This window comes from Pan paniscus, chromosome 1, assembly GCF_029289425.2.
Source record: "Pan paniscus chromosome 1, NHGRI_mPanPan1-v2.0_pri, whole genome shotgun sequence".
NCBI lineage: Eukaryota > Metazoa > Chordata > Mammalia > Primates > Hominidae > Pan > Pan paniscus.
The window spans coordinates 216630470-216773047 of NC_073249.2; the positions used below are offsets into that span (position 1 = coordinate 216630470).

Below are 142578 nucleotides of genomic sequence, written 5' to 3' on the forward strand. Positions count from 1 at the left end.
TTAAAATTAGCCGGATGCAGTGGCGCACATCTGTAGTCCTAGCTACTTGGGAGGCTGAGGTGGGAGGATCACTTGAGCCTGGGAGGTTGGGGCTGCAGTGAGCTGTGATTGAGCCACTGTACTCCAGCCTGGGTGGCAATATCAATATTTAATTTATCAATAAATCAATAAATAACATAATAGAAGGATCCCTCTGGCTGCTGGTGGGCGGTAGAGCTGGAAGCATTTAGGGAGTTGACTTGGAGAAGGAATGGTGGGCCAAGGTGTGTTAGGAAACAGTGAGAACTGGGACGTATTTTGGAAATGGAGCCAATGGAATTTGCCAGTTGGACACAGAGGGTGGGACAAAGAGGATGATGCCTGAGCAGCTGAGACGGGGAACGGGAAGGGAGGGGTGGGTGCAGAAGGAAATTGAAATTCCTGTTTTGAATTCCCGTTTTAGTGAGCATTTCAAGCAGGCATCTGCATATCTGAGCCTGGAGCTGAAGAGAGATGGCAAGGCTGGAGGTGTGAGTATCACTGGATACACAGAGCCTCACCGCCTGGTGTCATCCTCATGCTCCCTTGCTCACTCCTGTGCTTCCCATTGGACTGTGAGCTCCCTGAGGGCAGGACGGGGGCTTATTATTATTATACCCCCTGGGCTCTGGGGCAGAAGCCACTCAATAAATAGTTGAGGAATGAATAAAGGCATAAATATTGATTTCACTTGTCCATTTAAAAGTGTTTGCTGAGCACTTATTCTGTGCCTTGTTTTGTTCTAGCGGCTGGAAATACGGCCGTGAGTGAGGCGATGTTCCTGCAACTTAGATTTCAGTGGGTGAGGCAGGACAGAACCAAGCCAACAAATATGTAACCTAATGAAGAACAATGACAAGAACTAGGAACAAAAATTAAGCAAGATAAGGAGATAAAGAGCCTAGGGATGCTCCTTAGAGGGAGGTTAGAGGAGCCTCCTTAAGAAGAGGACATTTGAATGGAGACTTGCGTGAGGGTCAGTGCTGTGGTTATCTTGGCAGCAGGAACAGCATGTGCAAAGGCCCTGGGGCCGGGACAAAGATGTCTATCCGTGTGGTGCTCAGGGCAGACACACTTGGAGGCTGATGGGAGTAGGTGAGGGGCTTCCTATTTTTCACTCTAAGGCGAAGTGCATTCCCTTGACTAAGCGGCTAGAGATGGAGGTTTGAAAATTCACTAGCAGGAGCATTTTTTCTTTTTCCATAATTTCTAGGTTCAAGAAGAGCCACTGAGTAAAGAGGTCAAGAGCCTCTTGTAGGGAAAGAGAACAGGAGAGGCAGGCAGGACTCTCAGCCTCCCCAGGGCCCATCCTCTCATTGGGGGTGGGGCGTGAGTTAAGCTCAGAGACACAAAGTTGCTTGATGATGGCGCTGAGTAATAGCGTGCCGTCTTGATGGGGCTGTTATCCACAATCACGGGAGGCGTCTCCGGCTACACTGCCTGAGTGCTGAAACGCCTCTACTCTGGAAAGCTTTTGCCCTGATTATGTTATTTTAGCTTCACGACATTCCTGCCTAGAGGGGGCAGGGCACAGGAGCAGCATCCTGAGTTTTGTAATGTCGACTTCAGAGGGTGGAGGCAGATCTAAAGTCAGAGGCTTCACACTCCCCACTCTTGGCTCCTCTCCCTTCCCCAGCAACCACTGAGGGGAATTTTGGGGAAACTGAGGCTGCCGTCGGCTCCGTGTCTCAGTGGAGAAGCCTGCAGGGCAGTGGGAGGGCCGAGGCAGAGGCCTGGTTCCCTTCTCCCAGCCTGTTTTCCAAAGCTGGATTTGGCTGGAGGGATTTGGATCAGATGTTGGGCCAGAAGGGACACAGGGAGGGATGCTTGTGGAAGGGGTGGGGGACAAGGGCCTCCCAGCTTCCCAGAAGAAACAGTTATTTTGTTTCCTGGTAACTGTGACCCTTTGAAAATGTTGTGCAAACTCATGTCTCCATTTCCTCCTGGCCACACCTGTCCAGGGGCCTCCGTCCTCTGGCTCTCCCTCTGCAGTTGGCCTCCCCTCCATCCTGCCCAGGCCAGAAATCCTGGGGGAAGCTGGACACAAGTCACTGCAGTTGCTGGCTTGGGAGAGACAGCCGTTCTGAGTGACGAGAGTCACAACCAGAGACAGAGCCGCCTTCCCTTTAGAAGAATTATGCTAACAGCAGCAACGACGGCAGTAATAATAAAGCTGACACTTCTATCATCTCGTGATGAACTGTTACTAACTCCATTTTACGGAGGTGGAAACTGAGGCTTGTAGAGGTTGGTGGCGTTCCCAAGGTCACACATTTAGGAAGAGTCAGAGGTGGGATTTGAACCCTCACCTGGCTGACCACCCTGCTTGTTCTGCCTGTGACTGAGCTCAGAGCCCTGTCACTCACCGGGGGGCCTTGACCACTGCCTCTCCTTGGGCTGCCTCTGGAGGTGGCTGTTGCTTTCAGGGCCCCCTGGCACTGGAAAACCTCTCACTCTCCTGCAAAACCCCTGCTCTGGAAGCCCAGAGCTGGCAAGGCTCGTTCTGCTTGCAGAAGTGTGGGGCAAGAAAAGGTTTTGGAATTTCAGATGCCTATGGGAGTCCAGGGAGCCCCCCATGGACTCTGCCTTCTGCCCGCCCCTTTCCTGTTCCTGTCACCACCTGCCCCTCCGTCTCGCCTCCTCAGACTCTTAAGTTGCTTAGCCTTCACCCAGGAGGCTAGGAGGCCAGGAGCAGAGCCTCCTGCTGCTGTGACTCTCCCCAGTTTGTAGTTCTCAGCACTTTCTCACACCCTGGGAGGGAGGCCGGTGGTGACACTCACGACCCACCTGGGAACGGTCTGAGGCTCAGACAGGTGAGGCACCCAGGATGGCACAGCCTGGAAGGGGAGAGCCAGGACTGGCAGCCTGGTCTTTGAATGATAGAAAGGAAGTGCTGGTAACAGATTCCACCTGTGGCTTCCACCATGACCAAGCTGATCCTGCCTGTGCTGAGACCACGTTCCCCTGGGAACAAATGGAAACTATCTAACATCTGTTGAATAATTGCTAACAGGCCAATTCCAAGAGCCTTGCGGGTACTACGAATTCATTTCATTCCACCACAACCTGTGCGATAGGCACTGATCATCTCCATTGTACAGATGGGGAAACTGAGGCACAGGGAGGTTCACATCACACAGCTAGTGAGTAGCACGGCCAGGATTCAAATGCAGCCTATCTCCAGAGAACTGCTAGGCTGGATGCTACAGTATTTGATACTGATTCATGGAAAATATTTTAAGTGTAAAGTTAAATAAGTTTAAAATTTAAAATTGCCTGTATTAAAAAGAATGCAATGGTATGAAATTAGGAACGTCTCGGAGAATCCGCTCTGTTGTTGTTGTTGTTGTTGTTTTAACCTGTATTTGGTGTTAGGTGGGGCAGCTGCCAAGGAGCAGGCTCTGGAGTCAAGTCAGGAGGTCCTGGATTTAGGTCCTGCATCCCCCATCATCAACAGTGGGCAGATTACAGAACTTACAGTCTGTTTCCTCCTCTGTAAGGTGAGGATGATAATAGCTTCTACCTCATGGGGTTGTTGGGAGGATTAAGTCAGAAAATACACATACAACACATGGCACAGTGTTTGACATATAGTAACAATTCAATAAATGATAACTTTTATTATTTTAAGAACTCTGCAACTTTTTGTGAGTATTTAGGTGGTGTGGTGGGGAGATCTCCAGGGCCTGTGTCCCCATTATATTGCTTGCATGACAGATCACCCCAAATCTCAGTGGCTTAAAACAACATCATTTATTTTATTCAATTTGGGTGCTCTGTGTGGCATTAGCAGGGCAGCCTGCATTGGGACTGGGGCACCCACTTTCAAAATGGGCTACTCACCTGCCTGGTATGTTGGTGCTGGCTCAGCTGAGAGCTTGGCTGAGGCCATGGGCCAAGGGCCTTGTCTTCTTTCCATGTCAGTTTCTCCATGGGCTGCTTAGGCTTCCTCACAGCATGGTGGCTGGATTCTAAGAGTGAGCATTCCAAGAGAAGTGAATAGAGGCCGTGTTCTTTGGAAGGGCCATATACGAAAAAAAAAAAAAAAAAAAAAAAATAGCCCCCAAATGCAGAAGGAGCCAAGAAACCTAAGAATAAGGCAGACAAATCTAGTTTGCCAGTAAAGGGTGATTTATTGGGCAACTTATAGACAGAAGCATGATCTTGGGCAGCCACAAGACAGGTAGACCTCTGTGCTGTCACTCCTCAGATCTGAGGCTTATATACCACAGGGAAAGGGGGTATGTGCTCTAGCAAGACAATTAAAGGCAATCCGCCAGAACAGGTGAGAGTGCTATATGTATCACAGCTCACCATGTAAGTGATAGCATCATGGTTGATTTTTTCTTACACTAGGGACAGTAAACAAAGTAGGATCAGGAGGCATTCATGGGACTTGGGCTAATCAGAAGTCAGCACGGCAGATTAGTATCCAAGGTAGAGTCACTTTTGTCTCCACAGGCTGTCTCACCCTTTATGACCTAGATTTAGAAGCCACATAACATCATTTCTATTGAAGCAGTCACACAGTTTCTTCAGATTCAAGGGAGGAGACATAGAACCCTTACTCAATGAGAGTATCAGAACATGTAGCATGGGACGTATTTTTTTTGTGTGTGGCTTTTTTTTTCTTGAGATGGAGTCTCACTCTGTGGCCCAGGCTGGAGTGCAGTAGTGTGATCTTGGCTCACTGCAACCTCTGCCTACCGGGTTCCAGCGATTTTCCTGCCTCAGCCTCCTGAGTAGCTGGGATTATAGGCACGCGCCACCATGCCCAGCTAATTTTTGTATTTTTAGTAGAGATGGGGTTTCACCATGTTGGCCAGGCTGGTCTCAAACTCCTGACCTCAAGAGATCTGCCCACCGTGGCCTCCCAAAGTGCTGGGATTACAGGTGTGAGTTACACACCTGGCCAGTATTGTTGACCATCTTTGGAAAATACACTTTCCCACACTCAGTCACCAGCCTATTTCATTAGTCAGCAGTGGCTTAACATGAGGGAGCTATGTTTCTTACTCTAGCTGCAGTCTCATGTAGATTGGTCAATGCCAGTTGGCTGCCCTCTTCCAGGCAGGAAGTACAGGATCCAGGCTTATCCTGCTGTGTGATGCTGCCCATCTGAAATTTGTGCCCTTGAAGTCAGTGTAAGAGAGGAAGAGAAAGTATAGATGAAATTATAGGGGTTTTATGGTCAGACCCAGAAGTGGTGCCCACTTCCACCTGCACCTCATTGGCTAGAATCCAGGTAGATGGCCCCACCCTGGCTGCAAGGGGAGCTGGGAAATGTAGTTTTCTGGCATGCCCAGGAGAAGGAGAGGGGAGGGGTGAGCCACACTCACCTTCTAAGGCCTTGCCTCTGGGAGATCAGGGCGTGAGGCTGTTTTGTTCACTGCTGTATTCCTAGTATCCATCACATTGCCTGGCACATATTAGGTGCTGTGTAAATATGCCTTCAATGAGTGAACCAACAGGGAGGTGGCCTCCTCATTGGCCCTGGTTTCTGAGCTTTGGGGGTCATATTCATGAGGTTGAGTAAATCTTGCTGTTGATAAGTTTGGGGTGGTCTACATGGAAGATCTAGAGTTCAAGTTTTACCCTACCTTCATCAATCCACCAAAGCGTCCTTGCGGAAGCTGTGCCCGGGGTGAGGCTGGAGTGGCCACCATGTCAGGGGGTGCCCTTGCTTCCTGGGACATGGGGAGTGAATTGGAGGTATTTGCAGCCAGCAGCTTTGGTGTGTGGAGGTGAGTGCTGAGGGACATGGTACAGGACCAAGAGCATCTGTCACTGGAGGAAGTCACAGAAGGTTGACTATGGAGGATCAGGAGGGCCTCAGAAAGGTCATACTCATCTTCCAAGTGTAAGTTTCAAGGTGAAGACAGATTGGGTGTAAACACCCACTCACCTGAACCCCAGCGTAGACGTCCTGGAGATGCCCCAGCCGCCAACGGCACAGCGACCAATGCCCAATACATCCATCTGGCCGCCGCCTGTGGCAAAATGAGAAATGAAGTCTTGATTGACTTCCTAGTGAGAAATTAGCCTCCTGGATCTATCAGGAAGCTGACCCACCTCCAGCCTGGGGGATGTGGGTGCTGCCAGGGACCCTGAAGGGCTGTAGATACGAGATGTCCACCAGTCCTCCTTAGCTTGGAAGTTGACCCTTCCCATACCCCATTAACTCCCAGCCACATCCCTTCTCTCAGCTCCTTGTGTCCCCTAAGCCATGGGTGCTGGAGCCACTAGTGGAGCTAAGAAGACTGGAAGAAGCATCATTGGAAGAAAATTGAGAGGAGGAAAATTTAAGACATTACATTTCAAGGGCTTTGACAGCATCGTTTGCACCAGCTCACAAAACAGGCAGCGAGAAGATTCGCAATAAAGATTCCATTAATTTGGAAAGAAATAGAAGAAGGTTTTAAAGCAGCTCCTCTTTCATTAATAATAATGCTAATAAAAGAAAAACAACAGCCTCCATTTATTTACTCATTTACGTATTTAGAGTTAGAGTCTTGTTCTGTCTTTCAGGCTGGAGTGCAGTGGCATGATCACAGCTCACTGCAGCCTTGAACTCCCTGGCTCAAGCAATCCTCCTGCCTCAGCCTCTTGAGTAGCTGGGACTACAGGTGCACACCACCATGCCAGTTAAGTTTTAAATTTTTTTTTAAACAGGGTTTTGCTATGTTGCCCAGGCTGGTCTAGAACTCCTGGCCTCAAGTGATTCTCCCACCTCAGCTTCCTGAGTCACTGGGATTACAAGCATGAGCCACTGTAAATAAACAAATGTCTAGCCACCATTTATTGGGCAGGATGCACCCCCACTTATGATGAGTAACTTCTGAGCAGTTTTCTGATTTAATACTCTTGCCCCAAAGGGGCCTTAGATAAGGCACTCCAGGTGACTTCTTGCACATCACCTCCTTCCTGATAAGCAGGGCTGGGTGGATGTGTGTCTGTGGGGGGGGGTGGGGGGCAGTGGAGGGGGGCTGCACCACTTTTCCCTTCTCTGTAACTTGACCCTCAGGGTCACTTGATTGGTGTCTGTTTCTCCTGTGGAACTGTCAGTCCCAGGAGAGCAAAATCAATTTCTGTTTCTCTCACAGCTTTGTCTTAACTGCTCACATGGCAGAACTTAATTCACATTTGCTGAATAAATAAACAAACCAGGCCGGGTGCAGTGGCTCATGCCTATAATCCCAGCACTTTGGGAGGCCGAGGCAGGCGCATCATCTGAGGTCAGGAGTTTGAGACCAGCCTGACCAACGTGGAGAAACCCCGTCTCTACTAAAAAATACAAAAAAATTAGCTGGGTGTGGTGGTGTGTGCCTATAATCCCAGCTACTCAGGAGGCTGAGGCAGGAGAATCACTTGAATCTGGGAGGCAGAGGTTGCAGTGAGCTGAGATCGCACCATTGCACTCCAGCCTGGGCAACAAGGGTGAAACTCAATCTCAGAAAAATATATATAATAATAATAAAATAAACAAACCAAAGGGTTAGGTTCACCAGGACCTCTGACAGCCTCCCTTGGACCTTGGAGTGATGGTTCTCATGGAAGATCTAGAGTTCAAGTTTAACGAACATTTAACCTGGAAGGAGGGACCTGAGGACCCTGGTCTCCAGCTGCTGTAGCTTTCCTTCTTTAGAAAGTCAGTTATATTCTGATGACCAATTGCTGTGTAACAAACCAGCCCAAAACTTAGTAGTTTACAGCAACAATGTGTTATTGACTCTTACATTTCTGTGGGATGACTAGACTCAACTGGGTGGCTCTCTCTTGGGGTCTGTATTAGTCTGTTCTTGGATTACTATAAAGAAATACCTGAGACTGGTAATTTATAAAGAAAAGCGGTTTAATTGACACACGGTTCTGCTGGCTGTACAGAAAGCATGATGCTGGCATCTGCTCAGCTTCTGGGGAGGCCTCAGGAAACCTACAATCATGGTAGAAGGCGGAGGGGGGAGCAGGTATGTCTTACATGGCCGGAGCAGGAGGAAGAGAGAGAGAGAGGGAAGGTGCTACACATTTTTTAAACAAGCATATCTTACAAGAACTCACTATCATGAGAGTAGGACCCAGGGAAATGACGTTAAGCCATTCATGAGAACTCCACCTCTGTGATCCAATTACCCACCAGGCCCCAGCTCCAACATTGGGGATTACAATTCAACATGAGATTTGGTAGGGACATAGATCCAAACCATATCAGGATCTCTCATGTGCTTATAGCCAGATGGTGGCTGGGGCTTAACCATCCGAAAACTCAGCAGGGTGGAGGTCCAAGACAGCTTCGTTATGTGCATGTCTGGCTCCTCTTTTGAGATAACTAGAACAGCTGGGGGCCTCCCAGGAATCTCTGCTATTTTGGGCTTCCTCACAGCATGGGGGATAGCTGGACATCTTACATGGAGACTGGCTTTCCCTAGAGCTAGTGTTCCAAGATTCCTAGGTGGAAATGATAAGGTTCCCTGTGCCCTAGCCTTGAAAGTCACACAGCATCACTTCCATCACATCCTGTTGGCCAAAAGCAAGTCGCAGTCTCCCCTGTCCTGATAAGGGGAGGGGACCACAAAAGGTGTGAATATCAGAGGTGTGGTTCATTGGGGGGTCATCTCTGGAGACCAGCTTCTCCAGGGCTAAAGAGAAGATGTCATTTAGCAGCCAGGTCTCTGTGTTGGGAGTCAGAAGACCTGGGTCTCAGTCTTGGCTCTGATGGTCACCCTCGGGCAACTCTGTTGACCTTTCTGGCACTGAATTTCCCAATGTACAAAATAAGGAAAATCGACTAGATGATCTCGAGGGTTCTCCAGCACTGATAGACCTGGACTTGACTCTCCGAAGCACAAGGCTGTTCCTGCTCTCCAGCCTGAGCCTCTGGTGGGGTGGATGGGGCGATTGCCCACCTCCGACCCCTGGAGTTCATGACCCCCATCGAGGCTCCTAAACTTGAGAACTGAGAACAGCTGGGGCTCGAAGTCCCGTGCTTTGGGGAACAAACTATTCCTCCCTGGCCATCCCAGGGCACATTATTCATGGGTTCATTACTGTTTAATTTAATCACCAAATGTCATCCAAATACCATTTATTCTGCCTTCTCACTGGAGATTTATCTATTTATTTTACATTTCAAATGAATTCCTCATTATTCTGTCATTTGGGGCTTTATTTTGTAATTCATCTGGTGAGTTCCAACAAGTTAAAAATGATGCTGTATTAAGCACAGTAACTTCTGAGCCCCTCTCAGGAGTCTTTTCCTTAAAAGGACCTCCCCTGAGCCTCTCCCTTTAAGAGGCCACCCCAGGCTCTCCCCATCTTTCTCATGGGGGATGGAAAGAGGCACACAGACTAAATTCTGCTCTTCCCTCCAGTCCAAACCCTGCATCCATGTGACTCTCAAATGTGTACACCGATGGCCAAGGCAGGTAAACAAGAAGGCTTAGGGCAGGCTGTGCAGTGAACACACTTAGGTTCAAGCTCAACTTTGTTGCTTAGCTATCAGCCTGGGGCCTTAATTTCCTTGGGCAATTAACTCTCTGAGTCTCAGTTTCCTCAACTGTAAGATGGAATGGTAATAGATGTCGTCTACAGGGACGGCAGGAAGATTAAATGGGATGGGGCATGTCCACTGTCTCCCCAGCACTAGTCGCATCTTCAGTGCTCCCTAAATTCTCTGTAGACTCATTTCATCCTGAACTCAACATAGGACATAGCAATCCAAATAAGTCCCTGCCAAGAAGCAGGGGATTAAAGGCCAGAGGTCATGAGGACTTGAAAGCAACAGGCAGTTCTGAGGCACCTGCAGTCTCTGGCAAGGTGGTCATGCACCCCGTTCTCTCAGCCTCAGCCCTGGTTGAGGGGCTCTCGGTTTCTCGGGATTGGATTTAATCCCAGCAACCCTCCCAGGCATTTCAGCTGCTGCCCAAGAACTGGCTGCTGAGCCAGCAACCCGGGAGGGGCCATTGAGCTAAGAGAATGATGGACCCAAGGCCCATGTCTGTATTACAAAGCCTTATTGTACTCCAGGCAGGTTGATGAAGCTCTGAGCCAGCTTCCTGAATGGGTTTCCTTCAAAGCCAATGGGGAGCCCCTACTCCAAGATTCAGATTCCATAAGCCTAGGGTGGGGTCTGGGGTAACCCCCAGGAATGCAGAACAATTGCTTTCTGTGTGCCCTTCTCTGATGCAGAAGCTTCCCGGGCCTCTTGGAGTCTTAAAAATTTTTATTTGTTTTCCTAATTACATGATCAATACCTGTGCAGTGAAGGAGAGTTGGAAGACAGACACAGAAAAACCCACACGAGGGAATATAGTAATCCTACCGCGCACAGACTGCTAATGCTTTTGGCAATTTACTCCCAGCCTTTTTCTAAGGGTATATTACAACACGTAACATATTGTCTTGCATTGTACTGTTTTAGACTGCCGTTTCAGTTAAGAGAATAATGCCCATAAATGTTCTTCCTCGGTAGGAATTTTAATGTCTGCCCCCATCTTCCATCCCCTATTTTGGGACTGGCTCAGTATATTCTTCCTCTCAAATATATTTGCTCTCCCCTCTCTTGCGCTCAAATTTTCAGCCCATATTCTTAGATTTCCTCATCTTGGATCCTCTCTCCTCTTCTAGGTATTTGTCCATGTTCTTTTATGAATTTACTGTCAATTTTCTGAAAAAAAAAAAACTGCCTTCTCCATGCTCCCCCTCCACCCCATCTTTGTCTGCTTTTAAGATATTCATTCCCTGATCTTAAGCTGGGGCTCTTGTTCCTCCCCGGTCCCTGGGATGCTCTTGGGTAGCACAGATGGTAGAAATAGGATGTGAGCCACATATGGAATTTAACATTTTCTACTAGCCACATTCAAAACTGGAAAAGGAACAGGTGAAATGAATTTTAATAACATATTTCATTTAACCCAATATAGCCAAACTATCATCAATTCAACATGTAACATGTAATCAACATAAACATTATTAATGAGATATTTCACTTTCTTTTTTTTGTACAGTCTTTAAAATCTGATGTGTATTTTGCATTTATAGCACATGTCTATACGAATTAGCCACATTTTAAGTGCTCAGTAGCCACATGTGGCCAAGTGACCATGGTATGGGACAGCACATACCTGGAGGACTCACCAAGGACCCAACAGCCAAACCCAACCACCTCTTTTTCAGGGAGTGGATGCCTAGAATTTATTCTGTAGCTGGCACAGCTGTCCCTTGTCTCACCTTCACATGTTAAATCTTTACTTCAGAAACTTCTTTTGTGTATCAGCAATACATGACCATTTCTAAATATCAGAAAAACTCAGATATGGTGATCTGGGGGTCTCCCTATCTCACTATGTTGCCCAGGCTGGTCTCAAATTTCTCCTGCCCCAGCCTCCTAAGTAGCTTGGACTACAAGCTCAAGCCACCAGGCTGGTGTTCTAGATTTTTGAAATAGGATCTTTGTGACTTTGTCTGCACTCCCTCGCCAGACCCATCCCTCCTTGTAGCCAACCCATCCTGGTCAGGTAGAGGGCTCGCTTTGCAAGAGGGTTAATTATGGCTGGAGCCCAGAGACAGGAATAGTCACTGTTGGGATTTTTGAGGATGAAGAGGGAAGTCCCAAAGGAAGCTGGGTTTGAATTTTGTGCAATAAAAACAGAGCAGAGAAGAAGGGTGATCCCACCTCCACATCCCCTGTGCCAGGGAAACAAGACAAGGACACTAGGGTCAGTTTTAGAGCAGAGAAGGGCTATTTTGCAGAGTCTTCAGTGATCTACAGAATCACTGGGGGCTAAAGGCCCAAACTTCCACTTGAGCTTTGAGGATTGAGCCCTTCAGTCACATGGCAGAACTGGCCACCAAAAGGGAGGTCATCTCCTCTGTGGTCAGGAAGCCACTTGTGAAATCAGGAGGCTGCTCTTACAGCTACAGACTCCCAATCACACTGCCCTGAACGCGCTGCCAAATTAGGATGCAGCTGCCACCATTTACACCAGCAAAATTGGGGCCCTGAACCCTGCCACTCAACTCCAGGTCACTGGAACCCCCTGTAAGTGGGGCTGTGAGCAACCAGACAGAAATAGCCAAAGTAGCCTAGCCCTGTGTAAAAGGAGGAGGTCATAGCATTTATAAAAGAAGTTTACCTTTAAGCAGTGGAAGATAATCAGACATCAGAAGACTGGCTTGCCACATAAAACACAGACATGGTATTTATATTAGTTTACTTGGGCTACCATAGAGAGGGTGGTTTAAACAACAGACATTTATCTCTCACAATTCTGGAGGCTGGGAAGTCCAAGATCAAGGTGACTGCTGATTTCGTTCCTGGTGAGGGCTCCCTTCATGGTTTGCAGACAGCCACCTTCTCCCTTTGTCTCTGGTATCTCTTATTATAAGGGCACTAATCCCATCATGAGGGTCCCCCACTCATGGCCTTATCTAAACCTCCCAAAGGCCTCATTTCCAATAGCATCACACTGGGGGTTAGGGTTTTAATATGTGAATTTTGGGGGAATAAAATTTAGTCCGTAGCAGTATTTTTAAACTTGCAAGATTACTGAGGCTACTGAGCTGCAAGGGAGCCTGGGAAATATAGTGTTTTTGCTCTGGGTTTCCCAATCTCTGCAATAGGGAAGGTGTGTTAGGAGAGAGTTGGGAGACGTTGACACAATTGGGGTGGGCATGATGTGAAGGCAGCACTAGGAACCCCTTGGAAGCTGATGCCCCACCCCACAGACACCCTCACCATCTATCACCAAGAAGATCCTCTTTGATACTGTGTTTTAGTTCTCATAGACTTTAATAAATATATATTAATGACTGGAAAGAAATTTGAGATCCTACTCAACCTATGATTATATGAGTTGCTTTTCTACTTGATATATCGTTGAATCTTTTCTCATGTCTACAAACATTCTCACCATCAATTTTAACACCTTCCTGATATTTCACAGTCTGGATTTTAAAAACCCCTAATTTATTTAACCAAATGCTTATTGTTGGTATTTTTTAGAATCTATTAATATTTACATTATTCCCAATTTTCCCTGTTAGACACAAAATGACAAAAAAGAAGTGAAATCTAATGATAAAAGACTGAGAGTAAAATTGCTCAGAAAGGGTGTATGTATTTTAAAGGCTTTGGATACACATTACTAAATTGCCTTCCAAAAAATTATGTCAAATTATACTCCCACCAGTCGTGTTAGAAAGTGCTTATTTCAGCCGGGCACAGTGGCTCGTACCTGTAGTCCCAGCACTTTGGGAAGCTGAGGCGGGTGGATCACAAGGTCAGGAGTTTGAGACCAGCCTGGCCAATATGGTGAAACCCCGTCTCTACTAAAAATACAAAATTTAGCCAGGCATGGTGGCATGTGCCTGTAGTCCCAGCTACTCAAGAAGCTGAGGCAGAAGAATCGCTTGAACCTGGGAGGCAGAGGTTGCTGTGAGTCAAGATCACACCACTGCACTCCAGCCTGGGTGACAGAGCGAGACTCTGTCTCCAAAAAAAAAAAAGGGCTTATTTCCTTACCTTATGTCTTCAACAACACTGTGGATTGTTATTAGAACTTTTTCCAATTTGATAGTGAAAAATTTCCCCAACCCATCTCCACCACTTTGATGTCCTCCTCCTTTGACTTCACTGGTAATTCTTCCACCCTGTTGGCTGGCACAGGTTTCCTCTTCCTCACTTGGCCTCCAAATGTCTGTGCCCCCAGCTGTCTGTCCAGCCTCCTTCTTTTCCTCCCCAACATTCCCTAGTACATTTGAGTGAAACTAACGTCTAAAATCTCCTTCTGCCAGACACCCATTTTAAAAGCCTTCATAATAATGCAGGCAAAGCCCCAAAGTGGGGCTTAGCCCATGAAGGTTCTTGGCTTTGTTCAGGAAAGAATTCAAGGGCAAGCCAGTGGTAGAAGAAAACAGCTTTATTGAAGCGGCAGTGTTACAGCTCTATGACTGCTCCCACAGAGCAGGGCTGCCCTGTAGGCAGAGAGTAGCAAGTCGGGGCAGTTTTGCAGTCATACTTATACCCACATCTAATTATATGCAGATTAAGGGGTGGTTTATGCAGAAAATTCTAGGGAAGGGCTAGTAATTTTTGGGTCATTGGGTCATTGCCATGGAAAAAGGTGGTAACGCCCAGGTGTTGCCATGGCAATGGTAAACTGACAGGGCACACGGGTGGGCGTGTCTTATGGAAAGCTGCTTCTACCTTCACCCTGTTTCAGCTAGTCCTCAATTTGGTCCAATGTTGGAGCTCTGCCTCCTACCTCAATAACTGTGTCTCTCCCGTCCTTGGCCCCAGATAAATATGTGATAAATAAACAAATGAGAAATAACACTTCTAGTTACGATTTGCAACTAGATGTGGAGGGGCCATCCTCAGAACTTGGCCTTAAGGGAAAATTGTTCACATTCAGTACAGTCAAGATTTCACAATTGAGAACCAAAGAGAAAGCCCTGTCTTAAAGAATCAGCGTGAATTGTCTTCCTGCAGTTTCCTGGGAGCACAAGACAGACCTGGAACAGGGCAAGGCGGTACTTCTTAGGAAGCACATCCACCTGCAGATTGAGGAAAAGTTTACTACACATCTCGTTAGAAAGATCTGCTGCAATACAATACCTTCAGGGGGTACTTTGGTTCACTCTAAAACAGGTTTTGTTTCCACCTCCAACAGGGTCTGGCCAACTCATTTCTGCTTCTAGAAATCTTTGGAAAACAAGAACCAAACAACAAAAAAAGTCTTTTCTTGTCTCTGTAGGTAATCCTTAGTTGCCACCTTCACCTCTGGAGCGTTATTTTTATTTTTTAGAGATGGGGTCTCACTGTGTTGCCCAGGCTGGCCTCAGAGTCCTGGGCTCAAGTGATCCTCCCACCTCAGCCTCCTGAGTAGCTGGGACCATGGGGGTGCACCACCATGCCTGGCTTCTCTTGAGCTTCGGACTGGACATAAACTAGATGCTCTGCTGGGAGCTCAGACTCAAGAGGCTACTGCATCATAAGTATTCCTATTTTTATTAATCGCTGACATTGAGCACTGTCTTAGGTTGTTTTCCTCAGGAGCAGGCCTGGAAATGTGACATGAGTGCAAATAGTTTACTTGGAAGGTGATCCCAGGAACACTGGTTGGAAGAAATGAAGTTGGAGAGGGTGAGGGAAGGAAGCCAATACAGGGGATATAGATGGGCAGAATGACTGTTGTGGGCAACTGGGGCTCACTCTCCTGGGAACTCCTGGGAGAATTGATAGAACAGACTTCATGTTGCCCAGGTGAGGAGCAAAGAGGCTGGGTATATATCCACCAACCCTTCTTCATTCCTACGAGAGTGCTGAAAGGCCTGTTGCACTGAGGTCTCTGGCCAAGGACCCACAGAGGCTTGCAGCGGGAAGCCACTGGCTGTGCAGGGAGGGTGAGTGATATGGTTAGGCTTTGTGTCCCAACCCAAATCTCATCTTGAATTGTAATCACCATAATACCCATAATCTGCGCGTGTCAAGGGAGAGACCAGGTGGAGGTAACTGAATCACGGGGCTTGTTTCCCCCATGCTGTTCTCGTGATAGTGAGTGAGTTCTCACGAGATCTAATGGTTTCATAAGGGGCTCTTCCTGCTTCACTCGGCACTTCTCCTTCGCGCTGCCCTGTGAAGAGGGTGCCTCGCTTCCCCTTCTCCTTCCGCCGTGATTGTAAGTTTCCTGAGGCCTCCTCAGCCATGCAGAACTGTGAGTCAATTAAACCTCTTTTCCTGATAAATTACCCATTCTCGGCTATGTCTTTACAGCAGTGTGAAGACAGACTAGTAACAGTGAGTGTCAGTGGGCTCAGAGGGTGCATGTGGCATTCCCTGTGAGAGTGTCTTGCTGTGTGATTTGCACACGCCATCTCCTTCATCACCACCAGCAGCTCAGGAAGCAGAGACTCTGATGACCCCCATTTGCGGATGGGGAAACTGAGGCTTGAAGAGGTCAAAATATTGGCTCAGGGTCGCCTCCAGGAGGGGAGGAGGCTGGGCTTTGGACCCAGGGAACCTGACCCAGAGCCTGTGCTTCTGCACTGTGCACCTCTTGCTTCCTGACACACGACTGTGCTCCTTCGAGGAGCCACCTGGGGAAGAAGTGGGAGGCAGAGAGAATCCAGGAGCTTACTTAGCTTCCGTGCTGTGCATTTCTTTAAATCACAGGATTCTTGCAGTTTTCTGAGCTGTCGGTTCCCCACTTGGCGGGATTTTGGGCTCTGAGGTGGGAATTCTGCCTGGGAAGCCCTGCAGAGGGGAAATGAACCGGGAGCAGCCCTGGGGGCTTGGTAATCACATTAGTTGGATTTTGATTAAAGCAAATATGTGTATGTGAGATTTCTTAGAATACTTTTCTGGGGGTTTTGGTTGGAAAACAACCATTTCTTGTGCTTTGAATGATATATTCTAAAGGCATTCCCTCCTCTGTCTATTGGGTTCAAAAATCTCAGTCAAGCACAGGAGAAGAAAAGTATTTTCATTCTTGATTTTCTTTACCTCTTCATTTGTTATTTCCTTCTATGGAATAATAGTAGCAGTAGTAATAGCGGTTATTGACAGACGGCTTACTGTATATGCAAAATGATATATATGTAATATATAAATATATATTTATGTATATCTAAATATGTAAGTATAAATATATAAGTATTATATTACTTAATCTCCACAAAAACACTGTGAGATGAGTACCTGACCATTTTGCAGAGGCTGAAACTGAGGCTCAAGAGATGAAGTTATTTGCCTAGGTTCACATAGCCAGGAAAGGGTGGGCATGAGGTCCACTCCCAGCTGCCTGGTGTCAAAGCCTTCGCTTCTAACCACTCCCCACTTTGCCTCCCTCTAACCCCACTCCCCAGTAGCCCTGCATACTCCGTTCCATTTTCCAGATGGAACCTAAGTTGTTGTTTTTGTTGTTTTTTGAGACAGGGTCTCACTCTGTCTCCCAGGCTGGAATCCAATGGCGCGACCACGGCTCACTGCAACCTCCGCCTCCCAGATTCCAGCGATCCTCCCACCTCAGCCTCTGGAGTATCTGGGAGGCCTGCACCACCATGCCTGGCTAATTTTTGTAATTTTAGTAGAGACAGGATTTTACCATATTGGCCAGGCTGGTCTCGAACTCCTGACCTCAAGTGATCTGCCTACATCGGCCTCCCAAAGTGCTGAGATTACAGGTGTGAGCCACCGTACCAGGCAGGGACCTAAGCCAAAGTGGGCTCAGCTTCTATTCTGGCTCATCCGGTGGAGTCGGCAGTGAACCTGGGAACCCTGGGAGGGGCTCTGGAACCCCGTCCCTGTTCTGTGTCCCAGCAGCCTCTGACTGTGCCCTCTGCCGAAGGCCTCTAATCACAGGTAAAAGTGTCACAGCATGATTTGTTGAGAATCAGGACTGTGGGTGATTTTTTTTTAACCTTCCATTTCGATTACTCTGGCTGTGGTGTAGGTGCAATGAAAATGAGTTCCAAAGGCTTTATCTTCTTTTTCTGCTCTCTCTCCTGGCCGTCCTCTTTCATCCTGACTCTCTTTGGGCACGTGTTGGATGTGAACGGCCATTCGCTAGTTCCAGCAGTGACACACAGCCATTCTCCACCCCTGAACATGGCTCTGTGTGGGGACTGGGCTCTCTCTCCACCGGAGGGAATCAACACAGGAAAATCAACACAGTCACTTAGCGACAGATGGAAAGGGCCCAGAAATGATGTTCTAAACAGCTACCAAATAAAAGACAGGGAGATCCAGATCCCACAGCCACTAACTGAGCTCCCACCGCGGGCAGCTGTGTGCATTACTGACATTGTCCAGGGGGAGAGGAGGGGAGGGACTGAGTGCTGAACTCAGCTTCTCACTGTCTAAGCTCCACCAGGTCATTCTCTCATTCAATAAACATTCACTGAGCACCTGCTATGCTCCACGCCCAGTTTTAAGGCACTGGGAATATAGCAGGCAAGTATTCTTGCCTCCTGGGACTTAGATTCTAGTGGAAAAAAATCAAGTAGAACAAGATAAATAGGTAAATGGTTACTAATAACTATGGCTTGTGGGATGGTGATGAGGTAAAGTGGGGAGTGGGGCTGGTTGGGGGGATTTGCAATTTTAAACAGTGTGGTCCGTGAAGGCTCTCTGAGGAGGTGGCCTGTGAACAAGAAGACCAGCAGCAGGGGTGGGTGTGAGCCCTGTGGGTCTGTGGAGGGAGAGCATCTGAGGTAGACGCGATGGAGCAGGGCAGTGAGTTTGAGGAACTCACTGGAGCAGGTGAACGAGTGACCAGTGCCAGAGGATGCAGGACCTTGGGGTCAATGCCTTAAGTCAGAAGAGAGCCATTGGAAGGGTCCAAGCACAGCAGGGGTGCAATCTTGTGTGTGGTGTGTGTGTGTGTGTGTGTGTGTGTGGAGAGAGAGAGACAGAGACAAGGTCTTGCTCTGTAACCCAGGCTGGAGTGCAGTGGCACAATCACGGCTCACAGCAGCCTCAGCCTCCCAGACTCAAGTGATCCTCCAGCTTCAGCCTCCTGAGTAGCTAGGACTATAAGCGCACACCACCATACCTGGCAAATTTTTCTATTTTTTGTAGAGATGGAGTCTCACTGTGTTTTGTTTTGTTTTGTTTGAGATGAAGTTTCGCTCTTGTTGTCCAGGCCGGAGTGCAATGGCACGATCTCAGCTCACTGCAACCTCTGGCTCCCGGATTCAAGCGATTCTCCTGCCTCAGCCTCCCAAGTAGCTGAGATTACAGGCGCCCCCACCATACCCGGATAATTTTTTGTAATTTTAGTAGAGACAGGGTTTCACCATGTTGGCCAGGCTGGTCTCGAACTCCTGACCTTCAGGTGATCCACCCGCCTCGGCCTCCCAGAGCACTGGGATTACAGGCGTGAGCCACTGCTCCCGGCTGGAGTCTCACTATGTTACCCAGGTTGGTCTTGAACTCTCAGGCTCAAGTGATCCTCCCACCTTGGCCTTTCAAAGTGGCATGAGCCACTGCGCCCGGCCTGGGAGCACAATCTGATTTAGGATTTAACAGAATCCTCCAGCTGCTGCTTCTGGAGAAGAGGCTGCAGGGGCCGGAAGGGCAGAGGCTGGATCCTGGCAGGGAGACCCGGTGGCACTCCAGGCTTGGGCCAGCAGGTGCTGGGAGGAGACAAGGAACCACAGGTTCTGGATGTAGAAGGCAGCGCTGAGGGGACTTGCTATTGGGCTGGTTGAGGGATGTGAAAGAGCAGTCAGGCTGACATAGGGGTTTGGACTGAGACGGGGCAGGTTGTGGAAGCTGTGGGTTGGGGACAGGTCGGGGCTGCTCCGGTGAAGCAGGGAATGTGCAGGTGGCTGGTAAGACAGCCCGGGCCCCAATCACTCGGCCACTTTCCTAAATGCATGTTTAACTCTCTGGGCCTAGCTCCGCATCAGGAAAACAGACAACCAGCCTCTTCCCCACGTGTTGTCATGGGGATAATAATAACAGCCGACGTCTGTCACAGGCCACCTGTACCAGATATGCTGCTTAAGTGCTTTATGCACCTTAACTCATTTAATCTTCACGGCAGCCCTCTGGGCAGTATGATGGTTAACACTGAGTGTCAACTTGATTGGATTGAAGGATACAAAGTATGGATCCTGGGTGTGTCTGTGAAGGTGTTGCCAAAGGAGATTCACATTTGAGTCAGTGGGCTGGGAAAGGCAGACCCACCCTTAATCTGGGTGGGCACCATCTAATCAGCTGCCAGCGAGGCTAAAATATAAGCAGGCAGAAAAACGTGAAAGGAGAGACTGGCCTAGCCTCCCAGCCTACATCTTCTCCCGTGCTGGATGCTTTCTGCCCTTGAATATCGGACTCTAAGTTCTTCAGTTTTGGAACTTGGACTGGTTCTCCTTGCTCCTCAGCCTGTAGACAGCCTATTGTAGGACTGTGTGATCGTGTGAGTTAATACTTAATAAACCCTCCTTTATATATATATCTATTCCATGAGTTCTGTCCCTCTAGAGAACCCTGACTAATACAGGCAGGTATGATGATTAGCCCCACTTTAAAGATGAGAAAACTGAGGCACAGAGAGGTTAAGTAGCTTGCCCAAGGTCACAGAGCACGTGAATACTCAGGCAGGACTCACACCCAGGCCATCCAGCTCCAGAAACCGCCCACTTTCCTGCTCTCCCTCACTACCCTTGGCCTCTGGTGAGATGATGGGTGAAGGGCCCCTGCCACATGGTGCAGGCCCCTTTTCTCTGCTTTCCTGAAACCCCCAATCCCCTTTCCACAGGTTCTGGGGTCTGAGATGGAAAAAGAACTTTTTCTTTTTAAACCCACTTTTGGGAGGTGGAAGAAGAGGACTTTCTTTCCAAGGCAAGGGCTGTGGGAAGGGGGAAGGAGGGAGAAGAAGTGGCCTGTGCCCGGGCTGCCCACGATCGGAGGCTGAATCAGGAAGGCTGCTGTTTGGGTCCGTGGTCCTTGCATTGAATTAGTGTCGCGGGGCTGCCACAACAAAGCACCCCAGACTATGCGGCTTCAACAGCAAAGATTCCCATCTCACAGTTCTGGAGGCCAGAAGTCCAAAGTCAAGGTGTCAGGGCCAGGCGCAGTGGCTCATGCTTGTAATCCCAGCACTTTGGGAGGCCGAGGTGGGCGGATCACTTGAGGCCAGGAGTTCACCAGCCTGGCCAACATGGCGAAACCCCGTCTCTACTAAAAATACAAAAATTAGCCAGCTGTGATGGTGCATGCCTAGAGTCCCAGCTACTCGGGAGGCTGAGGCGGGAGAATTGCTGAACCCGGGAGGTGGAGGTTGCAGTGAGCAGAGGTTACAGTGAGCCAAGATTATGCCACTGCACTCCAGCCTGGATGACAGAGCGAGATTTTATCTCAAAAAAAAAAAAAAAGAAGAAAGTAAAAGCAATCAAGGCATCAGAGGGAGGGTTCCTTCTGAGGGCTACGAGGGAGGGGTCTGTTTCAGGCCTCTCTCCTGCGCTTGCAGATGGCCATTTTCTTCCTGTGCCTCTTCCTATTGTCTTCCCTCTCTGTGTGTCTGTGTCTAAACCCCCCCATCTTTTTTTGAGACAGGGACTTACTCTGTCATCCAGGCTAGAGTGCAATGGTGTGGTCATGGCTCACTGCAACCTTGACCTCCCAGGCTCAATCCATCCTCCTACCTCAGGTTCCTGAGTAGCTGAGACTACAGGTGTGCACCACCATGCCCAGCTAATTTTTAAATTTTTTGTAGAGATGGGATCCAGCTGTGTTGCCCAGGCTGGTCTCGAACTCCTGGGCTCAAGTGATCCTCCTACCTTGGCCTCTCAAAGTGCTAGGATTACAGATGTGAGCCAATGTGCCTGGCTAAATTTCCCTTATTTATAAGGACACTCGTCATATTTGGTTAGTGTCTACCTTAATTTAAGACCTCATTTTAACTTAGTTGCCTCTATAAAGACCTCATCTCCAAATAAGGACACACTCTGTAGGTACTGGGGGTTAGAACTTCAACATATAAATTTGAGGGACAGGGACATGATTCAACCTTGACAGTCAGAGAGGCCTGGAGGCTTGGGCCGTGGCCTTCGGGCAGAAGTAGCCCCGCCTGTTCCTCAACCATGCGAAGAAAGAAACCAAAATGATGATCTTGGATGGGGCTTGGATGGTTCTGGGATCTACTAGGAGCCGTCTGAACTTGAAGTTGGCTTTTTATGGTTTCTGAGCTGAAAAGACATAGATAAACTTAGCTTTTGTCAATCAGCTTGCCCCCCCACTGCTGTGGGGTCAGTTGGGTGTCATTTGTTTCAGGATCTTTGCACTGGGCAGGTGTGTCCTGGCTTTGCTCCTGCCAAACGCCAGAATGGTGGTGGGCACCTTCTGGAATCCAGCTCCGGAGACATTGGTCGTCTGTCCTGCATACAGAAGGGCTCAGGATGGGAGAAGGACCAGTCCTGCCCAGGATGGAGCCGGCTTCTTTGTCTGTTTCTTCCTCTGTCCCCTTTGATGCACTGTCATCCTAAGGAGGTGAGGGGGGGTCCCCAGGACGCACCAGATCAGCTGACCAGTGCTTTGGGAAAGAGTCAATGGCAGAGCTGGCCACAGCTCCCTGACTTCCCGGCAAAGCATCTTTCCTTTAGAATTCACGTGCCTGCCTGGATCTTGTGGTGGTTCATGTCCTGCGTCACCTTGGCTAGGCCACAGCGCCCAGCTGTTTGGTCAAACACTCCTCTAGATGGACGCTGCGGTGGGGGTATTTTTGAGATGTGGTTCACATTTACAACCAGTTGACCTTGAGGAAAGCAGATGACCCTCCACAATGAGGGTGGGCCTCGTCTAATCAATGGAAGGCCTCAAGAACAGAGACTGAAGTTTCCTGCAGAAGAAGCAATTCTGCCTCAGCTGCAACACAGAAACCCTGCCTGAGTTTCTGGCCTGCTGGCCTGCCCCGCAGATTTCAAACTCCAGATGGCAACATCAACTCTTACCTGAATCTCCAGGCTGTGCTGGGAATTTCCGACTTGCCAGCCCCACAATTATGTGAGCCAATCCTTAAAATAAATCTCTCTCTCTCTCTCTCTATGTATATACACATATATGGTACACATATGTACAGATATATATATACACACACACATACACAGAGATAGCTAGCTAGCTATAACTATGGGTTTATCTTACTGACTCTGTTTCTCTGGAGATCCCTAATTAATACAGATACCTACCAAGTGTTCTGGAGCCCTCTTTGATGAGGGAGGGTCTCAGATATCACAGCTCAGACCTGTGCATCAGCCATTAGACGTGTCGGATGGGACGGCCCAGCATGTGTCTAAAGCAGTGATTCATCCCTTGAAAAGCCCAAAGAGCAGTCGTCACATTTTTGCAAGGCAGTGTGGAGTAGTGATCGGGGGCACGGACTCTGTAGCCAGACTCACTTCTTGGCTGTGTGACCCTGGGCAAATTGTTCAACCCCTCTGAGCCTCGGCTCTACCTGGACTGGGCCCACAGAGATTGGTTGTGAGGATTTCAAGGATTAATATTTGCAAAGTGCCTGGTGTGTGGTGAGGACTGTGTAAGTGTTAGCTCTGATTATTTTTAAAGTAATGCAAAGAAACTTTAAACAAATGTTGGAAGTAGAGAAAAATGGAACCCCCTACCCTACACGGATAGCGCAATTGATTTGCTCTTTGCTTTTTACTTGGGAGACATGCCCAGCTGAACATCTAGAGCATCTCAGGTCTGAGTGGGTCCAGAGACCCCTGGTCCCTTGGTATATAAGAAAGCGCTAAATTGGAGGTGACCAGGGCAAGCAAGGTCATACTTCCTGCCTTGGCCAGAGCTGCCGAATGTTCCCAGGGGAGGAGCTTTGCTGCGGTGCTTGCAGAAGAAAGCTGTTTCCTCCCAACTCTTGCCTACCTGCAGCCTCCTAATCTTTTCAAGCTTGTCATTTCCCTTCGCCTCCGCAGGAACCAAAGCCACCACATTAACCCGCATTGCAGGGGGCGCTGTTTTTAAAGATCTTTTTGATTCTACATGGCCCTGGCTTAGCTCCTGGGCAAATATGGTGTCTGCTGTGGCCACCTGCATCCAGCTGAATGGAGCTTTCAGGAGCTGACCCTACAAGTGCCACTCGTGGTTCTGAAAGCATGGGTAGTAAATGCCAAGTCTATTCCGAGACATGGCCACGGCCTCCAGGCAATTCTTCACTGTTTCTGAAGAGGCGGCTTTGGGCTTTTCAAGGGATGAATCACTGCTTTAGACACATGCTGGGCCGTCCCATCTGACACGTCTAATGGCTGATGCACAGGTCTGAGCTGTGATATCTGAGACCACCCCCCCTTTGTCAAAGAGGGCTCCAGAAAACTTGGTAGGTATCTGTATTAATTAGGAATCTCCAGAGAAACAGAATCAGTAAGATATATCTATAGTTATAGCTATCCATCTATCTATGTGTGTGTGTGTGTTTGTGTGTGTATATATCTGTACATATGTGTACCATATATGTGTATATACATAGAGAAAGAGAAATTTATTTTAAGGATTGGCTCACATGATTGTGGGGCTGGCAAGGAAGAGATTGAGTATGTGTGTATGTGTGCAAGTGTGCATGTGTGTGTGCAGGTGTGCATGCATTTGTATGGGAGAAAAGCAGGAGCTGATAGCCTAGAAATGCAACTAGCACTATACACATGAATTTAACCCTTATGAATTCACACTTACTGGAGACACACTATGTGTTTCTCTCCAAAAACCCCACCAGATAGGCACTTTTCATCACCTCTGTGCTACAAATGGGGAAACTAAGGCAGAAGGAGATACAGTAAATTGTCCAGGCTTCCATAGCTGATAAGTGGCGGAGCTGGGATTTGAACCCACAGAGTCTGCTTCTGGAGCATGTGAGCTAAACCATTGCACTCTGCTGCCTAGAGAGTCAGCACTGGCCACTTCTCCAACTCTTGGGTCATTTTTGGTGGTGCCCATGGGCTGATTGCTTCTGCCTGGTGCCTCTGGGTCAGGGTAGCCAGTAGGGGACATGTATGTGGCAGACCCAGAAAATTGTGTGTGGCAGTCCTCCCCCAACCCCAGAATCCTCGCCAACATAGTGCTCCAGGCGGCTGCTACCAATCCTGGTGAGAAAACCCCACTCAGTGTGGCTTACGCGGAAAAGGAAGCACATTGGTTCCTGCAGCGGAACTAGGGGTGCACCTCGCTTCCAGTGCCCAGTTCTCTCTGCACTGGCTGGCAGCTTCTGTGTTGGCTTCAAACAGGCTCTCCCCCTGGGGCGGCGCTGTGCAGCTCAGCCTCCCGTCCTTCCAGGTCCTCCGGGTCCGGTAGCTGCCACTGAAACCCACGGTCCACTGCAGTCAAGGGGCTGCAACGGCACAATGGGCCCGCTCGAGTCGGCTGTGACCTCCGGCTCAGGGTGGAGCCTTTTCCCAGCACGAGGGCGGAGCATGCAGGAGTGAGTGGTTTCGGGGTACCTCATCCCCTTTCTCTCTGCAGAGCTTCTGCTCCTTCCTGCTCCTCCCATTCTCTTGGCTCCAAAGGCCCTGGCTCCCATTTTCTCAGATAGCATCTCTCCAGGGGGTTGAAGATTTCCCCAAAGTGTGAGGGCTTCTGTCTTCTCCCCCTGCAAACCACTCCCCACCCCAGGCAAGGGAAAATTAAACCCAGCTACCTGGTGTGTGTGTGTGTGTTGTGTGCATGTGTAAAGACCGCACATACACAGGTCAGTATCCCAATAAATTATCCTGACACCTTGGTGATGGAGTGGTGAGTGAATCGTCTCCACCCCATCAGGAGTGGAAGCCCTGAAATCTCTCAGCCCTACCTGTGGCCCCTCAGGTTCCCTGCACAGGACAGCTGAGCTCTGTGCCTTACGTCCATGATTTACTGGAACTTCATTTCCGCTCACCCTGACCACCCACAAATTTGCTGCTGCTTCTGCCTCTGTCTGGACAGCACACTGACAGCAGAGGAAGGTGGCTGAGCAGATTGTCACGAGCCCTCCCAGGAGCCAGGCTCTGTGCTGTGCCCTGAATACAGATTTTCTTACTGGATTTTCACGGGATGCCTGCATGTGAGTTTCCTGAGGGCAGGGTCCTGCTGCCTGCTTCCAGAAGAAACTCCACTAATAAGTATTGAATGAATGAACGATCCTATGAGCTAGCTTCTCTTATTATGCCATTTGCTAGGAAACAGAGGCTCAGAGAGGTTTAGTAACTTGCCCAGGGTCACACAGCTCAGAGATGGCAGAGATGGGATTCAAACACAGGCAACCTCTGCTCATAAGTACTACTCTGGCCTTGCCTGCTTCTCTGCTGGGAAGAGCCCAAAGTGACAGAAACCAAGGACAAGGCCAGGACAAGATGGGGCTGAGTCCTGGGGCCCTGCCCTGGTTCCTGCCAGGGGCAGCAGCTCAGCAAGCTCCTGGGCCCTCTCTGGTTCCGCTGATGCTCGCTGTGTGGCTGAGCCACCTGCTAAGCCACACTGGCTCCTGTGCTTTCTCCCGGGTACGGTGTGTTCCGGGTCACCGGGTGCCTAAACACAAAGTGTACTTATCCATCGGCCGTGTTCCGGCACGCAGGCCGTTACCACTGAACGAGCCAGAATGTTCTGCCTTCTTCCTTTATTAGGTGTGACACAAAACCCCTGCTCCTGGGGAAGTCCAGGAGAAAGTACAGCCCGCTCCTCTGAGGAGGCGGACAACTAAGAAGTGAGTCAGCCAGGACCGTTCTTTAGAGAGAAGGCATCCATTCCCTCACTGCTGCCTGGCCTAGAACATCCCCCAATTCTGCCCTCTCTCCCTCCAGCCCCACCACCCAGCTGACTCCCACTCATGCCACGCCCAGAGTCCCCAGAACACCCCCAGCTCCCTGTCCTCTCATCATCCCTCTTGTTATTGCCGCTCCTTCATCTTATTTTCTTACTAGACTATGAACTCCATGAGGACAGTGACTCCAGGTTTTGTGTTTGCAGCTCTTTCCTCAGAACCCAGTTCACGGTCCTCTGTGCAAATCCAAAAACGGAGCCTCTTCCTCAAAATATTCTATTGTCATCTGATAGTCATAGATAGTCATCCTAATTCATATACAAATCTATGAACACAAAGTGTGATCAGTGTCTTCTAGATTTGTGCAATGCACAGCCTACGTAGCTATATATGACAACCTCCATGCACCATATATTTATTAACTGACAATAGTTATAAACAAAATGTAATTCAAATGTTCAAATATGTAAATGAAGTAATTTAAATAAACTGAGCATCTGCTGGGGCTGAAGGGAGTCCAACCTTTGGTACACAGGGAAGAAAACTGGGTCGGTGATACATAGACAACCATCAAGAGGCTATTTACAATGGCAAGACCCAAAAATGGGTCAGGGCTTGATCCTATACAAATTAAGGACTGTTTATTTAGTGACTTTTCTCGAGTGTATGTGGCTGCATGTGGAGACTTAACTCATTCTGTGGTTGAGTTGCAATAACAAAATTCCTTTTTAAAAATATCTTTCTATTCTTAAAATGACGCCTTTTCCGGCCAGGCGCAGTGGCTCATGCCTGTAATCCTAGCCCTTCGGGAGGCTGCGGCAGGCGGATCACTTGAGGTCAGGAGTCCGAGGCCAGCCTGGCCAACATGGTAAAACCCCATCTCTACTAAAAATACAAAAATTAGCTGGGCGTGGTGGTGTGTGCCTGTAATCCCAGCTACTAGGGAGGCTGAGGCAGGAGAATCTCTTGAACCCCGGAGGTGGAGGTTGCAGTGAGCCAAGATCACACCACTGCACTCCAGCGTTGGGGACAAGAGGGAAACTCCATCTCAAGGAAAAAAAAAAAAAAAGTGAGGACTTTAGTGCTGAGGCCAGGACTCAACATAACTGGCCTGCTGGCGCAGGCAGAAGCAGGGACAGTAGAATCTCTTCTTTTGATTTCCTAACAGCTTGGAGTCCCTAAATCCAGATCAGCCTCTCCTGCTATGTGCCTTTGGTGCCCAGTGAATATGTTGTGATGGGGGCAGTGGCAGTCAAGGATGCATGTGTATGGGAGCGGGAGATGAAGACAAGTGGGAAAAGAAAAGGTGTAACATCGGCCAGGCGCGGTGGCTCACGCCTGTAATCCCAGCACTTTGGGAGGCTGAGGCAGGTGGATCACGAGGTCAGGAGATCAAGACCATCCTGGCTAATATGGTGAAACCCCGTCTCTACTAAAAATACAAAAAAATTATCCAGGCTTGGTGGCAGGTGCCTGTAGTCCCAGCTACTCAGGCAGCTGAGGCAGGAGAATCACTTGAACCCAGGAGGTGGAGGTTGCAGTGAGCCAAGATCGCACCACTGCATTCCAGCCTGGGTGACAGAGCGAGACTCCATCTCAAAAGAAAAAGAAAAGGAAAAAAAAGGCATAATGCTTATTGAGGCTGGCTATGTTTGGGCGCTCACTGCACCTGTGTGCAAGTGATCTCATTTCATCTGCCCGACAGCCTCAAGAGCAAGCCTCGCCACTGCTGTCATTGAGCAGATGAGAAAACAAGGTTCAGGATCAAGGGTTAGCAGACTTTTTCTGTAAAGAGCATAAAGTTAAACAGCTTAGGCTTGGCAGGCTGTATAGTCTCTGTTGCAACTACTCAACTCTGTCCTTGTCACATGAAAAGGTGCCATAGACAATGTGTAAACAAATGGACATGACCATGTTCCAATAAAACTTTATTTATAAAAACAGGCGGTGGGCCGGATTTGGTGCACAGATGCTCAGGATGATTAACTTGCCGTGTAGAGGTCTAATAGATGAAACGTCATGGTGGATAAGGACATGGGGGTTGGAGCTTGGATAAGGACATGGGGGATAAGGACATGGGGGTTGGATCCCATCTCCCCAGCTTACCAGCTGACCCTGCACAGATTTCATAACTGCTTTGTGCCTCAGTCTTCTCATCTGCAGAATGGGGATGAGCTCAGTACCTCCTGCATAGGTTTATGTGAGGACGGCCAGGTGAGCTAAGTGCCTGGTGCCATTAGTCAGTGCTCTACAAGCCTAGGGCAGTTTGAGCTCAAAGCCAGAGCTCTTTGTCTTGCAGAAGGGTAGGGTAGGGGTAATGTCCTTCCCTCAGCCCTCCCTGCCACCTCCCATCCACCTTGTCAAATATGCATGTGCTACAGTTGAACCCTCCAGCCCAGTGCTAGTCTCGCCAGGTGAGGATGGGGAATGGGGGATGTGGGGCTTGTTCTGAAGAGAATCTGAGGTCTCACCTTCCGGGTCGGAGTTCTTTTTCTTTCATGCTCCCCACTGTCCAGGTGCCCCCTGACCCCAGGAGGACAAGGCCTTAAGCTTTTTGAAAAGTGGGGTGACACCCAGTTGTTACCATGTCACTGTGCCACAGGCAGGTGGCTGTGCCCAGGGCAACTGCAAGACAAGGATTTATGGGGTGAAGCGAGAGGCAACCTCGTTGGTGGATTAGCTTCACGCGGCACCATTTAGCACGAGGAGGAGAAAAAAACATAACGAATGAGATGCCGTCCCGGAGAGTCAGCTAGCACAGCCCATATATTTCTGCCTAAAAGAGATTTTATACAACTAGGCACTCGCTCAGCAGGGCCGCTGTGTGTTTACAGACAGGGTTTTTAAAGGAGCGTCTACTACTAGTCCATAAAGTCACAATTAGCCAAACCCTAATTTACGAGTCTAATTTGTGGTTGCTGTTAGAGCTGGCGCTGCCGTGGCCTGCTGGAAGCTGCAAGTGTCTGCACTGTGCTGGCGGAGGGAGGCTGGGCTCCTGTCTGCCATTACAGGGTGGCTTGAGAGCAGATGGGGTACAGAGGGTGTCCCTAATCTGGGGAGGCTCCCTGGTGCGCAGCTTGACACGAGATCTCAAATCCTCAAGACAACCCCACTGGTAGTTTCTGATGTTCTCTCTGATTTGTAAGTGAAGGAACTGAGGCTTGGGGATGTTAAGTAACTTGTGTGGGGGTCACGTGGTCCATAAGTGATGGAGCTAGAGCCTGAGTCCAGAGCTGGGGACCATGAGTGTAAAACTGTTAGCGTGATCTCTGGCACCACTACTCGCTCTTAAGGATGGCAGACCTGGGTCCCAGGTGCAGCCTCATGATCACTGCTGTGTAGCCTTGGGAAAGTTACTTACCCTCTCTGGACCTCATTTTCGCTGTCTGTAAGATGGGGATGATGAAAGAGCCTATCTCATTAGACAAAGTGGTGCACAGGGCTTAGCTGTGGATTCCTTTCCCAGGGCTGCCGTAACAAATCACCACCAACCAGATGGCTGAGAACAGTGGAAATTTATTCTCTTACAGTTCTGGAGACCGGAAGTTGGAAATCAAGGTACCACCGTGTTGGCTCCTTATGGAGGCTGAGGGAGAATCTGATCCGTGCCTCTCCCGCAGCTTCTGGTGGCTGCCAGAACCGCTTGGTATTCCTTGACTTGTGAACACTTCACTCCCGTCTGTGCCTCCATCTTCATATCACTTTCACCTCTGTGTCTCTCTTCTGTTACTTACAAGGACAGGTATCATTGGATGTAGGAACCACCCAAGTAATCCAGGATCTCATCTTGAGATCCTTAATTTAATTATGTTTGCAAAGACCATTTTCCCAAATAAATTTACAGCCACAGGCTCTGGGTGGCCACATCTTTTGGGGAGCCACCGTTCCACCCACTACAGCCCACAAAATGGGCCCAGTGATGTGGTTCTTGCTGTCATCATCAAGGACTTGCTGAAAACCTCTGTAGCAGCCTCCCTAGACACCCCAGTCCCCCCAACCCAACTTCTGTTTTTGAAAACTCAGATCTGAGTTCTGTCTCTTGCTTTTTCATCTCTGGGTCTCAGGGCTGAAGGACAGATGCTCCGCCACCCTGCGTGATCCTCCGGCAGGCTCCGCTGCATTTGTGAACATGGGGTACTGGAGGCTCGTTCTTGGATGTGAGGGGGTGGGCTGCGAGGGGCTGCCCAGCTCTCAGGAAGCTCCCCTTTCCTCCAAATTGTGGCTGGAGGGGTGAGTGTGGAAACTCCCTCGGATACCCCTGAAAGATCCGGGTGACTAATGGCTCAGACCCCCAGCTCAGGGCAGAAAATGTGGGCTTGGGCCTCAAGGAGGCCAGGTGGGGAAAGCTGGAACTGGTGAGCCCATGTTCTCACCCCAGGCCTGCCCTTGCCCTGTGGGTGCAGGAGGCAACGAGCTCAGATGATAAATAGACTTAAAGTCTATTTATTTTTAAAATAGACTTTGTTGCTGCTATTATAATAGCAGACGTGTTCAGTATGCAAAATTTGGGAACTGTAGAAAAGAAGAAAGTAGAGAAAGAGATCACTCTTGTTTCTACCACCCAGGGGCAACCATCAACATTTTGGGTTATCTTTCCTTCCAGGTGGTGTTTTTTTTTTCTCTATGAGTTATTTTCATTTCACTGGGTTCAAACTGGTGGGTTTTTTTTTTTTTTGATATGGGGTCTCACTGTGGTCACCCATGCTGGAGTGCAGTGGCACTGATGCAGGGCAGGCGAGCCCCAAAGTGGGGCTGAGTCCATGAGGGTTCTTGGCTTTTCCCAGGAAAGAAATCAAGGACAAGCCGGTGGTAGAGTAGAAGGAAACAGCTTTATTGAAATGGCAGTCCTACAGCTCTGTGACTGCTCCTGCAGAGCAGGGCTTCCCTGCAGGCAGAGAGTAGCAGCTCAGGGCAGTTTTGCAGTTATATTTATATTCATTTCTAATTACATGCAGATTAAGGGGAAGTTTATGCAAAAATTTCTAGGTAAGGGATAGTAACTTTTGGGTCACTAGGTCATTGCCATGGAAAGGGGCGGTAACTCCAGGTGTTTCCATAGCAACAGTAAACTGACATCGCACACTGGTGGCATGTCTTATGAAAAGTTGCTTTCACCTGTCATCGTCCTGTTTTAGCCAATCCTCAATTTGGTCCAATGTCTGAGCCCCACCTCCGGAGTTGAGCCCTGCCTCCTACCGCAGTGCACCTCACAGCTCAGGGCAGCCTTGACTTTCTGGGCTCAAGCAATCCTCCTACCTCAGCCTCCTAAGTAGCTGGGACCACAGGCATGCACCGCCATGTCCAGCTAATTTTTTGATTTTTTTGTAGAGACAGGGTCTCACTATGTTGCCCAGGCTGGTCTTGAACTCCTAGGCTCAAGCAATCCTCCCTCCTTGGGCTCCCAAAGTGCTAGGATTACAGACGTGAGCCACCGCACCTAGCCTGATACTGTTGATATAATTTTGTGTCTTGCTTTTTTCCACTTTCTCCTATGGCATATAAGTATTTCCTCATGTAATGCCCAAGTCTTTATAAATAGCATCTTGAATGGCTGGAAAATATCCCACAGAGGGAGTGCCAGGTCGTTTCCCTAGCCAGTCCCCTGTTGCTGGACCTCATGGTTGTTTCTGGGACAAGAGTAGTCATCAGAGCTGGCAGCCAGCAGCAGGGAAACTGGTGGAGGCCCGGCGTGGGATCTCAGGCCAACTGGGCAGGCCTGGGGCAACGAGTCTGGAAGGCTGGCTGAGCTGCATTCACCGGCCACCTGCAAGGCCTGGCGCCCAGCTGTCGCCACTGTCAGACCTCCTCATCTGCAAGCAGCTTTATCTTCATTTCTGACGGATCTGCGGGGCCCCAGCCCTGACACTTCCTCTTTATGTCTCTCCATCTCAGAGCCTCTCTGTCAAGTAGCTAATGAACTGTAAACAGACACTCCAGTGCTCCAGGGGGGCCCTCCAAGGAGCTCGCAGAGCTGCCTCTCTACAGCAAAGAAACCTCAGGGAGGCAGATAACGGCCGGCCAGCATCAGCCCCGCTGGCTGGCAGGGACAGAGACTGTGAGTCCCTGTATGTGCTCTCCCTGCTGGGGACACAAAGGCCCAAGGGGCAGAGGGATGGCAGGGGCTCTCCTTAGACAGCCTGTGCCCTCAGATGCCATTGCTTATTGCTTTGGAAGCCTCAGTGGGTCCCTGCCCCACCTTCCTTGTCCCTGTCCCCCAGCCTCCCAGCCGTGTGTAAGCCTGGTTCATGGCTAGACTCAACAGAGGACCTTTTGGAAAATGCAGATTCCCAGGCTCCTGAGGCTAAAGATTGGGACTCAGTGGGTTGGGTGGGACTCCCATCTGATTAGATTGTCAAAATGCTTTGGGGACCACTGGTCTAGGCCGGGGACACACCCAAAGCTTCTTCAGAAGCCCTCTTTTCTGGGCAGCACCCCAGGATTGCCCCCTCCTCACTTGGAGCTTGGGGTTGCTGTGCTTTTAAGGAGCCCCGATGTCACTCCATTCGGGGTGGGATGGGCCCTTTACACTGCGTCTCTCTGTTAGGCTTGGAGCCCTTTGAGGCCTGGCGCACAGTAGGTACTCGACCACATTTAAGGCGCACTTTACCTTGGGCCAAGCGTTATCTTACATTCCCCCCTTTCATCCTCACAGCACTTTGTGACGTGGGGCCTTTTATTTCCACTCCCATTTTACAGATGAGAACACTGAGGCCCAGCAAGTTTGCATAACTTCCCCAGGTCACATGGCCTGTAGGAGGAGGATAGGATTCAAATCCTCTCCCCTCATTGCTACGCCATGGATACAAGTCTCTTATCAGATACATGATTCACAAATGTTTTCTCCCATGTTGCACATTGTCTTTTTACTTCCTTGACAGTGTTCTTAGAAGTTCAGAAGGTTTTTTTGTTTTTGTTTTTGTTTTTTGAGATGGAATCTCGCTCTGTTGCCCAGGCTGGAGTGCAATGGTGCCATCTCAGCTTACTGCAACCTCCGCCTCCCGGGTTCAAACGATTCTCTTGCCCCAACCTCCTGAGCAGCTGGGACTACAGGCGAGCACCACCACGCCCAGCTAATTTTTGTAGAGATAAGGTTTCAGCATGTTGGCCAGGCTGGTGTCGAACTCTTGACCTCAGGTGATCCACCTGCCTCGCCTCCCAAAGTGCTGGGATTTCAGGCGTGAGCCACCACCCCCAGGCAGAAGTTCAGAAGTTTTAAATTTTGTTAAAGTCCAATTTATCTGTTTTTTTTATTTTGTTACTTTTGCTTTTGGTGTTGTATCTGAGAAGGCTTTGCCTAACCCAAGGTCATGAAGATTTACTGCTATGTTTTCTTCTAATACTTTTATAATTTTAGTTCTTACAGTTAGGCCTATGAGTCATTTGGAGTTAATGTTTGTGTACAGTGTGAAGAAGGATCTCATGCCTTTATTTTTAAATTTTTTTTAGAGACAGAGTCTCAATCTGTCACCTAGGCTGGAGTACAGTGTGGTATGATCATAGATCACTGCAAACTCTAACTCCTGGGCTCAAATGATCCTCCTGCCTCAGCTAGGACTGAAGGTGCACACCATCATGCTGGCTTTCTTTTCTTTTCTCCTTTCTTTCTTTCTCTCTCTTTCTCTCTTTCTCTCTTTCTTTCTTTCTCTGTAGAGACAGGGTCTTGCCATGTTGCCTGGGCTGGTCTTGAACTCATGGGCCCAAGCAATCCTCCTACCATGGCCTCCCCAAGTGGTGGGATTACAGGCATAAGCCACCATGCCTGGCCTCTACTCTTTTCTTTTGCTCACAAGTATCCAACTGTCCCTGCATTGCTTGAAGAGGCCCTTCTTTCCCCATTTAGGGCTCACTTTTGAGGACAGGAGGGAGGCAGGTTTAGCAGTGTGTCTCCCCTGGCAAGTCCCATTACTCAAATCTCAGAGGTCCCAGAGAGGCCATGACAAGCCTCCAACTAGAGCCACCCCCAGCCCTGGATTTTCCGTCTCAGGGTGACTCTCTCCAGGAATGCAGAGACACAGAGGGGAATCGGAGGGACACAGAGGTTGGCACAGCCTGTGAGGGAGGGCAGTCACCCCAAGGAAGATGACCCAGGCCATATACAACTTTCTAGGGAGGTGCTGGAGCTGACCTCTGCCTGCAGAGGGAATTTCGCAGGTCTGGGGACTCTAGAAGGAACACTGGGGAGGGGTTCTGCCAAGTGTTTGGGTGGGGGCAACAGGACAGTCTGAGTCAGCAAGATTCTCCCAAAGCCAACTCCTTCAGCTCTCCCCATGCCCATCTGATGGCGACTCCTCAATCCCCAAGAGGGCTTCCCTGTGCCAGCTGGGGCCCTCCCGTGGCCTTCTCCCAGGACTCCTGTGTTCCTGCCTCTGGGTCTTTGCACCTCCTGCAGTCTGGGATGCTCTACTGAGTCTCTCCAGTGCTGCCTGCTGCTTGCTTCAAGGGCCGCCCAGAAGCCCACCCTGTTTCTCCCCACCTGCTCTGGAGCGGGACGTTGCCTGCTCTCACCTGGAAAATCCGGGGACAGCAGAGCCCTGAGACCGTCAAGGCCAGAGGTTTGCACACTGTTCCTCAGGGGTCTCTGCAGGGCCAATGGGCAGAACTTTGGATCCTCCCAGCCACCACCTTCCAGACCCATTTCACATATGGAACTTCCACTGAAGACTGTTTATACAGAGGGTCCCATGATTTCAGAAGTTTGAAAACTGACTGATCTAATCCAATTCCATCATATTACAGCTGCATGAATGAAAGCCAAGGAGAAGGGCCTTGTCTAAGTCTCCAGAGTAGAGCTGAAATAGAACATGGCTCCCCGATCCCCCTGTTCCCCCAGATCCTGTCCCTGTGTCCGAGAGCTTCATGGTCCCCTCCCATCCCCTGCTGCTGAAGCCCCAGTTGGGCTGTGTGCTCAGATAGAAGTAGGGTGAGCCCCCCACCCTCTGCCCCACCTGTCTCCCCACAGTTGAGTTCGCTGCCCTGGTTCCCCTGCCTATCTACAGCCAAGCTAATAAAATCCTGCAGTTTCCATAGATTGTAGGGTCCCGCCAAGCCCTCCGGCTGCTTTAGTTTCCAGTTGGTTTTGCAAGGAGGGGGAAAGGCAAATGCCTATCACTCCACCTTTGGAAGGAGACGATGAATAGTAACTCCTTTATCTCTGAAGGAGATCTTTTCATGCTTGAAATTCCCTGATCTTGTCCCAGATCTGCCTGCAGGGATTCAAGATGGCCTCCCCCACCCCATGCGGATTTGCTGACATCCTCAGATTTGTGTCAGGCACAAGGACCAGGTCCCTGGGGGAGGTGAGGATGCCCAAGCGGGAGGCATGAAAGAGTGGGGTCCCCGCCCTGGTGAGGGGGGTGAGTAGCTCTTCTGGTGCCACAGAGGGAGGGGAGGGTGGGGTCTTGGGCTCAGAGAGGGGTCTGAACTCATCATAGAATGTGGTATATGTGTGTGTGTGTGTGTGTGTGTGTGTGCACTTTTGGGTGAAGGGACTGGCAGCTCAGAGCCTGCGTGTCCCCTCTGGTTTGGGGTCTTGTTTGAGGCAGAGAGGTGTCAAATGGGTCCACAGAAGGGAGCGGTGGCAGCTGAGGGAGCCCAGTGTCTGAAATGAAATATGGATGAGGCTTTAGCATCCTGGCAAATTGGTAGCTGGGGCTGTGGGCGGTGCTCCAGCTGGGGCTGGAGGCCCTGGCACTTGTCTAAACTGATAATGGCTGTTCTCAGTGACTCCCGCCTCCTCACCTCTGGTCTTCCCTCCTTGTGTGAGCTTATCGCTGCACCTCTGGGGTGGGGGTTGGGGGATGACTGAAGAGATAAGATGGGGTGGGGTACAGTGGGGGGCCTGGAGAGAGCTAGTTCTCTAGGGAAGAAGCCCAGGGGGCTGGATGAGTTCCGTTCTGGGGAGGGGGGGCAAGGGATGTCCTGATTGTCAAACTGAGGCAGCTTCTTTCAACCATACAGGGATAGGGACAGTTCATGCCCTATTCTCCTGCACCCCAGTGCCTGGTACAAGTCCTAACATGAAGGTTTAACTAGTATTACTAACTGGATGAATGAGTAATCTCTGCATCCTGTTCCTTCAAAAGCTTACTCTCTGCCAGGTGTCAGCTAGCAACATGGTCTGAACTAATCTACGTGCTTGCATCATGGACACTAATCTATTCATTGACCAATATTTATTGAGCACCTACTATGTGCTAGACAAGGTCCCTGTGGTCAAGAAGCTCACAGTCAGTGCTAAAGGCTTGCAGCTCTCAGGGAACATTTCAGAGGCAATTTCTTAAACCAAAGGAGAAAGCTGAATGGTGGGCATGTTGGGAGCATGTAGGTAGCAGGGAAGGAGATCTCTCATTCAGGAAAGGAGAAGAGAGACTTCCGAATTATTACCTTGTTGGAGCCTCCCATGGATCTGAGCCAGACAGGGCAGGCAGGTGAGGAAGTGCAGGCTCCAAGGACTCATTCCAGTTTGCCCTGGGAGTTGGTAGTAGGGCTGGCAGCAAGACTGTGGATTGAGAGGGGAAGCATCTTTGGGCTGTTTTCCTGGTGCTGTTGATAGCCCAGGCTGGGAGGAGCAAAAAGCTTCTTTCTTCTGCACCAACTCCCCCAACTCTGTGACTGGCTGCAGCCCTGAGTGGGCTGGGGTTGGGCAATGTAAATGTCAAAGTGGAGATGCTGACGCTGCCAGGAAGAAAGGGGATGAAGGCCACCGAGTGTCCTTGTCACACTGATGAGGGTCTGACAGGACAAAAAGGATTCATCTGGGAGTGTCCCCAGCCTGTCCCTTCCCCTGCTTGCTAAAGAGAGCTCTGGCATGGCCTATTCAGTTCTTCCAGACCCCCCAGTCCCCCACCCACCTCCAGGGAGTACCCTCATGTTGAGATGAGTCTGGCTCTTTGGCTCTCTGCGATGTAGAATAGGGGGAGTAATAGGAAAATCTAGGGCTGAGATGAAGGCGGGGCTAGGGGGGTTTTGGAGGAAGGAGGTACTAGAGGACTCTGCAAAGTGAGAGGGAGGCGGGTGGGAGAGGACGAGGCAATGGGGAAGTTCCTCCGACTGTGCGCCTGCCTCCAAAGGTTTGAGAGATGCAGTGGAAGACTTTGAAATAATTTTCATTAACTTTTTGGTGGCTGGACCATGCGTCTTCATGTGACACTGTGTGGACCCGGGTTTTAGTCGGGTTATGTGCCATAAGAACAAAGACAAAAACAACACCTAACAGGTACCGAATGTTATTATTCACTAGGTAGAAACAGAAATGATGAAACACCCCACATTTCACTCAGCAACTCTTCTGCCTTTTCCTCCTTTACATGCTAGGTTTTGGCCTCCTCAGGCTGCTTTTTCCCCCCTCAGTGGTGACTAATAGAATTTCAATATTTGGTCTTAAAACCATGGATCCTTAAAAACTGCTGGAGAAAGAAATCTCAGCAAGATAAGAAAGTTAAAAAACATCTCCACTCTCCTTGCAGCTACAGGAAACCACATTCTGGTCTGCATCAAAAAATCCATCCTTGCAAATATTATTTTGAACAAGAGTTTTGGAGACTTCAGAACAGTTGCAATGATCAATGGTAAATACCTTTTACTCCTTAAAAAACTCCATAATTCTGTTTGATTGTCTTACTTAATAATTGATTACTCTGGTAATAGTATTTAAATGGACATTCCTGTTTTCTGAAAGGTATACATACTTGTGAGTAGTCTTTGTAAAACCAGAGGGGATGGGCACTGCCTTCTCTCTGCAGGAATGAGGTGGAAAAAAAAAAAAACCCCAGGTCTCTATTAGAATTCTTATTTAAACAAGGAGTTTGAGAACCTTTGTCTCATTTGACTTAACACGAGTGAAGTGCTGAGTTCTTTACATGGGTTATCTCGTTTAATCCTAACAACCTCACAAGGCAGCCTGTATGGTTATCTCTCTTTTACAGACAGGACAATGAGACAATAGGAGATTGGCAAAAGTGCTGAAGGACACGCAGCTGGCAGGTGGCAAAGCTGGGAGTTTGAGCCAGGCGGTCTGACGTGGACTGTCTTACCCGCAGTGCTGTGCCACCTGCCTAGGAGGATCTTCATTTCTTCCTGTGGATTGATGATCTGGGAAAAGGAGGATGGAGAAACTGGATCCTTCTTGAGAACCTAAGCATTCGGAAAGGAGGAAAGACTTCAGAGGAAGGGCAGCTTTGGAGAGCCTGGAAGGAAGGAACAGCCTAGAAAAGAGGAGCAGAGTTCAGAGTATTTCTGGGTCAGGGTCCAGGAGGCTACAGGGGAGCAGGGAGTGGAGAAGAGCCCAGGGAGGGGCTGCCAGAATGGCTGGGGTGGGTCTGGCAGGCGAAAGGCATGGGGACCTTAGGCCAATGCCATGGACATGGCACAGCTCAGCTCAAGGGGCACCACTTACCAGGAAGCCTAGGTGACGAGTGGCCCCTGGACTTGGGTAGAATGGAGACCTAACTTGGAGGAGCAGCCAACTCACTGGATAAAAGAAGAAGAGGGCATATGCAGAAGAACCTGATAAATGCTCTAATGCTCTGGCAAGCCAACTGGGCAAGTGAGGCTCCGTACCTGGAACATACCTACTTCTGCATTGCCTGGATGGCACAATCACTCCTCCTAGTAATGAAAGTTGGTACATTTCAAAATAGCGGGCACCATAGGTTCTTCAGGTGTAAGACCCAGTGCCTGTTTGCCTAGTGTGCTTCCCCATCCTCCTTTTGATTCTATGGGAAACTATCCTTCAGACACACACACACACATACACACACACACACTCTTCCAGTTATCTTCTGCTACATAACACGTTACCCAAAACTGAGTGGCTTAAAACAACCAATCCGTTATGCTCACAATTTCTGTGGCTCAGAAACTGGGAAAGGGCACAGCAGGGACAGCTTGTCTCTGCTTACATGATGACTGAGTCCTTATTCAGGAGGTTTTGGGGCAACTTTTGAGTGTCTCAAAAGGTAAAAAGTGAAAGCTGCAAGTTTCTGAGGCTGGGCCCAGAAATGAGGGGAATGTTACTTTTGCCATATTCTATTGGTTGAGGAAGACAAAAAGATCCACCCAATTTCAAGGAAAAAGGGTATAAATTTAACTATGAGATGGGAGGAGCATGTAAAGCAGGTTCCTTTTGCACTGGTTACCAACTTGTCGGAGTCTGGAGAGACAGAACTCCCCCACACACCACAAGGTATATGAAGCAGATTTATTACTCACAGACAGAAGACTGGGATCCATTGTGAGCTGGTTTCCCAAGGCTCAAGAAAGCTGCCCGAGGCAGATGTGCCTCAAGTGCACATGCCCTACCTATACCACAGCTGAGTGACTCCAAATGGCAGCCCACCCTGGGTTATTATATATATCAGGACAGTGAGACTCACTGGGCTAAAGCTTGGAAGGGCATCTTGCTTCCTGGGGAGAAAGGAACCAAGCATGGGCTGTTCCAGGCATTTCCTCCCTAACTCAAGATGTTACATTTCCTAGGAAGGACTGGAACAAGACCCAAGCTGTTTCAGGCAGTTCTATAGAGTAGCCTTATCTCAGGATATTGCATTCCCAATGGATTCTTCAGTTATTCTACAAGGAAGGAGGGCTGGGTCAGTCCACAGCCACCCAGAGAACTGTTCTGCAATGCCAATGAAACAAGGAAGAAAAGCATTTGGGATGGGAAATATTGTGGGGTCCATCTTTGAAAAATACATATACCTTTGGTGGTCTTGGCATGGTTGCCTATTATAGTGTTCCCTGTCCCCCTCCAGGAATGGTCACCTGGTCTACACTGGTTCATCAGATTACCCCATCCATCTGTCACAGTGAAATGTTCAGGGTTAGATATGTGACCCAAGCAGAACCATTTGAATTTTTCCTGGTGTTGGTCTATGGATTTGGGGGAGGAATTTTCTGGGAGGATACATGTCTGGGCCTGCTGGGGATCCTCTCGGCTGCCAGCTAGGGCGAGCCTGCCTATAGAATGATTCCAAGCAGACACATGCAGAGCTGGGAGTTAGAGAGAGACAGGCAGGGGTTGACCACATTGCTTGAGCCTCTGGGTAGCATCATGTCCCTAACGTGGTCCTGCCCAGGATTTTTATGTTTCTGGCATAAAAGAGAATTCTTACCAACAGACTAGGGGACAGGGGGATGATTAGACCAATTAGACCACAAAGGTAGTGAAAGAACCAAGATTTGGAGCCCCAAGACTCATTCTATGGAGGAGAAATTTCCTCCAGAGGGAAGGCAGAATATCTTCAGGGAAGAAATAGTGAGAGATGCTTTGGGGAGTTCCCACCCCCATGAAGCACGTGACCCCTATCTCTTCCTCTCCTCCCATGATGATCTTATTTGCCAAAGATTGCAAGAATCATGGAGATGATGTAGAAGTTGGGTAATTAAGGGTGTCTGCTTCCCATTCCTGTGATACTGAGCAAGCCACTTAAATCTCAGTGTTCTCATATAAAATATGGAGATTGGTGTTATTTGAGGATTGAACGAGGTGATGGATGTGAATCCCTGACAGCAGTGCTGAGGACACAGTGAACTCATGAGGACTGGAAGCTGTTCCACGAGCTTTTTGGGTGGCTAAGACTCCTTTGATGGTAGCACAAAGAGGTGTCGGCGTCTCCAAAATAGCCTCAACTCTGCCCAGGCTTCTCAGTGTTGCCTGTGGAACAATCGGAAATGATAAGAGGCTGTGTTGTAGATTTATATGTATGGGCAAATGGTAATTTCCTTAACAAACAGGCACACACAGCAGGACACAGTTTCCTCCAAGGCCCAGGAGCTGCAAAGGGAACACCTACTAAATGAGGACGGGTGGATAAAGCCCAGAGTGTCCTCCCCCCCTTCCTCATGTTAATGAACTGACAGATTCCAATTACAAGCCCAGTGGAAGGACCTCAATGGTGAAGTTTGACAGTGGTCTTAAAACTAAAATAGCGATACATACGGAGAGTGTGTGTGGTGCACAGGCATCTCCATAGCCCCGCACACCTCTTGACAATAGCCAGAGTTCACAGGAAAGGAACAGAAGGGGGCTGGGAGGAATGGAAGGGGATATCTGGGGAGTGAAATGAGGAAGGCCCTGCAGAATGAGCTGTTGGTAGTCCCCTCTGGGAAAGGAAGGGTTTACCTGGTGGAGTTGTAATGGTATCTTTATTCTCGCCAGCTCAGGCAGTTTGTAAGTTTGTGAATAGTCCCATGTGACCTTGAGGTCTCATCCTGAAAAATGGGCACAACAATACAGGCTTTTCATACTTACTGGCAGTTTTAGGAGCACCAGTGGGGATACTCAGGTGTGGAAGCAAAAGCAATGTGGAAAGTACAGGTGCTAGGGCCACTGACAGACTTCCAGACTGTTGGAGCTGAAGGATCATGGAATTCAAACCAACCCCCTGGTTTTACAATTGAGAAGAATAAGGCCCAGGGACAGGAAGGCAGTTGCCTGGTATCCTCGAATGAATTAGTGAGGGAGAAGGAGCCCTGACGCTAAGCCATGTGATCCTTGTTTTCCCTTCATTGTTCAGTTTGCTTCCTTCCTGGCAGTCATATCTGGTGCAGATCCCCAAGGCACCTGTGGCTGGTGATGAAGTAGAAGGCAGGACTCAACTCCAGAGGCCAGGCTTGGATTGAGGACTAGCTAAAACAGGGACAGGAGGGAGCACCTCCCCATAAGACACGCCCACCAGTGTGCTGTGTCAGTGTGCTGTTGCTATCGTGACACCCAGAAGTTACCACCCCTTTCCATGGCAATGACTTGATGACCCAGAAGTTACCACACCTTTTCTAGAAATGTCTGCACAATCTGCCCCTTAATTTGCATATAATAAAAAGTATGTGTAAATATGGCTGCAGAAGTACCTCTGAGCTTCTACTGTGGGCACACTGCCTCTGGGGTAGCCCTGCTCTGCAAGGAGCAGTGCCTCTGCTGCTGCTGGGCACTGCCACTTCAATAGAAGTTGCTGTCCAACAACACCAGCCTGACCTTTAATTCTTTCCTGGGCAAAGCCAAGAACCCTCCTGGGCTAAGCCCCAATTTGGGAGCTCACCTGCCGCCCTCCATCACTGAGTCTCATAGGCTTGCCTGCCATGCACTGATGGTCTCTTTGGGTCCTCTGGGTGGTCTGGGAAGTGATACCCTTGTTTTATTAATACTTTAATTATCATGTATATTGATGCTTTTGTTCACTGCATAACTGATTGTGTATGGTCTCCCTGTTGGCCTCCCATCAGCATGAGCCCAGACTTCCTTGGCTGTGGTGAGGTTTGCTTCTTAGATGATAAGAGTGGATTAAGCACTCTGCCAGCCCTCCCTCCCCAACTGGTAGCCCATGAGTTAAAAGGGTTTGAGAAGAACCAGCATAGAAGTGGCAATATATTCTATTTCTAGATGAGCCAGGTGGTTCCAAAGCTACCACTCATTAATTCTTTCAACAATAAATAACTAAACCATCGTATGTGACCCTACTCAACTTCTCTCACCATATCTCACATCGCATTACATCTGGTGTCATGAGAGACACCAGAGGAAAGGAGCATGGTTGACTTGAGAAAGTGCATCCTTAATTTTGGAGAAAAAATTGCTCCTGATGGGAGACAAGGAGAGGTTATCATCACCATAATCTCAGTGGAGCATTGTAACAGCCTAAACTGGTCTCCCAGCGTCCCCTCCTGCCTCCCTAGTCTCTTCTCCACAGAGCAGTTCTATTAGTCAGGGTTCTCCAGAGAAACGGAACCAATAGGACATATATACACATATCTTTGATTTATGGATATATATATATATAAATTTATTATAAGGAGTTTATCTGTGTGATTATGGAGGCTGACTGGTCCTAAGATTTACAGTTAGCAAGCTGGAGATCCAGGAGAGCTGATGGTGTAGTTCCAGTTCAAGTCCAAAGATCTGAGAACCAGGACAGCCAATGGTATAGTTCCAACCTGAGGGCTGGTAGGCTCGACACCTAGGAGGAGCCATTTCAGTTCAAGTCCAAAAGCAAGAAAGAACTTATGTTCCAGCTGAAAGGCAATCAGGCGGGAGGAACTTCCTCCTATTTGTGGGGAGGGCAGCCTTTTGTTCTATTCAGAACTTCGATTGGATGGTATCCATCCACATTAAGGAGGGCCATCTGCTGTACCCAGTCTACTGATTCAAATGTTAATCTCATTCAGAAGCATCCAGACTAAGGTTTGACCAGATGCTTCAGCACCCCATGGCCCAGTCAAAGCTTTTTAAACTGCTGTGATGGTTATTTTTGTTTTAAACATAAATCAAATCATATCACCCCCATGCTTAAGACCCAAACACCTTATATAACCTACAAGGACCCCTCCCACTTCTCCAACTTTATTTCCCTTCCATCTTCCCTTCATTCACTACATTCCATCCATACTGGCCTCCTTCCCATCTTTTTTTTTTTTTTTTGAGACAGGGTCTTTCTCTCTTGCCCAGGCTGGAGTACAGTGGCACAATCACAGCTCACTACAGCCTCAACCTCCCAGGCTCAAGCAACCCTCCCATGTTAGCCTTCTGAGTAGCTGGAACTGCAGGTGTGCACCACCACACCCAGCTAATTTTATTTTTTTGTGTGTGGAGATGGAGTCTCCCTATATTTTCCAGGGTGATCTCAATCTCCTGGGCTCAAGCAATTCTCCCACCTCGACCTCCCAAAGTGCTGGGATTACAGGTTTGAGCCACCATGCCTGGCCCTTCCCATCTTCTGATGCCACATTTCTTTCCATCTCAGTGCCACTGCGGTTGCTGCCCCTTTTGCAGGATGCATTTCTGCTAGATCTTCACAAATCTGGCTCCTTCTCATTGGTCAAGTCAACTCAAACATCGCCTCCTCAGAGAGGCCTTCCCTTACCATCCTAGCTAAAGTAATTCTCACTCAATCACCATAGAGCCCATCACTCTGCTAATTTTCTTCACAGCACCTAGAACAAACTGAAATTATCCTAGTTAAGGATGTTTATTGTTCATGGTCTTCCCCTCCCACTAGAATGTAAACTCCGTGAGAGCAGAGGATTTATTTGGCTCATTCTTATAATTCCAGCTCCTTCTGCAGAGTAGGTTTTAAGCAAATAGTAGTTGAATGAATTAGTTAATTGATGGTGGCACAGATTTTAAAGGAGAGATTTTAAAATAGCTTCTCTTCACCCTCTTAGAGAGGAAAGACTTTTTGTGTCTATGTTTCAGAAAATAAGGTGGGTCCCAGGGGTTCTGTTCTTCTACCCATGTGCTGGGCTGACAACTCTAACTATGAGAAACCCCATTTACCTGGGCATTCCTTGAAGTGTGGGTCCTTTGGGAAGCACCTGGATTGGAAGAAGGAGGTGGCAGTAGAAGGGAGGTAAATGTTGGGTGTTTTCCAAACCAATCTTCTCATCACACATACATTTTTAATGCTGTCAAAATTGAATTTGTTATACAAAGCTGGAAGCAGTAGCGTTGTGTGTAAATAGCAAATCGTGGGAAGACTGCTCTCCTCAAGTACTTTTTTTTTTTTTTCAACCCAGTCTATTTCCATAGCCATTTAATGTGTGAGTCCCTGTCCCTGGTGCTGAAACAATTGAATCGGCCGGACGCCTGGGCTTCGGGAGGGGGACACCTCTGTCCGAGGTGCTGGAACTCCCTCCCCTTCACCTTCTCCTCGCTCTCATGGAGCTGCCCAGAAGTGCGTGGTCACTGCGTCCTGCCATTGCTGGGTCACGCTGCAATGATAGCTGCTGGAAATCACAAGGCTGGACTATAATTCCATCCTCATTTGGAATCTCTTGAAACTCATCCAGGTGCTACTGCTACAGCCGTTCTGTTCTGCTCTAGGGAGAGGGGCTATGGGATTCTAAGCCCTTTTGGCAGCTCCATGGGGTGTGTCCAGCCTCAGGTGTTGTGAACCCATCAGTAATGCCATGAGGAAGGGCAGAAAGTCTACAGATCTCCGTTCACCATCTCCTCTTAGTATGACACCTGCCAGTTCAGCCTTAGATTGCCTAGTCTGCAGTGGTACCTCTGCAGGAGTCCATGTGTCCAATGGGCAGCTATGTTTCCATTTACCTCAAGATGGAAGGAAGGAATAAGCTCTGTAAATCTTGTGGCCCACAAGAAGTAAGTGACAGATAATGACTTAGATTTTGTAGGGACAGGGTGACCATTTAAAAATATTTGTTGGCTGGGCGCCGTGGCTCACGCCTGTAATCCCAGCACTTTGGGAGGCTGAGGCAGGTGAATCACCTGAGGCCAGGAGTTCAAGACCAGCCTGGCCAACATGGTGAAACCCTGTCTCTAGTAAAATTACAAAAATAGCCGGGCCTGGTGGTGCGCACCTGCAGTCCCAGCTACTCGGAAGGCTGAGGCAGGAGAATCCCTTGAACCCAGGAGGTGGAGGCTGCAGTGAGCTGAGATTGCCACTGCACTCCAGCCTGGGTGACAGAGTGAGACTCCCTCTCATAAAATTTTTTTAAAAATTTGAGATATAACATATAAAGTACACAAATCTTAAGTGCACAGCTTAAAGAATTTGTGGGCCGGGCACGGTGGCTCACGCCTGTAATCCCAGCACTTTGGGAGGCCGAGGCGGGCGGATCACAAGGTCAGGAGATCGAGACCATCCTGGCTAACACGGTGAAACCCCATCTCTACTAAAAATACAAAAAATTAGCCGGGCGTGGTGGCAGGTGCCTGTAGTCCCAGCTACTCGGGAGGCTGAGGCAGGAGAATGGTGTGAACCTGGGAGGCGGAGCTTTCAGTGAGCCGAGATCACGCCACTGCACTCCGGCCTTGGTGACAGAGTGAGACTCTGTCTCAAAAAAAAAGAAAAGAATTTGTGTGTATGCGTGTGTGCGTGTAACCACTATCCAGATATAAACACATAACATTTCCAGCATGCCTCCTGCCTTGTGCTACCTAACAGGAAGCATTTTCCACCAAAGATAACTACTTTTCTTATATCTGTCACCATAGATTAGTTTTTCCTGTTCTCAAACTTCATGTAAATGGGATTATTCCATATGCAGTCTTCTAAGTTTGACTTCTTTCATTCAACATTATGTCTTCAGATTCATCCATGCTGCTGTGTATCAGCAGTTCATTCTTTTTCTCTGCTGTTTAATATTCTTTTGTGTGAATAAATCACATTTTATCTATCCATTCTACTGTTGATGAATATTTGGGTTATTCCCAGTTTGAGTCTATGATGAATGAAGCTTTGAACACTTTTGTGCGTGTCTCTTGATGAACAGAGCACTTGTTTTTGTTGAATACATACCCAGGAGTGAAATTGCTGGGTCGTGGCATATACCTATGTTTTCAAAGTGGTTGTATCAGTCTACAGCCATTGCTTGAAAAAAATTAATTTCTCCTTTCTGATTTTAACCTTTCTGTCTTCTCTTGATCAGTGGAGATGTTCTAGGGGGAGGCTCTGTTTCAATAGTTGTGGCCTTAGAGTTTTCTAGGTCACTCTATTGATCAATATTGATTAGATGACTATTCCCTACTAATCCCTCCCTGGAAACTATTCTCCTCTCACATCTTTCTTCTCTTTGGCTATTACCATGACTGACTCCTGTAATGGAATCTGAATGAGATGGTGTAGAGTTTAGAATAAATCACCTGCTTTTCTTCTTCCACACCTCAGGCTAGAATGTGCCTGAGAGAAGACTCCAGCCAAGGAGAGCCAGGAGTGTGGTCTTCATCCCCAGAACCCTAGATGAGTCCTAGAGCTCCGGATAGGCAAAGGACAATTAAAAATCTGCAAGGAGGCTGAGCGCAATGACTCACGCCTGTAATCCCAGCACTTTGGGAGGCTGGAGGATTGCTTGAGCCCAGGAGTTCAAGACCAGCCTGGACAATATAGGGAGACCCCACCTCTACAATAAATTTTAAAAATTAGTTGGATATGGTGGCACATGCCTGTTGTCCCAGCTACTCAGGAGGCTGAGGTGGGAGGATCACTTGAGCTGAGGAGGTCAAGACTGCAGTGAGCCAAGATCATGCCACTGCACTCCAGTCTGGGCAACAGAGTGAGACCCTGTCTCAAAAAAAAAAAAAAAAAATCAGCCAGGCGCGGTGGCTCATGCCTATAATCTCAGCACTTTGGGAGGCCAAGGTGGGCAGATCACAAGGTCAGGAGATCGAGACCATCCTGGCTAACACAGTGAAACTCTGTCTCTACTAAAAATAAAAAATAAAAAAAAATTAGCTGGGCATGGTGGCGGGCACCTGTAGTCCCAGCTACTCGGGAGGCTGAGGCAGGAGAATGGCGTGAACCCGGGAGGCAGAGCTTGCAGTGAGCCGAGATCGTGCCACTGCACTCCAGCCTGGGTGACAGAGCCAGACTCCATCTCAAAAACAAACAAACAAACAAAACAAATCAATCTGCAAGGAGCTCTTTGCTCCAAGAAGAGGAGTGGGCAATTAGCAGGGAAAAGAGCAAACTCCTCCTTTGTTCTCCCTCCTCACATTTTCCTTAGATTCTATGAGATTTGGGGCAACATATCTACTCCCAGTTTGTGTATAGTGTTTAGATAACTTTAGGCTCAAACTGTCAAACTGGGACTGTTTTATAGACAGCTCAACAATCTCAGGGGCACACATGGAGTACTTTATAGACTGTCCTAGACATTGATCCGTTCATTACAGCACCCAGTGCTGAGTTTGCCTCATCCTGCTGCTATCCTCTCTGATGCTGGGGTCACAAGATTTCTAATCACACACGGACTCCTCTGTAAAATCAATCTGTGTGTGTGTCTGCCTCTCTCTGTCTGTATCTCTGCCTGTCTGTTTCTAGCTCTCTGTCTCTCTGTCTTTGTCTCTCTCTCTCTCTGCCTCTGTCTTTATTTCTGTCTCTATTTCTCTGTATCTGTCTCTCTGCATGTCTCTGTCCCTTTGTCTCTGTCTCTCACTGTCCTTTTTCTTTTTTTAGATGGGATCTCGCTCTGTCACCCATCACCCAGGCCAGAGTATAGGGATGCAATCATAGCTAACTGTAGCCTTGAATTCCTGGGCTCAAATGATCCTCCTGCTTCAGGCTCCCAAAGTGCTTGGATTACAGGTATGAGCCACCCTGCCCAACCACTCTCTGTCCTTTTGAACACCAGGTCTGTCATCCTCCTTGCTTCTTATCCCTGGACCTCTCTTTATCCCTGTCATCTTCTCCTCCCACTTCCTCTTCTCTGCTATACTCTTTGGAGAAAAGAGCGCTCAATTCAGAACAGCCAAAGTAGCTGGTGTAGAATAAAATGAGGCTCCTGTGTCCTCCTCAGATGGAGCTAAAGTTTCTCGTAGCCCTTGTAGAGGCAGCAGTAAAGATGGGTAATGTTTTATGCTTTGAGAGATGGGAGCAATCAGGGCTATGCCAACAGGACCGTAGACCTTTCACCCTGCCTTTCTGAGTTGGGGTCAAGAGAGCTTTTGGCTGAGGGTTAAAGGACTCCAAACTTAGGATGAGGAGGGAGAGTACACATTTGTGGTGTACTTTGGCTTGGATTTCCTTGTCCTGGAGACTTAGAGGCCAGGCAGGCATGGTAAGCAAAGAGAAGGTACAGAGAGTTCATTCTGGGGCCCTAGGAATATTAGAGGATCACATAGATCTTTGACATGCTTTTAGGGCAGTTCTGAGTACAATCTGCAGGACTGGGAATCAGAGTTCTGCGTGTCTCAAGGTTATTTAGCTCCCTCGTTAGCCATCACAGCCACCTTCAGGTCATACAGGAAATGAGCTCAAAATGCAACACAACTGCAGGAGCCTCCCATGGCCCACCAGCCCCTCTGGCCTGATGATGGTCACTGTCAGCACTTTTCCTCTCTATGCAGATCAATAGGGCCCTTGGCTATGACCTCAGGTTCAATTACGGCTTCAATTATGGAATAAACAGGCTGCTACTGCACACCTACCTCTTATTAAAAACACTGCACTGGGGGCTGGCGGAGACTGGACTTGGGGGGAATCATTAGCCCGCTAATTTGAAATCAATTTAAAGTGCATTTGCTTAATGGTATGAGCATTGTGAATTATCTACAAATTGTTAATTTAATTGAACGTGACACCAGATTTTCATTTTATAAATTGCATTTTTGGGTTGGCAAATGTGAGCGTGTGTGTCCTTCCTCTCCCCTCAACTCATGCCTTCTCCCTTTTTGTAAAAAAAAGGTTTGATCACCTGTCTTGTGGTCTGAGCTTGTGATCTTTAGCTACTCAAAAGTCTTTGGTGTTTGAAGTAATTAGGGCAGGAAGGATGCTGCAAAGAGCTTGCACACCTGTGACCCACCTATGCATCAGTGACAGCTCAGGGAGGAGGGTGGAGCAGAGGAGGGAGCCTGGAGGAGGCGACCTGTCTCCGAGGCTCTGCTTGGCTCAGAGTGGGAGGTGGCTGTGCCCTTTTCTCTGTGGGTCACTTCCTCTGTCTGGACCAGGAGACAGGAACATGTGCCCCAGAGGCAGCTTCCCAGGATGAGTGAGCTCGGAGTGGCTAACAGGCCTGTATGTTCTTTGCAGCCACTGCCATGGGAACAAGGTTGTTGGCTTCAGCAGCAGCTTTGATGTGGTGGACTGGGCAGCTTCAGATATGAGGCGGCACTGGGTCGGCCCTTGCGGCATGCAGGGACTCTCGATACCAAACCGGCTCGAATTTGTAAGATTCTTCCTGAGCCTCTGTTCCATGCCAGGCATTGTAATAAAACTGGAGGTCAAACATGAGCAAGGACCCTGCCCTCAAAAATAGCTATGTTGCTAAATCATCAATTACTTTTATGGAGCCTTTGCTCTGTGCCAAGTGCCTCCCAACCTTGCCATATTGAATCCTTACCGGAACACTGAGTTAGGTGCATCTTTGGTCCTTTCTGATGGATGAAGTAATGGTGAGTGGTTGATTGTTTGCACAAATTCCCCTTCCTGTGTCCCCACGCCTTTGTAATATCATTTCAAATTTCCTCCCGTTAAGAGGTAGAGCCTATTCCTCCACCATTTGAACTTGGGCTGACCCGGGACTCACCTTGACAGCCAAAGGCGGCAGAAGTGATGTTGTGCCAGCTCTGATGCCAGGCCTGGGGAGGGTGCTAGTTCCTGAAGGCTGCCATAACTCCGTAGCATAACCAGGTGGCTTAAACAACAGAAATGTCTCATCTTACAGTCCCGGATGCTAGACTCTGAAACCAAGGTGCTGATAGGTTCCATGTCCCTCTGAAACCTGGTGGGGCAGGATTCCCTCCTTGCTTCTCCGTAGCCTCTGACGCTCTGCTGGCTGTCCCTGGCTTGTGGGTGCATCAACCTATTCTCCATCCTTACGTGGCATTTTGTCCCAGTGTCTTCACCTCATCTTCCTTCAGCTGTGTCTGTGCCCAAATTCCCTCTTTTTATCAGGATACCAGCTGTGTTAGTTTGCTGGGGCTGGCATAACATGTGCCACAGACTAGGGGCTTAAACAACCCAGAAAGGTTTTCTCCCACAGTTCTGGAGGCTGGAAGTCCAAGATCAAGGTGTGGGCAGCGTTGGTTTCTCCTGGGCCTCTCTCCTGGGCTTGCACACAGCCACCCTCTTGCCGCCTGTGCACGTGGCTGTCAGTCCACGCTTACAGGCCACTAGTGTCTCTCTGGGTGTCCTAATCTTCTCTTCTCATAAGGACAGCAGTCAGATTGGATTGCAGCCCATCTGAATGGCCTTGTTTTAACTTCATCACCCCTTTAAGAACCTTATTCTAAATACAGTCATATTCTGATGTTCTGGGGATTAGGGCATCAAGATACAAATTTTGCAGTGGAGTGACACAATTCAGTGGATAATCCCAGTCATGCTGGGATGAAGGCCCATGCTAATGAGCTCATCTTAACTTGGTTCAATCTGTAAAGACCCTGTTTCCAAATAAGATCACATCCTGAGATACTGGGGGTTAGAACTTCAACATGCTTTTTTTTTTTTTCTTTTTTTTTTTTTTTAGATGTAGTCTATCTCTGTCACCCAGGCTGGAGTACAATGGTGTGATCTTGGCTCACTGCAACCTCTGCCTCCCAGGTTCAAGTGATTCTCCTGCCTCAGCTTCCCGAGTAGCTGGGATTACAGGTGCCTGCCACCACGCCATTTTTATTTTTATTTTTATTTTTATTTTTAGTAGAGACAGGGTTTCACCATGTTGGTCAGACTGGTCTTGAACTCCTGACCTCAAGCAATCCACCCGCCTCGGCCTCCCAAAATGCTGGGATTACAGGTGTGAGCCATCACGCCCGGCCCAACACGCTTTTTTGGGGAAATAAAATTCAGCCCATAACAGAAGGCCATGGGCCTTTCCACTCATTCTCCAGGAACCCTGGCATTGCCCTGTGAACAAGCCCAAGCTAATTTGCTGGGTGGTGAGTGGCATATGATGACCCTGTGACCCCTGCCTCCAGCCTGACAGCCAGCTAAGTCCCCAAAGCAGAACCACCAGTGAACCTACAGCTGACTGCAGAACAGCTGACTGCAGAACAGCTGACTGCGGACACACCAGGGAGCCCTGCCAGGGCCAGAACCTCCCAGATGAGCCCAGCTACTTTTGTGACAGAATCACGAGCTAAATACATGGCTGTCTTAAGCCACTAGATGTTGAAGTGGTTTGTTAGGCAGCAAGAGATCATTGATACTCAGAGGCTCAGAGAGATCAGGAGGCTTGTACAGGTCACACAGCTATGGGTAGAATGTAGGGAGGCTGATGGTCTCATCACCACACCAGAGGGACAGGATATGTCCCAAGGTATCAGGTTCTGCCAAAGTGTCCCTGGGACAAGGGATCCCCTGGGTAGGACCTCTGGAAGTCAGTGATCCAGGGGACGAGATGGGAAGAGTCTTGCCTCAGCTTCATCATTTGCTGTGAGCCCCTGGGAGAAGTCACTCCACCTTGCTAAGCCTCGGTTTTCTCATCTGTAGAATGGGGTGGTAACATGCCTGCCTCGCAAAGTTGTGAGGAGCTGGTGAGGTTCTGAACGAGCCAGCCTCTTGTGAGGTACATAGTCTCTCTTCTTATTGTAATAGTGTCACAGATGCCCTCTCTCTCCTCTGATGCTGCCTGCCTCACTGAGGCCCTCCGAGCCATTGCTCCCTGTGAGGCATTCATATGTAGTGCAAACTGTCCTTGAAGTCAGCTGGCCTGGGTTCCAATCCCACCACTCGATGAAGGTGGCTGGGTCACTTTCCTCTCTGAGAAATGGGGGTGCACCTTTTTCGCGGGGTGGGTATTGGGGAGGAAGTGAGCTTAGGTGGAGAGGAGGCCTGTGGAAGGGACTCGGTTACAGCTCAGCTTCCCTCCCTCCCACCCTCTTTCCCTGGCGCCCTGGCTTCTGCCTGTCCTCACCAACGAGGCAAGGCAGATCAACCCTGAAGGTGTTCGGGCAGGCAGAGTGGAGTGACTGGGGACAGCCCCGGAGGAAGCTCTTCTCTCCTCCCCATGCAAACCAGGTAAGTACAAGCAGCGTCCCGTCAGGTAGACCTGGGCATTCATCTTCTGCTGACAATCCGCATCTTCACCTGGAGTTCCTTGGAGAAGAGGCAGGAGGAGGATGGGAAGCAGGGATGGGTGGGCAGAGGCGGCTGGAGAGTGAAAGGTGTGGTGCTGGCTCCTCCCGCTGCAGCAAGGACAGGCCAGGACACTGCTCTGCCCCAGTTTTGATGAGATTGTTCCCATTTTACAGAAAGGCAGATTGAGGCTTGAAGGGATAGAAAATGTGTCCAGTTAATGGATATTTATGATGAATAGACTATACGCCAGGAACTGGGGATACCCAGTCTTTGTCTTCATGGAGACTTCATGACTTCTCCCCCCAGTGCGGGGACAGAGCCAAGTACCAGGTCATGAACAACACAGGGCAGAGGAAGTACAGCGCTGTGTGTTCATATACCAGGACGACGAACCCAGACTTGGGCACCAATGAAGGCTTCCTGGAGGAAGCTGCATCCTGAAGGAGAAGGGGAGGCTATGGAGGTGTAGCAGGTGCAGGAGGAGTGTTTAGGCAGCGATGGAGCCACAGCTCGGCACAACTGAGGAACTGAAAAGTTGGTTCGGCTGAGGCCTGAGGTGCAACGTGGAGGCAGTGACATGAGATAAAAACACAGAAGTCATTGAGACCCTAATGGACCTGGAAGGCTGGGTGAAGTAACTTCAATTTGATTCTGGAGGCAACAGGCAATGCTTCAGGCAATTATTGCTGCAGTAAAGCTGAGAAACAAACCCCTCACACTCCATGGCTTTGCATGACGGTTACTTGTTGGTGTCAGCTGGGAGTCAGTTGACCTATGCAAGGACCAGCGCAACCTGGCTCCAGGCCACACGTTGGCTGAAGTGAGTTCCATGTGTCTCTCAACCTGCTGGCACCAGTGGGCTAGCTGGTGCTTGCTCTTCCCAGGGAGGCACAGAAGCACAGGGAGGTCCCCTTGGACAGGAACTACAAGCCTGCACTGGCCTCGCTCTTGACAAGATCCCCAGGGACAACAAAAATCACATGGCTGGGCCCCACATCAATAGGAGAAGAAAACATATACCACCAGCAGTTGGAGAGGGACCAGCCAGGGACAGAATAGTTCCTATTTATCGAAGTGCTTTGCAATTCCAAGTGCATAAATGCTGTCCTGAGTTGGGAGAAATCTGTTTCATAACAACGATGGTGTCGGGATGATGGTTTTAGAGGTATCACTGTGCCAAGCCCTTGGCAAACATCATCTTATTAAAACACGATCACGCACGATGGGTATTAATTACTCTATTGAATGGATGGGCAAACAGGTTAAGATGGGGAATGTGACTTGCCTACATTCACACAGTTGACAGAGGCAGGGTGAGGAAGGGTTCCGTGACTGCACCGCAGGATGGCTGTATCCGAACTCCGGCCTCTTTCTGTTACCCTGTGTGGTCCCCTCCCAAGCATCCCCTCTGCTCAACTACAAGAGTGGGCAAGGGAGCAGCATCAGGCAATGTCATGCTGCTCAATGCTCCAAAGCCTCTGACTGGGATTCTGGCTCTGGAGCAGGCCAGGGCAGTCCTGCCACGTCCTTACTCAGGGAAGGCAGGGAGGGTGGCTGGCGCTGGTGCCAGCATCTCCTGGCGATGCCTCCAGGGCAGAGCAAGTCAGTTGACATTTGCCGATGCCTTCTGAACAGGGTGAGCTCCTTCTCTCCTTCCTCCCTGCTCTCTCTGCCTCCCCTCCACCCTCAGCCCTGCAGCCAGACAGAGCTTTCTAAGGAGCAAATGACAGCCACGTCTCTCCCCTGCTTACAAAATATCATCTAGATAATACATTTCTGTAGTAATATCTCTTGGCAATTTTTTTTTCATGTTGTTACATAGAATGCTTCCTTGTTCTTAATATGGCTACAGAATGTTCCATCGCCCCTGTGCCAATGGATGTGGGGGGCTCACAGCCCTTTGCTGCACCGGACAAGCCTCTAGTGAATAACTTCTACACTTGGCCAGCGTAGGAAGTTTAGCTGCAGGATAGATTCTCAGAAGCAAGATTGCTCAATCAAAAGAACTGTGAGATTGTAATTTTGATAGTGACTGCCAAATTACCCTCCACTTCAGTGGAATCTGTTACATGCCCACCAGCAATGCGTGGCAGCCCGTGTCCCCTTAGCCCGGCCAGCAGCGTGCTATCAACCTTGTAGATCCTTACCAAATGGATAAACATAAAATGGTCTTCTGTTGTTAAAAACCTTTCATTGTAATTTCCATTCCCTCCAGGGTAAAGTCCAGCTTCCTTGGGTGGACATGGGAGTCGGCACAGCCTTGCCCTTCCTCAAGGCCCCTTGTCAGCTGGTGGGGTGGACCTGGGCACAGCTCATGTCTCTGGGCTTCAGTTGCTTAGCAGTGAAATAGGGTAAAAGCATTCCCTCTGACCAGTGCTCTAAAGATTCCCGAGAATGCACAGATTCTTGTCCAGGCAAGGCAGGCGCTCCATACACACAAGCACACATTGATACCTCCTGGTCTCCAAGGGGAAGGAGAGAGAAGCGGGGGCTCAGGGAACCTTGGCAGGGGGTAGGGGTCCCTCTCCTCTCACTCTCCTCATGCCCTTAGCCCCTCCTCTGTGCCATGCGCTGCCACCTTGGCACGCTAAATGTCTGCACATCCTCATAGACCTCGGGCTACCTGCTGTGCCTGAGCTAACAAAGAGCATCTCATTAACGCTCAGCAAAGCTCATTAAGACCATGAGCTGTGCATCAGTGGCAAAGGAAGGTCAAGGTTCTTTTCGTGGGAGTTAGTGCCTCTGGGACCCTGTGGCGCCAGTATTCACAAACAAGATGAAGGGGGATCTATTTGGAGGTAAGTAGGCAACTGGTTGTGTGGCCAGAGTTCTCGGAAACTCCCAAACACTCACAGCCTTTCCCCAGCCTGGCCGTGGCCCCGCTCCTGGAGGAACTACCACCCACTGAGAGCTGGACAGGTCAGGCACCAAACAGGGCCAGACGAGGGCCAGACAGGTCAGCTTTGATGAGACGCAGACCTGAAGTTGAGAATGCCATCCCCAGGGGTGACCCTGGCCAGAGGCCGGCGGGGAGGGAAGCTGCCTGGCAGCATGCTGGGTGTGTGCTCTTTCCCCTCTCTGGGCCTCTGAGTGCTCATATGTGAAATGGGAACTCCACTCACAGGAGCATGAGGGTTACATCAGAGGTGTACATGTGCCACGGAGCCCTCGCCACCCTGGGGGAGATGACAGTGACATAGGGCCTGGCTCCTCCACCGTGGACCTGCCTGCCCAAAACCCCCACAACATGCTGAAAAGACAGAGGCCAGGGGAAGGAAGAAGAGCTGTACCACAAAAGGAGATGGGCGAGGTGAGGGTTTCTTTACAAACGGGCATTATTATTATTATTATTATTAATTAATTAATTAATTTATTTATTTGAGACAGTCTCGCTCTGTCTCCCAGGCCTAGTCTCGGCTCGCTGCAATCTCCACCTTCCAGGTTCAAGTGATTCTTGTGCCTCAGTCTCCCAACTAGCTGGGATTACAAATGTGTACCACCATGCCCGGCTAATTTTTGTTATTTTTAGTAGAGACGGGGATTTGCCACGTTGACCAGGTTGGTTTTGGACTCTTCACTTCGTGTGATCCACCTGCCTCGGCCTCCCAGAGTGCTGGGATTATAGGCTCAAGCCACTGCGCCTGGCCAAATGGGCATTATTTGAACTGCATGCAAATGATATGCAAATGATTCTATCTCCATATTAAAACTAAGCTTTTGGGAAGGTCTCAGGACAAGCACTTGGAGATGTAGATCCTTTTTCTAAGCACCTTCTGGGGCATCCTGTCAATTTGCCAGCCCCTCCCCTCCCCTCTGCTCCTACCGGGCCTCCTCCCACCAGCCTGCCCCATTTCCCCTGCATGGGTGGTCACTCGGACGAGGACTGACCCTGCAGATGTGGCCTCCTGCACATCTGGGGACCGCCGCCAGTGGGTCCCAGGTCAGAGCCCAGCCTGTGCCCTGATCAGGCCCTTCAGGGCTGTGTGCTTCGGGCCATGGTCCTTCCCCTCAGCCACCGCGCTCTTGGCTGGGCCTCCAAGGGTCCAGGTTTTCCAGATGTTGGATGGGAAGATGCTCAGGTATGAAGCATTGTACAAACACAAGGGTTATCATTCCAGATTTTCTAAGAACAGGCCTCTTGATCTGACCACCAACCTCAGACAACCCTGTAACCACCATCAGCCTTTGTTAGACTGTATTGAGAGGCTGTGAATCTTAATGGCTGAGGAAACACCCTGGGGGCAGGCTGGTGGGGCTCGGCACCTGGCTCCACCATTCAGTAGCTGCGTGATCCAAGCAAGTCAATCTCAGTTCCTTGGCTGCCCCGTGTGCAAAATGGGTGTGACAACACCTATTCCTTATGGTTAACAAGTGAGCTCACACATGGGAACCCTGCTGTGTCCCTGGAAAGATGTTGAAGTCCTAACTCCTGGATACCTGTGAATACGAGATTTGGAAATAGGCTCTTTGTAGATGACCAAGTTAAAATGAAGTAATTAAGGTGGGGCCTAATCCAGTATGCCTGGTGCCCCTCTTAGAAAGAAAGAAGGTGACCTAAACAGAGAAACAGACTAAGGAAGTCACGTGAGGACAGAGGCAGAAGCTGGAGTGACGCCTCTTGGAGACAAGGAACAGGAAGGCTGGTTTGCTACCAACCAGCAGAAGCCAGAAAAGCAGGAGACGGACTCCCTGAAAGCCTGCAGGAGGAAGCAACGCTGCCAACACCTTGCTTTTGGACATCCAGCCTCCGGAACTGTGAGACTAAACTTCTGTTGTGGAAGTCACACAGTGCGTGGAGCTTTTTCATGGCAGCCCCGGGACACGGACACAAACTCTGAGGAGAGCCTCTGGCACAGTCAGTGCCGCCTGCTAGGCTCACTCATTGCTTGTTTGATGTCTTTCTTCACTATGCATGGTGGGCCAAGGTCTGACAGTCCCTCAACAAACACTTGCTAAGTGGAGGACACAATGGTGTATGTCTGTCTTGCATCCCCAGGCCCCCAGTTAATATTTACAGAAGGCCAGGAGGGCTGGCCTGGAAACCCCCTTTGATGTCTTTCCCACCCTCAGGAATTCATTCCAGCTCAATCTGAGTCCACACTCATAAAGCCTGGTGGCAATGTCTGTCCCCAGGGAAAGAGCTCAGTGCCCAGCACAATACTTGGCACACCAAAGGCATCCTCAAAATGCCCCCTCTGTGGAGCCAGTTGGACCCCTTAAAGAGAGAAGCATCTCTTGAACCCCACCTCCCCCAGAGTGCCCTGTGACCTGTTCCAGGAGGGTCGGTCACCCTCCAGCCCACCCACCTCTCCCTCTGGCGCCAGCCCCAGCCTTTGCGCCAGGTTCAGGCTGGGCAGCGCGCAAGGTCACTTCAACTTGAGAAAAGCGGTAGAGACAGTGGTGCTTAAAATGCTCGTATTAACAGCAGCAGTCTGCAATCCTATGTCATTTTAATAGCAACCTTCTGCCGTGAGCAGGCGGCAGGCACGGCAGCTCCTCCCCACAGGGGCCATCTCCCAAAACATCCACTCAGAGTCAGGTGGGAAAGACGGGGGCTTAGATCCATGAGGAAAGCTGTGCTGAGCCCCAGAGCCCCCAGAGAGGGCCTTTGAGGGGCCCCTTGAGGCTGGGGTCAGGGGTAGGACATGCAGAAGCCCAAGCCGGGGCCTTCTGTCTTCTCTGGCCAAGACCAAAAGGCCCAGGGAGGGCCACAGGGCCATTCAGCACTGGCCGCCGTAAAGCTGAAGGGGAGGGTTGCGGGGGGGCGGGGGTAGGGGGTGAGAGGCCCCCACCCTGGATCCACTGTGCTCTTCCTGTATGATTCCCGAGGGCGGCATGGAGCTCGGAGGCAGCTCTGGCTCTGCTACTGATCCAGCGACAGGGCAGCCACTGTGTCCTGGCGCCTCGGTTTTCACATCGGTAGAATGGGGGCCACCCTGTAACATCCACACTGGAAGGTTGTGAGCACTGAGGCAGTGTGAGAGGGAGACCCCCTACAAAAATAACCTGACCCCCATGGTGACCGGGCATGGGAGGAGGGCTGGTCTCTTCTGCCACTGGGCAAAAAGCCGAGTGTGGCTGCCAGTAGCCCGGCCTGTGGGGTGGCGGCTGTCTCCAACTCCCAGCTCCGCAAGGCAGCATGGTCCACACCATCTGTGTGGGTGTCAGCCTCCACGCTGGCCCGCAGGGCACCCTGGGCCCAGGCCTGGGGACACAGCTAGCTGAAGCCGAGCTGGGAAGCAGCTCCTGTCCCCCACCCACGGGACCAAAGGTGCAAGTGTCCAGAGCCCGTCCCGGGCTATAGGGAGGCCCCTGCGGGCAGGGGAATCTTATAGCCGCTCTGCAGGAGCACGAGGCAGGCACCCAGCCCCAGGGCCCCTGCCAGCAGCACGGCACCCAGGGCCTTGAGGAAGGAAGTCCGGGTCCGAGTGAAAGAGCTGGGCGCCATGATGCCCAGCAGGGCGGTGCTGACGGTCAGCGTGTAGAGGATGGACACGCCCGTGTTGAGTGCCACAATCTTGCCGAACTTGGCAAATGGGGCGATGATGCAGAAGAAGAGGGGCACTGTGGCGATGACTGTGGTGAGGGCACTGGAGACGATGGCCACGCCCACGTGCCGCACGGCCTCCAGCGTACGCCACTGGCGCTGCGTTCGGGCGTCCTGGGGGCAAGAGGAGAGCTGGGAGCCCAGCCTGCCTGCGGGACCCCTCTGGCCAGCACCTGGGGAATCACGCACCCCCACCCCACGCCAGGTTCCTGCTCTGTTACTGGGATGAGAGCTGCAAGTGGCCTCCCAGGGTTGGGAGGGTAGGAACCAGGTAGGTGTTGCTATGGCAACAGGACGCGAGGGTCTGCACAGTAGGTCCTGTGTAACTGCTTTGATCTTTACACATTTGTGAATGTTTTCACACCAACGCAATTCCAAACTAAAGAAAAAAATCGTTACTAGGCCCAGAGCCGGTTTTGGCACTGAGTATGTGAACATGTCCTCACCAAGCCACCAGGGGCTGGAGCAGACTTGCGGCCTCTGGGTCATGGCTGGAAGGAGAATGAGCCATGGACTTGGGGCAGCGTGAAGCAGGAGGGCCCCCTTGGAATCCTGCGTCTGTCCAACCCTCTCATTGTTCACTTGGGAAGACTGAGGCTGGGAGGTGTGGACCTTAGAACTTGAGTCCCTGGGGCTTGGGGATCAGCTTTGGGAAACCTTAGTTTCTAGAACACAGCCTGCATGGGGGTCCTGGTGCTGGGATGTTCAGCTGCCCTTGAGGGTCCCTCAGCTGCACCCAGGTGGGAGAAGACCCAATGTGGTGGGAAGTGGGTAAGGCGGGCAGGGTGCACACCTCGGCCTGGTGGGGGGGCAGGTTCTCTCCAGCCAGCAGGTAGCCCTCGACCAGGTGGACGCAGTAATCCACGGAGGAGCCAACAAGGATGGACAGGGAGATGGCTTCCACAGCCCCCATCTCCCAGCCGCTCCAGTACATGATGGTCACCACCAGGCACACGATGCCTGCAAGGAGACAGCAGGGGAGGCAGCTCGGATCCCCCGCCCTGGAGGCCTCAGGGGAACAGGGAGGTCTGGAGTCCAGCCCCCACCCTCAGGTGACAGGAGAGACAAGGCACACCGAGGGGACCCCTGAGGGAGGGGACAGGTGCAGCAACACATCACTGAGCTGAGGGCTACTACCTGGGTACCCCGGCTCTGCTCAGGAGCACAGACATGCAGGAGAGACAGTCCTATGAGCCTCCACTGAGATGTGACAGTGAAGGGTTCAGAGGCCTGGAGGCTACCTGGGGTCACCGGGGAGACTGCCTGTTCCCGTCCCTACCAGCCGGGTGCCCGCCAGCCCCTCGCCTACGTACCCAAGATGCTGAGGAGCACGGGCAGCAGGAGCAGGATGTGGGTAGTGAACACAGCCACCGCGGCCACGCAGATGAGCAGGGATAGCACCAGGCCGCACAGGGCGCTCTGCACCCCTGCAAGGGAGGACAGGGCCTCAGTGCGCTGCTGTGTGGGCGGTCGCAGCAAGCTGTGCTGCTGGGGTGAGTCCTTGACCTCTCTGGGACTCCGATTCCCAGTCTGTAAAATGGGGTCATAACAGGACCTACCCTACCGGCCTTGTTTGGAGTTGAAGAGAACACAGGTCAGGCAGGCCCTCAGCCCGGAGCCTAGGCACCTAGGAGGGGCTGGTAACTGGCAGCTGCCATCATGGTCATGACTGTTACTTTTTAGGTGGCCAAAGTCCAGATCAGAGAACGTGGCCAGATGCCCCCGACAGGAGAGGACCCAAACTCCAGCCTCTGATCAATGTCCCAGCCACCGTGCCACCCGGTTTCCTCAGGGCTCTTGGCCAGGATGGAGAGTGTGACTCAGGCCGCTCTGTGCCCTCCCGGCCCCAGGTCCCTCTGCCTCCTGCCCACCCAGGATGGAGGGTCGAGGCTGCCGCTTGCCTACGATTTCCATGAATATCTGCTTCCAGTGCTCGCAGGTCTGGAAGCCCCGGCGCAGGACTGAGCCCTCCGGCAAGGCCTGCAGCTGCTGCTGGAGGAAGCTCTCCCAGCGCAGGTAGTCCGAGTAGGTCTGGAAGGAGGATTTGCCCTTGTACGTGGTCTGTGGGGAGAGACGTGAGCTGGTGAGACAGGCAGGGGCTGTGGCCCACCTGCCCTTCCCAGGCATGGCTGGTCTGCTCTGCGGCCACCAATGGAGTGCTGCGTGTGTTGGGGAGGGTGTGAACAACGATTCAATCCAAAATGAGTCCCCACCAGCTTCTGGAGGCATCATGTGGTTGTGACAGCAGCACTGGTCCACATGCAACCACAGTCCCTGTCCACCAGAACTCCTTTCAGCTCCCAGGGCCCCCCATGCTCTCCTATCCACACAGAGTGCATGCTGTTCCCTCTGCCTGCTCAGCCAGTTCCTGCTCATCCTTCAGGGCTTTCTGGGGTTCCATCTCCTCCAGGAAGCCTTCCTTGATGCCCCAAGGTGGGCCTCCTTAGTGTCTCCAAACCCTCAGTGTTTCCCCTGCTCTTGTCACTGCCTGGCAACCTGCCTGGCCCTGGCAGGTGGGACTGTGAATTGCAAGGGCAGGAGCAGCCTGGCTGGCCCACAGTGCCCAGCCCCGAGAGGTGCTCATGGATGATGAATGAGAGAAATAGGCACTCGCCCTGCTCTAAAAGATTCTTAAGGTATCTGCTCATCAATTCTGCTCTTGCTGAGCACAAGCCAGTTCATAGTAGGTCTGCGTGTGTGTGTGCGTGGGTGCGTGCGTGTCTGAGTGCTGGTGGGGTCAGCTTGGAAGCGGGCGCCTTGCCGTGTGGTGAGCCTGAGTGGGGACTTCTCTCCTCCCTGGAACTGCCTGGGGCTTCAGCCTGGGGCTTCAGCCTGCAGAGGGAGGTGAGTTCTGACACTTGCTGCAACATGGTGAACCTTGCACTGAGTAAAATGAACCAGTCACCGGCTGGGAACAGTGGCTCACGCCTATAATCCCCGCACTTTGGGAGGCTGAGGCAGGCAGATCACCTGAGGTCAGGAGTTCGAGACCCGCCTGGCCAATATGGTGAAACCCCGTCTCTACCAAAAAATAAAAATAAAAAAAATTAGCTAGGTGTGATGGTGTGCACCTGTAGTCCCAGCTACTGGGGAGGCTGAGGTGGGAGAAGTGCTTGAACCCGGGAGGTGGAGGTTGCAGTGAGCCAAGATCGTGCCACTGCACTTCAGCCTGGGTGACAGAGACTCTGACTCAAAACAAACAAACAAACAAACAAAAAAACCGGTTAAGATGGTCAATTTTACCTTATGTATATTTTACCACAGCAAAAAAAACATAACCTAAAAAAGATCCATCTGGGGCTTTGAACTGGTGTCTGCATTTGCCTGGGGGCTCGCTGAGGGCTCTGAGGCCCTCCTGGTTGGTGGCTGGTTTCGTTGGTTGTGCAATGAGTAACACAAATAAATAGTGGGAAGGAAGTCAGGGTGGGGGGCCAGAGGAGAATCACCTCCCCAGTTAAGCCGTCACATTGATTCTTAGTCCCCAGACTTTCCCATGTGTTCTTATCTCCACACCTGCCAGAGGGGCTCTTCTACAGATGAGGCCAGAGGGGACGAGTAACTTGCTCAGGGACACAGAGCACACCAGGATCCCAGCAAGGATTGAGCCCAGGTCTCTGCACGGAGGCAGCAGGGACAGACTTGCCAAGCTTGGGAGAGCCACGTGCCAGGGCCGAGAGTCCCCACAGTGCCCAGGTCAGGAGTGTGTGCATGTGTGGGTATGTGCACACATGTGTGCCTATGCCTCCTTGGGCAGAGCCCAGCGAGCATCCAGGGGTGACAGGCAGCAGGGAGGTACGGGGGATGGCCGGACTCCTGGCCACCCTGAGGGAGGCTGCCAGGGTCTGGGGCCCCAACCTGGCCTCCCACAGTGGCAGAGGGGGGCATCCTGGACTTCCACCGGCCCCTACAGACCAGAGACTAAAAAATACCGTGGACCCCCAGTTGGTGGAGAGGGAGGGAAGGGGAAAGGTGGGTGGAAGGGAACTGGCAGGCCGCCCATGGGGAAGAAAGGGCAGAGCTCTGCAGTTAGGCGGTCTGGTTTCACACTCGACACTGACACCCACTAACTATGTGACCTCAGGCAAGTCACTCCACCTCTCTGGGCCTCAGCATCTCCCCCCCGATCTGGGAAGAGGGCTGGGATCAGAGGTGGCACACCCCGGGTAAGTACGCAGCATGGCACCCAGCGAAGCTGCCTGGGCTCACCGACTCGAAAGCCATGGAGATCCACTGCACGCGGCCCTCCCTGACGCCCACTGCCCCGTGGGACAGCTGCCCCGGGAGCAGGTTGGGCTCGGGCAGCTCCTTGCACTCAGGGTGCAACATCTGTAGGAAGGAGGAGATGCTGTAGCCTGCGGGGAGAGGCAAGAAAGGGAGTGGGTGGTGGCCCTGGAAGAGCCTGTCCCCCTGCATCACACCTGTGCCCACGCACTCACATACCTCTGAGGCTTAGAGTGCTTGTAACCATTGGCAACGGCATTGGGAAACCTACAACATGCATTTGCCATCAGGGTGGAACATGACCTGTGGGCCCCTCCCAGGGACACCCCGGCGGTGACCTCATCCACATTGGCTGTGGGGCCAGCCCCTGGCCCTGCCCCCTAATTTTGGAAAAGCTACTCCTGCAGATGTGCCCCCATCCCACACACATGCACCTCTGCACCAGTCCTGTTCACACACAAGCCTGCTCACATCCAAAAACCCTCGACTGCCGGCACACACCCCACCCTGGTGTGGACATGCTCAGCACAGATACACATCTGCAAAAGACCCCCACATGCCAGACACTGTCCTTCGGGCTGTCTACCTTGGACCACGGCCTCTGTGCCTCCCCAGTCAGTCCATCCTCCCTTGGAGGAACCAGCTCCCCACACCCCACGCACCTGAAGGCAGGCACTGGGCCCCACCCGGCTTCACCAGCTCGGAGTTGGCTGCGATGGCCTTGCAGAGGCGACACAGGTGCCCAATTTCCTTGAAGAGGTCAAAGCTGCTGTCGTAGACAACACTACCCTTTCCCAAGGAGACACAAGCCGGCCCGGGCCGCTCAGTGAGACGGGGACTCAGTCCTGGGTGCTCACCCCCAACCCTGGGGCAGAACCTCCAGCAGCTTCCTGCTACCTGTCACCCTCATGTTGGCAGCCTGCAACTGCTCACCCACTGCTCCACCCTAACCCTCTGCCCTGCCCCCGCCAGCGTCTTCTGCTCCCATCACTGCCCACCCCACACAGGACCTTCTGTTTCACCTCCTCCCCTTCCCTCACCACCTTCTCACCTGGACTTCTTGCTTTTCTCCCCACCCTCCCAGACAGCCACATCCTCACTGTCCTGCAGAACCTGCCTGGTCCTCCCACCCCTGCTCCGAGCGCCTGCAGACACCCAGTGTGGACTGAACACACAGATCTCCTCCGACTCCACCTTGCCCCCGACTTACTCCATGGCTGCCATTCCCGTGTACCTCGCTGGGCTGTGACTAATAAAGGCAAAGGACACCCACCTGTCCTTCCTTCTAGGAATCTTTAGCACCCACTACGTGCCCAGAACAGTCCCGGCTCAACCAGTGCTTTCAAAAACTGAAGAGCCCCACATTGGACAGGAGTGCATGTGAGGGAGGGAGGCCTCAGAGAGAAAGCCACGGCCGAGCTCAGAGGAAGGGGGAGGGCAAGGAGGAAGGCACAGAGGTGTCCACCTGGATTGCCCTCTCTCCATTCCAGTCCCTCACAGGCATCCAGCTTGGGCCCTAAACCCAGATTCCTGGGTGAATCTAAGAGGTCAACGCCGTTGAGTCCTCAAGAAAAACCGGACCCCCAGGGGCCCATCGGGGTTCTGTCTGGGTTAGAGGAGCCATTGAGGAGCCAAGAGGGGGTGTGAGGAGCTGGACATGGTTCCCTGGACAGGTGCTTATTTGCAAGACTGTTGCAGCTGGGGCCCTCGGCATCTGCCCAACGCATGCCCCGTACCGGGTCTCCAATGACGTGGTTGTCCACCTGCCGAGTGCGGTTGACGCCAATAATGCCGAAGACCACAAAGACCATGGCCCCGGTATCCACTAGTGGCCGCACCGCCGGCTTCCCGCAGCCCGTGTTCACGCAGGGGTTGAAGCCAAAGGTGGCTGAGAGATGGGCCTTGGGCACTGCGAACAGGGAGTCACAGCTGTAAGGGAAGGCAGGGTCCAGCTCCTGAGCCCCGAGGTCTCAGCTCCTGAGGTCCCCACCTGTGTGCCCTTGCCGTACCTTTCTCACTAGGCACGAAGAAGAAGCCTTTGGTAGGCCCATCGGGGCTGGAGCTAAGCAGGCAGCCAGGGGGTGCCATGCATACGCGCCCGTGGAAGGGGGGCTTGTGGGACTGGGCGAAGTACAGCTTCCTGTGGAGGGAACGGAGGCCGGGCTGAGGCCGGAAAGGCTAGGAGGAGTCAGGGGAGCTGACGCCAGCAGGCCAGGGTTGGGACTGGGGCTGGGGTGTCATGGGGTCTGGACTCGGGCTCTGCCCCAGCATGGGGATTTGTTCTCAGGTTGAGGGCTGGGGGAAGTGCCCTGGGCTGGGGGTCTGGAGGCTGTTCTATCCCCGCCCCTGCCAAGGCTGACTATGGGAACCTAGTAAAGGCCCTGCCCCTCTGGGTCTCAGTCTCCCCATAGGAGTCATGAAGGGTGGAGAAGACCAGCAGCTTTCAAACTGTCCCCCGGGGGTACGAGGGTTCAGGAGGGACCCCAGGGCCAACCCTAGTGGTCCTCGCTCAGAAGCCCCCAGCCTTGCCTCAACCCCAACAGTTAGGGAGTCTCTAGATTCTATAGGAAGGAAGGGCTCCAGTGTCAACAGCTGGCTAACCACTAGACCCAGTGCAGCTCAAAGTTCTTTCTAGAATGTTTCCAGCTCATCCAGGCAGCCTGCCTGACCCCTGGCCCACTGATGTGTCTGTGCAGAGTGAGCCCAGCCTGGGGCTCAGGGGAGGACAGGCAGAGGGGCCCCCACCCCCAAGTCAGGGTCCCAGGCTGGAAAGGACCCAGTGGGTGGCTGTCCTGCCATTCCCTGGCCTCCAAGCTGCAGCCCTCAGCCCCATGCAGAGTTCAGGCTCCTGTGGGTGTTTGACACTCCAAAGCTAGCCCCGTCAGAGACCAGTCTCCATGTGTCACTGAGCCCCATCGGAGACCACAGTCCCCGTGCATCACCAAGTTCTGTCAGAGACCACAGTCCCTGTGTGTCACCGAGTCCTGTCAGAGACCACAGTCCCCGCGTATCACCGAGTTCTGTCAGAGACCACAGTCCCTGTGTGTCACCGAGCATGGCCTTGTACCACTGTTCTCCACAATGACAGTGGGGCTATTTCTTTCAAGAGCACGTATCATAGTTTGGAATGATATCGCTGTTTACTTGTTAGCGGCCTGTCTCCCGCTAGACAGCCCGAGGGCAGGAGTCACATCTGTCTTTGTCACTACCATATCCCTAGCACAGTGCCGGCACAGTTGAAGCCCACAGTTTGTTAAATCAGTGAACGGCGGAGAGAGGAGACCTTTGGCTAATATGGCCTCCATAGATAAATGGATGCTGGGCTGTGTTTACAACATGGGGAATGAAACCCCAGAAAAGGTGCCCCTGGATGGCGTGGAGATCCCGAGAGCACAGAATGCAGCCTCTGACTCGGCATGTAGTGGGGACCCGACTTCACACTGGGTGCTAGCAGGGACTGGGCCTGTGGCAAGTGAATGCGACAGGGGCCCTCCCCTCGCTCTCCTTCCAGTGGAAGGGGCGGGGGCATTAAATAAACATTTTCTGAATTAATGATATATTTAGAGTGTGGGTGAGTGCCTTGTCCAGGAAGTGTGGAGTGTACTCATTCATTCATTCAGCAAGTACTTATTTGTACCTACTACCCCAGACACCGTGACAGGTGCTGGGGAGGCGGCACCAAATGAGATGGCCAAGGTGCTACCACAGGATGCCTGTGTGCTCCTGTGGGAAGACAGGTAACACTGCAGGTCAGCATGGTGGCAGGTGGCAATGGGGCCAGGAGAGCAGTGGGTGATGTATGGAGAGAGGCTGGATGTGGCACTTGGAGAGGGACAGCCTCTCCCAAGAGATGACTTTTGGACAGGGACTTGAATCTTGAGAAGTTGTCTCGCACTTGAGGACCTGGGGAAAGCATTCTAGGCACAGAGAGCAGTAAATGCAAAGGGCCTGAGATGGAAAGGGGCCTGGTATGCCAGAGGGACAGCCAGGTGGCCACTGCAACCCCTGAGGAGCTATCAAGGTGGGGAGCAGCTCCCGGGCCCGTCTCTTTGCCAATGTTCTCCACTCCCCAGCCCTGGGCAGAGACCCATCTGAGCAGGTAGGTGGAAATGGACAGCAGTTTCTTTTTCTCTTTTTTTTTTTTTTTTTTTGAGACGGAGTCTCGCTCTGTTGCCCAGGCTGGAGTGCAGAGGCGCGATCTCGGCTCACTGCAACCTCTGCCTCTGGGTTCAAGTGATTCTCCTGCCTCAGCCTCCTGAGTAGCTGGGACTACAGGTGCATGCCACCATGCCCGGCTAATTTTTTGTATTTTTAGTAGAGAAGGAGTTTCACCGTGTTAGCCAGGATGGTCTCTATCAGCTGACCTCGTGATCCGCCCACCTCGGCCTCCCAAGGTGGGATTAGAGGCATGAGCCACCGCACCTGGCCAGCAGTTTCTTAAAGGAGTCTGCTGGCATCCCTCAGGGCTGGGTGCAGTGGCTCACGCTTGTAATCCCAGCACTTTGGGAGGCCAAGGCAGGTGAATCACCTGAGCTCAGGAGTTTAAGACCAGCCTGGCCAACATGGCAAAACCCCATCTCTACTAAAAATACAAAAATTAAGCAGGTACCAGTGGTGGTGCATGCCTGTAATCCCAGCTACTCAGGAGGATGAGGCAGGAGAATCACTTGAACCTGGGAGGCAGAGGTTACAGTGAGCCAAGATTGTGCCACTGCACTCCAGCCCGGGCAACAGAGTAAGAAAAAAAAAAGTGAGGGGGCCTGCTGGCATCCCTCATGTGAAAAGAGAGAGAAAAGAGAGAAAAGGGCAAAGAAGCAGCCGGGCTGATGGGCACCGGCTTGTCTGCCAGGCTCTGTTACCGGGTGTGCTGCTGCTCCTTGGTGGCCACGTAGAAGCTGAAGTCAAACTTCCAGCCCCGCTTGGCATCACAGGCCAAGGTCGTCAGCATCCACTTGCGGGAGGGGCTCGCCGCCTGGAGCAGCCCTACTGTAGACATACAAGCGGTCAGCTTCTTGGTGAAGTTACCAAAAGGCGCTCTATACACCTAAGCAGTGGGTTGACAGAGACAAGACACATGACTCGGGGGGGCTGCCTCAGCCTGGGCCAGCCTCAGGCTCCGTCCCCTCCCTCCTCGGCATAGTTCACCCTGTCCCAGTCCTCGGAGTTGGGGACAGAGCCCTGGGCAGAGGCTTGGGAGGCCTGGGTTTGAGTTCAGCACTTGGGCAAATCCCTTCCTCCCTCTCTGAGCCTTGTTTCTTCCTTCAACAATCATTCACTGAGTGTCTGTCCCATGCCAGGCAGTGTGCCAAGCTCTGAGGGGCACGGTCCCTGACCTCTTGGAGCTGGCAATGATGATGGCTTCCGAGAATAAGGAAGATAAGACAGGATAAATGGCAGGGAGAGGAGGGCAAGGCGAGAACGGCGCCGGGGCAGGGCTCTGTGGGGACCAACAGGCGTGTCGAGACCTGAACGAGCACCAAGGAGTCAGCCACGCACGAAGCTGAAGGAAAAGCTTTTCAGGCAGTGGGAACTGCACGTGCAGAGGCTTAGAGGCAGGAAAAGCCTCAGAGACCTCATCTTCCAAATGGAAATATAAATCCTGAACAAATGAATTGGCGCGTCTCCCTGTCACCATGGAGGGTGCGTACCACGTTAAAGAAACACAAATGAGCCTGGGCTACACAGAGAGACCCTGTCTCTACAAAAAATAAAAGATAAAATTAGCTGGCGTGGTGGTGTGTGCCTGTGGTCACAGCTACTCAGGAGGCTGAAGAGAGAGGATCGCTTGAGCCCAGGAGGTCGAGGCTGCAATGAGCTATGATCATGCCACTGCACTCCAGCCTGGGTGACGGAGCAAGCCCCTGTCCTCCCCCCACCCCCCAAAAAAAGAAAAAGAAAAGAAACACAAATGACTCCCATGAAGGGGAAAACTCAAGTCTGGGCTCGGGGACTCCTTTCTGCAGCGCTGGAGCAGCTACCAAGGACAGCAAGATTCCTGGCCGCCACTGCCTGAGGAGGGACTGCACCCAGGCGTTCTGCACGGCACAGGCCTCACCTCACACCCCTCCAACAATGCTGGCTGGTGCTTGTTGCATCCCCATGTCACAGATGAGGAAACTGAGGCTCAGAGAGTAAGTAATCTGCCCAAAGACACACAGTTAATAAATGGCAGAGCCAGGATTTGAATCCAGGCCTGGCTGACTCAGAAGCCCACGCTGCTACCACTCGGCAGGTCCCTGTCACAGACATGGCTGGTTTAGGGGAGGGGGGTCTTCATCCTCAAAGCTGCTTCTCCCTCCCTATGTGGCCAGGGCTGCCCACCAGTGTGGCCCTGAGAGCCCCCCACCACCCACAGTGGTGGCGGCTCACTTCACGACAGCCCAGGCTCACCTGGAAGGACGGCACCTCTCCATCCCCGGGCAACACAGCCTGCCAAGGAGCAGGCAGGCTGGCATTGAAGGAGAGCCTATAGACAGCGGGGTGGCCTTGACTCTTCACTTTAGAGATGTACACGGTGCCTGGGAAATCTACGGACAAATAAGGGATGAAAGAGGGGTGGACTTGACCTCGACTGGCTTCTCCTGACCGTGGAGCAGCCCACCCTCAGCTCTGTCGACTAACGAGCTCAGTCCTGGCCTTGGGCTCATCTCAAAATGCTGGCTGTGCCCCTCTCTACTGGACCAGGTCCATGGCAATAATAGTGGGGGAGGTGGTGGGCACAGGATGGGGTGGCAGGGATGGTGGGGGAGGTGGTGAGGGAGATAGTGGGCACAGAGATGGGGTGGCAGGGATGGTGGGGGAGATAGCGGGCATGGGGATGGGGTGGCAGAGATGGTGGGGGAGATAGGCACAGGGATGGGGTGGCAGAGATGGTGGGGGAGATAGTGGGCACAGGGATGGGGTGGCAGGGATGATGGGGGAGATGGTAGGCACAGGGATGGGGTGGCAGGGATGGTGGGGTATCGATAGTAGGCACAGGGATGGGGTGGCAGGGATGGTGGGGGAGGTGGTAGTCACTGGGATGGGGTGGCAGGGATGGTGGGCACAGGGATGGGGTAGGAGGGATGGTGGGGGAGGTCGTGGGCACTGGATGGGGTGGTAGGGATGGTGGGGGAGGTGGTCGTCACTGGGATGGGGTGGCCTAGATAGCGGAGGTGACAGTGATGGAGGACATCCTGCTGAAAATGTGCTAGTGTTGGCACAGGGCTGGTGCTGGGAGTGACAGTAGTAGGATAGAGGTGGCAACAGTGCCGTAGGGTGACAGGGACAGACACAGCTGCCTGATGGGGCATTCATTCCCCCAGTACACTTGACCCAGCACCCACCTCTGAGGGAGACTCCAGCAGGGACAAGCCAGTGTTCAGGGCCCAGGATGCCCACCTCTGCCCCTGGACACTCAGGGTGGCTTTGGTGCACAGGGAGGCTCTGGGGGCACCACAGACCAGGGTGTCGCGGGAGCCTACTGTCCTGGCGGGATGGGAGGTGAGGGCCCCAAATTCACCCCCCATCCCCAGCTCCTCTGCAGTGACCAGGAACACACACTCTCCTTCTTGAAGGAGAATCCAGAAGGAATTTTATCTGCTCTCCTTACAGGGCCCTCAACCCTAGCACCAGGGAGGATTTCCCCACCCTCCACCCCCAGTGCTCACCCTGCAGGGTGGCCTCAGGCCGGCTGGCCCAGGGGACCCCTGAGCCTCGCCTCTTCTTCTCCAGGGACGTCCGGATGTTGTTCTGCAGGCTGTGGGGCTTCTCCTGGAACAGACCTGCCCCCCAGCGCCATGTCAAGGACAGCAGGACAGCAGGACATCCCGGCCTGGGCCCGATGGGCAGAGGGAAGAGGCTGGGATCTGAGACAGTCTCAGGAACTGGGGCCCAGGGACTGGAGGGGGTGGGTGTCAGGGGTCAGAAAGAAACTAGAAAGAACTTTTAAAAAATCAAATACCAAATTTATAGGAATTTTAGGCCCAGAGAAAGGCACCATCAGCCTGCCCAGAGAAAAACACTGAAACGCTCCCTGCTCGCCCTCTCTGTGCCACTCTGCCCCCTGCTTGCAGTCTCTGTGCCACTCTGCCCCCTGCTTGCTGTCTTTGTGCCACTCTGCTCCCTGCTCGCCGTCTCTGTGCCACTCTGCCCCCTGCTCGCTGTCTCTGTGCCACTCTGCCCCCTGCTCCCCCTCTCTGTGCCACTCTGCCCCCTGATCACCCTCTCTGTGCCACTCTGCCCCCTGCTCGCCCTCTCTGTGCCACTCTGCCCCCTGCTTGCTGTCTCTGTGCCACTCTGCCCCCGCTCGCCCTCTCTGTGCCACTCTGCCCCCGTGCTCACCCTCTCTGTGCCACTCTGCCGCCTCTGTCGGGTGGAGATGATGCCACACTTCCCTCGGGGGTGGGACATCACATCCTCTGCATCCAATTAACAGGAGTGACTGTTAGAGTGACCCAAGGTCATCAGCTGGCAGACATGGGTGGGAGACATATATTCCTGTTTTGCCTCAAGTGTTGTGTGTTAGCCCTTTCTTTGGGTTTTTTAAATTAGAAATGAGAGAACTACAACTTCAAAGTTTTAATCCTCACAGCCATCCTGAGGCTGTTCCCATGAACCCCACCTGATGGAGTGGAAAGCAGAGGTAAAAGGACCTGCCCAGGGAGGGACTCGCAGCCCCGTTGGGTTCTGGCCTCGCCTGCCCTTTGTAAAGCCGAAGCACTCTGCTGTACTCTGAAGGGGTCCCTCCAAGAGGCAGTTCCCAGAGGAAGAGGCACAGGGAGTAGGGGCTGGGCTCTGGCTGGGTCCCGGCTAGGGTCCTGGCTGGGTCCTGGCTGGGCTCTGGCTGGGCTCTGGCTGGGGTCCTGGCTGGGCTCTGGCTGGGCTCTGGCTGGGGTCCTGGCTGGGCTCTGGCTGGGTCCTGGCTGGGCTCTGGCTGGGTCCTGGCTGGGGTCCTGGCTGGGCTCCCCTCCTCACCTGGCTAACCCCTCCTCTTCCCTCCTTTCTCCTCCCAGCCTGGCTAACCCCACCCCTTCCCTCCTTTCCCCTCCCCACCTGGTTAACCCCTCTGCTTTCCTCCTCTCCCCTCCCAGCCTGGCTAACTCCTCCCAATTCTTGTGAGTTCTGGCCTAGACGTTACTTCCTCCAGGAAGCCTTCCATGACGTGGGCCTCTAAGACACCCTATTCTTCCTCCACCAAAGCTCAGATCTACTATTACAGTGACCGGTCCCTAGAGCTGGAATGTGAACTCCCTGAGCTTGGGAAGCCTATGCCTCCCGCCCACAGTACCTCCCCAGAGCCAGCACCCAGCAGGCATCTGTTGAATGAACTGTGGGAACATGGGGGCTCAGAGGGGAGTGGGATTTGCCTGAGGTCTGGCATTGATGGGGACCCTGGATCCTGCATCTCTCAGACCAACAGTCTTTGGGACCTGGACACCTGAGCGGGCCAGGGATGGCCTGGCTAGAAGCCTCACCTGAACAGGTGATGCAGGAGATGCCCTCGGCGCTCAGGTTGTACTTGAGGTCCAGCAGCACCTGGATGTTGGTATCAGGCCGGAAGAGTAGCGGGGCCCGGCTGGCGGGGCGGAGCCGGCTGGCGAACACCAGGGATAAGATGAGGATGGAGACGAACAGCCCTGTGAGGAAAGGGCGCTATACCAGGTGGGGCTGGGCCCAGCTGGTCTATTCCCAGTGGGGCTCCAAAGTGCCGGGAGACAACTGCTCTGGTTGTTGGGGGGCGGGTGTCCTAAGGGTGAGGGGGAAGGCCCTGCATGCCAGCCCGTGGGCAAAGCTTGCTGGGGATGGTCCTACAGGGCCAGGGATCAGTTGCTTTGTGGTGTCCCCTGGGGTTTGACTATAAGCTATAATCTAATACTCCTGGACAAGAGGCGGCCACCACCTCAGAGCACCTCATAGTTTATGAAGAGCTGGTGCACTACTTGATCTCACACAACTCTGAAATACTGTCGAAGATGACAATGATAATAGCACTTGACATTCACTGAGCACTTACCGCATGCCATGCGCTGGGCTGAGGTCTTTATACATACTCTCCACTTACAGCTGCCTTCCTAGCCACCGTTCTCATCCTCAATTACAGAATAGGAACTGAGTGCTAAACGGACTGGAATAGCCAAATTCACACAGCTAGGACGCGGCCAAACTGGGACTCAGACTCAAGTGGGTCTAACTCCAGGGCCCATGCGTGGCACGCTCTGTGCTACTGCCCAGTGTGAGTGGCTGGCACACAGCAGGGGCCAATGAGCAACAGCCGCCATGACCAGCTTCATTCTGCACAGGAAGGAGGGGGGGTCAGAGAGGGAGAGACCCCAGCCCAGGCCTCTGAAGCTGGGGCATCTGCGAGAGGGGGTGGGCTCCCAGTTCCTGTGTGTTTCGGGGGTGGAGCTGTGAGACAGGGGGCAGGGCCAGAGGGCCCACTTACCCACGATCACCCAGCGGCTCTTGACGGCTGACCACAGGACCCAGTGGTGCAGCAGCTCCTGCAGCTGCACAATGAGGTGGCCACGGCTGCCCGTGTTGGAGGCTGGCTGCAGACCCTCGGGGGACACAGACACCAGGGACACATCTCCCAGCTCCAGTGACACTGCCAGGGCAGAGCGGTGGCCCGTCAGAGCCTGAGTCAAAGCCCACTGTGGTCCATGCTCGCTTCCAGGGAAGCCCAGATGCCTGGTGAGGAAGCCTGCAGGCCATCTTGTCCAGCCCCCAGCCTCAGGACCAACTTGTCAAGTGTTACTCCCCTGGCAGAGGCAGCGCTGGGTCTCACTGGGGTCAGTAGGGCAGGCCTGTGCCAGCTCTCACCTGGCTCTTCCTCGACCTCCAGCAAGGGGATGTCATCATCCAGGTAGGGTATGGGGCCCTGGGTGGGGCTGCCTCCAACCTGCTCGGGAGCAGCAAACACGTCTCCGGGGAAGTGCAGGGAGCTCTTCCGGCTGCAATTCTGGTGGCAGCTGTGTATAGAGTAGGGGACAGGGGTGAACGAGAGGGTCCTGGGTACCCAGGGAGGGTGGGGCAGGGCCCTGAGGATCAGGTGAACCCAGGTATCACAGTGCTGCTGACATCACACAAAGGATGAGCACCCCAGACTTCTGGGAGCTGGTCACCTGGTTTCTTTCTAGTACCATCTACCCCAGGGCCCTCAGGTGCCAGTCTTCCTCCAGAGAGACAAATGGTGACAGCAAACATTACCCAGGAAGAGGGGATGACAACACATAGTGGCCCGGGCACTAAGGTGGTCAAATCAGGGGACTCATTCCTCTGCTGCTGTGTGGCCCAGGGGCTCTGCCACCAACTTAATACTCAGGGGAGCCAGGAGGAGGGAACAGGGCTGGGCTGAGGGTGTAGCTGCGTGGCCGAGGTCTCAGCTGGAGTGAACACATGAGAGACACAGCCCACCCTAGGGACTGGGCACCAGAATAATCCTCACGGCTGATACGAGCGCTGTGTGTGTGGCTAATACCACTGCCACGTGCCAGCAGTGAGCTGGGAGCCCTGCGTGGATTATCTCACTTAATCCTCATGGGACTCACACACAGATGAACCCAGGTATCACAGTGCTGCTGACATCACAACCATTTCACAGAAAAGGAAACTGAGATGCAGAGGTGAAGTCACCTGTCCAGGGTTTCACGGCTGCCGAGGGAGGAGGCTGGGCTTGAAGCCCACAGCTGACTGACTGGGAAGACGACTGTGCCCAATAGGACCACTGGGGAGACAGCCCCAGGTGGCAGCGGCAGACGTGGGGCTTATTTTGCATCTCTGTAGAGATCAGAAAAGGCGCCCTTTCCCCATGACGCTGCTTCTATATCATGAAACTGTCACGGAAAACAGTCAAATCTGAGCGCCCATGGTACACAGAGCAGTGCCTCCGCCAGGGCACCTGTGTGCAGTGCCAACCTGCACCACCACAGCGGGGTCCTGAAGGGTGAAGATGTGAGTGGGGAGAGCTGAGGAGTCCATCTCAGGCCCAAGTCTAAGTTCCTCGCTGGGCCCTTCTCTCCCTCCAGCCCCTCTGGGGCTCACCATGGGCAAGTGGACATTGTCATGGGTCCCTGAACACGACTGACCAAGGCCTTTATCACAATGAGTGGGCCCTGTTCCAAGCCCAGAGACCCTCCATCCTCCCAACCCCAGGCAGCCACCCAGGCCTGATTCAACTCCACCACCATCCACCTCCATCTTCCCAACCACCAGGCCCACAAGGTCTTTCCCCCTAAACCTCCAGCAGCAACTCTGAACTGACCCGTTCAACTCTGCGCACGTCTCACTACATCTAAAGATGAGAACCTGAGGACACTTAACATGGTGGCTAAGAGCGTGGGATCTGGAGGCAGAGTTCTTGGGTTTAAATCCAGGCTCTACTGCCTACTAAATAGGTGACCTTGAAAAAGCTGCCCAACCTCCCTGAGTCATTGTTTTCTATCTGTAAAATGGGCACAGCAAGAGAACCCAGCTCCCAGGGTTCTTTGGGAAGTGAATGGTGATGTCATAAGATCTTGGACAAAAGTGCTTTGCTCACTTCCTGGTGACACTGGTGATCCCAAATTGCAGTTATTGGATGGAAGCATCTTCTCCTTCCCTGTTCCCTGCCTAGCAAAGGACTGGGCATACAGAAGGCTTTTGGAAGAGAGGTTGCTGCACTGAGTGGCTCACAGAGGCCTGTTGTGGATACCCTGCTGTGGGTGGAGGCCCCGCCCGACTTACCTGGTCTGGCAGGAGTTCTCCAGCGGTGCCAGGTAGAGGCTCCAGAGGCCCAGGGCTGCAGGCATGGTGACAAGCACGGCCAGCCAGCAGCAGGACACGATGAGAGACATGAACAGGCCAAAGTCGTGGACGGCTGGGATCTGGTGATGGAAAGGAAGAGAGGGATGTGGGACTGGTTGGACCTGCAGTCAGGGGGCCTGGGTGCCCCCTGCAGCCAGAGACACTCAGGACCCCAGATCTGACCCAGGTTGAGGCAGTAGGAGGAGGCCCAGGCTGCCAGAATGCCAGCCACCAGCCTCACAGGACACCAGGAGCCAAGGGCTGGTGTCAGGGGACACAGCAGCACGGGAAGGGTTCCCACCTCAAGTGGAGGCTCTTGTCTATCTGCAGTCCACTGCCCAGAACAGTGCCTGGCACAGAGGCAGTGGTCAGTAGCTGTCATTACGCGAATGAATGGGGGACAGAGGAAGACACATCCCGTTAGACCAAGCCATGTGCTAGTGAGGGGGAGGGAGAGAATGCTGCCACATGATGGAGGCAGGGACCCTGGGGACTAGGAGCAATGGGTGTGTTCCAGAAGTATGACAGGGACCACACAGGGAGGTGCTAGTTGGAAGGAAGCTGTAACCACCAACAGAGCAGCCTGCACTCTGTAAAACACTTTCACAATCATCCTCGCATCTCAGTCCCTGGATAATCCACAAATGACGAAAGCGAGGCTCAGAGAGGTCACACAGCCTGCCCAAGGTCACACAGCAGAAGCTGAACCCAGCTCTGCCTACCTTCTAGAAGTGATTCTCTAGAAGGACCTGGATAATCCTAAAGCATCTACTGGTTTCCAGAGGGGCTACTCAGCCCAGGTCGTAAAGTTTCTCAAAGACTTGGGCCAATTCACTGTCTTTCTGTACCAAGGACCCAGCCTGGGCTCAATGCCTTCTCCTAAGCCCCACTCAGAGGCAGCAAGAGGAAGTCAGCACAAGGGAGGAAAATGCAGCCAGAAGCAGGCAGAAGGGGAATCGCTATGGACTTGGTCAGGCTTCTCACTTATCTGCTGTGTGATCCTGAGGAAGTCACTTTACCTCTCAGGGGCCAAGTTTCTTTTTTGGAAAATAGGATGGTAATTGTACCTTTGTCAATTACCATGGTAATGAAGATTAAACGAGAAAGAGCTTTGGAAACTGCCAAATGTCCTCCAGGGTGGAGGCTGGATTACTACTACGGAGGATCCCTAATACATGCTGTCTGGATTATTATAATATTCCCACTTGTTAAGTTTGGGTAATGGGTGATTCGTGACAAAAATGAACTCTAGAGCCAGGGCAAGTACCTTGAGGTGAAGGCTATATGGCCACTCAAGCGGTGGTGGGAAGGGCAGAGACCAGCGGCTAGGTATGCATGAGCGTGTGGGAGGCCAGGACAGGAATGGAGGACAGGTCCGCACCTGGGAGAAGACGTTAGCTGCGTAGGCGGCGGCTGTGGTCAGGGAGGTGAAGAAGGTGGCCTTGCCTGCAGTTTGGACGGTGTGGATCATGCGCAGCTGTGGGTCTTCCAGGTGGGTGGCCTGGCGGTAGGTGTTGATGAACACAAAGACATCGTCCACACCTGTGGGAGGGAGTCCCCAGCCAGGCTCAGGATTATTCTGCTGTCTCCAGGATCAGGCCCAACCTGGCCCTAGACCAAGTGTGAGTGGCCTCCTGGGAGGTCAGGCTGCAGGAGTCCTGCTTCTGAGCTTAGAGTTTGGAGAGACCCCTCTGATTGGCTCCTCCCACGGAGAGTTCAAGCCCCACCCACCACACTCCTTGGCCCCAACCTCACCCAGAGCTAGGCGCCTTCCCCCACATCCTGACCTCCTTCCCACACTTCCTGGGCCTTTCCCACTATCCTCACCTCCAACCAGCAAACCTTCCTGCTCTCTCCACTCACCCTATGCCAAGGATCCGCCCAACACCCACATTCTAACCCTGCACTCCAAGGCTCTAGGCCTCAGCGGGCGCTGTGTAGAGCCCCCAGCGAAGCCAGGCTTTGTATCCAGGGAGAAAGGGGATGGGGCAGACTTCCCATGTGAGAGGCGCACTGCCATGGCAACAGAGGCGACTCACCAATGCCCACGATCACGAAGGCGGCCACCCCATTCAGGATGCCCAAGTACTGGATACCAAAGACCACGTGGTACAGGAAGAGGGCCACCAGGCAGCTGAGACCAATGCTGGCAATCCCGAAGAAGGACAGGAACACTGGGCAGGGTAAGAGGCACCAGGGAGACGGTGGGGGGACCCTCATGGGACACAAACCCCACTAGAGTCCCTGACCTCAGCTGGGTCCTGTCTCTTCTCCCCAACCCTGGTCACCATTCACCACTCTGTCTGTTCCCAGCACAGGCACAGGGCCAATTCTCAGTTTTCCACGCCCAAAAAGGGCACCAGGCAGGAGGCCCAAGTGGCAGATTGTCCTCTTTGCAGACCTTACCTCAAGAGCCTTATGAACATTACATATTACCTGGGGGTAGGAACTGTGTCTGGATCCCTGGCACCTTACAGCATCTAGCATATAGTTTGGTGCCCAGTAAATATCTGTTGTATGAACGAATGAATGTCTTTTCCATTTTGGAAAGTATTACCATTGTCTTGTCTGCTTGGGCAGTAGAGTGTGCCTACTGTATACAGACAGGAGTAAGCAGCAGCTAGTATCCAGGGGCACACGGAGGTGAAAAAGTGATCGGGGGGCAGATGGCAGTTGACTTGGGACTCCAAAATAGGCTACAAAGTAATCCACAAAGGAATACAATACCCCAGACTCCCCAGCACAAGGCTATCAATAGGAGAAAGATGGTCAACAGGCAAAAGGTCCAGCTGTGCAGGGGCCCAGGGTAGAGGGTGTGACCCGGGCTGGTACAGCCCAACCTGCCTCCAGGCCTCAGTCTGCCTGCTTGGGGTTGGAAGATGATTTCTGTGCATATCCCTGTGTCCCCAGCTCTGACATACTGGGCTCAAGAGTATTGCAGCATTCTTGAGAAGGCAGGCTCTGGGCAGACAGGAGCACCCTGGGAGGGGAGGAGGTGGCTGGCTTGAGAGAAGCCCTACCTGAGCAGGAGGTGAGGACGTAGACCAGGGCAGCAATGCAGCTGCTGCTGATGAAGGCCAGGAGCATGTCGTTGTTGAACGTCCTGCGCACTTCATAGTCAAACAGGTCTGTCCCCCCATAGAGAACCTGGACTTTGCTGGGGGAAGGGAGGATGTGGAGAAAAGAATGACAGGAAGAGGATTAGAGATGGCTGTGAACATGTGAACACGTAGAGGAGTATCAGGAGCTCTCCACTTCACCTGTGACTCTACCTTGGTTGGATATCAAAATCACCTGGGGGCTTCCAATAATCCTGATGTCCAGGCCAGGCTCCAGACAAATTAGATCAGAACTGCTGGGGTGGGTCTGAATCATCAGTGCTCTTTAACTCTCTCAGGTGATTCAAATGTAGGGTCAAGGTTGAGAACCACTGCTCTAAGCAGATCGTGATCAATTATAATCAGCTTCTATGTCATCTTCCAATTCTCCATATCTATGGCCAAGTTCTAAATTCAAACTGGCTGCTAGATATCCAGTTTTACACTGCTATTCAATGTGTCCTTAACACAAGTTATTTTTAATTAAAAAAAAAAAAACATAACCAGGCTGGTCAAACTGTGTCTTAAAATACAAACATAAGTGACATCTGCTTCTGGCCAAGATGGAGTAACAAGATGGAGTCCATATTTATCTTCTCACTGGAACTAACAAAAATGTATGAAACAAGGCAACCAAGGATGACGATCCCTGAGAGATGAGAAACAAAATGAGTCCTATGCTTATCCTGGCTTAGTGCTTTGAGAGTTTCCAGTCCTCAGTGCAGCCTAAAATATGAGATACTGGACTCCCCAAAGGAGGCTGAAAAATTTCCAAACTTGATGAAAACTATAAACCCACTGATACAGGAAGCTTCAGCAATGAAGCCCCAGCACAAAAAAACTGCAATGCACATCATAACCAAATTGCTCAAAAATAGTGACCAAAAGAAAATCTTAAAAAGCAGCCTGAGAAAAAGACACACAGGAACAAAGACAAGGCTGACAGCAGACTTCCCATTAAAAACAGGGTACGTGAGAAGGCAGGGGATCAACATCCTTTGCAGACAGTGGGGAAAACAGTCAGCCCAGAATTCTATACCCAGCAAAAATACATTTAAAAAACAAAGGCAAAATAGAAAACTTTTTTAGATGGACAAAAACTGAAATAATTCATATCCAGTATACTTGCACTAAAAGAGATTTTATTTATTTATTTATTTATTTTTTGAGCCAGGGTCTCACTTTGTCACCCAGGCTTGACTGCAATGGCATGATCATAGCTCACTATGGCCTCTAACTCCTGGGCTCAAACAATCCTTCCACCTCAGCCTCCTGAGTAGCTAGACTACAGATGCATGCCACCATGCCTGGCCAATTTTTTTATTTTTTAGTAGAGATGGTGATAGGCTTTGGCTGTGTCCCCACCCAAATCTCAACTTGACTTGTATCTCCCAGAATTCCCATGTGTTGTGGGAGGGACCCAGGGGGAGGTAATTGAATCATGGGGGCCAGTCTTTCCCGTGCTAGACTTATTCATGATAGTGAATAAGTCTCACGAGATCTGATGGGTTTATCAGGGGTTTCCACTTTTGCTTTTTCCTCATTTTCTCTTGCCGTCCCCATGTAAGAAGTGCCTTTTGCCTCCTGCCATGATTCTGAGTCCTCCCCAGCCATGTGGAACTGTAAGTTCGATTAAACCTCTTTTTGTTCTCAGTTTCAGTTATGTCTTTATCAGCAGCATGAAAATGGACTAATACAGTAAATTGGTACCAGTAGAGTGGGGCTCTGCTGAAAAGATACCTGAAAATGTGGAAGCAACTTTGGAACTGGGTAACAGGCAGAGATTGGAACAGTTTGAAGGGCTCAAAAGAAGACAGGAAAATGTGGGAAAGTTTGGAACTTCCTAGAGACTTGTTGAATGGCTTTGTGCAAAATGCTGATAGTGGTATGGACAATAAAATTCAGGCTGAGGTGGTCTCAGATGGAGATGAGGAATTTGTTGGGAACTGGAGCAAAGGTGACTCTTGTTATGTTTTAGCAAAGAGACTGGTGGCATTTTGCTACTGCCCTAGAGATCTGTGGAACTTTGAACTTGAGAGAGATGATTTAGGGTATCTGGCAGAATAAATTTCTAAGCAGCAAAGCATTCGAGAGGTGACTTGGGTGCTGTTAAAGGCATTCAGTTTTATAAGGGAAGTAGAGCATAAAAGTTTGGAAAATTTGCAGCCTGACAATGCAATGGAAAATAAAAACCCATTTTCTGGGGAGAAATTCAAGCCAGCTGCAGAAATTTGCATAAGTAGCAAGGAGCCTAATGTTAATCCCCAAGACCATGGGGATTAACATTCTCTGCAATGGAGAATTTAAGAGAATTTCATGGCAGCCCCTCCCATCACAGGCCTGAAGGCCCAGGAGGAAGAATTGGTTTCGTGGGTCAGGCCCAGGGTCCCCATGCTGTGTGCAGCCTAGGGACTTGGTACCCTGTGTCCCAGCCGCTCCAGCTGTGGCTGAAAGGGGCCAATGTACAGCTCAGGCTGTGGCTTCAGAGGGTGGAAGCCCCAAGCTATGGCAGCTTCCACGTGGTGTTGAGCCTGTGGGTGCAAAGAAGTCAAGAATTGAGATTTGGGAACCTCCACCTACATTTCAGAAGATATATGGAAACGCCTGAATGCCCAGACAAAAGTTTGCTGCAGGGGTGAAGCCCTGATGGAGAACCTCTGCTAGGGGAGTACGGAAGGGAAATGTGGGGTCAGAGTCCCCACACAGAGTCCCTACTGGGCCACTGCCTAGTGGAGCTGTGAGAAGAGGGTCACTGTCCTCCAGACTCCAGAATTGTAGATCCACTGACAGCTTGCACCATGTGCCTGGAAAAGCTGCAGACACTCAATGCCAGCCCATGAAAGCACCTAGGAAGGAGGCTGTACACTGTAAAGCCACAGGGGCAGAGCTGCCCAAGACCATGGAAACCCATCTCTTGCATCCGTGTGACCTGGATGTGAGGATGTGAGACCTGGAGTCAATGGAGATCATTCTGGAGCTTTAAAATTTGACTGCCCCGCTGGATTTCGAACTTGCATGGGCCCTGTAACCCCTTTGTTTTGGCCAATTTCTCCCATTTGGAATGGTTGTATTTAACGAATACCGGTACCCCCATTGTATCTAGGAAGTAACTAGCTTGCTTCTGATTTTGTAGGCTTATAGGCGGAAGGGACTTGCCTTTTCTCAGATGAGACTTTGGACTGTGGACTTTTGGGTTAATGCTGAAATGAGTTAAGACTTTGGAGGATGTTGGGAAGGCATGATTGGTTTTAAAATGTGAGGACATGAGAATTGGAGGGGCCAGGGTGGAATGATATGGTTTGGCTGTGTCCTCACCTAAATCTCAACTTGAATTGCATCTCCCAGAATTCCCATGTGTTGTGGGAGGGACCCAAGAGGAGGTAATTGAATCATGGGGGCTGGTCTTTACCATGCTATTCTCATGGTAGTGAATAAGTCTCACAAGATCTGAAGGGTTTATCAGGTGTTTCTGCTTTTGCTTTTTCCTCATTTTCTCTTGCTGTCGCCATCTAAGAAGTACCTTTTGCCTTCTGCCATGATTCTGAGTCCTCCCCAGCCATGTGGAACTGTAAGTCCAACTAAATCTCTTTTTTTTTCTCTCCGAGTTTCAGGTATGTCTTTATCAGCACTGTGAAAAGGAACTAATACAGATGGGGGTCTCGTTATGTTGCCCAGGCTGGTCTTGAACTCCTGGCCTCAAGCAATCCTCCCACTTTGGCCTCCAAAAGTGGGATTACAGGTGTTAGCCACTGTGCTCGGCCTATAAGAGATGTTAAAGGAAGTCCTCAGGAAGAAGGAAAATGGTAACAGATGGAAATAGGGAAATATGGGTCTATACAAAGAAACAAAAAACACTGAAAATGGTAATGACATAAATAAATACATACAATTTTCTTATTTATTTAAATCTCTTTAAAAGATAATTGACAGTTTAAACAAAAATAATGTAGGGTGGGGTTTATAATATACATTAAAATAAAATGCATAACCACAATAACATAAAGGCTAGGAGGGAAGAAATAGTAGTATATTATTGTAAAGCTCTTATACTACATATGAAATGATACAATATCATTTGAAGATACACTGTAATAATTTAAAGATGTATACTATAAACCCTAAAGCAACTACTAAAAGAGTTACAAAATAAAAGCCAACAAAGGAGATAAAATAGAATCATAAAAAACATTCAATAGTTCAAAAGAGGCAAAATACAGGAAAGGGGAAACAAGAAGCATATGGGAGAAATAGAATAAAATATACTTAAGTCTAACCATATTAATAATTGCATTAACTGTAAATGGCTTAAAGACCCCAAGTAAAAGGCAGAAAGTATCAGAGACCTTTATTTATTTATTTATTTATTTTTTGAGACGGAGTCTCACTCTGTCACCCAAGCTGGAGTGCAGTGGCACGATCTCAGCTCACTAAAAGCTCCGCCTCCCGGCTTCACGCCATTCTCCTGCCTCAGCCTCCCCAACAGCTTGGACTACAGGCACCCACCACCACGCCCAGCTAATTTTTTGTATTTTTTAGTAGAGATGGGGTTTCACCATGTTAGCCATGTTGGTCTCAATTTCCTGACCTTGGGATTCACCTGCCTCGGCCTCCCAAAGTGCTAGGATTACAGGCGTGAGCCACCCGGAGACCTTTAAAAAAGTCAAGACCTAGCTGACTACAAGAAACCCACTTTAAATATAAAGACACGAATAGGATAAAAGCAAAGGGATAGAAAATGATATACCATGCTAACATGAACCAAAAAAGAAGCTGGATTGGTTATATTAATAAAAAATAAAGTAAATTTCAGAGGAAAGAATATAACTAGGGGCAAAGAAGAAAATTTCAAAATGATCATCGAAACTACAATCCTAAATGTTTTTATAGCTAATAACAGAGCTTTAAAATACATGAAGTAAAAACAGAACTGAAAAAAGAAATAGACAACTCCCCGATTGTAGATAGATATTTCAAGCTCTCTCTCTCTCAATATTGCTAGAAAAATTAGACAGAAAATCAGTAAGGATATAGAAGACCATGAACAACACAATCAATGAACTTGATCTAATTGAGACTTATAGAACATTTCATGCAAAAACAGAACTTTTTTTTTTTTCAAGTATACAGGGAACATTCAGCAAGAAAGACCACGTACTGAACCATAAAACAAGACTCAATAAATTTAAAAGAACTTATATTACACAAAATATGTTCTCTAACCATCATGAAATTAAATTAAAAATCAGCAACAAAAAGCCTGAAAAATTCCCAAATATTCGAAAACTAAATAACACACTTTTAAGTTATACATGGGTCAAAGAAGAGATCAAAAGGAAAAATAGAAAGTATTTTGAACTGAATGAAAATGAAAACAACACATCAAAAATTTGAAATGTGCTAAAATAGTCATACTTAAGGGGAATTTTATAGCATTAAACACCTCTATTAGGAAAGAAAAGTTTCAAATCGATGGCCTTAGCTTCTACTTTAAGAAAGTAGTACAAGAGAAAATGAAATGTAACATAAACCAAAGAAAGAAAATAATAAAGATCAGAGCAGAAATCAAGGAAATAGAAAACAGAAAAGCAATGGAGAAAATCATTGAAATGGGTAGCACAATAGGGTAACTACAGTCAATAATAAGTTAATTGTACATTTTAAAATAAGAGTGTAATTGGATTGTCTGTAACTCAAAGGATAAATGCTTGAGGGGATGGAAAGCCCATTCCCCATTGATGTGCTTACCTCACATTGCAGGCCTCTATCGAAACATCTCATGTACCCCATAAATATATACACCTACTATGTGCTCATGAAAATTAAAAATAAAAATAAATAAATCTAATTCTTAAAAAAGAAAATCAATGAAACCAAAAGCTAGTTCTTTGAGATCAATAAAACTGGTAAGCTTCTAGCCAGACTGATCATGAAAAAAAAGAAGACACACGGAAGGTGACATCACTACAATTTCTACAAACATTAAAAAGATAATAGGGAAATATTATAAATTATTTTATACCAACAAATTTGACAATTCTTTTTTTTTTTTTTTAAGAGACAGGGTCTCGCTCTGCCACCCAGGCTACAGTGCAGTAGCACAATCATAGTTCACTGCAGCCTTGAACTCCTCAGCTCAAGGGATCCTCCAACCTCAGCCTCCAAAGTAGCAAGGACTACAGGCATGTGTCACCACGCCTGGCTAATTTTTGTGTGTTTTTACAGAGAGGGTCTTGCTGTTTCCCCGGTTGGTCTTAACCTCCTGGCCTCAAGGATCCTCCTGCCTCAGCCTTCCAAGTAGCTGGGATTATAGGCATGAACTACGGTACCCTGCTAGTGTTCACTGTCTTGATGGTGGTGAGGGTTTCCCAGTGTATACACACGTCAAAACTAATCAAATTGTAAAGTATGTGAAGTTGGTTGTATGTCAATTATGCCTCAATAAAGTTGTTAAAAATGTAAACAGGACTTTAAAAAGCCAAGTTGAAAGGATCTCTGGATTATCTACTTTGTTGAATTAAATAGGTTAACTATCCTTTCGTTAGAGTAGAAAATCAATCATTTATTCATTCACACATTAATTTGAAAAGCATTTATAGAGTATCTTCTAGATTCTGGGTCCTGTGCTAGATGCTGATTATAAAAAGACATAGGCCCATACTTTTACTCTCAAGTTGAAAGAAATAGCTCATGGAAGACCAGTATCCTTACCTAAAACTACTAAAATGTCTGCTAAAATTCAGAAACTATCTGTGATGACAGTAGAGAGTTGCTGAAGTAATCGAATTAGAGGGCTAAGACTCCAGAAAGGAAAGAACCTAGGAAAGGTAAGCTGCCCTTCTACAGCCATTTTTACCCTGGAGGCATTTGCTGATTCTAAACATGGGCAGAAGGCTGAAAAACTTGGCTGGGAGTCAGATAAGCTAGCAGAGCTTTGGGCAGACACTTGCAGATCAGCAGAACACATGGCCAGGTTTTCCCTCAGCACTTCTGCAGAAGTCTGGGGCTGTGTGGGGCCTGAAGCCAAAAAAACCTAAGCAGAAAGCCTCGGAAAAAGCAGAGTGGAATTTTTGTCTTTGTTGTGATTTTTTTAGCAGCTTTTGAGAGATAAAAGATTAGAGTTTGGAACCTATCAGGGGAAAGGACTCTGCAGAATACACCAAGCTCTCAGTTGAAAATCCTAGAGAATCTAGGGCAAACTAGAGGTAGACTGAGACTTTCCAGGATTGCAAACCATCCTCAACTCTCAGTGTGGTCACTGCCTGTTTAAGGTGATCAGCCATGACTCTATGTGCCTTCTGAAGTGAAGGATAAATTTTCTCTGGAGGAAATAACATCATCTGGACCTCTCTGTGTGTGTTTTTTTTCACATAATGTTCATCACTTAATAAAAGTCACACTTTGAGAGGCCAAGGTGGGAGGACCACTTGAGGCCAGGAGTTTGAGACCAGTGTGGGCAACATAGTGAAACGCTGTCTCAAAACAAAAACAAAAACAAAAAACTAGCTGGGTATGGTGGCACATGCCTGTAGACCTAGCTACTCAGGAGGCTGAGATGGGAGGATTACCTGAGCCCAGGAGTTTCAGGCTGCAGTGAGCTATGACCATGCCACTGCACTTCAGCCTTAATGACAGAGTGACACCTTGTCTCAAAAAGATAAAAATAAAAACATAAAAATTACCAGGTATACACACAGGCAGGAACACATGATCCCAAACCAAGTGAAAGAACAGACTACAGAAACAAATCTGCAGGGTATCCATATATTAAAAGTTGGTAAGAATTTTAAAACACTATAATTAATATGTTTAAGAACAGAGAGGAAAATGTGGACAAAATTAACTAAATGATGAATAAAATAACTGCACCAGTGATTTAGATCTATAAGAGATTCAAATGGAAATTCTCAAAAAGGAAAAACAGAACAATAACATTAAAAACTCAATAGATATTAAATGGCAGATTAGAGACAACAAATAGAAAGCAGGATCAGTGAATTAGAATATCTAAACCAAAGCATAGAAAAAAAAATTAAAAAAAAAACCCAGAAAAAAAGCATTGAAAACATATGGGGCTCAGTGAAAAGATCTAACATTTGTGTAATCAGAGTGCAAAAAAGAGGAAACAGAGACAAGATAGAAGCAAATCTGAAGAGATAATAGTTAGGACATTCTTAAAACTGATTATGGTCATTAACCTACAGCTTCAAGAAGCTCTGTGTCCCCGAACAGAACAAACACAAAGAAAACACACTAAGATACGTCACAGTAAGACTGGTGAAAACAAAGACAAAGAAATCTTAAAAGCAGAAAAAAGAGAATTTTTAATGGCACAACAAAAAAGATTTACAGCCTACTTTTCCACAGAAATGATGGAAGTCAGAAGACAATGGAGTGACATCTTCAGGTAAAGTATTAAAAGAAAATAAGTGCCAATTTATAATTCTATACCAGCAAAAATATGCTTCAAAAATGAAAGTAAAATAAAGATGTCTACTAGGCAAACAAAACAGAGAATTTATCACCAGCACAACTGTACTGAAAGAAATGCTAAAGAATTCTTTAGACACAAGGAAAATGATCCCAGAGGGAAACATGAAATTATACAAAGTATTGAACACCAACAGAAACGGTAAATATGTGAATAAATATAAATGAACACAGACTCTGTAAAATAATGATGTCATGTCTTATGGGGCTTAAATGTATTAAGAATTAAAATGCATGCAACATAAATGCAAAAACTTGAAGCTCAATAAATGCAGTGAGCACATTCTAAGATTCCAGTACTAAAAGCAATAAAAGTGATCATTTATATTATTCTGTTATAAGTCAAGGTACATGTTGCCATCTCTTGGGTAACCAATAATAGAGTAATTTTAAGAATGTTGTTCATCCAAAAGTGCTTAAGTCAAGTCTACAGGATTGTCACCACTGCTGTGACGCTCTAATGGGAGAAAACAGAAAAGAGTGGCTTTTTCCCTAAGGGCAAGGGATTTGTCTCAGCAGCTAAACATCTGGGCAGAGTTAATACTGGTACCTAAAATCGTGAAAGTCCTTCTATAGTCATCACCTCTCAGTTTCCCAACCCAGCCAAGTACCTTACCTTGAGGCATCTCCATTCATTTATTCATTCACTCCCCTGACAAAAATCCTTACTAATGGGTAACTGGCCTTGTGCTGGGCTTGGCCCATAGAAACTGAACCAGCAACAATCCCAGTCTTCAACAAACTCACATTCTGTAGAGACAGATAATTAAACCAGACCTCTCTCAAACTTAAATGTGCAAACAAATCACCTGAAAATACTGCAGGTCTGGGACAGAACTTGAGCTTCTGCATTTCTAACAAGCCCCTAGGTGATGCCGATGTTGTTGACTGGAGGAATGTACTGTGAGTTACAATTAAAAGACAGAGTGAGAAGCACTGTGATAAAACTGTAGCTCAGAGGGGTGAAATAGCTCACTAAAACTCACAATAATTTGAATAACTGGGATCGGACCCAAGATATATCTGACTCCAAAGTCTGTGTATGCTCTTTCCTGCCTCCCTTAAGGAGAAGAAAGGGGACTGTGGAAACAGGTAGTGTCTCAGTCTGATTTATGTTGCTATAACAGAATACCTGAGACTGGGTAATTTATAAAGAAAAGAGGTTTATTTAGTTCATGGTTCTGCAGGCTGGGAAGTTCAACAGCATGGCACTGGCTTCTGGTGAAGGCTTTTGTGCTGCATCATAACACGAAGGAAGGTCAAAGGGGGAACAGGCAAAAGGGACCAAAAAAGAGGAGGAACCTCGCTTTATAACAACCTGCTCTCTCAGGAACTAATCCATTCCTGCAAGAGTGAGAACTAGCTCACTCCCACAAGATGGCATTAATCTATTTATGAAGGATCCACCCCCATGACCCAAACGTCTTCCACTAGGCCCCACCTCTCAACACAGCTGCACTGAGTTTTGCGGGGGACAAAGCATATCCAAACCATAGCAGGTAGTGGGCATTTAGTCCAGCCTCTGGGCAATGTTGCCCAAGCTGGATCTTAATAGATGAATAGGAGCTTGCCTGACAAAGAAATAAGGCAGGGAGAAGGCTCCCAGTGCAGTAACTGGCACAAAAACACAAAGGGTGAGGGTCTGGATTTGAATCTCATTCCACCACTGATGAGCTTTAAAATTGTGGACAACTTACCTAATTGCCATGTCTCAGTTTCCTCAACTATAAAATGGAGATAATCATAACAGCACTCACCTCATTGGGTTGGTGTGAGAATTAAATGAGCTGGTATGTATAAAGGGTTTCGAACAGTGTGTGGCACAGTGTAAGTGCTCAATAAACATTAGCTCTGATTATTCCAGCAGTTGCTCAATATAAAGGATAAGCAGTGGAAGGAATGAGGGTGTTTCAGGCAGATGATTCCTCCTGTGCCTGGGACTGGCCTATCAGGGTGGGGGACTGGGAAAGCACTACAGTTACTGCCCAGAAGGACTGCTGCTCTGTTCTGGTAGGGAGGGACCCAGTTGTACTCCTGGGCACACCATCCCAAAGCACCTTCCACCCCAAAGCACCGTCACATCTGTTAGCTCATCTCTTAGTGACTCCAGAGGGCAGCCAGAATCGTGTTCTCCATTTTAACGATAGGAACACTGACACCCAGAGAAGTGACGTGACTTGCCCATTACCTCCCTGGGTATTAGAGGCAGGAAGTGTGGTTAATTTTAGGTGTCAATGTGGTTGGATTAAGGAATATGGAGAGAACTCATAAAGCATTGCCTCTGGGTGTGTCTGTGTGGGTTTTCCCAGAGGAGACTGGCATCTCAGTGGCTGGGGTGGGCAACTGGCTGGGGGCCAGGATAGAATGAAAGGGCAGAAAGGTGATTTCCTCTCTCTTTTTCCCCCCTGGAGCTGGGACACTCTTCTCCTGCCCCTGGCCATCAAAACTCTAGGCTCTCTGGCCTTCGGACTCCAGGACTTATGCCAGCAGTCCCTGGGGTTCTCAGGCCTTTGGTCTTGAACAAAGAATTACACCATTAGTTTCCCTAGTTCTGAGGCCTTCAAATTTGGACTGAGCTAGACTACCAGCATCCAAAGGTCTTGCAGCATCTTGCAGATGGTATGTCATGGGACTTAGCCTTCATAATTGCATGAGCCAATTCCTCTAATAAATCTCCTCTCACATATCCCTCTCTCTATCTATCCTACTGGTTCCATCTCTCTTGAGAACCCTGACTAATACAGTGAGGAACTCCTTATTCCCTGGCCAATACTCTTTCCAGAAAGACCTCGAGCACCATCTCAGGAGAAAAATCACTACCCAAGACCTCCAGGGCAGAGTCTAGGATTTCCTACCTGGCCCGAAGCTGTCATGTTCACCAACTATTAGCACTGATCAAGCAAAGCGTACTTCCATTTGTCAGAGAGACTGCAAGGATGTACTTGGTTCTGCCCCAATTTGGAAAGAAAGACTTCCAAAGGAAAAGATTATAGGGAAAGGGATATGGGGTTTAAGAGTAAGAGGCAATTGGAAATCAAAAATGGGCATGCACACACAGGATGCAGCTGGACTTCCTACCTGGTAGATTGCTTGGCCAGCATGGCCACGTAGGTGACCACGAAGCTCTGAAACTTAGCCCGTTGTTCCTCCCAGCGGTCATCTACTGAGTAGTAGTTGGGCAGGGGTGCTCCAAACAGGATCTCACTGCGCAGGAGGGAGCTCTTCAGATTGTCTGCAGAGAGGCCCTCATCCACATACCAGTAGAACTCAGGGTGAGTCATGGCCAGCTCCAGGGAGCCTGCAAGGACAGGGGTGGGGGCCCCAAGAGTTCAGCCGGTCAGCTCCCACCAACCCTCCCTCAAGGTCATCCAGTCTCATTGCAGCCCTGCCTTCCAGGATTCCCCCTGTCCATATCCACCAAAACTCCACCCCAGGCCCCACAACCTCTCTCTGACCCTGCCCCACCCTTCCTCAAGCCCCATCCCTAATTTACCTAAAACGAACCCTATCTCAGTCTTCTTCAACCCCAATCATTTCTCCTGTCTTCCTATGGCCAGATTTCTGGTTCTGTATAACCACATTCTGGCCCTTTTCTTAACCAGCCTCACACCCGAGCCCCACCCCACGATTTCTCTACCTCTGACCACAGCAGAACCCCCCACCATCCTTCACCTGGGTCTGCGTCCAAGCTTCCCTCTTCAGTTCCCTCTTACGCTCATCTCACACCTGAGCCCAGCCCTTTTCACCTTGCCCTCCGGCCATGCCCAGGACTCAGTTCCAGACTGACTGGGCCTGGGCCTGGGCCTGGCCTGGGCCAAATCTCCATAAAGAGCTGTATGAAACCTGGACCTATGCCCCGTCCCAGCATCCCGGCGGCTCACCCCGGATGTCCGCCAGGTCCTGGCCCATGCCGTCATAGTAGATCTTGCCGCCCCTCTCGGTGGGAAAAAAGTAGGTCATGAGCGAGCTGGGGGGCGAGCAGTAGGAGTAGGAGCCCAGCGGCAGGTCCTTGAGCACCTCGTGCGGCTTCCAGCAGAACTCCCGGAAGCCTGGGTGGTCCATGATCTTGCGCTCGATCTCATGGATCGTGACCAGGCGCTCACTGGTGAAAATGTTGCGCTCCGCGTCGCCGCGCGCCAGGAATATGAGCTCGATGCGCCAGTGCGCGTGCGTCTGAGTGTTGGCACTCACATAGGCGCGCGAGTAGTCCCAGCGCGAGGCGCCTCGGCGGGCACGGCTCTGATTGGCCGCGACTGCCGCGTGGGGCGGGATGCTGGGCTGGTACCGCCCATTCTTGCTCAGCAGCTGGTTTCGCGGGTCTTCACTCTGGTTGGCTGCCAGATCCTCCAGGGGCGGGGTCTCACGCCGAAGTCGCCCGCTCCGATTGGCTGTGGGCTTTTGAGCCGCGGAAGTGTCCCGGTAGGGGCCTGGGCCGCCGAGTGAGGCCGCGGGGATGACGCGGGGGGCTCGGGAGGCTTGCCGCGAGCGGTTGCCGAGATGCAGCTGCTGCAGCTGCTCTGAGATAAGGCGCTGAAGCGTCTCGGAGGTGAAGTCGGCCAAATCGCGCCGGTTCCGCCCCCAGGATCCAAACTGGGACTTGAGCGCCAGAGCGAGAGCGTCGAAACGCTGTGAGGCCTCGTGGTTGCGGATCTCAAAGGCGTTGTAGGAGATGTCAATGTCCAGCGGTGGGTAGTAAAGGAACATGAAGGCTGACAGGGCCATGGGGATGCTGCAGCCCAGGAAGAGCACCAGCCCAGCACAGCACGGATTGGTGAAGGCCCAGCCCAGGGTACTCCAGAAGCCCGAGGCTGGGGGTCGGGAAGCCAGGGGCCAGTGCCGCCAGCAACACTGTCCCCCTGCCCCAGGTTGGGGCCCTGGCTTCTGGGCCCCTAAAAAGGTTTCACCCGTTGCTTCTTCCTCCTCCTGCTCCTCCTCTAGCCACACATCCTGCAGCAAGGGGTCATCCTCCGTGTCCATAGTCTGCAGGAGAGGGAGAGGGTCAGCAGGCTAGAGAGACAGTGAGGGGAAGGTGCCCTGTGATGCAGTTCGCCCAACCCTAGGTACCAACCCTGTCCACTCATAACCAAATACTAATACTGCAATGGAATTGCATCAAGCATGCATCAACACAACTGAATTAAACCACCGGTAAAAAATACAAAGAAAATTCCTGTTATTTGCCCATCACTTCTCCCTTTTGGGTCTTGGCTTTTGAGGCCACAGAAAAAAGGAAAATCGCAGAACAATTGCAAACAGAAAAGATGTTTCTCCTGGGGTGAGGGATTTTTAAAAAAATCTGACTACACAATTTTCTAATGCTTGCTGCATCCTCTGACTTTAGAACTCAAGGCCAATGTAAGATGTAACTCCACTGCAACCACTCTCATTTAATGAGCAGCTGTAAAGTACCTCTAGGAAGTATCAGGGTGCAAGGGAAAGAGCATGATCTTTGGAATCAGGCAGACCCTGATTTGGATCCTGGCAGTATGAGTATCAGCAAGGCAGTGAGCCTCCCTGAACTTCAGAGTCCTCATCTATAAAATAGAAGTGGCCATTGCTGCCTCGTACGACTGTGGAGTCAAAGGTGGAAGTACTCTGCAGTCTGTGTAGTATGTTAGTTATCAGTCACGTAAGCAGATTTCCCTGCTCCCGGCTGGGGACTGTAACATGCTCAGCCATTGCCCAGGAACTGTGCCAGGGCTAGGTGCCTGTCACGGCTCTCCTGGAGAACCCTCAGTAGCTTCCCACCCCTTCTATGGGGTGCTGCAGCTGCAGCACTGTTTGTCAGCCTCGGGCCACTTAATATGCAGCTCCAGCAACATCAAACCTTTGGGCATGGGCAGGGGCCAGGCATCTGCCTCCCAGAGACTTGAGCGCAGCAGCAGGAGGGCCTGGCAGGAGAGGGCAGGGCTGGGCAGCCCAAGGACTCCAGCGGGGTGGGCCAAAGAGAGGAGGCTTTCCGGCATCCCCGGCATGCCCTATCCCCTTTGTCCTGCCTGCCCTCTGGACAGAGAGAGACTCATTATCCAGTTAGATGCTAGGCGGTAAGAGGAGGAAGCTAATTGTGCTAGCGCTAGCTAATTAATGCTGCCTTTCCTATTAACATTCTTTGGAGTGCTCCATTTCAATTAGATGATCTGTCCAGGAAGAGAGGCTGTCGTCAGTCCAGAGAAAGTAAGCAAGAGGAGGTGACGGAAGGAGGGAAACAGAGACAGAGACAGAGGAAAAGAGGAGAGAGACCGAAGGGAGAGTGGAATGGTGGGGGATGAGGGAGAGACTGAGATGCAAATAGGGAAACAAAAGAAGAAACAGAAAGGAAGAATGACTGAGGATGTGGGGGAGAGGAGGGGTGCGCAGCAGAAGACTTGCAAGAGAGAGGCCTGGAAGGGGTGGGAATTGCTCCTGTAATATGCAAGATTCGTATTAATGAAATAATTGAACTTCCCATTTGCAACGCCCTAACACGAGCCTGCCAGCTTGCCGAGGGGATGGTAACTGCTCTGAGTCCCGATTTGTATTCGCACTGGAGGCAGCTCAGACTCACCCCATCTCCAAAGGGAAAAACCAAGTCTGCATGTGGAGGTGAGTGTGGGAGCCTCTGCCTGATTCTTGGCCTTAGAAGAAGAAAGCTGATGGGAATAAGGTGGAGAGGGGAGGGGCCGTGTTTGCAGTTTTCTGGGAACTAAACCCATCCATCCTGCCCGTGCCTCAGCCTGCCTTGTGGGGAGTACAGTTTACAGTGTGTTGTGTTGCAGGGGGTCAAAGGCCAGGATTCTGGGTCACAGCAACACTCCTTGGGTGATCTGAAGGCCCCTTGATCCCATTGCTATTCCACCAGGAATGCCATCCCCGTCCCCTAGGGGTCCACATTGAATTCATCATGCAAGTCCTTGCTCAAGCGTTACCTCTTCCAAGAAGCTTTCCCAGATCTGAACCCCCCAGCTTCCTGTCTAAGCTTCTCGCCATCCTCACTAGATTTTGCCTGGTAAAAATTACTGCGGGGAAGGGAGGGAGAGGCAGTGTAGCAGCGTGTTAAGAGCTATGGCTTTGGGGAAGGGAGGGAGAGGCAGTGTAGCAGCGTGTTAAGAGCTATGGCTTTGGAGGCAGACAGACTTGGGTGCAAATCCCAATTGTAAGATTTAGGGCAGGCAGTGTAACTTTGATGAGCTTCAGTCTCCCCATCTGCAGAACGGGTATAACAGTATTCACCGCAGAAACTGTCAGAAGGATGGCGTACACAACAGACTGAGTACGGTGCCTGGTAGGTATAAGTGCTTGGGAAATGACAGCTACTATTCTTTCATATGCTACTTCCCTCCAAAGGCTGGAACCCCTAACAGATACATGTAGCTGGCTGTGTTTTCCAAAGATGGCTGCAACAATATCTGCCATCTCACATGCTTATCTCATGATGTGACTTTGACACTCCTCCCATCAAGCAGGCAAGGCTGCCAAAATCACCAGCCCACCCAGATTCAAGGGGAAGGAATGCAGGCATTAGGAAATAAAGGAAGATGCAGCTTCCTTCTGGCTCTCTTCGGACGCTCATCCTTGGGATCAGCCACTGTGTTACGAGAATGTCCAAACTAGCCCATGCGGAGAGATCACTCGTAGGACTTCCTGCTGACAACCAACCTGACAGCCAGCATCAACCACCATGTGATGTGAGCATGTGAGCGACGCTGCTGCAGACAATTCCAGCCCCCGGTCATTGAGTAACCACTAGCCTTGAAGTCTTTCCAGCCGAGGCCCAGATACCACAGAGTAGAGCTCAGCCATCCTCTCCTGTGCCCTGTCCTGACCCGCGGAATGCACGATAGTTATTATACATCTCTGCACTCTGGGATGTTTTGTTACATAGCAATAGCAACTGGAACAATTGCAGTGAAGCCTTGTTCTGTATGTGTGGCTCCATGCCCTGCAGACAGCATTTGCTGGATTTAAGTGACCAGAAAATTGGGCCCAGCCACTCCACCTCCCAGTGAGAGCCCCACAGGCGAGTAGATGTGAGCTTTAAGGGAGCAGGGACTTACTTGGCTGTCATATTCCCTGCTGGCTTCTCGTGGCCTAAAACACCTTGGGGAGGGGGGCAGTCAGATATTTGTTGAGACAAAGAAGGAAAAGGAGTCTCCGATGAACTTGGGTTAGGTATTCAATAGAACTTTCCCCTGGACAAATGAATTAACAGCATTCACAGCAACCTGGATGAGATTAGAGACTATTATTCTGAGTGAAGTAACTCAGAAATGGAAAACCAAGCATCGTATGTTCTCACTGATACGTGGGAGCTAAGCTATGAGGACGCAAAAGCATAAGAATGATACAATGGGCCGGGTGCGGTGGCTCATGCCTGTAATCCCGGCACTCTGGGAGGCCGAGGTGGGCGGATCACGAGGTCAGGAGATCAAGACCGTCCTGGCTGACACAGTGAAACCCCGTCTCTACTAAAAATACAAAAAATTAGCTGGGCGTGGTTGCAGGCGCCTGTAGTCCCAGCTACTCGGGAGGCTGAGGCAGGAGAATGGCCTGAACCTGGGAGGCGGAGCTTGCAGTGAGCCCAGATCGCACCACTGCACTCCAGCCTGGGCGACGACAGAGCAAGACTCCGTCTAAAAAAAAGAATGATACAATGGATTTTGGGGACTTGGGGGGAAGGGTGAGGGGGCAAGGGATAAAAGACTACAAATAGGGTGCAGTGTATACTGCTTGGGTGATGGGTACACCAAAATCTCACAAATCACCACTAAAGAACTTATGTAACCAAGTACCACCTGTACCCCAATAACCTATGGAAAAATTTTTTAAAATTTTAATTTTTTTTAAAAAAAGAACTTTCCCCTGGACAGAAAGGGCAGTCAGATTCCAAGCCACATAAGCATAGGCAGGGGATATAGCTTCCTCCGGATTGGGAAGGATCTGGAAGAGTGTGAAATGGACAAGGCAGTAAGTGGATTTGATGAGTTCTTGGTCTATCATGCACCCTCCCCACCCCGTGCCTGCCTTCTCAGTCTGCCCCCAACATGAAAAGTGCCACAAGGGAATCACACCAGACTGGTGGTCAACCCACGTGTCTCCAGGCCTGGCCCAGCCACCAGCTTTCTGGGTGGCCCTGGGTATGTCCTGCCCTTCTTGGGGCTCTGTCTCCCCTATCTCAGAGCGGGATGGTAAAAGCCCAGGTCCTTCCAGCTGTGCCACCCCTGGAGTCTCCAAGAAACCCCAGCTAGCCCTTCCCACCTCCCAGTCTGCAGCCCGAGTAGGGCAGTAGCCGTCTGAGAGTCCCTCGCACCAAACTGAGGCTGGGCTGGTAAGGGTGGAACACGAATGCCTCAGCCAGCACCTCCCTCCGCAGGCCCCTCCACAGCTGGTAGGATGGGCAGCAAATTGTAAATTTGTTTTCCTTCCTCAAATGATGGGAATTGATTAGCTTAGCAAGGAGCTCCAGCTGCTCCGTGGAAAGGAACCAAGGTGGTTCCTGCAGTAGCTGTCATTGATTCAGACAAAGCCCGGAGTAGGACTAGGAGGACTGTGGCCATGGGGGTGGAGTGAGGTGGGGTAGAGTAGGGGCTGTGATCAGGCCTTTCTGGGCCCTGGGAATGTTCTTCTCAGTGACCAATGCCCTTTCTCTCTGCCTCTGTCTCTGTCTCTCTCTCACACATACAGGCACACTCAGAGGTAGTCAAAAATTAAACTCTGGGCCTTGCCGGGGCCCATGAATCAAGGTGGACGCATATCCACGAAACCAACCATCCTCCTCTTGGGAAAGGCAACCGAGGCAGCTGCTTAAAAGAGAACAGGCCCTAGGGAGCCTCATAAGGAAAGACTTCACCCACTTTCAAGCCCAGGCTTGTGGAAATCCAAAGCCATATCTGCAGTCAAATCCCAGCTTTATAACAGAAAAAAAAAACGCACATCTATATGCATTTAAAAACCCATTAATAGCAGTAACCTGTTTGGGAGGATTATGGGTGATTTTTATTTTCTCCTTTGTACTTGTCTGTTTCTAATTTTTCTGCAATGATCAGGTATATCCTTACTTTTAGAATCAGAAATAAATGTTATTTAAAAATAGAATATGTGTGTATGTGTGGGGAAGGGATTTTGCTAACAGCCTTCAACTCTTTGAGGAATTACTGTAATAGGCAGGGGAGGAGGGCTCTGCCCTCCGAGGAGAGAAACCAAGGAGAGTTGGCTTAGGTTGTAGCAGGACAGCGCCCAGTGAGAAAGCAGAAGGACCTTGGACAGGGGGAGCTGGCAAATGCCCTGTGGGTGAGTGTGGAATCACCTATTCCCCTGAGATGGGGAGAGGGATCGTTCAATGAGCAGGAAGTAGCTAATGGCCCACTGGACCCAGAAGAGACCTGAGTATACCTTGTCCAATGCCTTCATTTTACACATGGGGAAACTGAGACCCCAGGTCAAGTCAAGGAGAAGGGACTAACCCAAGATCATCTTATCAGTGGCAGGACCAGGATTCCTGGATGAAGTTTTCACTCTACTCCATCCCCAGATTCTGGGGGCAGTTTTTGGCAGCCCCAGGAAACAACCAGACCTGGGGTGAGATGGCTTCTGGACTCAAAATGCCAAAATAGGAGAGCTATTTTTGTTTTTGTTTTGTTTTGTTTTTTGAGACAGAGTCTCGCTCTGTCACCCAGGCTGGAGTGCAATGGTGCGATCTCAGCTCACTGCAACCTCCACCTCCCGGGTTCAAGCGATTCTCGTGCCTCAGCCTCCTGAGTAGCTGGGACTACAGGCATGCACCACCACGCCTGGCTAACTTTTGTATTTTTTAGTAGAGATAGGGTTTCACCATGTTGGCCAGGCTGGTCTCGAACTCCTGACAAGCGATCTGCCCGCCTTGGCCTCCCAAAGTGTTGAGATTACAGGTGTGAGCCGCCACACCCAGTTGGGAGAGCCATTTTTGAAGTTGAAGAGAAAAGCCAATCTTCAAGTCACAGGCCAGATGGACTTCCCCATTTGGACAGAATGGGGCTTTGGTGGGAGGTGGTGTTGCCTCAAAAACACCCCCAGGCCCCTGCCAGGCCTCACTCCTCTCCAGAGCAGATGGGGCTCCCAGGGATGTGAACCCATGCCAGAGCCTCCCTGTGGTCCTGTTTATAACTTCCCTCCTCTGGCAAAGGATGACAGAACCCTTCCTTCTCCACTCCCCCATACCAGCCAGACTATTAAAATGTAATCAAAAAATCACATTAGACATGGAGATTTGACTTAAACTACGTATATGTATATACAATTTAACGGCAATTAGGAGCTAATCAGCTTTTTCTTCCTGGCTCAGGATGTTTTGCCTTCCCTGGTTCAGCTCTGGTCCTTGAACATCTTGAGGTCTTTGATTCTCTTACCCTTGGGTCGAGAGTTTTGGATAGAGGCTCAAAATGAGTTATTTTGAGTTGAACAGCTCCAGAGAAGGGAGGAAAGAAAAGAGGAGGCCTTGGTGCCTCCCAGGCATCACTGTCCTACGTCCTGATACTCCGTCTTCTGAGAATCCACCGCTCTCCGGATGTCCTGGCTATGTGCCAGTCATAAGAATCCCAAACCTTTCCCCGAGACCTGGACACTCCACCTAGGCCAGGAGGCTGGAGAGGCACTGGAGATGTGGTGGTGAAATTGGGGCAAAATCACACACATGGAGTGAAGTCAAAAGCCCAGCTAGTTCAATGCAGAAACTCTGACACCCATTAAGACCATCATAATAATTAACTCTGCATCTACCACGCGCCAGTACTCCTTATCCATCCTCTGTCATCCTCACATCAGCCCTGCAAGGACGCTAGGGAAGGCATTATGAGCATTCACTTTTTACAGAAGCAAAATCAGAATCAGAGAGGTTAAGTGACTCCCTGGTGGTCACACAGCTACTAAGGGGCAGAACTGGAGTTTGAACCTCAGGTCTATTGATCCTAAAGCCCAGGCTCTTTTGGCCATACCAGGTAGCCTATGAGCTCTTTGAGAGCTGATATGTCAGTACTTGTTGAAGAAACCCATTGCCTTTTAGCAAGTTTGCACCATCCCCATAAGACCACAGATCACTCGGGGCCTGGCAATTCTGCTTTCAGCAGGTGGCAACTCAGGGCATGATGTAAAGGAAGTCTCCCACCAACCTCAGAAGCTTGGCTTTCCCTTCAATGGGTCATGGGTGTGATGGTTAATTCTATGTGTCAACTTGACTGGACTATGGGGTGCCCAGATATTTGGCCAAACATGATTCTGGGTGTGTGTGTGAGAGAGAGAGTGTGTTTCCAGATAAGATTTTTTTTTTTTTGAGATGGAGTCTTGCTCTGTCGCCTAGGCTTGAGTGTGGTGGCATGATCTCAGCTCACTGCAACCTCCACCTCTGAGGTTCAAATGATTCTCCTGTCTCAGCCTCCCAAGTAGCTGGGATTACAGGTGCATGCCACCATGCCTGGCTAATTTTTGTATTTTTAGTAGAGACGGGGTTTCGCCATGTTGGCCAGGCTGGTCTTGAACTCCTACTTCAAGTGATCCGCCCACCTCAGTCTCCCAAAGTGCTAGGATTACAGGAGTGAGCCACCAAGCCCAGCCTCCAGATAAGATTAGCATCAGTACACAGAGTAAAGCAGATGGTGCTCACTAATGAGGGTGGGCCTCAACCAATCAGTTGAAGATCTGAATAGAATGAAAAGGCTAAGAGGGAATTGTTTTTGTTGACTGCTAGAGCTTGGACATTGGTCTTTTCTGGCCTTTGGACTCAAGCTGAAATATCAGCTCTTCTTGGGTCTTCAGCCTGCCAGCTATCAGACTAGAACTTACACCATTGGCCCTCCTGGTTCTCAGGCCTTCAGTCTCAAACTGCAACTATACCATCAGCTCTCCTGGGTCTCCAGCTTGCTGCCTGCAGATCTTGGGGCTTCTCAGCCTCCATAATCACATAAGCCAATTCCTTCTAATAAATCTCTCTCTGATATATATATGCTATTGGTTATTTTCCTCTGGAGAACCCTAATACAATGGGGCCGTGAAGCATCCCAGAGAGAAAGTAGGAGTGAAGCAGGGAGCCCCATCCTAGCAGCTGGATCCTAGGGCCCTCCCAGAGTCTTCTCTGAAGAGGTTCCAAGTCCTACCTAGAATCTCAAATGAACATGGCAACAGAGCCAGGGAATGCCTTCCAGATCCACAGAGGAAGGGGTATGGCTGAGTGACTTTCCACACTTGTCTGAGCTCTTTCCCCAGCAAGAAGATCCTGAATCTATCACCCCATATCTCCTGCCCCAGCCCCAGGGAAACCTGGCTTTGTGGCTGCAGCTGAAGCAAGCACCTACCTCTACTCCCCATCACCCCTGCTGTCCCCTAAGAAACACGATCTTTGTTGGCTCAATTTGCCAGCCGGAAATTCAGAGGGGGTACAAATGACCATTCCTCTCTGCAAAGAAAATCTGGGCTTATTATTAGAAGCCCAGGTGGGGGTGGGGAGAGGAATCGGGTGGGGGCTCTGTGGCGAGCCTGTCCAAGCCCCCCATTTCTCAGAGAAGGTCAGGCTGCACAGATGGAGTGGATGAAGGATGACTGGCCTCCTGGGGCTGACAGCTGGTGAGGAAACTGTGGGCGCTGACTCGAAAAACCCAATGGCTCAATATTTATCAGGCAAACAAGCTTTGCCCGGGTCAATATATCACCTGAGGAAACGTCCCAGCCAACACCAGAGGGATCCAGCGTTCATGGGCACAACAGCCACTATCACTTTCCCTGTTCTGTGTCCCCTCTCTAGTGGGCTCAGTGGGACAGAACCCGACCCCCTAACACCAAGAGGGAAATCTGTAAAATGGGGATGGTGATACTGCTCCCCTGCTGAACCAGAGCAGCTAGTACGATTATTAACTTCTTAGCCAGCCAGAGCCCAGGACTGGCCCCTGCTGTAGGCAGGTCCTCAAGTCAACTGGAGCGGACTCCTTTATTCTCTGCCCCAAAGATCCTTGGACTTTTACGTGAATCGGAGTCACTAGGCATACTCGTTAAAGTGCAAACTCTAGGTCAGATTCCAGGTCAGAGGAGGTGGGGCCCAGGAATCCGGGTTTTGTTTTGTTTTGTTTGTTTTGAGATGGGGTCTCACTCTGTCACCCAGGCTGGAGTGCAGTGACACTATGATGGTTCACTGCAGCCTCGACCTCCCGGGCTCGAGTGGTCCTCCCCCTCAGCCTCCCAAGTAGCTGAGACTACAGGTGCATGCCACCACACCTGGCTGTTTTTGTTTTTTGTTTTTAATTTTTTGTAAAGATGGCGTTTTGCTAGGTTGCCCAGGCTGATCTCAAACTCAAGCAATCTTTCTGCCCCAGTCTCCCAAACTGTTGGAATTACAGTAGGTGTCAGCCACCGTGCCCAACCTGGAATCTGTATTTAAACCACCTCCCCAGGTGATTCTGATACAGGTGGTCCAGAAGCATTCTTGGAAAACCCTTGCTGCCCTGGTCATCCTCCCCTGTTCCCAGTGGCTCCCTCCAGCAACTGATTTAGCCTTGGCCTCCCCACACCCCTCCACCGTGGCTCACATGTGTCCCTGGGGGTCCGGGGTATGGACTCAGGCTGCTGTATCTCTAGCCAAGGCTCACTCCTCAGGGTGTCTTTTCCTCCATCCATGGGGAGGGAAGAAATGATGGCATTTGGGCCAGCCAGACAGGGGGATACAAACAGCACACCCAGATCTGCCAAATAGCTCTTCTTGGTAGGGCCAGACAGTAAAAGGAACTAGAAGTCCAAGGGCTTACTATCTGCCAGGCCCCTTAAAAGGGGACTGGGTGGGGAATTTACCATCCATTGAGTACTACTGTGTGTCTGGCACATGGGAGGTGCTTTATTTATTTATATCACGTCTGATCCAACCCCCACCCTACAAGGCTGCTTACAGAGCTGGGCTGGATTGGAGCCTCTGGAGGTAATGTCAGAGCCCATCCTTTTAGCCACCGTGCCCTGATGCCAAAAGGAATTCCACCCGACTAACCCTCTCTGGCCACCTCCTGCCCCTGCCTGCACAACTCAGGCCTCACCTCCAAGACCCATCAGCACTGGATCCTGGAGCCCACAAAGCAGCCTTGGCATCAATGAGGAAAAGACAATGGAAGCTTAATAAAATCAGCAACATGGCCGGTCACGGTGGCTCACGCCTGTAATCCCAGCACTTTGGGAGGCCAACACAGGCAGATCACCCGAGGTCAGGAGTTTGAGATCAGCCTGGCCAACATGGTGAAACCCCGTTTCTACTAAAAATACAAAAAATTAGCCAGGCATGGTGGCAGGTGCCTGTAATCCCAGCTACTTGGGAGGCCGAGGCAGGAGAATTGCTTGTACCCAGGAGGCAGAGGTTGCAGTGAGCCAAGATCATGCCACTGCACTCTAGCCTGGGCAACAAGAGCGAAACATCATCCCAAAAACAAAAACAAAAACAAAAAACCCCAGCAACACTTACAGAACCTGTGAAATATGACCAGGTTCCCAGATGCCCCTGGCCTGACGGGTCAGCAGGTTCCTGGAAACTCTCACTGCAGGCCTTGGCCAATCCGTCCAGACCGCCCCCACCCCCGACATCTCTCCCACCCTCAGTCCCAAGTCCTGGGTGTATGAGGCTGGAGATCACAGCTGCCAAGTACAGAGGAACCTCTGGGCCCAGCAGCCAGTCCAGCACCCCAGCCCCTAGACTGCTGGGTTAATAAAAAATAAAAAGATCCCAATGATGTATGACCAATAACTACGGCCATAAAAGCCAAATTGGATTTCTTCCTGGCTGATGAGCTCAGGGCCCTTTTCATTCTGAGACATGATTAACAAATATGTAAAACAATTCTCTCAGCATCTCATCTTGGGATCTTGCTGCAAGTTCAAGCTTGGGGGCAAGGGAGGTGGAGGAAGCAGGGGATCTGTGCCTGGGGCAGCAGAAGTGGCCCCAAGGACTTGGGGTTGGAACCTGCCTGGCCACTCGCCTGTGTGACCTAGAACAAGTCACTTAACATCTCTGGATAGGTAGTTTCTCCGTCTGCCAGATGGGGAGCGGGAAGAGATGCTCTCTAAATCTTCTGCCTCTGATTCGCAGTCAGAGAATCAGACTGAGGCAGAGCAAGGGGAGCTGGATGCTGGGAGAGGCTCCCCGTCACCTCTCTGCAGAATAACTGGAGGGGGCAGCATGCAGGGATCCTGCTGTCTTTGGAGGGGAGCACGCACAGGGGCCTGGCCAAGTGGCAAGAACAGCTGAATAGCCAATAGCCATGTACTGGGTGCCATCAGCTTTGCTGGGACACAGCAGGTGGTCACCTGCCAGTTCCTAGCTCTGCGGAAGGCTTGGGAGACTGCAATCCCTCCTACAGCCCCAGCACGCCCAGACCACAATCTGTGGGTCCAGAGATGTTGCAAAACTCTTCTTTGCCCCATAGCCCCCAAAGAGAAGCTGGAGGATACATCAGAAGCTAAACGTGCTCAAACCTGCTGAGGGGCCGCCATGAGGCACTCGGGATGGAGCTCTGGGAGAGGGCTGTACCCGCAGCCTCACTGCCTGGGAAGGAACAGAGAACCTTAGGGCAAATCTCTTTCCCTCTGAGAACTTGGGGCTCCCCCATCCCCTGCTGCCTGGGCCTGTGAAGGGCTGAGGAGACCAGCAGCAGATGAAAGGGGCACAGTGAGGAGATGGTGGAGGCTGCCCTTGTGTTCCTGAGCCAGAGCCCTTTCTCTTCCCATCCTCAATCCTCTCATCGCGGGGGAGGCAGTGGGACTGAATCATGTTGCATCCATGCAGCAAATTCCAGCTTCCAGGTCATTTTTGCGTAGGTTTTCTCCTCCTAGGAATTATTTCCAATTTGCAGACAAGAAAACTGAGGCTAAGGAAGTGAAGGGACTTATTTGAACCTGATTTCTGATGAGCTCAGTACCCTTCTCACTGTGGTAGATTTTATTTGAGTCTTACATGTTTGAAAATCTCAGGGTCCTAGAATCAGTCCTCCCAACCCCCACTTGGGTGTCTGTGCATGCATACATGCACGTGTCTGCAAACACACACACACACACACACACACACAGAGCATCTGCCCTCAGCCGTTCTGGTCACAGCTTAGGTACAGCGCTGGCTGGACTGTGGGTCCCACGGAAGGGAGGAGGGTGGAGACATGAGAGACTGACCTTCAAGTTCCCCATCACGGGTGCCCAGGTGGAATCTCACCTTCGGTGCCCACCCAGGTCAGTGGCTCCAGGGAAGGCTTCCTGGCTCCCTTGTTGAGTGACAGCTCAGGCATGGATAGTGGGGAGCAGGTGTCCATCCAGGAGATGGGCTCAGTACCCCTCAGCTCCTGGGACCAGCACAGAGGCCCTTGCTCTGGGGTGGGGGGAGTCTGACACTGGTCTCAGCCTCAGCACCCCCTCCACAATGATGCAGCTGCCTATGGAGACAGGAGTCGGGGGTTGGTGCTCAGCCTCTAGGGCTGGGGATGGAAAGTGGCCCCTCAAGTACTGACCCCCTCCAACTCTGCTGCCTTTCTCATAAAATGCTTGGGAGGCTCAGGGCCCCAGGAACTAAGAACTGCTGCTCCCAGCCCCAAAGGCCAGGAGAGACCCAGCGAAGCTACCTGGGCTCAAAAATCTCAGACTGCTTCCCTCACACCCCCACCCTGCTCAATGGTGGAGTGTTATCCAAAGTTTAATGGGAACGCCCCTCCCCACGCACCAGTTATTCCATGATAACGGGGCTCCGTCTATTCCATGATAGAGGGCCAGGACACAGAAGTGTGACACAGGAGAGAGGATGGGGTAATTTAGGGCTGGGGAACCAGTTGAGAAGGTCAAAAGTGTTGTAGGGTCCTTGGGGTCCTGAGGCAGCAGCTTCCATCCGCTTTCAGCCTCCTGGGTTCCAATCCATGCCATAGCCAGAAGCCAGAGACACCCCAAGACCAGAGGGTCCTGCAGAATGGGATGAGGGTGGGGCAGGCAGTGAGAGGGCAACGCTCAGGGAGTCAGTCTCTCTACTGAACCTGAGCCAAGGGTGTTCTGGGCCCCTCATTACTCCAGGACGGGGGAAGCAGCTGGAGGAGGTGAAGCCTGGGAATGCTCTGAGAGTAGGTCTGCAGAGGGAGAAATAAGCTACTTAAGCTACTTAGTCTTTTAGGCTGGTGACAGCGGGAATGATGCAAATTGATTCCTATTCAAGTGCTGTCCCAGGCAAGGTGGTGGCAGGGAAGGCAGAAGCCTCCTTTTCCCGAAGCAATCACCTCCAAGCGCACCTGCTGAGCCTCAGAGCAACTTCTGAGCAGGGGTAGCGGTGGCAGCCGCCCCATTACCCCAGAGCTGGGCTCAGCTGCCCATTCTCCATGTAGCTGCCCGTTCTCCATGTCCCCTCAGGAAGGGAGGACATCCAGGACTCTCTCCAATCCAGAGCCAAAGCTCCCTCTCCCCCTCCCCAGGCTCCTCCGACTCAGGGCACTCTGCTGCCGAGCAGGGTGGCTCCTCAGCTTTTCCTGGGGTGGGGGACATTCTTTCAAGACTGGGGGGATGAGGACAAGAGAAGGACCCTTCCCTTTGTCCATACTTGGGGTCAGGCCCTGCCAAATCAAAGCCCTGACTGTCAAAGTCCCTCAGCCCCATTCCCCAATTCATACATTTACCAATTCATTCACTCATTCTAACTTCATTCACTTATTGGTGCTTGCTATATAAAATAAGGACTTTCTGTTAAATCATCATAATCTGGCTGGGTGTGGTGGCTAACACCTGCCACCCCAGCACAGTGGGAGGCCAAGGCAGGCAGATCACTTGAGCCCAGGAGTTCAAGACCAGCCTGGGCAACATAGGGAGACCTTGTCTCTACTAAAAGTAAAAAACTTACCCGGCGCGTGGTCATGCGCACCCGTAGTCCCAATTACTCAGGAGGCTGACAGGGGAGGATTGCTTGAGCTCAGGCATTTGAGGCTGCAGTGAGCTGTGATTGCAGCACTGCACTCCAGCCTGGATGACAGAGAGCTTATCTTAAAAAAAAAAATCATAATCTTAACTTAGTGATGTCTTCAACTCCTTTCCTCCTGAAGGCTCCATGAACCTTTTCACCCCAGATCTATTCGCATGTTCATTAACTCCCAAGAACGCCAGTTGGCTGACATGTCCCTGTTCATTGCAGATTCCTGGCTCTGTTACTCTGGGATCATCTGCTGTAAGTCTCTGGAGCACCAGGTCGGAAAGTCAGAAACCCTTGGAGGGAACCCACAGCAGCTACTAGCTTGTAATGCACACTCTCAGCCAGCCTTTTCCCAGCTTCCCCGGCTAAAAAAGGGAAGGGGGCGGGGGTTCTCTTCCGGCTGCTGACACTTCTCCAAAGCCTGATTCCTCTCTAATGTCTCCCAGGCCTGGATTGCAGGGAGGAACAAAAACCAGCATCCTGCCTTTGTGAAGTCACAAGATGATGCCTTAAAACCAACAAATACTTTTCAACCTGGGCGTCCCCACACACGATCATGTCCAGAGGGGTGCAAGTCTCAGCTGTGTCTACATGGAAGGAAAAGGGGGAAACATCTGGATGAAAGCCAGCAACGTCCTGCCACTCTGCCAGATGCTGCCCACATCTGGACATTCAAAAAGTGATCTGTTCGGTGGCTTAGCAGTCGAGAAGCAAATGGTCAGCCCACATCACCCTATCCATCAGAACACAGAGCCCGAGTCCCTATGCACAATTACCCAGATTACTGAAGGACTCATAAGGTACTTTGGCTTCAATCATACTCATCCTCAAAGGCCCAAATCAAGTGAAAGTAAAGGCCAGAGTGTGGGGCTCAGTCCTTGTGCGCATGGCAGCTGGGTCCCATCTCCACTGCTTATTAGTAAGCTGCTTAGACTCTCTGCACTTCACATTTCTCATCCTTAACATGGAGATAACAGTGCTATCCCCCTTGCTGAGCAGGTATGAGGATGAAATGAGATCATATCTGTAAAGTTCTAAGCCAGGGCCCGGCAGGTAGTAAACATTCAAAATATGTTGACTGTTATTATCATGATCATTATCATCGGGGTGATTGCCCTGCAGAGCTCCCCAACGAAGAACAGAGAGATCTCCCAGGACACTGCAAAGGTCAATGCAGTTGCAGGGTGTGGGGGACACATACTTTTCCCAAACCTCCCAGGAACACCAATTTGCCACAACCTTCCCCACCCTGACCCCCGTTGAAGCTGCCTTCCCCAGAGACAAGAAGATCACCACATCCTCCTTCACGACAGGAGTGGCTTCCAGCTGGCAGTCACGTCTCCTCTATTAACAAGGCTTGGCAAAGGACACATCATCCAGGTGCCAGTGTATGTGCTGGACGCCCCGAGCAGATGGCTGGGCGGAGTGAGCCTTCTCCACTGCACCCTCCTCCTACCAAGACATCAAGCTCATGGACAGTCTAGTTGCACTGGGGGCAACACCTACAGGAAACCTTCCTCCTGACCCTGGAGAGACCACTTGACTGGATCATGCCGTCTCAGCCCCAGGGGACAGCTGGGTCCCTCTTCTACTGTGGTGGGGGGCCTGGCTGAGACACCATTAATCATCTATCACCTCTGCTCCTTCAGCTAGAGGTCCTGGGGGGTGGGAATGGGGACTCTGATGAGCTCTACAGGGACAGAGACAGAGACCTTTCCATTAGGTTGGTGCAAAAGGAATCAGGGGTTTTGCCATTACTTTCAATGGCAAAAATCACAATTATACTTTTGCACCAACCTAACACTTCTACAAGCCCACACCTGGCACACAGTAGGACTGCTCAGGCAGATGCTTGTGAGATGGGAAATAATGGAGAAGGCCTTTTCTGGCAAAGGAGGTTGAGGTCCCTGGACACTATCTCCCAGGACATCACTCTGTGGTTCCAAGAAGTGCCCCTGTAAATGGTACCTGCTAGAATCTAAATCCATGCCAATCCTTCCCACTGTCCTTACCACCCCCTTGTTCCCAGGTCAAGCTCACTGTATACAGAAACACCATAACCTGCCACCCAACAGCCTTTTCCAAACTGGCAGGTTCCCCATCTGGTTTGCTCAGAGGGAGGAATGGATGGGAGGAAGTAAATTGCCAAGATCAAGGGCATGCCGGGAGTTCTGCAGACGAGACCCTCTTCAGCATCTTCTCTCCCCTGAGTTCAGGGAGAAACATACCCAGACCTTACACTTCACTAATGCCCTCAGGGGATGGCCCCAGGATGCTGCACCGGGTTCTTCCTTCCAGGTTTTGGCAGACACACAGCCTCTGCTGGTACACATGCCAGCAAGCGTGACCAGCCTGGAGGTGTAATATAAAGAGCCTGCCGCTGCCCATCAGCTCCTCCGCCCCCTTGGCATTAGTTCCAAACCTTCGCCTTCTTCACCCCCAGAGAGAACCAGCCAGCGGGGCTCTGCTGGGCTCCACCTGCCTCCTCACCAGCAGTGTGACCTTGAGCGGGTGACTTGACCTCTCTAGCCTCAGGCCCTTCCATTGTGAAATGGAATCAGAGCACCTCCCTCTTGAGTGGTTATGGGGATTACATCAGTTAAGGTCCATGAAGCATTTAGCACACTGCCTGGCATGTGGCTAATGTCAGAGGGGGTGCAGCGGAGAGGACTGGAGCGATGACAGCAAGCAGCATTTCACCTCTGCACTTGGAAGGAAGTTGTTAGGTTTACTGGCTGCATCAGTTAGGTCCCCTTCCCTGGTGTGGTTTGGACAATTCCCACACACCCAAGGAAGCCAGTCCGGCTGCCTGGGAAGATCCCTGGCCTGGGATTCTGAGACTCAGGCTCTGCTACCAACATGCTGTGTGATGCTGGGCAACTCACTTGCCCTCTCTGAAGTAACTTCCCCATCTGCAGAGGCTTCTCATATCCTTGACCTCTTACAGAGTTAAGTTGTCTTTCACACTCCAAGGTTCACAGCTTGAGTCCCATTCCAGACTCTCACGGGGACTCAGCTCCGGCCCAGCCATGGCTCAGAAACCTTGAGTACCCAGCCCAGGCCACTGACTGATAAACGCAGGTGAGGGTACTGCCCTTCACTTCTGGCCTGTCTGGCAGAGGAATTTACATTCTTTTGAAACCCATCATATAAACAGGTTTCTCGACAAGAAAATATTTATTGAATGACAGTAACCAAAACAACACAGGGTAGTTGGCAAAATGGGGGTTTTTGCTTCATTCAGATCAAAATCTGATCCCAGCTTGGCCTCTTCTCGCTGTGTGACCTTGGGCAAGTCTCTTCACTTCTCTGAACTTTGTTTTTCCCACACATTAAATGAGGATGACAATTCATGTGACATGAGATGGTGGCAAGGCTTAAGTGAGACAGTCCACGTAAATGCTTAGCACCTGGCACATAGTAGGTATTTAACACATGGCAGCTATGATTGGTTGGTATTGTTATCACCAGCCTCCCATCATAAGGCGGAGGACCTGAGGCCATCATCCATGTCTGGTGCCTGTTTCCAAAGAGCTTTGACAACACACAGACACATATTCCTCGCAATCCTCCCGCCCGTGTACCTTCCAGCTGGTGCAGAGTGGAGTGCGGCTGTCTGGTCTCCCAGCGGCCAGGCAGAGAGTGAGCTCACTGGGGGAGGCTCTGCCGCCATCCCTGGACTGGTCCCGCAGCATCCATGCCTCCGGCCTTTGTTGGGCAGCTGCAGCGTGAGCCGCACTGTCTGCCCGTGAAATGCGACTTTTGGAAAACATACATATTTGTGAGTTGGAGCATGTTTCTATTTTGGGCCGACACTGCTCTCTTTATTTATTTTCCCTGGGCTTCGATGCTTTGGAATCTAGCTTGGAAGGGTGTTTTGACAGACTTTGACACCTCTCCCAGCTCCTTTGGCAAGACACCATGCTTGGGTAGGGGGAGGGCAGACAGAGAAGAAGACGATTTCAAACGACAAGCCCTCTTCCTTGGCTAGGACTGATGGACAATCCCACACCCCTGCCTCACTGTCCCAGCCCTCCGTTTCTCCACATTTGGGTGTGGGGAGGAGTATAAGAGGGGTTCAGGTGGGGAAACCATTTCAAAGAGGGGGAAGGGAACCAAAAAGGCTAATCACTGAGCTCTCGATTTTAACAATGCTAACATCATTATCAACACCTATAGTATTGTTATTGTCAACCATCACTACTACCACCCCACCATTTTGGGGTGCCTACTTTTATTGCTGGCAGTGGGCTGACTGATGGCCCTTAGGGACACCACCTCCTTGCTCAGCATCTCATTTGGCTCATCTGTGAAGGCTATTTTTGCCATCCCCAGCTCATAGGGCTATGAAAAGAGGCTGCTTAGCCACATGGTGGTGATGGCCATCTTCCCTCTTGGCATCAGAGCCTGGCCAGCAACCAACTGCCCATGGGCAGTCTACTTGCTTGGGTCCAAGGACATGAGGCTGATTGCAAAGCCCCTACTCACTGGGCAGGACCTCTAAAGCTGCTCTCAGCTGTTCCCTTCTCTGTGGCCATTTACAACCAGCCCAGTGTCTGCCACTTGGGAGGAAGGACCTTAACTCAGACAATTCCATCCACCGCCTTTGATGACTAGGGGAATAGGGGGTGGGGAGGATGGGGAGACGAGGGAAGTATGTCTATACTAGCAGAGAAAGGGGCTTAAGCCATCCAAGGACCTGGCGATCATGAGATCCAGGTTTAAATCTTCTATTCATTCATTCGTCCATTCATTCATTCATTCACCACACATCTACCAGCAGAACCGGTGGTATATGCAGAGGATATATAGACAGTAGAAGTAATGCCTGCCCCAATGAAGATTGCACTTCAGCAGTATGACCTCAAGAAAATTACTTGACATCTCTGGTCCTATTAAGGAAATCATCTAAACATCCCTCACTCAGGGAACAGGATGACTTCACTAGTGGTGGGTGCTCTAAGGAAGGGGAAAGGTAGGGTAATCTTTGGGGTTAGAATCACAATTTTCAATCCCACCCACACTCAAGAGACTCACTAGAGAGTCAATGTTCCAGATTATTAGGGCCAGAAAGTGACCCTACAGGTCACCTCAGGCAGTCCTTTAACAGACGGGAAACCTGAAGCTCAGAGAAGGGAAGTAGTTTGCCCAAGGGCAAACTGGGAGTCTGTGGTTAAGCTCGGACTAGGATCCAGGTCCCCTCACTTCCAGTCCAGTGCTCCTTCCACCACACCATGCTGGGACTATTCTTCTTTCAACCAGTTTCTGGATTTGAAGGACAACAGCAGGAGAGGTGTCAAAGGGCAAGCCAGGTCATGGCTACCAGATCTCATGGCTAGCCAAATCTGGAGGGGGGTTCCAGAATGCTCCACCCAAAGTTCTTGGCCCCTTGGAGAGATCACTGGGGCTCTGTGGCATCCGGCCCTAGAAAACTTCCTGGGGAGGGGAACAGAAGCTGCTGAGGCCACGGTGGAGGGCCGTCAGATTTCCAAAGAGAGAGTAACGGGGACATGGAACCTGCAGTGAAGAAGGCAAGTCTGAGAGAATGGAGTCAGCTCCCCCTAAGGGTCAGCTGTGCCCACATCCCAGCAAAGACTGGGTCAGACCCAGCCTAAGGAAAGTTGGGGAGAGAAGTGAAGACAGTGGGGAAGGATGACTGGAAAGACCAAAAAAAGAGGGTGCATGTGAGTATGTGAGTGTGTGTGTGTGTGAGAGAGAGAGAGAGAGAGAGAAACCTGGGGGAGGGAACAGAGCAGGGAAACAGAGGGTACAAGCAAAGAATGCGGACCCTGATTGTACATGTGTGTGTCTGGACTAAGGTTAGAGAAAGAGGAGTGAGTATTGAGGTACAGAGCCAAGCAAAATGGACCCTGGGCTGAAAATGGAGATTCTGTAAGGCACCTGTCCAGGCTGGGCTTCTGCCTGGAGCTTCCACCGAGCCACAGCCTCCTCCCTCCCTCCAGAAGATCCCCTGGTCCCCTGGCAGGTGTAGTAGTAGGAGGTGGGGAGGGGGTGTTTGCTCTAAATCCCCATGCTTCGCCCATAGGAGCAGGACACTGTGTGTGTGTGTGTGTGTGCACGCGCGCGCTGGGGGTGGAAGTGTGTCTGTGCTTGGGAGTCTGAGTGGCTTTGTGAGTCACTGGGCATCGGTGGGAACACCAGGTGGTGGGCTCTGGAATCTGGGGCTTAGTCAGTGAGTCCGGAGACAGCAACCTCGAGTGCGGAGCGGGGGCGAAGATGCTGCCCAGGTCCACGAACGTGTGTGCTTGTGAGATCTGTCTGCCCACGTGCGTGTGAACCGTGGGTCTGCGTGGATTGTGTGCGCCTGAGGATTGTGGGTGGGTGTGTACTTGCGCGAGTGTATGTGTGTGGACTGTTTTCCAGTGGTCTGTAGATATGTGTGTGCGCATGGATGGGTGTGAGTGTGCGCGTGGACTGTGGGTGTGCGCGGGTTTCTGAGTTTCTAGGGCGGCCGCGAGGCGCTGTCCGCGGTGCTGACCCGGGGAGTGGGCTGACGGAGACCTGCGCGCAGTCTCGCAGTGAGTGGGGGACAGCGGGAAGCTGGCGCCGGCCGTGGAGCAGAGGCCGAGAAGAGAAGCCCCCAAGGAGGCGCCTTCCCAGCCCTGCTGCCGGCCTCCCCAGGGAGTTGGGAAAAGTTCTCCCGGCGGTGGGGTTGGCTCCCGGGACTCGGCGCCCCTTGCGCTGGGAATCTTTCCCGACCCTCAGCGCCGCCACTGCCCGGCTGCCCACTCCACCTCCACCCTCGTTCGCGTTCTCGGCAGAGCCTGGGGACCCTCGCGCGCGCGGATCCATCGCTGGCCCGGCCCGCCCCAAGCCCCCACGCGCCCTCCCCGGCCGGACCTGCAGCCAGGTTAATCGGGGAAATGTCCCTCCGAGAGCACGAGTACGCTAGGTAGGGGGTGGGTGGAGGGGGTCATTAGCCTTACTCTGTCCCCTCCCTCCGCTCTAGCATGGGCGAGAGCCCGATCCAAGGGCGGCTTCAGACTGACGCTCAACTTTTATGGACCCAGATATCCCTCAGAGGGGACAAGCAGGGGCCAAAGGTCGGAAGCCTTGCCGTTCCTGGACATCCAACATCCAACTCCCCTTGGCCGACCAAGAATGCTGCAGTCCCGCGGGGAGATGGTGCGGAGCTGGGGCCCGGTCGCAGAGGGCAAGCTTGGGTTCTGTCCACCCCTGACCGTCTTTCCCGGGGGGCTCCGAGGCCCGCATCCCGGGCTGGCTGGAGAGCGAGAGAACTTCGCGCGCGGCGCCACGCAGGTCGGGGTGCGGACGGCGCGGAGGACTTCCCCCTCCTCCTAGCAATGCATCCCCCAGCCCCGAGACCAAGCCCGGATGGCGCCCCGCGGCCGTGCACTCACCTCGGCCGGCCGAACGGGGCTAGGCTGAGCCGCCGGCGCGGGAGGGAGTGCGCAGAGGGTCGGGGGGCGGCGGCCACCACGCTGCGCAGACTCGTCTCCTCGCGGAAGTCGCAGGGGGAAGCTTCTCGGAGCCGCAGGAGGCTGGGGCTCCCCCTCCGCTCCAGGGCAAGCAGACCGCGGGAAGCTGCGCGCGAATCCCAGTCCTCAGCTCGCAACCCGAGCACTCCGCGCCGCCGCCGCCTTTTATTCGCCGCCCGCCTTTGTTTGGGTCCGGGCTCCTACCACGGGTCGCGGGGGTGTCCGAGCCAGGCTCCGGAGCCGCGCTGCCGCCCAGTCCCTGGCGCCTCTCGGGCTCCGCGCCGCCGCGCCTTGAGTCAGTGGCCGGCGAGACCCTGCGCCACGCCGCGCGCTGCGGTCTCTGGGACCCGCTGTCTGGCGCTGTCTTCGCCGCCGCTCCCCCTGCCGATCCGCGCGGTGGTTCAGCCCGGCCCTGGCGCCCGCGGGCGGGGGAAGCGCGAGGCGCAGCGACCCCTGGGGGTCGGTCCCCGCCCCTGCAGACGGTCCGGGCCAGGCACCACCCCCCAGCCCCGCCTCCGAGTTTCCTGATACCCAAGTCTCTCCCGGGCCCGCGCTCCCGCTCCTCTCCAGCCAGCCCGCCCAGCCTTGGCAGGTCACCAGCCTCCTGGACACTCGCAGGCATCCCCGGGCGCCCTCCGGAGGGAGCTGCCAAGCCCAGGCTCCTGGCGCCGTCCCTTCCTCGTTTGTTCTTCATTTACCCCTCTGGCACCAGAACCCGGAGCCATACCAGCCCCTGGGACCGGGCATCCCTCCAGCTCTAGCACATGACCTGCCTAACACCCCTAGCCAAAGGGCCACAAGAAGAAAGAGCCTGGGGAGGGGGGGCAGGCCAGTACCCTGGCCCATTTCTCTCCATCAGGGCTCAGAGAGCATTGGCATTGGTGTTGCCCAGGGAGAGTGAAGTGGGACCCCTCAAAAGGGGGCCAGCTGCCAGCCCCCAGCTGCAGGGTGGAGGGATGTCAGTGACGGAAGCCAGAAAGGAGGGAGGCCATTGCCATGCTGTGTGAGGGTGAGCCATGAGCTTGTCATTTGTCCTGGGTGTGTGCCGACCAAGGACCTGGGAAGATAGGGCAATGGTGAGACACAATCCTTGCCTTCAGGAGGTTTCCGGCTTATGGGAGAGAGAAGAATATGGGAGAGTTATGAATGAAATATAACAAACCCGGCCAGCCAACACACTGATGCTGAACCCACAGCAGCCCCTCCCCATCCCCAGCCCTTATTTTTAAAAGAGGAAAACTGGGTGAGACGCACCTCTAAACGTCAGGGTGCTGAGTGGATCTCCTGTGCTGTTCACCTGCTGTTCCTGCTCTGTCTCTCGGCTGTACAGTCCCTGGCTGGAAGCTGTACCCACTGACTGGCTGTCAACTAGACACATTGGTATTTATGACTCTGGGTGCCCTGAGAGCTTATCTATGCAGAAGCAAATGGCCCGAGCCAGTGTCCCTGCCCTGGCATTCACTCCCCATGTGCTCAAGGTCTCAAGAGAGCCATTGCCAGGTTGGCCAAGTCTGTCAGAAGACTCCCAATGGCTCCCTCTGGCCTTAAAGACATTAGAGTTGGGGGCAGTTCCTGGGGTGAAGGGTGCCACTGTGAGCTGTAAGGGGAGAAAGAGACAGGAGATCTCTCCCGAGAAGTAGAGGGTGTGAAAATTGCTGTCCCAGGACCAGAGGCCAAATCTGATATGAGTACAGAGGACCAGACTTGGCACCACCCTGCAAACTTCTAGTCCCATTTGCCATATCCTAGAGGGAGGGCAGAGGATGAGGAGCCATGTGAGAGGGTGGGAGGAGGGAGAACAAGGAATAGATTTGTTTTTAAGGGAGCAATAGAGAGACACAAAGTGTGTTCCCAAGCCCAGCTGAGAGCAAAGGGTTTTCTTGGCTGGGAGAATGGCTTGATTATTTTCCGTTTGTTTTAAGGCTGCTTCTAGGAGCCTCCTCAAAGTTCTCCAAGGCTCCAGCACTGTTCCTCTCAGTCTGACAAATCCACTGGCCATCCCATTGGTGTGCCCCACGGTGCTGTGCCACCCTCAGTCCATGCCTGGGGATACAGCTGCCACTCTGCTGGGAAATAGATTTAGTGGGTTTGATATAGGTCCTTGATGAAATTCTCACCACCTTCAAAGGGGTCCTGCTTCATGTTGCCTAGCTGGCCATAGCTGTGGCCACCTTGGCCATACTCTCCTCAGAACCCTCTCTGGCCTCTGGAGACTTCCAGAGGATCTCCAGTGGGGCTGGGCTTGCTCTGCCCTTGGTGGGGGATTTTCTATGAAGGGAGGGTGCAGAGGCAGAGGCCTGTGGAGGGGGAGAGGAGGTGCACAGTGTGGTATCCAGGAACACTGGAAGGATGCAATTTTCCCAGGCCATCAGTGAGGTTTTAAAAATGCAAATGGAACCAGGCCTTTGAAATATGCCTGCCATAAAGGGGAACCGGTGGTGGCAGTGGAGCTGGTGCGGGTGTGGAAAGTCATGAGAATCCTCCTCCTGGGGTTCATCCCCAGGTTTCCTCCCCTTCCCCTGCCTGCGCCTGCTTGCAGGAAGCCTGTTTACTACAGGGGCCTGGGGATGCTGGCCTCACACATCCCTGCCCAGCCACAGGGTACTTCCCTGAAGCCTCCTGTACCTCCAGGTGAGTAGTAAAGATGACTCTGGTGGATAATGATCCACCCAGCTGAAAGGCTGCAGAGAATAAGATTCTGTGTCCCCTCTGGCTCCTTGTTCCAGTGCTGTCTGGTGGAAGTTCTTCCCGGGTCTGATTTAAATGCCTCATGGTGCCGATAAGCTGCTTCCCTTATACTCTGTCTTCACAACTAATTGAAAAGCCTTCTTTGCAAGGGATATGAGCTATAAAGGGCTGCTTTGTCCTCTCTTCCTATCCCTTTATTTCTACTTCTATTTTCTCTCCAACTAGGTCTGAAGCAGAGCCTCTGAGCTGAGCTTCTGATTCTACCTCTCCCAGTAAAGCCATATTTCTGTTCTGCCCCTTACCAGCTGCGTGACCTTGGGAAAGTCACTTCACCTTGCTGAGCCCCAGTTGTCTCATCTATAAAGTGGGGATGGTAAGAATATCTGTCTCATTGCAGTGGTTATAGTTATAAATGAGATCATCTCTGTGCAAAAATTGCATTTAGCACAGTTTGTGGCACACATTAAGCACTAAATACACATTAGCAGTTTCTTCATCATATTGTTAACCGCTTACTTGGCAAGTGCTGACCATAACACATCTCACTTTTTGTGACACCCCTCCACACCGCCCCGTGAAGGGGGGTTGTATGCAAATCAAGTCCTCCCACCAGATGGGTGAGCAGCTGAGGGTTGAGCATATGGGGAGGGTTGGGAGTGTTTATCTTTTAAAATATGGTATTAAGGCCCTGTCCCAGCACCAGGGAATAGAATAAATGGATTTATAAGTAATCCCCTCTTCAATCTGCTAAGGCATTGACTTTGGCGCTCTTGGCCCCCAGCCCCAATCTCACCTTCTCCAGGAAGCCACTGGGCAGAGTCAGGTAGGCTGGGGTATGCTGGAAAGAGCTCTAGATTTAGGAAACTGGGTTTGATTTTTATGTGTGTCTTTTATTAGTATGACCTTGGGCAAGTCACTGCATTTCTCTGAGACTTAGTTTCCTCATCTGCAAAGTGGGAGTCATAATGACCACTGCCAAAAATATTCCTGCTTAATAGTCTCTTCAGCTAAAGTAGAACACAGATTTATAGGTAGCCATTTGATAATTAGTTCTAGATATAGTTATAACTATATATAGGAAGTGATAATAGGATGATTAATCCCTGTTTCCATTATTTTCAGGGTTGATTGCACTTCATGTGACATAATAGACACAAAAGAACTCAAGGAGCTTGCCCAAGTTCCTGGTGAATGAATTTCTGACTCCAAGTCACATAGAAACTTAGTGGAAGAGCTTGGGTTGGACTCCAGTTCTCCCAGCTTCCAGAAACACCATCCTTCCTCTCCCCAGCGCCTTCCTCCCTGAGGCTCTGTTCAGGAGACGAGCGTGAGCTTATGGATGGGGAAAACATTACAGGGTCTCATAATTAAAGAGAACAGAGAGCTCTGAAGAAGGGCCTGAGGAAGGCTGACAGGGCTAGGCTTAGGGCAGGGGTACTGCAGACACGGCCTGGGGGAGGCTGGACAGATGGCAGCTCTCCCCTCCTGCCTCCCCCAGAATTCTGCAAACAGCCAGGCCTAGCACTCCTTTCTCAGCCTTGCCTGCCTCCTCCAAGAGAGCAGGCATCCTGTGCCAGAGTGAGTACAATCCAAGTTATTAATTGCCTGCAACAATTAGCCCCAGCGCCTGGGCCTGCAGACACCCAGGCTCTGAGAGAGGGAGCCAATTACAGCTTCATCAATATTCACGCTGTCGCATAGTCCTCTTCCAACAAGACGGCCCCCTTGTCCCCCATCCACATTTCTAGGGGTCTTTGCTCTGACCCCAACATCTGGAGAAGACTAAATATTGCTGAGTTCTTCAAGAGGAAAAGTCATTGGAGGGGTTAGACCCGAGGGGCTATTAGCATAGCAGAGCCAAGGCATTGGCAGGGAAGAGCAGGATCCTGCCAAAGATCTGGACAGTGTGACATTAGCCAAAGACAGTCCCGTTGTTGGGGAGAGATTATAACCTCCAGGTTGAGGGTTTTACATGGATACCCTGAGGGTTCTTATTCATAGAACCGGCCTGAAAGGAGGTCATAAATACCCAAAAAGTTCTAGTTTTAATCCCAGCTCAGTCACATACCAGCTTTGTGGTTTCTGGAGAAGCCCTTTGCATCTCTGAGCTCATGTCCTGACCTGTAAACTGGGGGCAGTGGCCACCCCTTCCCATGGAGGAGGATTAAGGGACTTGCTTTGCAGAGGCACATAGCAGTACAGTGAATGGTACAGAGTGGGCTGGAATAAATGGCTGTGCTTGTGTTCGATCCAGAAAAAGCTCCAGAAGGAGATCTCCTGACCCCCAGAGAAGTATAGGGTGATGGGGAACAAGGCAGATGGGCAGTTAGGAGGCCAGGATGCTGACCCTAGATTTGCTCTAACATGCTCTGTGGTCTTGGTGACCTTCCATCTTTGGCCTCTTGTTTCTATTTGACAGATGAGTACATGAGCTAGATGTGCTCCAGGGCCCCTCTGACTGTGATCTTCCAGGAGAATATGGGAAGACAGAATGAGTTCAGACTGGGTAGGAGGCCAAAGGGAATATGCAATCCCCGATTTTCCAAGGAGGTAAACGGCAGCAGTGGTCAATGTGATGGAACCGCCAAAAGTGTGTGAAGGCAGGCACAGAAATAGTTAAGCCACAGTCACACATTTGTTGGTTCTGCGGTGGTAAAAGAAACCACATATCTTTTATCAAAACAGAAAATAAAAGTCATCATCTTGTTCGGAACTCCTGGGAAAGGCTGAGTAGAAGTCCCAGCACAGGCCTTGTCCCTGGGGTGTTTCAGAACCATGGACAGTGGCCGCTGGCAGCTGTGGTGGAGATGAGGGCGAAGGGATGAGGGGCAAGAACTCAGCCCCGAGTTGAGTACTCGGAGGCAGTATGATGTTCAGGGTGAGTGATGTTGAGCAGGTCCAGGTTCAAGAATAGCAGTTACAACTGGCTTTTTTTTTTATGGGGTCTCTCTCTGTCACCCAGGCTGGGGTGCAGTGGTGTGATCACGACTCACAGCAGCCTTGATCTTCCTGGGCTTAGGTAATTTTCTCAGCCTCCTGAGTAGCTAGGGCTACAGGCATGGGCCACCATGCCCAACTAATTTTTTTTTTCCGTAGAGATGGGGTTTTGCCATGTTGCCCAGGCTGGTCTCAAACTCCTGAGCTCAAGCAATGTTCCACCTCGGCCTTCCAAAGATCGATGCCCAGACATAAGAAGTGCTCAGTAAATGTCAGCCATTATTATTATTATTATTATTATATTTTTAGAGACAGAGTTTTAGAGACCTTGGCCTCCCAAAGTGCTAGGAGTACAGTCATGAGCCACCACACCAGGCCACACCTGACTTTTGAGTGCCCAGTGGGGTTGCTTAAACCTTTAGAGGGTAGGGGTCTTCCTCTGTGCCCCCTCCTAGGAATATCTAAGGTTCCTGGTGCACCTACCTGTGTACGGGCTCTTCGTGACTCAGCACAGAATCCCAGCCCCACCTCCCCACTCTGCCCTGCTCCTCTGTCTCTCTGGCTTTGGTTTCCTGGCACAAGTTGGCCAGTGCCTTTGACCACCCCAGTCAGCCTGGCTGGCCCACTGGTGCCAGGAGCCAGGTCAGCTTTAACCCTGGCCACCAAATCCCATCTGAGCCTCAGCAGTGACAGCAAGAAAGAGCTTTTCTGGCATCTTCCCAGTCAGGAATCTGTGCAGCTCTGATGGGCTGCCTCAGTGCCAGCTCCTATTCCGGCACTTTCAGTGTAGGCAGGGCGGAGCCTGTTCAGTGCCAGGACCCCTGAACTGACATGTAGGGCTGGTAGGCAGATCATCAGTGTCCTGGCAGTTAAAATACTTTTTTATGCAGCAAGGGATGCTACTAACAACATCAGCAACAATAATCATTAATGGCTGCCATTTCTTGATTGCCAGATCCTATGTATGTATTATTTCATTCAAACTCACAACCACCCCATGAAGCAAGTCCTCTTATCATCCTCATTTCCAAATGAGGAAATTGAGGTACAGAGAGTAGTAAGTTGCTACAGCAGGTAGCAACCCAGTCAAACCCACCCAGGCAGTTTGACTATAGCCCAAGTTCTATATGACATTATTCTTCCCATTTTACAGTTGGAAAAACTGAGGGTCAGAGAGGTTGAAAGAGATGGTAAGGGTCACAGTAATGGAGAGGATTTGAACCCAACGTTGCTGATGCGGTAGATACTGTTTATCTGCTCTACTCTTCTGCTCTCCATGGAACTAAGTCCCTGTTGGGTGCCCACTCTCAGCACTCCCTACTGTGGCACTGAGGTCTCACCCTAAGTCTAATCACAACTAAACTCATCTCCCTGTTCATCCTTAGGGAAGTCACAGCCTCTCTCTGAGCCCAATCTACCAAGGGAAACTTTCTAAGGCAGAGCTCACATTCCAACTTGAGAATGGCTTCATTTGATGAGATTCTTCCCTGGAAACCAGCAGAGTCATGCCATCCTGCAAACTGGCAGGGTAGTTTCCAGGACCCAGGAGGGCCGAGTCATGCCTATACTTCCAGGACAAGATGCAGGGGCCAGGGCCACTAGCTGTAAAAAACACACCGTGGGATTGGCATCACCTGGCACAAAATGCCAAGTCATTGCCTAGCCTATCATTTCACAAATGGGGAGACTGAGGCCCAGGGCGGGTGAGCATGGTGGTGTGGTTTCCTCCTGACAGTACTGTCCTTTTGGCCACCCCTCCAAGCCTCTGCGCCCTTCCCAACATCCCTGCATTCTCATTTTGCAGCTGGGCACGACAAAGGACAGCTGTTCTTGCTGGCATCTAGGGCCACATCTGGCAGCAGGATGCAGAAGGAATGCATGAGTGGCCTAAATGGCCACATGGGGAGCAGCCCAGGCCAGGACAGCACAGCTGGCTGTGCTTGGAGAGCTGGGCTGGCAGCAAGTCCTCCTCATCTACTCCTCCTCCTCCTCCTCTAATCCTCCTCCTCCTTCTCTTTTTCCTCCTCCTCCACCCCTTCTCCTCTTCCTTCTCCTTGTCTTCTTTCCTGTCTCTCTCCCACACTCCAAAACTCCCTGCCTTCTTTCCTTTACAATCATTCCTTGCTTTGATAATGATGACAGTAAACATTTACTGAGTACTTACTGTGTGACAAGGCCTGTACCATCTTCTTTAATCTTCATAACAACCCTTGGAGAATAATCATCTCTCTTTCACAGATGAGGAAAATATAGGTCAGAGAGGTCAGGGTTTGTATAGCCCAGCTGACTTCGATCCCACACTCTCCTGCTCCTTTGCTCTTTGGGGGACAGTAGCACTTCATCACACATGGGGCAAAAAGACCAGAGATGGTGCCATCCATTCTCTTTTGATCTTGGATGTGTTGTTTGGCAGACGCCTTTTTTTCTTTTAATTTTTATTTAAAACTCTAAGCTGATTTCATCCCCACCCCTAGTGTGCTTCATTCTCTGTTCCTTCTCAACCTCTGCTTCCCAATGTGTGTACACACAGCCAGGGGTCAGCTGATGGTCAACATTCCACTGACTCAGGAAAGTGGAACCAGACCATCACATGTGGGACCTAAGTTCAGAGGACTTCCCCTGTCCCCAAGGATGTTGTGGTTGTCATCATTTTTAATCCAATCAAAGGGGCGCGCAGAGCAGGTGGCTCAGAATATGGAGTTTGTGGACAGACATACTTCAGTCTATTCATAGCTGTGTCACTTACTGGCTGGGTGATGTTGGCCAAGTCGCCTCAACTCTCTGAGCCTCAGTGTCCTCACCTGTAAAATGGAGACAACACCTGCCTCAAAGAGCAGCTGTGAGGATCAAATAAGTCTGTGTGTATAGTGTGACCAGCACGTAGCTGTCCCCAGGTAATGTCATTGCCCTACTCCATCTCATTGTGGATCTAAATAACTTGGAAAAACATATTCCTTCCAGCCCGTGGAGGCCCCTGAAGACTCATTTCCTAGGAGTTGTTTCCTCTGCCAAATATTTGGTAGGATTTAGATTACAAGGTAATAGCCAACATTTTTCTATGTGCCCTTTGTGTGATGTGCAAATTGCCATATCATATATAGAGCATGTAGGTTCAGAGCACAAGCCCTGGAAACCCAATGATCTGGGTTCAAATCCCAGCTCCATCGCTTACTAGCTGTGTGACTTTGGACAAGTCACCTAACCTTTCTGTGCATCAATTTCCTCATTGTAAAAGGGGCTAATAGAAGTGCCTACATCTCGATGCTGTGCTAAGAAGTTAGGGGGTGCCTGGAAAGTTGTGAGATCGATGCCCAGACATAAGAAGTGCTCAGTGAATGTCAGCCGTTATCATTATCATTATCATTATTATTATTATTATTATATTTTTAGAGACAGAGTCTTGTTCTTTGGTCCAGGCTGGAGTACAGTGGTGCCTTCATAGCTCACTGCAACCTCAAATTCCTGGGCTCAAGTAATCCTCCCACCTCAGCTTTCCAAAACATTGGGATTACAGGTATGAGACCACACCTGGCCTCAGCTGTATTATTATTATTATTATTATTTTATTATTTTGAGATGGAGTCTTACTCTGTCACTGAGGATGGAGTGCAATGGCACAATCTTGGCCTACTGCAACCCCCATCTTCTGGGTTCAACCAATTCTCCTGCCTCAGCCTCCCAAGTAGCTGGGATTACAGGTACCCGCCACCATACCTGGCTAATTTTTGTAATTCTAGTAGAGATGGGGTTTTGACATGTTGGCCAGGCTGGTCTTGAACTCCTGACCTCAAGTGATCCACCTGCCTCGGCCTCCCAAAGTGCTGGGATTACAGGCATGAGCCACTGCACCCAGCCCAGCCATATTATTGTTTTGTCTCCACAATAATCTTGGAAAGTGAGGTTAAGTCATAAGTCCAAGGTCACACAGCTAGTAAATGGCAAAGCCCTTTGAACTGGGGTCTGACTGGTTCCCAGGCCTAAGGGTTTCCCGCTGCAGCCTCATGTCTCTAAGGTTCATGGGTCCCACCTGTGGCTCAGCCAGTCTCCTCCAACGCCACAACCCAGGTGAGCTCCTCTTCCCACTCTCATGCTTTCTCTTGTACCTGCCTCAGCTGGAAGCTTGCCCTTTCTTACTGAATTGTTTATTTCTAAAACACACTCCTCCTTAACTCCAGCTGAGTGCCTTGGGGCTTCCTACGCTTGAAACTTGCTCACTTTGCAAGGTTCCCACGGCATGGGTGCCTGTAGAAACCCCAAATTCAAGTCTTGCTCCCCACTGGGCTCATAGGAGACCTAAGACACTCCGGCCACTCCTGCCGGTCACTTGGGGAGTGTCTGTTGCTCCAAGCACTGCATGTCCCCCACCCCACTGCCTGAGGGACAGACACAGCCCTGACATTGAACATGGCACTCAAGGTCTGCTCCTCCTCAATGACGTCTCTCTAACCCCATTAATTGGCAGTCCCTGTCCACACCCCCAGCAGCCCCGACCCGCCTGGCTTGATTGTTGCTCAAACATGCCGGCTCCTTCCTGCCTCCCAGCCCTTCCCCACACCACTCCCTCTACCTGGAGTGCTCCTTCCCTTCTTCCCTACCAGTGGGAATATTACTCATCCTTAGGGCCCAGCACATCCCTTCCACGGGGAAGCCACCCCCAGCCCTACCCTACTCTTTCCCCCAAAGAGCCTTCAATTCTCTCTCCTCTTTGCTCCTGGAACAATTTCACACATCTATTTCTGCATTTATCATAGGCTGACGTGTTTTCTATATACAGTCTGTTGTCTAAGCGTGAGGGTGCATGATGACTCTCTAGGGGGGCCACTTCCCAGGCCAGGGCTGGGGTACGGGGGAGGCAGATCATAAGCAGCAGAGCCAGGACCATCTACTCCAGGACCTGGCTCATAGGTCTGAAGCTGGGGTCAGACCATATTCTTCTCATTTTAGAGATGGGACAATGGAGGAACGACTCTCTCATGATCATATGGTGCTTCCTGGGGGATGGCTGAACCTAGGCTTCCATCTCCTAATCCTGCAGGGCTCCCAAAGTCCCAGTTTCAGGGCTGGGCTGATCCATACCAGAACCTCTAATCCTCCTCATCAGCTATTGCCACAACAGGCTGTGCTTCTGAATCTCAGCAGCATTTAACAATTAACACCAATAATTTGCTCACAGGTCTAGAAGCTAGCAGGGAGCTCTGCTTCAGGCTGTAGGTAGCTCAAGTCTGCTCCACTTGTCATATTAGGGGCCAAGGCTACCCTGGTCAAGTTCCTTTTCTGGCTACAGCAGGAGAATGAGAGGGCAAGCAGAACCACGCCAACACATCTCAAGGTTCTACCCTCATTATACCTGCTACCATCTCATTGTCCAAAGCAAGACACCTGACCAAGCCCAGAGTCAAGTGGTGAGGAAGTAGACTCGGCTCACTCTGTGGCCTTGGCAAGGATGTGAATGTGAAATACTACTCCAGGAGAGTGAAGAATGGAGCCCAATAATTCAGTCTTCTATGCTGCATTTATGCCTCCACTTTCTTTCTTACAGATTTGATTGACAGCTGGCTGTCCCCGAAAGCCACTAGACAAATCCCCCCAGTTCCCTTCCCTGCAGCCACTACTTGCAGAGACTGTGGCTCACTCCCCACCATCCCCATCTGAAACTTAGCCATGCTGACTGCAAGATGACAACAGAGAAGGAAGGTAAAGAGGACACTCGGGCTCCAAGAGTTGGGTATAAAGGAAGAGTGAAGGGCACGTGGTCTGTTTAACTCTGGAAGGGCAGTGAAGCAGATCTCCCCTCATCCCCAGCTTCCAACACTGTCCATTGTCCCAAATCTGAGAGATTAACTTTAGGAATCCCTCAGAGCTTTGAGTCAAGTTCTCATAGGATCACTGCTCTCTATAGCCTCAGAATGTCAGGATGCAGTTTTTATGTTTGCCTTCCTGCATCTGTTCACCTTTCTTCTAATAGCAGCCCCTCAATTTCCAAAGAACTACCCTCCTGCTTCAGGCCGTGTGATTTGGGTGGGGTGCATGCACACGTGACTCAGGCCTAAGCCAATCAGAATATCCCATCATCCCCTTGACCGCAGTGATGGGTTCAGGGATAGACTCATGGCAAATCCAGGCCAATGAGAACTCAGTTGTGAACTTTTTGTGAAATTGCTGGGGAAGAGACCATTTTTCCTGCAGGACTTGAACCTGAGAGGGTATAGGCTTTGTGTTACCAGCAGCCATCATGCCACAACATCAATGCCAAGAATAAAATAACCATGAACTGAAGGACAGGGAGGCATGACTTGAACTCCTGGATCAAGCTATACCTGAAGTCCTAATTCTAGTTTTGGACTTTTCTATGACTATGAGACCAGGCAGAACATATTTTCTGTTTCTTACAACTAAACTTAGAATCCTTTAATAATAAAATTTTAGATTCCTAGAGCCGAGGATGCTTAGAATCATAAATGTGTTGACTCTCAGAGTTGGAATTTCTTAGAGATTAAGCCTGACTCAGGGAACAAGCGGAGGGGCCCAAAGCTATGAGTGTGGAGACAAGGAAGAACCACATGCCTTTATGTACCCCCACTAGTGCCGGCACATTTGTCCTGGACCAGGAAGTCCAGCAGGGCCAGGCCCTTGACTGCAGATCAGCCTAGATGAGCCGGATACAGTGAGATTCATAATCCCAGCTTCTTGTCTGGGCCATGGCACCTACTTGCGGCCCTCCATGGTTGTGTTCCTAGATGCCACCCTCTCATCCAAGGAGGAGATGGGGTCTAAGCTGGTCTGGGACACTGGCCAATGTTGGTAGGAGAGACTCCTGCAAGCAGGGGACTGGGAAGCACAAGGGCAGCGCTGAGAGAGAAGTGGGCAGTGAGGTCGCCCCTCCGCAGGGTTGCATTTGGCCAGCAGGGAAGGCTGCCCCAAACCAGACTCCTCTGAGCCAAGCACTGGTCCCAGCAAGCCAACCTCCAGCTTGGCATCATCACCGGCTCCTGCTGGCTGACTTTTCTGAGCAGATATTCCAGGAAAGAGAATGAAGGCTCCTACCTTGGTCTGGTTTTTCCACCTGCACAGGCAATCTTTGAAGGTGCCAATGACTGACCTGGCTCCTGGACCACTTTCCTCTGCCAGGGCTGGGGCTGCCACTGGCTCTGTTTCCAACCAGCCCACAGAGCTTCCTGCTTGGCTTCAGCTCCCAGACCCAGCAGTACTGCTGACCTAGCCACTCTGCCTCACAAGGCAAAGGACTTTTTTGCCTTGAATGGAGGTTCCTGAATGTAACAGACGTGGGTTCTAATTCCAGTTTCTCCAATGACTTGCTACTTGCGTAACTTGGAGCCCTCTCCAATAATGGTATGCCTCACTAAACACATGAAATAGGCCTTTGCTCTACTCCCTATTCTACAAGCAAAGAAACCAAATCTCTTTAAGCTCATGACTTCCTTCAACAGCATTTATTTAGCAAGTATTGTTGAGCACTCACTAACTTTCCAGCCACTGTGCTGGACACTAAGGTGATTAAACAAGGTCCCGACCCACATGCTGCTCAGCTGGGGTGAGTAACAGACTTGCTCACAGTCACAGAGCACACTGTCATCCCCCTTGCACATAGTAGGTGCTCAATGAATGCATGAATTGGCTGAAATAACTTGGGGGGGCACTGACAAGGAGGAATCATGGGCAAAAAGACAGTGTGATGCAAAGGATGCATCAGGAGAAAAGGAGATGTCAATTTCCAGCCTCAAGGCTGGGTTTGCAAACAAAAAAAAATCCATCATATCTGACGCTATTTGCTAAAGATCAGAATGGAGATGAGGGAAATGAGCAGTGGCGGATGGTGTGCTTGGCTCCTGTCTGACAAGCAGCTTGGGGCCTGCAGGGGCTGCGCTTGTACAGTGAACTTCAGAGTGGTCCCCAGGTCCCCCAGTCAGGGCTGAGAAAGGGTGGCAATACTGCAGTCAGCGAAGCATGTTGGGAACACTGGGAACAGGAAGGAGGGTTTGCAATACGAGAATGAACACTTAATGCCTAGTTGAAGCATCTTGAGCTGGGCACAGGGCAGCGGGGCGGGGGCGGGTGGATTTGCCTGTAATCTCAGCTATTTGGAGATGGGAGAATCGCTTGAGCCCAGGAGTTCAAGTCCAGCCTGGGCAAAGTAGCAAGACCCCAGTTCTTTAAAAAAAAAAAATCTCAAAATGTGCCGAGTACTGACAATGATACCAGCAGCTTCTTTCTCTCCTCTGGGACCTTGCTTCTCAAAGCATGGTCCATGGACCAGCAGAATTGGCCTATAGACATTTGTCAAAAATGCAGGTTCCAGGGTCTGTCCCAGACCTGCTGAATGTGAATCTGCATTCTTTTCTTTTCTTTCCTTCTTTCTTTCTCTTTCTTTTTTTTCTGTCCTTCTTTCTTTCTTTCTCTTTCTTTCTTTGTTTCTTTCCTTCTTTCTCTCTCTCTCTTTCTTTCTCTTTCTTTCTTTCTTTCTTTCTTTCTTTCTTTCTTTCTTTCTTTCTTTCTTTCTTTCTTTCTTTCTTTCTTTCTTTCTTTCTTGTTGAGATGGAGTTTCCCTCTTGTTGCCCAGGCTGGAGTGCAATGGCGCAATCTCAGCTCACCACAACCTCCACCTCCCAGGTTCAATTGATTCTCCTGCTTCAGCCTCCTGAGTAGCTGGGATTACAGGCATGCACTACCATACCCGGCTAATTTTTGTATTTTTAGTAGAGACAGCGTTTCTCCATGTTGGTCAGGCCGGTCTCGAACTTCCGACCTCAGGTGATCCACCTGCCTCAGCCTCCCAATGTTCTGGGATTACAGGCATGAGCCACTGCGCCCGGCTGAATCTGCATTTTTAACATGATCCTCCACTGTTTCTCAAGTTGGGCTGCATGTTAGAATCACCCTGGGCAGTTTAGAAAACACTGAAGCCTAGATGTACCCCCAGAGATTCTGGTTTAATTGGTCTGAGCTACCGCCTGAGCATCAGGATTTTAAAGTGAAGCAGGTATGAGCCAAGGTGAGGACCACTGCTTTAACTTCACAGAGTATATTCCCAAACTTTGCCTCATAAGCCCTTATACACCCCTAGGAGCTCAGGAGGGTAAATGGTTATCCCCATTTTTCAGAAAAGAAAATTGAGGCCCTCTACTCCCAGCAGGTTGAAGTACAGCAGCAGTTCTCAAAGTGAGGTCCCCAGACCATCAGCAGCAGCATCACCTCGGAGCTTAATAGAAATGCAGACTTCTAGGCTAGGCATGTGGCTCACACCTGTAATCCCAACACTTTAGGAGACTGAGGTGGAAGGATCACTTGAGGCCAGGAGTTTGAGACCAGCAACATGGCAAAACCCCCGTCCATACAAAAAAAAAAATTAGCTGGCTGTGGTGACATGCACCTGTGTTCTCAGCTACTTGGGAGGCTGAGGCGGGAAAATCATTTGAGCCCAGGAGGTTGAGGCTGCAGTGAGCTGCGTTTGTGCCACTGCACTCTAGACTGGGTGACAGAGCAAGACCCTATATCAAAAGAAAAACACAAAAGAAAGAAATGCAGGTTTCTGAATCAGCACCTCTGAATCAGACATGGGACCCAGTGTCTGTGTTTTAACAGGGCCTGCGGGTGATTCTGGTGCACGCTCAGATTTGAGAACCTCTGGTATCACAGAAAGAGCCCTGGGTTGGGAAAGGAGATCTGGCTTCTCTCCCTCACTCTGTGTGTCCTTGGGCAAATGATTCACCCTCTCTGGGCTTTCTCCATGTGTAAAATGAGGGGGACATGGGCAACCAGATCAGGGGTGCCTCCCTCCCAGGGTGCTCCCATGGCAGACATGGCTAATCCATCACAGCACCGCTTCCCACTGCTCCCTGGATTGACCCAAGAGCCTTTCTCGGTACACTTTCTCACTACTTGATGTCCTCTTCTTCACCTCCTCCTCTGGAGTAATCTTCAGCAGCCACCAAGGCTCAACTCAAATATTACCTTCTCCTGAAGCTCCGCCGATGACTCCAGGCAGGGACATCGGAGCTTCCTTGGAGACAGAAGCACTTCCTACCTGCATTGTGACATCTCTGTTATAATCCACCTCCCCCAGGGGACTGCGGTTCCTGGAGATCAGGGATCATCAGGATCCCTAGCACCAAGCTCTGAGTGTGGCAGAGATAGTGCTCAAGACAAGTGAGATTGGATGAAGCACCCAGACTCCTAGTGGGGGGGAGGGTGTGAGGTGTCCTCATGGGCTCCAGCACCCTCCGGGTCATGGTGCCTCCTGTGCTTCCTTTGAAAGGCATATTGGCTGACTTCTGGCCAATCCTCCATCACACAGAGTCCAGCCCTGGTCCTGGCACAGATTGAGAAATATGGAGCCTGGAAGCTGCCAGGGTGCCCTGCACAGCCTGTCTGGCCTGGTTGCTTCCCAGGAAAGTGGCGGGGAGGGAGAGAGAGGCAGGTGGTGGCTGCATACCTGCGATCACCAGCAAGGAGCCCACAAGCAGGTTAGCCAGGCAGTGACTGCAGTCAGAGTATTGACCCCATCATGCCTGTAATCCCAGCACTTTGTGAGGCCAAGGCAGGTGGATCACCTGAGATCAGGAGTTTCAGACCAGCCTGGCCAACATGGCAAAACCCTGTCTCTACTAAAAATACAAAAATTAGCTGAGCGTGGTGCCGGGCACCTATAACCCCAACTACTCGGGAGGCTGAGGCAGGAGAATCGCTTGAACGCAGGAGGCAGATGTTACAGTGAGCAGAGATCACGCCACTGCACTCCAGCCTCGGCTGGACAGAGTGAGACTTCGTCTCAAAACAAAACAAAACAAAATGATCCCAGAGGGCTGGGGAAGGGGCGCCGGGACTGTGACTGTGTTCACACATCGGGTCCAGTTCACGGATGTGGAGCAGCTGTCCTCTCTCCGCGTGCCTACATGGTCTTCATTCACTGTGCTCACCCCAGCTGGGAAGGAGGAGGGTCCGTTCTGTCTATATGAACTGTACCCGTGCTGTGCATTCAGCCACAAGTGCAGTGCAGTGGGGCATCCAGGAAAGACGCAGTCTCTGCTCTCAGAGGGGAATGAGCAGGGGAAGGATGCTGGTATGTATTGAACATAACTATGTATCGAGCCCTGCGAGAGGGGAACATGCATCCAGCACCGACGGCGTGCCAAACCTTGAGCGAAAGAAGTGCATAGAGCACCTACTGTGTGCTGAGCCCTGTGAGGGGGTGTGTATCACATACCCCCTGCACTGGCCCTGAGAGAGGAGAATCCAGTTTCTCCACCTGAGCATGTACTACTATGTGCTGAGCCCTGTTTGGGGAAGGGATGTGTATTTCATACCCCTGGCACTGGGCCCTGAGAAAGGAGAATCCACTTTCTCCACTTGAGCACCTACTGTGTGCTGAGCCCTGTGGGGCTGAGTACATTGCATATCCACAAAGCACCTGGCCCTGAGAGAGGAGAGCATGGGTTGAACGCCTGTTGTATACAAAGTCCTGTGGGAGAAACCTTATACCAGTCCTTCCAGGGAGCTTAGAAAATGGGCTTCTGTGCCTTTGTCTCCCTCCTCTACAGGAATCCAGTTCCTCCTCGACAAAGGTCCAGCTTGGGAGACTAAGAGACTTTCCTGAAGCCATGTAGCCAGCAGGTGAAAAAGCTGGAGCTTGACCCTAAGCCCAGCTCTTCCCAAGGCCATCGGGTGAATGACACAGCCCAATTCCAGGCCCTGGAACATGGCTGGCCCCAGAGGACAACGAGATATTTTAACAGCAGAAAACCAAAGCCTTCTTCCCAACGTGGCTGCCCTCACCCCATCCCCACTAGCCGCTGACTTGGCAGGCAGGAACCCCTCCCCTGGAGCACAGCAAAACTCGATACGTTATATTTCCAAACTGGGACACACACTGACATTTCTGGGGAGAGAAGCAATCTGGAGGAGCTGCATTTTCACCCTCCCAGGGGAATCTGCACACCATACTTAGTGTGGTGCTCTCCCTCCCACTTCACAAAATAATTGTTGAACAGATTGTGTCGGAAAGAGAATTCCTGGATTATGGAGTCATGATTCTAAATGGCTGTTTAACTGTGTTTTCCTTCATTTCTTTAAAAAAAAAAGTTAAAATTTAAGTAAGTGAGTTACATGCAAAGGAAATGAGGAGCACTGCGCCCATCATCCCATGGAGGACAGTATTGAGCACCATGGGAGGAAGAGGCCAGGAGGTATCGTGGCTACTAGCGACTGCCTGCTGGCTTTTTGGACTTGCTCCCCACTTGTCTGGCATAGTATCCTTCATTGTCTGCCCCATCTTATACATGAGAAAAAGAGAGCCCAGAGAGTTCTGGGCCAAGGTCACACAGCATTGGAACTCAAAGACCAGTTGGTCCAACCCCAAAGCCGAGCTTTCCTCCTTCCCGTGCTGAGTTAGAGATTTTTAGGCTGTCTCCTCTTGAGCCCCACTGATGGCTACTCTAGAGTGACAGAGAAGAACCCAGAGGTCCAGAGAGAAGTGACTCCTAGATCACACAGCTTGCAGCAGAACCAGGGTTAGGATTCCTACCTGGAGATGCCAGGCTCTGCCTACTATGGGCAGGGCTCTGCCAGAACTGGGTGGGGAGATAGATGCAGGGGGAATCATGGTCCTCCCCTGCCCCCAGGGAGGTTACAGTCTCAGGGATAAGATGAAGGGCCCCAGCATGGTGACATGCAAGACCACGCCATCTCCTTAGTCCAGGGCCACATCTCTAGACCCTGGCTTCCCACAGCACCGACGCTCTGAGCCTCCCTTTGGGCCCTGGAGCATGGATCCCAGACACTAGGGAAGCTCTCTCTGCCCCTCAGTGCGTGGCCCTTTGAGGAATCCTTCACGCTGCCAGATTCAAATCACAGCCTCTACAGTTTATCAATCACTAGACCTTGGACAAGTTGCCTAACCACTCCGAGCTCGGTTTGTTCATCTGTAAAATGGAATTAACAATGGCACCCACTTGGTAGGATTAATATTGGGATTAAATGAGTTAAGGCAGGTAAAGGGTTTAGAACAGTGGCTGGCATGGGGACACAGGAAGTGCTCAATTATTCTTCATTCGAGAATTCATTTACTGGGCACGTATGTGCATCCCATGCTGGGGAGGCAGAGGGGAGCCATGGACCCTGCCTGCCTGGAGCTCATGTGCTCAGGGCCTGGGGAGGCATGGGAAATGGGTAAAGACCCTTGTGCAGGTGTGAGCTGCAGTGCAGGTGAGCACGGGGCATTTAGGGGCCTGGAGGCCAGGGGTCAGTGACAGCTCCCAGGAGAGACGGCAAAGCTTAATCTTTTTTTTTTCTTTTTTTTGAGATAGAATCTCGCTCTGTTGCCCAGGCTGGAGTGCAGTGGTGTGATCTCGGCTCACCGCAACCTCCCCCTCCTGGGTTCAAGCAATTCTCATGCCTCAGCCACCTGAGTAGCTGGGATTACAGGCACCTGCCACCACGCCTGGCTAATTTTTGTATTTTTAGTAGAGATAGGGTTTTGCCATGTTGGCCAGGCTGGTCTCTAACTCCTGACCTCAGGTGATCCACCGCCTCAGCCTCACAAAGTGCTGGGATCACAGGCATGAGCCACCGCGCCCAGCCAGCAAAGCTTAATCTTGATAGATGAGGGGTCGTACACCAACTGGACAATGGTAGGGTCAGGCATCCAGGGAGGATGACAGCACAGACGGAGGCCCAGAGACCAGGAAGAGCCAGGCACAACTAGGAAGCTGCAGGTGCCCAGGATGGCTGGATGGCTGAGGTGTGACAGGTGGTGATGAGAGATGCCACCAGGAGCCTCAGCAGCTGGGATGCATTGCATTCTGTCCCCAAAAAGAAATGTATTGAACTCCTGACCCCCATTACCTGTGAATGTGACCTTTATTTGGAAATGGGATCGTTGCAGATGTCATTAGTTAAGATTAGGTCTTACTTAACATTGGTTAAGATTAGGTCCTAACATGACTGGTGTCCTTACAAGAAGGGGAGGGACGCAGGGAAGAGAAGGCTGTGTGAAGACAGAGGCGGAGGCTGGAGCCACACAGGCATGGAATGCCAAGGGTGGCCGCTGCCACCAGGAGCTGGAAGAGGCCAGAGGGAGCTTTCCCTTGGGCCTTCAGAGACAGAATGGCCCTGCTGACACCTTGAGCTTGGACTTTTGGCTTCCGGACCTGCGAGAGAATACATATCTGTTGCTCTAAGCCGCCTGGTGTGTGACACTTTGTTACAGCAGCCTCAGGAAGCTATGTCCATGTAGGAAGGGTGGGCACAGCTGTGCCCAGATAGGGAGGGTCTGGCCATGGTGGCTTCTCTGAGTTCCCCTCAGTGCCCAGTGCTCAGCGGCACTTCACAGAGACCCGGCACCCTGCTCCCTGCTGGCGCCCCCACATCAGCCCTGTCTCTGCCCACAGTGCCCCTTCCTCACGCCTGTGTCCACAGCCCAGATCCTCACTGCAGCCAGCTCGGGGCTCATTGCTGAGAAATACGGCTGGCCTTGAGCTGGTGACGGGGCCCGGCTGGACTGGCATGAATCATGTTTATCGCAAACAGGAAACAAAGGGAAAAAGGAAACAAAGCCTGGGATGAGGGAAGGGGGGCAGGCGGGAGTGAGGGGGAAGTGGGGGCCAGGCCAGGCGCTGCCCACAGAAAGGCCTATTAATTTCCTGATGTTTGCTCCAGGACCGAACAGCCCAGCGCCTGTTGAGGTTTATCTGTGTGGCTCAGCTGTGGAGCGTGCTGCCTGCCAGCTTCTGGGTGCTTCAGAGATTTGCCAGGCCCAGGAGGGGGCAGGAGGCGCCCGGAGCAGCTTCTGGCCCATCCATGACACCAGCCAGGGCTGCTTTTCAGTGCCAGTCATGGGTGAAATCGAGGTACATTCTGCCTGGTAATGAGGTGCCCCAGGCCTCAGGCAGGGCACAGGAACTGCTCTGCCTGCCTGGCCCAGCAGGTGCCCCCCAGCCCAGACTGACCTGGCCTGAGAAGCCAGTGGGGAGGGGAGTGGGGGTGGAGGATAGTGAAGGCAGAGGGTCAGCAATGAGGGAGTGGAGCTTATTGGGCACCACTGTATACCCAGAACCGCGCTTGCTTTGCTGCGTTGAAATAACAGTGTATTCATTTCTTAGGGCTGCTGGAACAAGTTAACACAAACAGTAGACAACAGAAATTTATTCTATTACTGTTCTGTAAGCTACAAGTCCAAAGTCAAGGTATGGGCAGGGTTGCCTCCTTCTGGAGGCCCTGAGGGAAATTCCGTTCCAGGAGTGTCTCCAGCTTCTGGTGGTGGCAATCGCGGGGTCCCCGGCTTGTAGATGCGTCACTCCAATCTCTGTCACATCATCACGTGCTGTTCTCCATCTGTCTACGTCTGTGTCCAGATTTCTCTCTTATGAAGACAACAGTCATTGGATTCATCCAATGGAGACTGGAGTGCAGTGGCGCGATCTCGGCTCACTGCGATCTCTGCCTCCCAGGTTCAAGTGATTCTCCTGCCTCAGCCTCCTAAGTAGTAGCTGGGATTACAGACATACACCACCACACCTGGCTAATTTTTGTAATTTTAGTAGAGACAGGGTTTCACCATGTTGGCCAGGCTGGTATTGAACCCTGATCTTAAGTGATCCACCCGTCTCGGCCTCCCAAAGTGCTGGAATTACAGGTGTGAGCCACCGATCCTGGCCCAAAGACCCTGTTTCTAAGTAAGGTCACATTCTCAGGTCCTGGGAAGTTAGGACACCAGCATATCTTTTTGGGGGACACAATTTGACTCTTAAGAAACTATTAACATTTCCTGATGGCTTATTTGCTGCCCAGCACTCTGCTATTCATGAGCTCTCTGATTGGATCGTCATAACAGAAATATGAGGTAGGCACTGTTACTTCCCCATTTTATTGATGAGAAAATTGAGGCTCAGAGACAAGTAGCTAAAATGTGGGCAGGTCCCAAATCGAGATCCAGACCTAGGAAGATATTACACAGAGTCACGCTGTGAGGTGAGGGATATAGGGTATGGCAGTCCGGAGCACTAAGAGCATTTAGTAAAGGCATGCGATGCGGTTGGAGAGGCCATGGTGGCTTCCTGGAGGAGGTGATGCGGAGGCAGAGGCTAGGGGGTCTTCCTGGAGGAGATGCTGCCGTAACAGAGATTTGGAGTGTGAGTAGGAGATTGTCATTTTACAGACAGGGAGACAGAGGCCCAGAGGACGGGAGGACAAGTCCAAGGTCACAGTGTTGAGGGCTGAGTGTGGCGGCTCCAGTCTGCATCTTGGGGCAAAACAAGACAGGAGCCCTGGCCCCCACTCTCCCTTCTTCCATCCCTTCCCCATCAAAGGGGTCCTGGTCCAACCCCGTTCCCTAGAGAGTGCCCTGGTGGTCTTGGCCATCCCCCAAAGGTGCTGGGGACGTGACAGCAGGGCTGGGGCCCAGCTCTGCCACTTCCTAGCTATGCATCCTCGGGCACCTCTTCACCTCTCTGAGCTGCTTACTGCAACAGCAACTGAACAGGATCAAATAAGATGACAGATGTGAAGGTGGTTTGGAACCTAACACCCAGGAAATGTTGCCACTTCTAAAACACTTGAGATCCAATCACAACCACGCCTCTCCCCCGACTCTCGCTGGCACACCCAGCTGCACCCACCACCCACTGTCCTGTGCCACGCTCTCCCTCCCCTCTGGGACTTCGCACAGGCTGTGCCCTGCCAGGAATGTCTTCTCCCTGTTCCTGTCTTCTTTGCAAACTCTCAGCTTTACAACATGCTGGCTGGGTGACCCTGGAGGAGTGATGATGTCTCTAGACCTCCGTTTCCACAAAATGGAGATAACTCACGTGCCTACTTCCTAGGCTGCGGTGCGAATGAGATGAGGTTATGTTCTTAAAGCCTTGAGGGCAGTAGCTGGTATTAGTCTGAGAAAATGGTGGTTTCCAATTGAGTGGCTGGGAAAATGGCAGTGGCCCCACTTACACAAACAGGGAGGACAAAATGCAGGGACGGGCAGGGGCAGGGGACAGATAGGATAGCCAAGAACTTTGGAGCTGACTTCAGAGGCAGGATCTGAGAATAGAACCCAAGGGTCCCTGCCTCCTGAAGACACCAACCATTCCTCTTCCCAGCAGCACCCCTAGGATGGCCTGTCCTGCTTCCTCCAGATACCCAGTCTTTTGCAGGGAGCTTACTTCACTCAGGCTCCAAAACTCATCTTCGTCACTCTTTTATGAGGACAGTCCCGATCTCTATCTCCTCTACCCCAGCCTTTGCCCAAGACTCTATGCCCCTCCTCTCGCTGGCCAATTTCCAGGACACAGCTCCTGCAAGGCAGCTGTGGACTTTATTTCCGATCCCTAGGCTAGCACGAGACTGAATGTTTCTCAATGAAGCAATGAATGAAATGAGTTCACGAATGACCACGTGGGAGACAGAGCCAATGACAGAGTCAGCAGCCCCGGCAGCCCCCACACGACCCGCACCCCTGCCACTCCTGCCTCTGCCTTCCCTCCATATGCAGCCCAGTCCACACCCTACAAGGGAGGGAGCCCTGAGAGACGGGGGGAGGCTCCATCACTGCTCAGCCCATCACCCCCAGCAGAGAGGCCCTGGCCAGCATGCAGCTCCGTTGGGCACTGAGTCACTGGAATCCTGCCATCTGCACCCTACCTCTTGTTACACCCTCAGCAGAGGGGAGACCCGACAGTTTGCAGGGCCACTTGGTAGGTCCTGGGGAGAGGTAGGTCTCACCAAGGGAAGGGTAGCAGCGTCCCAGCCATCCTCCGCACCCCAGGTGCACCGTGTCCTCACCCACTGGGCAGGCTCTTCAGCTTCCAGGGCCTCTGATATTTAAGGAAATTAAGGTCAGGCCTGGCTGCTAAATATTTGTCTAAGCAGAACAGAAAATGGTGCCAGAAAAGAAGGCCTTCAATTTTATGAGCAAATAAATCGTATGAGGGCAAATGGGCTAGGGAGAGGGTGGCGGGGTGGGGTGCACAATTATTTAGAGCAGATAGTATCTCCCCACATCTGGGGGCTGTCCAATTTCCTCCCTTTATAAAAGCATGGCTCCTTCACCTTGCTCCTTGGGGCGAGGCAGGGGACAGACCTCTTGCAAGCTGTCATCCGTCTTCCCTGGATCCACAGCAGGTGATTCGGGCTGCCCCTCCCCGATGGCTGCACATGGGGACACCCCTGCCCCACCACCGCCCAGTGCAGCCGAGCAGAGGAGCTTGGTCTCTGAGCTGAACTGGGCCTGAGTCTGACTCCAAGCTCCACCACTGGCTTCAGCAAGCCTGGACCTCCCTGGGCCTCAGTTTCCCCCTCTATATAATGGAGTAAGCTAGTACTGATTTCCTTGAGTTGTTGTGAGTGGGAAGTGAGATGCCTGCTCCCGTGCATGATCCATGGGAATGCTCCCAGGGCCAGCAGAATAACGGCCCCCCAAAGAGGTCCATGTTCAAACCTCCAGAACCTGTGAATGTGGTGCCTTGCGTGGGAAGGGGGGGATCCAGGTTGCGGATGGAATGAAGGTTGCTGATCCAGTGACTGACCTTGAAATGGAGAGATTATCTGGGTGGCCTAGTGTCATCACAAGGGGAATGTAAGTGGAAGAGGGAGGCAGGAGAGTCCGTGTCAGAATGATGTGGTGTGAGCAACCCGACTGGTGTTGCTGGCTTTGAACATGGAAGGGGACTGTGGCTGAAGAATGCGGCAGCCTCTAGAGACTGGGAAAGGCACAGAGATCAATTGTCCCCTGGAGCCTGCAGGAAGGAACACGGCCCTGCTCACACCTTGACTTCAGTTGGAGTGAGACCCATTTCACACTTCTCACCCCCAGAACTGTAGGGTAGTAAATGTGTGTTGTTTTAAAACACGAAGCTTGTGGTCATTGTTAGAGCAATGGTAAGACGATGGACAATCACCACTATCGCCTCTAAATAGTCACTCGAGGAAAACATGTTGATTACATGGATAAAAATAACTCTGGCCTGGGCATCAGGAGTCTTGGAGTCTAGTTTCAACCTTGTCCCCAACAGGCTGTGCTACTGAGGCATCCCCTCTGCTCTCTGGACTCAGTTTCCCCATCTGGAAACTAAAGAGTTTGGATTACAAACGCTCTTCAGGGTCCCTGCCTCCCAACTCTAAACGTTTTCTTCTTATAATTGTCCCTCATAAGGGCTTCATGCCCCACCCCCAACTCCCCTCCTCTTCTTTCCACCTGCAATCTGCTTCCTGCTCGAGGGCAGGGTCCAGGCTGGGACTGGCGGAGCCGGCAGCCCCCGGAGGAGATAGTTAATAAAGGCGGGAGGAGGAGAATCAATGTGCGCTGACAGCCCTATGACAGATTGGTGAGAGCGACAGATTTAATATCCTGCCGTTTTCCTTCCCCAGCCTGGGGACCAGAATTGATTAAATAAATTAAAGCTCTGCAGCCTGCGAGGCTCTGGGTAAGGTCGTCTGGTCCTCCCGCTGTCACCATCCGGCTTGCACGGCTCAGCCTGCCGAGGATGGAGTCCTGAGAAGCACGGTGCCTCGTCTTCTCTGCTGGGACCACATGAGGGTGCAGATGAGCCCGGGGCCAGGTGGGAAGCGCGTGATGGGACGGGGAAGTGGGGAGGAGAGGGGGAAGACAAGAGACAAAGAGAGGATGGGACTTTACGGAGCACCAGGTATAGGGGTTGCAGCCGTGAGCTAGGCGGCATGGAGCCCGCTGTACGCAGGCTCGGTCAGGGTACGTGCCCAGGCTGGACAGAGCAGACAGAGAGAGCCCTTGGCATAGACCCAGGACAGCAGAGAGGGGAAGGGACTTGCCCAGTGAAATTTGAGGCCAAACGGGAGCTGAGCCCCATATTCCTCCCTTTAGGTCCACTGAGCCCCTCCCCGGCACACTAGGTGGGCCTGCATTGACCTCCCCAGCCTGTTCCTGTTCCAATTTCTCCCATGACTGGTTCATGGAAGGCAGGCTCCTGAGCCTGTAGAATTTGGAGTAACTCAGGTGTTAAAAATGACAGCAGAATGCATCCTAAGGCTCAGCTGAAATGATGGGCTGTCCAGGCATGGTCTGCATCCCAGCTCCCCTCCTTGTGTGCAGAGCTGAGAGCTACTCGTAAGGCGGAGGAATGTCCGTGGGTCCCTCTCCCCTCCCATCACCCACGGCCTTGACTTTGAGTCTCTCAGCCATTGACAGTGGCTGGTGGTGTCTTTCAATCATTTTCCTTCCATAGTGCTCACTGCTATCATCCCAGTTGAGTAGAGGGCAGATCCCCACTTCCCAGGTGAGAAGACTGAGGCCATAAAAGGGGAGCAGCTTGCACAATGTCATGGTTGCAGCCTGAACTGGAGCCTGGGGTGACTGGCTGTCTCCCAGATCAAAGCTTGTTCCACATCAGGGGAAGTACAGAGGCTGGCTGGGGGCTGGGCTGGGGCAGAGGTGACGGTGGGGCAGGGGCAGGTTGGGAATACAGTGATGAATTTGGCTCTGACTCAGGGACCACCCTACCCTTTGTATTCTGCCAAAGACATCACCAGCTGTCTTCAGCCTCTGGAGTCAGATGAACCAGGGTTCAAGTTCCAGCTTTCCCACTGATGTGGCCCTTTGGACAAGCCATCAGCTCCTCAGAGCCTCAGTTTCCCTGGCTGGAAATGAGGCTGGTGATGATGAGGCCACCAACTCCATGCAGAATGACCTGTCCTGGGCCTTGCTACAGGTGACAGAGCGGAGACTGGAACTCGGGCCTGCCCATTGCTTGCCTGAGCCTGTGATGCCTTCATGTTCAGGGAGGATGATTCCTCCACATGAAGTCCCGCAGGGGCCAGGCACGCAGCAAGCGCTCAGCAAGCGTCAGCTATGCTCAGATTTTCAGGCAATGTCACACCTACCAGTGTGACATTTTGCACCCGAGCCCTCAACTATTTTCTGGGATTCAGTTTAATTCATGGGTCCATTCAACACAGAGTCTGAGATGTTAGTGGAGTTCACCGTGTAACCCTTCCCTTTTTCATGAGGATTTGGTCAGCAGCACCCAAGACACGTGTCCCAATCACTGAAAATCTCATCGTTGCAGAGAAATGACAAGAGGTGCTCAGGACTCACGGTTTGAGCCACCTGGATAGGGCTCGCTTCTCCTCCGTCAGCCCACGATGCACTTGCTTTGCTCATGGGGCTTGGGCTGACTGTGGTTCTTCATTCCCCGTCGAGCCAGGTCCCCTGTCTTTCTGGGCCTCGATTTTCTCTCTGTTGCAATTGAGTTGGAACATGTGGAGGTGAAAGGCAGCCAGGTGCTTGGTGAATCCCAAGCACAGTGTCCACACTCAACCATCAGCTTGTCCCAAAGCCAGCTCCTCCCTGCAGCCCATGGGGCAGCATTTCTCCCTTGCAATTAATTCTTGCTCCAATTTAAACCCTTCCCAGGGAATGCTAAGCAGGTGTCCTAGGAATGAATGAGTCCCAGGAAGGAAGGGAGCAAATTGGGGCGAGGTGATGGCAGGGTTGGGGGAGGGGGGCAGCTGGGAAGACCAACGGTGGGCACTCCAGGAGGGTGGGGTTCCTGTGTCCCATTTTTTTAGCTCCTGCTCTTGAGTCCAGAGCCAAATTCATCATCCTCCTCCCAGCCTGCTTCTGCTCTACAGTTACCCCTGCCCAGCCCCAGCCCCAGTACAGCCAACTCTTCGCTTCTGTGCTCCCTTTTTCTCCAAATGCGCCTCCCAAAAACAATCTTCCAGGTGTTCAAGATGGAAACACCCATTGTCAAGGTTAACAACAGCAGTAGTAATAACAGCTCCCCTCCCCAAGCACGCACAGGCCGAAGGGTGAACAGGCACGGTGCCAGGTGCTTTGGACAATCCTGTCCTTTCACTCTCACACCGCTGAACTGGTAGGTGTGACTTTGCTGCCAGTTTGCAGAGAAGGAAATTGAGGCTCAGAGAGGAGCCTCCCTGTGAGGCAGAGCTGGGGATTTGTACCCAGGCCCACCTGGCTCCAGAGCTGGCTCCCCATCACCTAGGGGGGCCCTTCTCACAGCACCTAAAACTCCCGGCCTTCTTCTCTCACCTGGTGATGAGTCTTTTTTTTGTTTGTTTTATTTTTATTTATTTTATTTTTTTGAGTTGGAGTCTCACTCTTTTGTCCAGACTGGAGTGCAGTGGCATGATCTCAGCTCACTGCAACCTCATCTCCCAGGTTCAAGCGATCCTCCTGCCTCAGCCTCCTGAGTAGCTGGGATTACAGGCACCCGCCACCACATCTGGCTAATTTTTGTATTTTTAGTACAGATGGGGTTTCACCATGTTGGCCAGGCTGGTCTCGAACTCCTGACCTCTGGTGATCCGCCCGCCTCAGCCTCCCAAAGTACCGGGATTATAGGCGTGAGCCACTGTGCCCGGCCGTGTCTTTTAGATCTTTCCTCACCTACACCACCCTCCCGCTTCCCCAGCCCCAGCCCCAGCCCAGGCTCTCGGACTCTCCTGGGACAGTGCCATGGTCTGCCCTGGTCCCCTAGCCTCTTTGCTCTACCCACTCAGTCACTGTCCAGCAGAGGCTTGTCCTGGCTGGGAGGGTGCAGAGCCCAGTCTCTGCTCATCATTGCTCCAGAGCTGGGCCACATAGGACAAATGGCTTCACTCCCAGGGCTCCAGTCACCCCATCTATACAATGGAGGAAACTCGTCCCCCCGCAACACCAGGTCCATGGAATTCATCTGCTCCTACTTTGCTCAAAGGTGCCACATATGCTGGTAATAGCCTTGACCAGCCCTGAGGAGCCCCCGCGAGGCTAACAGTGA

General features: G+C 51.2%; 1 protein-coding gene across 1 annotated transcript; it reads right to left on the bottom strand.

Annotated features, from left to right (window-relative positions):
• Window positions 1–58125: 58125 nt before the first annotated feature.
• Window positions 58126–114490, bottom strand: DISP3 (dispatched RND transporter family member 3). Its single transcript, XM_003822081.5, has 21 exons — window positions 114119–114490; window positions 91723–92821; window positions 90920–91139; window positions 79277–79413; window positions 78296–78430; window positions 77638–77798; window positions 76197–76336; window positions 74295–74443; window positions 73918–74079; window positions 72950–73111; window positions 71144–71257; window positions 69885–70021; window positions 68354–68538; window positions 65504–65634; window positions 65231–65403; window positions 64157–64283; window positions 63480–63625; window positions 61175–61334; window positions 60587–60700; window positions 60067–60233; window positions 58126–59387 (listed from the first exon to the last, which is right to left on the bottom strand). Exons 2-21 carry the CDS (start codon window positions 92816–92818, stop codon window positions 59025–59027), a joined length of 4179 nt encoding a protein of 1392 aa, XP_003822129.2. The 5' UTR covers window positions 92819–92821; window positions 114119–114490; the 3' UTR covers window positions 58126–59024.
• Between the last annotated feature and the right edge of the window lie 28088 nt (window positions 114491–142578).

What these genes read in the sequence shown, in the direction of transcription:
- DISP3 (XM_003822081.5), bottom strand. Translation starts at nt 92,818, where the DNA reads ATGGACACGGAGGATGACCCCTTGCTGCAGGATGTGTGGCTAGAGGAG. An exon ending in CGTCCTCACCTCCTGCTCAG is followed by an intron (nt 78,431 to 79,276) that starts GTAGGGCTTCTC and finishes TACCCTGCCCAG; the next exon opens with TGTTCCTGTCCTTCTTCGGG. An exon ending in GAGAACTCCTGCCAGACCAG is followed by an intron (nt 74,444 to 76,196) that starts GTAAGTCGGGCG and finishes CTCTATACACAG; the next exon opens with CTGCCACCAGAATTGCAGCC.